The sequence below is a fragment of the Melospiza melodia genome, chromosome 25 (assembly GCF_035770615.1).
Source record: "Melospiza melodia melodia isolate bMelMel2 chromosome 25, bMelMel2.pri, whole genome shotgun sequence".
Lineage (NCBI taxonomy): Eukaryota > Metazoa > Chordata > Aves > Passeriformes > Passerellidae > Melospiza > Melospiza melodia.
In genome coordinates, this window is record NC_086218.1 from 8,878,101 (window position 1) to 9,018,570 (window position 140,470).

Below are 140,470 nucleotides of genomic sequence, written 5' to 3' on the forward strand. Positions count from 1 at the left end.
TGGCATTTCTTTTCTCTCTATTTTTCTCTCTTTATTTTATTTTTTTTTTAGATTTATTTCCCACGGAGGAGCCTCCCCGCACCGTCCCGGGTGGGATTGGCTCCCTCCGGCTCTGGGAAGGATTGGGGAGAATTGGGGGGTTTTGAGAACTTTCCCACGCCCTCACCCTTCCCATCCTAACTTCAGCTTCGTTTTCTGCCTTTTCTCCTCTCAATTTTCCATCCCGTCAAATAGACCAAAAAAAAAAAAAAAAACCTCTTTAAATTGATCTAACCCGCGTTTTAATTTTTGGGGTTTTTTTTCCTCTAAAAATCGTTGAAGTGGAATTATGTCCCCTAAAAGGCAAGAGGGGAAATTTAGGGGAATTTCGGGGGTTTTGGGTCTGCTCCCAGCTCTGCACCGGAGGAAGTGTAAAATCTCTCCTGCCACACGTTCAGACAAAGCCGTCTTGTTACCCGGGATTTGTCGGGTCAAGCAGGATCCCGTTTTAAGCCAGTTACTAAATGTAATTCTCCCACTTTGCCTCTTAATTTAGCAAACGAAAAAACCCCAATTTTTCGCTGGGGGCATAAATGGCAGTGATCGTTTTCCCCCAGAAGTTTGAAAAAAAAAAAGGATTTTAGCCACTTGATTATTACTGCCACTAATGTTTGTTCATTTATAGAATGAACAGTATTTAAGAAATGTTTGAGTGCACTAAAATTTCGGTATTTAATTAGAAATTATTTTGACAAAATACCGTATTTTGAAATTACAATTTTAAATATCCACATTAAAAAAAAATTTTAACAAGGCTTTTACAGGGTCCTGAGCTGGTGGGAACCAATTTAGCTCCTTTGTGTAGCATCATCCCAGGGTATTTCCTATTATTCTTAGGAATTTGGATTGATTCTTTATTGTGAACTAAACATTTTCTTAGTGTTCACATTTTTTCTCTTGGAAAAAAAAAAAGTTAAAAAAAAAAAAAGAAAAAAAAATTACTCAAAAATTGAATTTGTGTTTTGGAACTTATTCCATGCATACACAGAAACAGGAGATCTCAGGTGTGTAGTTGAATAAAAGTTTTTAAACGTGTGTCAGCCCTGCTCAGAAACATTAATCCATTGTGAAGCTGGTTGAAATTTTCATTAAAAATTAAAGCAAAAGGATAAAAGTGTGGAAAGTTTTTATTTTTTAAAGATATATAGTGTGTTTCACTGTCCCTGCTCAGCAGCTCATGCAGCAAATCCATTCCAGCAATGGAAAGTTAAATCTCAAATATTTTGTGCTCATTAAGAAAAGGGGGAAAATTTAAAAAAAAAAAAAAAAAACAAACTTTAAAAAGTTTTGAGAAATTTTCTTAGAAAAATACAAGTATTCCCAGGGATTCAGCTGGGTGCAAAAGGACAAAAGAAAAAAGAAGAAGAAAAAAAAATCAATGTTTTTTATCATGCAGCCAGTGCACTGGAAGGGATGGATGAGTTTGGAGGGGACGGGTGGCCACGGCAGGGCATGGTATTGGTCTGGGGGCTGCAGCCCCTCTGCAGAGGAGTTTGGCTGCTTTGGATCCAAAATCATTTTAACCACATTCATGGTGCTTCACAGTTTGCTGCATTTCACCCTGTGGAAGAGGTGGAAAACGGATGGCAAAGCCTGGCGCCCTGCAGCTGTCTCTGGGTGTGAGTTTCACCTGGCACAGCGTGAAACTCACAGCTCTGTGTCCCTGGCATTGCTGGGGATGGTCTTACAAACCTCCCGCTCTGCACTGAAAAATTCTTAAAATATTTATCGCATTTTTTGACCGTGGAAGGCGGAGGTGTCCTCAAAATCCACCCCGTGCCCACCCTTGCGCGTGGTACCGGCGCCCAGCATTGTGCAGGGCTCTGCAGCCCCGCTCGGCCTTTTGTCAGCCCCCTTTTTGTGTCAATCAGATGCCTTTTGTCAGGTCCCAGACATGTTGTGTCCACAGGCGCACAAATCTCCCTGCGCAGAGCAGGGCAGGGCAGGGCAGGGCAGGGCGTGGGGAACGTGGGGCGCGCTCAGCTGCCACGCGCGGGGGGCATTGCCACCACAAACCCCCCCGAGGGGCTGGCACGGAGATGTGGGGTGGCAAAAGGGCAGGGCCCACTCCCCAGCATGTCCGTGTGTCCGTGGGTGCTGTCTGTCCTGCAGAACGGAGCCAGGAGCTTCCCTCTGCTGTTGATTTTGCCCATCCTTTGAGCTGGTTTTTGAGTTTTCCACCCATGTTTCTCAGGGATGGGTGAGGTGTGACTGGCTCCTCAAACCACCCCTGGGAAATGTTTATTTTGCTGCTTTATTTTTAAAAATGTTTATTTTACTGTTTGATCTGCTCACAAACCACACAGCCACAACTCGGCTTTAGGATGGGCACACTCTGAGCACCAATGTCTCCTCCTCTCTTTCCCCCAGCTCCTGCTCATCCTCAGCTGAGCCCCGAGCCCAGGGGATCTTTGCTGCAGCTCAGAGGGCAACTCTGCATGAAGCTGCAGGGTGGTTGGGCTGGCAAAGGTGCAGGGGCCATTCCCCAGCATGTCCGTGTGTCCTTGGATGCTGTCTGTCCTGCAGGATGGAGCCAGGAGCTTCCCTCTGCTGTTGCTTTTGCCCGTCGTTTGAGCTTGTGTTTTTTTCAGTTTTCCACCCATGTTTCTCAGGGATGGGTGAGGTTTGATTGGCTCCTCAAGCCACCCCTGAGAAATGTTTATTTTACTGCTTGATCAGCTCACAAACCACACAACCACAGGTCGGGTTTGGGCTGGGGACACCCTGACCACCAATGTCTTTTCCCCCCAACTCCTGCCTATCGTCAGCTGAGCCCCGAGCCCGGGGGATGTTTGCTGCATCTCAGAGGGCAACTTTGAGCTAAACCCTTCTGATCTGGGCAGGAATGGGGTGGCTGTACCCACCTGTCCCTGGTGGCAAGAGCTCTGCCTGTCCCCACAGCACTGTCATAACCCCAGGCCCGACCAGGCCCAGCCGGGTCCCTCTATATCCTCAACCACCATGCCCTCAATGGTGCCTGCAGCTACATGGGCCTGGCAGGGGCAGAGAGGGATGGAGGGAGGCAGGAGCACCTCCAGGGAGGGATGGAGGGAGGCAGGAGCACCTCCAGTGAGGGATGGAGGGAGGCAGTGGCCTTCAAGTGTGGAAAATCCACCTCAGCAGCCACTCTCCCCCGGCATCAACAAAATGGCGTCAGGGCTCCCCAATGGTGGTTGGGCACCCACAGAGTGGTGGCTGTGCCAGAAGGAGGCAGGAGCACCCCCAGTGAGAGATGGAGGGAGGCAGGAGCACCCCCAGTGAGGGATGGAGGGAGGTAGCGGCCTTCAAGTGTGGAAAATCCACCTCAGCAGCCACCCTCCCCCGGCATCGACAAAATGGCGTCAGGGCTCCCAAATGGAGCCAGGGCACCCTCACAGAGGGGTGCCTGTGCCAGAGGGAGGCAGGAGCACCTCCAGTGAAAGATGGAGGGAGGCAGGAGCACCCTCAGTGAGGGATGGAGGGAGGCAGTGGCCCCCAAGTGTGGAAAATCCACAGCAGCAGCTGCTCTACCTGGGCATTGACAAAATGGCGTTAGGGCTCCCTCACGGCGGGATGGCCGTCCCAGAGGGAGGCAGGAGCACCCCCAGTGAGGGATGGAGGGAGGCATGAGCATCCCCAGTGATGGCAGTGGCCCCCAAGTGTGGAAAATCCACCGCAGCAACCGCTCTCCCCTGGCATCAACAAAATGGCGTCACGGCTCCCAAATGGCGGCTGGGGCTGGCGGGGAAGGGCCCGGCGCGGTGCCAGGGCCGCTGCGAGGGCACAATGAGTGGCACATAACGGCCCTGGCCACGGCCGCCCCTCGCCATGGCCGTGCCAGCTGTGCCCCCCTCCCTCCGCCTTGGCACAGGCAGGCAGCCCCGCCATGGCCGCCTCTGAGGAGGATTAAGGCCGCAGTTGTGTCTCCCTCTTTCTTTCCCCCTCAGTGGCTGAGAACAGGAAACGTGAACCTATCTGAGACTAATTGACTTGCAAATTAATCGTTTGTCCCTGTGCCTGATAATTAGTGCTAACGATTTTTACACTCCCCCCCCCCTCCTTTGCTCTCTCCTCCTCCTCTTTATTTTAAAGGGGGCTGTTTTCCCTTTCTTTTGCTCCTCTTTTTATCCACCCTTGCTCCAGTTCTTCCCTGAGGATCCCCAGCTGCCCCTGGGGTGGGGATGGCACCGGGTTCGGGGTGCAGGGGCCTGGCAGGGCACACAGCTGCTGCTCTGCTTCCCACGCCTCGGTGCCAACCTCCATGCCAAGGACAATGAGTGGGGCTGGGAGAAGGGCTCGGGATTTGGGGGGCTGCAGAGGGGCTGGGAAAAGGGGGAACGGTGCTCAGGGACGTGGCATCGCTGCTGCTGAACCCACAGCTCCAAATTTCCCAAATTGGGTGTTAAAAAAAATAAAAAAATTAAAAATCGCTTCAAAAAGAAGCAAATTGGATTGTTTTCTCCAGCCTTCCTTCTTCCTTTGTTTTTCTTTCATGGATATATCTTGTTGTCACGAGTCAAAAAAGGCATTTGTCCTGGAAAAAGGCAGCTCAAAGGGAATATTTGAGGCTGGGGATTGGAATCACTGGTGGCGTGGCTTTGTTCAAAACTGTCACCTGAAGAAAGGGTGCTGCAGGGGATGGACAGAGCTGCAGCTGGAGCACGAATTTCATGTGAGAGAAGGGGGGAAAAGGGGATTTGTGGTCATTTTGGGGGTCTGAGGCCTCTGGGGGCAGCCCAGTGGAGCTCATTTGTGCCTGGGAGCAGCTCAGGGCTGACAGGAGAGGATGTGTTCATATTGTTGGTGATACATCAACAGGAAAGAGCGCTTTTGTTGAAATTGATGTGTTTTATGAGAATATTTCTCTGTCAGCAGCAGAATAACCCCATTAATATGATATTCCAATGTGTTTATTGAGGTCTGGTAACATAACATACCGTAAAGTACCTTAGTACTTCACTTTCAGTAAACTTCTGCTGTCTGTTACCTATCCAGTGACACTGCACTGCACAAATAATTGAAAATTCTGCATGTAATTGTCATGTTCCAGTTCAATTCAAACCCAAACACTTTGTTGCTCCTGCGTGGGAACTCTTGAGTAATTCCACTCAGCAATTTTAATTTTTTTTCTTCTCCGTTAGGAGGAACAGATGCTGTTTGAGGGAGATGTGTTGGGAAGGAAGGGGACCTTTTGTGATGTTGAGCTCCTCTTTTTTTCCCTGGCAGGGTGGGATTTGGAGAGAGGTAAAACAGCCCCTCTATGCCAAGCTCAGGACCCTGACCAGCCCCAGGTTGTGGCACAGCCAAGGGATTTCCCACCTTTCCCATTCCTGTGCCTGAGTCAGGCTGCAGGACAGACACCCGTGTCCAGCTGACCTCCAGTGGTGGCCCTCCAGGGTGGAGGAGAAGCTCCCACTGACCATCTCATCCCCTTCAGCCATGCAGTACTTCCTCCTCTGACACTCAAATAATTAAAGAGATCCTTTTCTCCCAGCTCTTCCCCCTCCTGCTCCTGGTGCCTGACACTATTTGTCAGCCCAGCCCTGCTGTAATCCTGGTTTTGCTCCCCTTCCTTTGTGTGCAGGGCTCTCTTCATCTCAGCTTGTGCAGCTCAGGGGCTGCTGCTCCCCCTTCCATGGGAGCTGCGAGTCCATACACCCCGAGCCTCTCCCGGCCTCTGTGCTCATCAACTCGCTCTGTTTGGTTTGTCCGGAGTTAATTACACACAAACTCTGGCCTGTTGGCACACAGGGGCTCTTTGTTCCTGCAAGAATCACTTTGCCCTCTGAGGTCACTGCGGCCAGGACCTGCTGTCCCCAAGGGTCATCCTGCACTTTCAGGCAGATCCCTGGTTCTGGCCAGGCTGGGATGGGGCAGGTGGAAAGCTGGAATGTCATGGTTAGGCTGGGATGGGGCAGGTGGAGCAAGGAAAAAGGTGGAATGTGCTGGGCAGGCTGGGACGGGGCAGGTGGGAAACTGGAATGTCCTGACCAGGGTGGGATGGGGCAGGTGGGAAGCTGGGATGTTGTGGTCAGGCTGAGATGGGGCAGGTGGAAAACTGGAATGTTGTGGTCAGGGTGGGATGGGGCAGGTGGAAAACTGGAATGTCGTGGTCAGGGTGGGATGGGGCAGGTGGAAAACTCGAATGTCGTGGTCAGGGTGAGATGAGGCAGGTGGGAAGTTGGAATGTCCTGGCCAGGCTGGGATGGGGCAGGTGGGAAGTTGGAATATCATGGTCAGGCTGAGATGGAGCAGGTGGGAAGCTGGAATGTCCTGACCAGGCTGGGATGGGGCAGGTGGGAAAGCTGGAATGTCCTAGGCAGGCTGGGATGGGGCAGGTGGGAAGCTGGAATGTCATGTCCAGGGTGGGATGGGGCAGTGGGAAGATAGAATGTCATGTCCAGGGTGAGATGAGGCAGGTGGGAAGTTGGAATGTCGTGATCAGGCTGAGATGTGGCAGGTGGGAAGCTGGAATGTCATGTTCAGGGTCAGATGAGGCAGGTGGGAAAGCTGGAATTTCCTGGCCTGGCTGAGATGGGGCAGGTGGGAAAGCTGGAATGGCATGGTCAGGCTGAGATGGGGCAGGTGGGAAGTTGGAATGTCGTGGTCAGGCTGAGATGGGGCAGGTGGGAAAGCTGGAATATCATGGTCAGGCTGAGATGGGGCAGGTGGAAAACTGGAATGTCATGTTCAGGCTGAGATGGGGCAGGTGGGAAAGCTGGAATTTCCTGGCCTGGCTGAGATGGGGCAGGTGGGAAGCTGGAATGGCATGGTCAGGCTGAGATGGGGCAGGTGGGAAGTTGGAATGTCATGTTCAGGGTGAGATGAGGCAGGTGGGAAAGTTGGAATTTCCTGGCCTGGCTGAGATGGGGCAGGTGGGAAAGCTGGAATATCATGGTCAGGCTGAGATGGGGCAGGTGGCAGCAGGGGGAAAGCTGGAACGGGAGCTGAGGCATTGCTGGTGCCTTTTGGGTCAAGCTCATTGAAGTAATGGGATGATTAGCAAGGATTGCTGAGCTTGATGGCTGGGGAGGAGGAGAGAGGGTGAAAGAGACGTTAGGGCTGGATTAACCCCTGTCAGACCTGTACAAGAGGTTTCCCAGATTAAACACAAGCTCAGTGGGCTGTAAACGCTCCCCGGAGCAGCTCTGGAATGAAAGCTCTGCACTTTGTGTAAGGGACCCAACTTCCAGAGCATCCCAGCTCCTCTTGGTGCTCCTTTAACTGCCCTGAACCAACACCCCTGTGTTTCAGAGCCCTGAGTGCCACATCAACGTGGACACTTGAATGCTTTTTGGCATTCCAGAGCAGCAGAGACCCTGAAATCCTGTGTGGGGGTGGGTGCTCAGAGCCTCTGGCCAGGGACAGGGGTTGCTTTGGTCTCCTGCTGGCTCAGCTTTGCAGGGGGACTGGAGTGGATCCCCTGAGGGGTGCAGGCAAGAGCACTGAGATGGCATGGATAATGTAAAATCAGGTGACCCCAGCTCTGGGAATGATTGGCATCTGACTCCAAGGCTTCAGAACGCTGAACACTCATTATATTAAAATTATATTACATGATATTCTACTATATCTATATTCCATTCTATATATTACATGACATTCTACTATATCTATATTCCATTATATTCTATATATTACATGATATTCTACTATATCTATATTCCATTCTATATATTACATGATATTCTACTATATCTATATTCCATGATATTCTATATATTACATTATATTCTGCTATATCTATATTCCATGATATTCTATATATTACATTATATTCTGCTATATCTATATTCCATTATATTCTATATATTATATTGTATTCTACTATATCTATATTGCATTATATTCTATATATTACATTATATTCTGCTATATCTATATTCCATTATATTGTATATATTACATTATATTCTGCTATATCTATATTACATTATATTCTATTTATTAAATGATATTCTACTATATCTATATTGCATTATATTCTATATATTACATTATATTCTACTATATCTATATTACATTATATTCTATATATTACATTATATTCTACTATATCTATATTACATCATATTCTGCTATATCTATATTCCATGATATTCTATATATTACATGATATTCTGCTATATCTATATTCCATGATATTCTATATATTACACTATATTCTACTATATCTATATTCCATGATATTCTATATATTACATTATATTCTGCTATATCTATATTCCATGATATTCTATATATTACATTATATTCTACTATATATATATTACATTATATTCTATATATTACATTATATTCTGCTATATCTATATTCCATGATATTCTATATATTACATTATATTCTGCTATATCTATATTACATTATATTCTATATATTACATTATATTCTACTATATCTATATTACATTATATTCTGCTATATCTATATTACATTATATTCTACTATATCTATATTACATTATATTCTGCTATATCTATATTACATTATATTCTATATATTACATTATATTCTACTATATTAGTATTGCATTATACTTCTAACTAAAAACTTGTGACTGTCTGCTTGAGAGTTTTGATTTATACTCCAATTGGTCACCTCAGTTAAACAATCTCTGGAACACATTCTCTATGGACACAAACACAGGAGCAGCAAATAAGATAATAATTGTTTTGATCTCTGTGCTTCCTTAGGAAAAAACCTGAGAGAGAGAATTATGTTTCTGTGTGTTCAGAGAATGTGAAGGCCACACATGGAGGGCTCAGTGCCCCTTGGCAGGACTGGCACCATCCTGAAAACCCTTTCTGACCTCCGCCTCCCCAACCTAGGCATGACCTCTGTGCTGCTGCTGGGGAAGTCAGTGCCTCCCCTCCTCAGCATCCTTCAGGATCCTGCTGGGTGAGAACAGGTTTGAGAGGGTGATGGGGCTGAGGGGGCAGCAGCAGTGGGAACCATGCCCTTCAATGCCCTCCAGAGTGGCAGAGGGCCCTGCGGCTCACCAGTTCTGCAGGGGATGTTCCCCCTTCTTGGGGTCTCTGCTGGTCAGAGTGACCCCAAGGTATGTTAGAAAGTCTCTTTTCCCAGCCCGACAGTCGAGTAAGGAGTCACAGCTCTTCAGTTCTCGGTCTCAAGGTTGTTTATTGTTTCTTATCTATAAATTTTTTTTCTCCTGTTCAGCCAAGGTCTGCTCAGCAAGACAGACAGAGGCACTCTGCCTGCCTGCAGGGTGGTGTTATCTTTTTATACTAAAAATTACATGTACAGTATTTACAATAACTTTCCAATACCTATCACCTGTGTTAGACAGTGAGCTTCTACTGTAACCCAGTCCAAAAGTGCCACCATCACAGCAGAAGATGGAGGCCAAGAAGAAGAAGGAGAAAGGCTGGACATGCCCAGTTCCCTCCATCTTGCCCCCTGAACCCACATTCTGAAAACCCTAAAATCTGCTTTTCACCCTGTGACAACTTCACTATTATTCTATTAAACTGTTGTGGCTTGCTGATCTTCATCTAAGGTTGGTAACTTGCTCCACGGGTCAAACCCACATAGGGGCATTTTGGGCTCTGTGCCAGGGTCTCTGAACCCCCTGGCAGGGGTTGGAGCTGGGACAATGTAGGACATCCCTCTGGAATCCACGGCAGCCAGAAGGATGTCCTAAATTCCAACACCTACTGCCCCTATCCTCGGGCAGGTGAGCACTGTCCCCAAGGTGGGCACTGTCCCAGAGGTGGGCACTGTCCCAGAGTGGGCACTGTCCCAGAGGTGGGCACTGTCCCAGAGTGGGCACTGCCCCATAGTGGGCACTGTCCCCAGAGTGGGCACTGTCCCAGAGGTGTGCGCTGTTCCATAGTGGGCACTGTCCCATAGTGGGCACTGTCCCAGAGTGGGCACTGCCCCAGAGTGGGCACTGTCCCCAAGGTGGGTGCTGCCCCAGAGTGGGCACTGTCCCCAAGGTGGGCACTGTCCCATAATGGGCACTGTCCCAGAGTGGGCACTGTCCCCAAGGTGAGCACTGTCCCAGAGGTGTGCGCTGTCCCATAGTGGGCACTGTCCCATAGTGGGCACCGCCCCAGTGGTGGGCACTGTCCCCAAGGTGTGCGCTGCCCCAGTGGTGGGCACTGTCCCCGAGGTGGGCACTGTCCCAGAGTGGGCACTGTCCCAGAGTGGGCACTGCCCCATAGTGGGCACTGCCCCAGTGGTGTGCACTGCCCCAGAGTGGGCACTGCCCCCAGAGTGGGCACTGTCCCCGAGGTGGGCACAGGCCCGTGCAGACCCTCGGGGCTGGGCTGCCCAGACGCCGCCTCTGCCTCGAGGCGCTTTCCCAACCCTGCGCACCTGGTACTCTGTCAATGCAGCCACTTGGCTAAATGTGGGTCATTGTAGGAGGATGCAGCCACTCGAGCAAACAAGCTTCAATTGCCCACTGATTGGGGTGGCTGAGAGCACCATCGCTGAAATTTCTGAGGGGGGAGGCATTAATAATCCCCATTCTGTCTCTGCAGCCCTTGCCCCCTTGTTATTTCCCTCTTTGTGTCTTAATTTGGCCCATTATTATTATTTTATAAAAGGGCCTTTTCTCCACCCCCTCCCTCTTGAAGACACTCCTTAGACCGATGGGAAAATGGCAAGGAATAATTATGAAAAACATCAGTGAAGAGAGGGCCATCTGAGAGGGATTAAAGGATTACAATTAAAACTCATTTTAGGGAGGTGATGTGACATTAGCGTTTTCATTCTTCCCCCCCCCCCACCCCCCTTCCCCAAACACCCTCCAGGATATCTGGGTCTAAGTTGATTAAATGACAAACTCCAGCTCAGAGGGAAACAACAACAAATTAAAAACTGAGTAAAATGAAAAACAACAACCCAAAAATGATTTACAAAATGAAGTGAAAACGAGGTCACTGAGAATTACTGCAAGTCTGGCGGCAGCTGAAAAGGGGTGGACGGAGCACCTGCCACTAATAGCAGGTTTCTGATGGTGGGAGCATCTCCCTGCTCCTGCTCCAGCGGCAGGTGAAGTTGTCTGAGGAGGACACAACAGGAGGGTTGGGCCGTGGCACGGTTGTTTTGGCAGGGCTGGTGCTGGGCACTGCTTTTGGCAGCTCTGTGTTCCATTGGAGCCATGCTGGGCTTTGCTTTGGGAGCTGGGTGTGGATGCAGTGCTGGCCCTGCTGTCCCTCCAGCAGGAAACCTGGGAGATGCCCTGTTGGAACTCAGTGCATCCCTCTGGGTGTCCAGACTTGCCCAGGACCCCATCAGGGGGCTCGGAGACCCTGGCACACAGCCCAGAGCACCTGGGGATTTGATTTTGACCCTTGGAGCAAGTTACCAGCTTTGTATAAGGATGTGAAAGTCACACAGGTTTGAATGGTGCAATAACAAAATGATCACAGGGTGAAAATGTAGATTTTAGGATTTTTGGTACAGGGGTTATGGGGACAAGATGGAGGAATCCGGGCATGTCCAGCCTTTCTTCTTCTTCTTCTTGTTCTCCATTTTCTGTAGTGATGTTGATACTTTGGGATTGGTTTAGAGTAGAAGCTCACTGTCTAACATAGGTGATAGGTATTGGAAAGTTAGTGTAAATATATTATATTTAGAATAGAATTCACTGTCTAACATAGGTGATAGGTATTGGAAAGTTAGTGTAAATATGTTATATTTAGAATACAAGCTCACTATCTAACATAGGTGATGGGTATTGGGAATTAAGTGTAAATATGTTATATTTAGAATATAAGTTTACTGTCTAACATACTAACATAGGTGATAGGTATTGGGAATTAAGTGTAAATATGTTATATTTGGAATAGAAGCTCACTGTCTAACATGGGTGATAGATATTGGGAGTTAAGTGTAAATATGTTATATTTAGAATATAAGTTCACTGTCTAACATGGGTGATGGGTATTGGGAATTAAGTGTAAATATGTTATATTTAGAATAGAAGTGCATTGTCTAACATAGGTGATGGGTATTGAAAAGTCATTGTAAATATGTCATATTTAGAATAGAAGTTTACTGCCTAACATACTAACATAGGTGATAGGTATTAGGAATTAAGTGTAAATATTTTATATTTGGAATAGAAGCTCACTGTCTGACACGGGTGATAGATATTGGGAGTTAAGTGTAAATATGTTATATTTAGAATAGAAGTTCACTCTCTAACATAGGTGATAGGTATTGGGAATTAAGTGTAAATATGTTATATTTGGAATAGAAGCTCACTGTCTAATATGGGTGATCGATATTGGAAGTTAAGTGTAAATATGTTATATTTAGAATATAAGTTCACTGTCTAACATAGGTGATGGGTATTGGAAAGTTATTGTAAATATGTTATATTTAGAATAGAAGTTCACTGTCTAACATACTAACATAGGTGATGGGTATTGGGAATGAAGTGTAAATATGTTATATTTAGAATATAAGTTCACTGTCTAACATAGGTGATGGGTATTGGAAAGTTGTTGTAAATATGTTATATTTAGTATATAAGTTCACTGTCTAACATAGGTGATAGGTATTGGGAATTAAGTGTAAATATGTTATATTTAGAATAGAAGTCCACTGTCTAACATACTAACATAGGTGATGGGTATTGAGAACTAAGTGTAAATATATTATACCTAGTTTGGAGTATAAAAGGACAACACAGAGAGTGCCTGTGGCTGCCTTGCTGAGCAGACCTCAGCTGGGCAGAAAGAAAATTTTATAGATAAGAATTAATAAACAACTTCAAGACTGAAAAGTGAAGAGTCCAGACTCATTCTTCAGGCCTCAGCAGAGACATCCTGCACATCTCAGGGCAGCAATTATCAACAGCAACCCGAGAGTGCCCCAGTGCCAGGGGCTCTCTGTGTGTCCTTTTCTGGCCCATTTTCTCATCTTTTTGCAGCCAAGCAGCCCCTGCCCCACAGAGTTTTGAGCAGCCCCAGCACCATTCCCAGCGCTGGGGCACTTTGCTCCCTGCAAAGCCTGACAGATCCCGTGCTGCAAACTCCTTCCCTCCTGTCCATGGGGATGCACAAAGGGTCCTGCCCATCCTGCCTCCCTTGTGGAGAATCCTGAGGGTGGGAATTGCTCCCAGTGCCATTGAAATTCAGCACTGTCAGAGATGAGGGGAGCTGGGAAAGGCAGCGTGCTCAGAGTGGGAGCTGGCACTGCCAAATGGGAGCACACGCGCTGAGCTGGGGTTTTATTTGTTGTGGAAAGCAAATCCTAGGATGATTGCTGGCCATTTCAGTGAGTGAACATGAAACCTAGGATGGGGGATTTCCCTTTATAAACCAAAAATATCTGTGAATCAAACTGTTCAGATGATGTGGACACCCAAACCATGCTGCCAGCCCTGTTGGAAGGGGAGGGTGACACGAAGATGTGGAGGCAGATGAGTGACTCAGGCTCTGCCGTTCACATTGCTTGGGAAGTTTTGACTGCCAGAATCGGAGCTGTAGGACCCCAATAACCACAGTGGGACTGAGCCAACATCCTGCCCTGAGAGCCCAGCTCTTATGTTCCAACTCAGGACTTCTGCTGGTCAGAGTAACCCCAAGATGTGTTAGAAAGTCTCTTTTCCAGCCTGGCTGTTGAAGAAGGAGTCAGGGCTCTTCAGTTCTTGTTCTCAAGGTTGTTTATTGTTTCTTATCTATAAAATTCTTTCTCTGGCCTGCTTAGGTCCATTCAGCAGGTCAGACAGAGGCACACTGGTGTTATCTTTTTATACTAAAATCTATGTGTACATTATTTACAATTACTTCCCAATACCTATCATCTGAGTTAGACAGTGAATTTCTACCTTAAACCAATCTAAAAGTGCCACCATCACAGCAGAAGATGGAGGCCATGAAGGAGAAGGAGAAAGGCTGGACACACCCAGATTCCTCCATCTTGCCTCCTGAACCCCCATTCTAAAAACCCCCCAAAAAATCTATTTTCCACCCCATGACAAACTATGATTCTACTTAGACTTTCGTGGCATGCAGATCGTCATATAAGGCTGGTAATTTTTTCCATGGGCCACAATCAAAACCACAGTGGCATTTTGGGCTCTGTGCCAGGGTCTCTGAGCCCCCTGGCAGGGGTTGGAGCCATCCAGGACAGACAGAGGGATGCCCTGAATTCTGACACAAAGCTGGAAGTGTGTGGCCTGGGGATGCTTTCCCTCCAGTCTACCTTCAGGGTGCAGAGTGAGAGCAGTGAGGATCTTCTCCTCCATCCTCCTGCTTCTCCTGCCAACGAAGCTGGGCTCAAACCCAGCCTCTCTGCCTTCCCCTTCATTCAGCAGCCTGGCACAAGCGGGCATCTCATCACGTGGGCACGCACGTGGGCGCCAGCGCTCGTCATGTGAGGTGCCATATAGTGCCTGAAATTGGGAGGCAGGGAGAGCTGGAAAAGCTGAACGGAAGGGAAACTCCCCCTCCTTCCCCCCCACCACCCTCCAGATCCAGCCTATTTTCTTTCCTCTCCTTTTGTTTCTGATTTCCGGAACTATGCGGCAAAGCAAAGCGTGGGGAGAAGAAAGAGGCTGAAGAGAGCTGGCATCTGGCAGGGAAAAGAACAAAATAGCAGAGCAGGGCTTTCCTAGGCAGGAGCAGTGGGAGATGGGCAAGGCCTGGGAAAATTCAGGGTCTAAGCACGGCCCGGAGCTTGTGGTGAAGGCAGCAGCTTGGACTGTGCCCTGCTCATGGGCATCGTCCTTGTTCCCCTCCTGCACAGAATCTCTTCTTGTCTCCTTGCTGCTCCATCCCCCCGAGCTGTGAATTCCCTCTGCACCTCCTGCCCAGTGTCAGGACTCTGGTGGGGTTTGGCCCCAAACAGAGGGGGAGGTGGAGGTGGAGGCCGTTCTCCTGCAGAGGTTTTCTCTGAGCATTGAATGATCACTGTGGCACAGTTCATCCTGTGATGCCCCTTTTACAGTCAGGGCTGAGAGTTGCCTGAATTTTTTTTTTTTTTTATTCCTGTTATTTCCTCTGTCCCGACCAGTACAGAAAGAGGTCTTTGCATACAGACCCAATGTTAATTAGGTAAATTAATTAGTACCAAGATGCAGTGTTTTCCCCCTAAGGAGGAAATACAGTAAACTCCATTTTTGTGCGTTTTTTATTCAGCCAGGGGGGTCGAAGGAGAATAGCCGTGTCAAAGAAGCTGCCATTTTCAAGGTCCTTGTGTCCCTTCTGCGCCGCCCTAGAAAGGGAACAAAACTCTGTTGACAGCAAAATCTCAGCAGGAGCCCCTGGGCTGAGGGGCACGGGGAAGCAAAGTGGAAAGGGTGCCAGGTTTCCGAGCGCCTGGAGGGAACAGCCTTTGGTCTCCGAGTTTCAATGGACCGGGGAAAGCAAATCAGCCCTTTCAAGGCCAATCACGCTGCTCTGCAAGGCACACACTGCACACAATGCCCTGCTGGCAGCAGCAAAGGGACTGGGTGGCCGTGGCAAGGCCCAGGGCAGGAGAGCCACCGAGGGCCAAGAGCTCCTTCTGCCTCCAGCTCAGTCCTCAGGGCCCTGGGAAAGGGGCTGGGATGGGCTGGAGCACCAGGAAATGCCCAAGGAGGTTCCTGCTCCATCCAGAGGCTTGGGAAAGGGGCTGGGATGTGCTGGAGCACCAGGAACTGCACAAGGAGGCTCCTGCTCCATCCAGAGGCTTGGGAAAGGGGCTGGGATGTGCTGGAGGACCAGGAACATCCCAAGGAGGCTCCTGATCCATCCAGCTCAGTCCTCAGAGCTCTGGGAAAGGGGCTGGGATGTGCTGGAGCACTAGGAACTGCCCAAGGAGGCTCCTGCTCCATCCAGAGGCTTGGGAAAGGGGCTGGGATGTGCTGGAGCACCAGGAACAGTCCAAAGAGGCTCCTGCTCCATCCAGCTCAGTCCTCAGAGCTCTGGGAAAGGGGCTGGGATGTGCTGGAGCACCAGGAACTGCCCAAGGAGGCTCCTGCTCCATCCAGCTCAGTCCTCAAAGCCTGGGAAAGGTGCTGGGATGTGCTGGAGGCTCTTAGGCTGGGGCTCCTGATCCATCCAGCTCATTCCTCAGAGCCCTGGGGAAGGTGCTGGGATGGGCTGGAGCATCAGGAGCCATCCAAGGAGGCTTCTGCTCCATCCAGAGCCCTGGGAAAGGTGCTGGGATGTGCTGGAGGCTCTTAGGATGGGGCTCCTGCTCCATCCAGCTCAGTCCTCAGAGCCCTGGGAAAGGGGCTGGGATGTGCTGGAGCATCAGGAGCCATCCAAGGAGGCTCCTGCTCCATCCAGAGCCCTGGGAAAGGTGCTGGGATGTGCTGGAGCACCAGGAACTGCCCAAGGAGGCTCCTGCTCCATCCAGAGGCTTGGGAAAGGGGCTGGGATGGGCTGGAGCACCAGGAACAGTCCAAAGAGGCTCCTGCTCCATCCAGCTCAGTCCTCAGAGCTCTGGGAAAGGGGCTGGGATGTGCTGGAGCACCAGGAACTGCCCAAGGAGGCTCCTGCTCCATCCAGAGGCTTGGGAAAGGGGCTGGGATGTGCTGGAGGACCAGGAACATCCCAAGGAGGCTCCTGATCCATCCAGTTCACCCCTCAGAGCTCTGGGAAAGGAGCTGGGATGGGCTGGAGCACCAGGAACTGCCCAAGGAGGCTCCTGCTCCATCCAGCTCAGTCCTCAAAGCCTGGGAAAGGTGCTGGGATGTGCTGGAGGCTCTTAGGCTGGGGCTCCTGATCCATCCAGCTCATTCCTCAGAGCCCTGGGGAAGGTGCTGGGATGGGCTGGAGCACCAGGAGCCATCCAAGGAGGCTCCTGCTCCATCCAGAGCCCTGGGAAAGGTGCTGGGATGTGCTAGAGCATCAGGAACAGCCCAAGGAGTCTGTTAGGATGGGGCTTCTGCTCCATCCAGCTCAGTCCTCAGAGCCCTGGGAAAGGAGCTGGGATGTGCTGGAGCACCAGGAACAACCCAAGGGAGCTGTGAGGATGGGGCAGGTGGGGCACCCCTGTGTGTTGCTATTCTGTGTTGTCCCTTCCCTCTCCTCCAGCAGAGTGCTGGTTGGTGTGGAAAAGGAGCGTGGAAACACTGAGCAGCTCCCTGACCTTCTCCCCACGCCAACCTTTTATTCAGTTTTTAATTCATTCCACCCTGATCCCAGCCCAGTGTCTCCCCTGGACATGGCACGAGTGGATGGATGGATGGATGGACAGACTCCCCGAGATGCGCCGTGGGATGGGCAGGTCTGTGGCTGCATCTGGGCTGTTTTAATGCCCCTGTGGGAGAGGATCAAAGCCGGCTTTGCCTTGGCAGCCGCTCGCAGCCCAGCGCTCTGCCCACAGCACCATCTCCTGTCGGCATCGCTGTGCCTCGCAGGGCAGTGCATCCTGGGAATTTCCTTCACCCCAGGTCCGACAGCGCAGCTGATCCTCCGTCATCACCACATTTACCGCCCCCTCCCCATCCCTGAGCAAAGGCAGGATGAAAGCGGCGGGGTTTTTTTTTTTTTTTTTTTCCTCTTTCTTTCTTTTTTTTTTTTTTTTTTTTTTTTTTTTTTTTTTAATGGCGTTTTATTAGCCTCCAAATCAGACAGGCGAAACAATGGAGTTCTGTCAGCGATGGGCTTTCGTGCTGATTTCATCTCCTCTCTCATCCGTATGCAAACCAGCTTCCAGCAGGCTTTGGCCATGCCATGGAAACCGAGGTGCAAGCCCGGAATTCTGGGGGTTCTCGGAGTGAGAAATCTCCCGGTCGCTTTTTCCCATTTGCATAATGCAACTTTTCTTTCCCCTCGCAGACACTGAGGCGCTTTGTTTATAGAGAGCCGAGAGAAAAGGGGGATGCTGGGGACAGAGGAGGGACCGCGGGGAGGAGGGAAGCGCCCGGTGGGAGTGGGGAAGAGGAGGGCAAAAAAAAAAGAAGAACACGCAGAGAGAACAGTGCGGGGCGACTGGAAGGGAATTTATATGAGGATGGGGCACTGGGAAATGGGGATGGGCCGGTTCCCCGCGATCCTGGGACCCGAGCGCTCCTTTGGCCTCTCTGAGGCGGCCGAAGGGTGTCGGGGGGACTTGGCGTGGCTGAGGATCCAGCTGGGAGCCGGCATCGGCGCTGAATTAAAGGCGGTTGTCATGATAATGCCCCCCAGAGGAAGCAGGAGCCTTTTCAAGCCTCGCCTGAAATACCTCAAAGGGTTTTGTGCGAGAAGCCTCTAAGATTCTTCGGCTGGTGGAAAGCGAAGTTTGTGTGGGGGAATGGTGACCCACGGGGCACGGGGGAAGGTGGCTCGGTGACAGCCAGCAGAGCGTGAGGGGGATAAAACCATCCTGGATTTATTCCCAGCGGTCTGGGAGAGAAGGAGGCGAACAAAACAAAATTTCAACTGGTTTGTCCCCCCTTGAAAAGTGGAAACTGGCACTGGAAGGTGGGAGAGTGAAGGGATGGAATTGTCCTGTCCCCACCAGTATCCCCAGTTTGTTAGAGGCATTGGGGTTGATTTACACCCCACCCCATCTTCTGCAAAGTGCTGATCTCCTGCTCTTTGCACAGCAGAGATCCAAGGGGCTGCTCTCATGGGTCCCATCACAGGGTAGGGTGGCTCGGTGACAGGGGGGATAAAACCATCCTGGATTTATTCCCAGCGGTGTGGGAGAGAAGGAGGTGAACAAAACAAAATTACAACTGGTTTGTCCCCTCTTGAAATGTGGCATTGGGCACTGGAAAGTGGGAGGGTGAATTGTCCAGTCCTCACCAGTATCCCCAGTTTGTTGGAGGTATTGGGGTGATTTACACCCCACCCCATCTTCTGCAAAGTGCTGATCTCCTGCTCTTTGCACAGCAGAGATCCAAGGGGCTGCTCTTATGGGTCGCATCACGGTGTGGGGATAAAATCACCCTGGATTTATTCCCTGTGTGTGTGAGGCTGGGAGAGAAGGAGGTGAACAAAACAAAATTACAACCGATTTGCTCCCCCTTGAAATGTGGCAAACTGCAAGGTGGCTTGGGGAGGTGGGAGAGTGAAGGGATGGAATTGTCCAGTCCCCACCAGTATCCCCAGTTTGTTTGTAGCATTGGGGTGATTTACACCCCACCCCATCTTCTGCAAAGTGCTGATCTCCTGCTCTTTGCACAGCAGAGATCCAAGGGGCTGCTCTCATGGGTCCCATCACAGGGTAGGGTGGCTCGGTGACAGGGGGGATAAAACCATCCTGGATTGATTCCCAGCGGTGTGGGAGAGAAGGAGGTGAACAAAACAAAATTACAACTGGTTTGTCCCCTCTTGAAAAGTGGAAACTGGCATTAGAAGGTGGGAGAGTGAAGGGACGGAATTGTTCAGTCCCACAGCAGAGATCCAAGGGGCTGCTCTTATGGGTCTCATCACGGTGTGGGAATAAAATCACCCTGGATTTATTCCCTGTGTGTGTGAAGGAGAGAAGGAGAGAAGGAGGTGAACAAAACAAAATTACAACTGATTTGTCCCCCCTTGAAACGTGGCAAACTGGCACTGGAAGGTGGGAGAGTGAAGGGACGGAATTGTTCAGTCCCACAGCAGAGATCCAAGGGGCTGCTCTTATGGGTCCCATCACAGGGTAGGGTGGCTCAGTGACAGGGGGGATAAAACCATCCTGGATTTATTCCCAGCGGTGTCTGAGGCTGGGAGAGAAGGAGGTGAACAAAACAAAATTACAACTGGTTTGTCCCCTCTTGAAATGTGGCAATGGGCACTGGAAAGTGGGAGGGTGAATTGTCCAGTCCTCACCAGTATCCCCAGTTTGTTGGAGGTATTGGGGTGATTTACACCCCACCCCATCTTCTGCAAAGTGCTGATCTCCTGCTCTTTGCACAGCAGAGATCCAAGGGGCTGCTCTTATGGGTCCCATCACGGTGTGGGGATGAAATCACCCTGGATTTATTCCCTGTGTGTGTGAGGCTGGGAGAGAAGGAGGTGAACAAAACAAAATTACAACTGATTTGTCCCCCCTTGAAACGTGGCAAACTGGCACTGGAAGGTGGGAGAGTGAAGGGACAGAATTGTCCAGTCCCCACCAGTATCCCCAGTTTGCTGGAGGAACTGAGGCTGATTTACACCCCACCTCATACATCTGCAAAGTGATGATCTCTGCTCTTTGCAAATGAATTTGAAATCCACAGGGCAAGGGGCTGCCCTTATGGGTCTCATCACCTCTGATGGCTGCACCTCCTAGAAACAAACCTGATCCTCGTGGCTCCATCCTGGGCAACAGACTCTGATTTGTGAATTGGATGGATGCACGGTTAATAGTAATAATAACAATAATAGCAACGAAATGTATTAATCAGTGACGGATGACAGACACCAAACCTGCAATTAGAAGTATTTTAGGATATGTAAAAATCCCTGTAAATGATTTGCAAATGAGGTGCAGACAGTAAAGCAGGCGGCAATGGAGATATTTTTGGGTTTTGCCTCAGTGTGGGGCTGCTCTGTTTTTAAGGTGCTTCAATGTGAGTTGGATGTACAGACACGCTCCTGAGGGAAAGTCTTGTGCTGCTGCTGCAAAATGTGTGAGTGCTGCTCCAAAGTGCGGGATATAAAATCCAGGATCAGTGGAATCCAGCAGAACCACAGGCAGGAACCTCAGTGATGCACAGGCCTCCAGCTGCACGTGGAAATTTGGAAATTGCAGGGATTTAGTGGGAATTGTTCAAGCCTCACTTGTGCCAGAGGTGTGGTTGCACATGATACCAGACATTATTGTTAAAAGGCAGCTGGGATTCATTCTGCATGCTCTACACAATGTGAAATATTCAATCTTTATACCTGTGGGCAGGAAAATTCTGCAGTCTAATCCCAGAATCTGGTGTTCTGGGACAGGGAGAAAAGTGGAGGGGAAATATTTGTGCTCCGGAGGGTTCTGCTGTAACTCTGTGCATCCCTTTAGCCAGCAGGAAAACCCACCTGGACATCCCTGTCAGGTGCACTGTAGCACAGCTCTGCATCACCCATGTGCTGCAAGGAGCAGCTGGGATGCTGAAAATCCTCTGCAAAAGGGATGGGGATTGAGAGGAGTCTGGCTTGGGGCTTTTCCTCTTTGTTTTCAGTCTGGTTTCTCCAGAAAAATGAGATTTGTGCCATCACAGGGAATTGTGTCATTTCTCACCTCTCTCCCAGGAACTTCTGAGATAGGATGGCTTTAGCTCCCTTTGGCTGCATGTCAGTTTTTGATCCCCAGTCAATGGGAACTGCTTTGGGGTTCAGTTACAGTTAAGTCATTTCTCCTTTTGGCTCTAAAAAAACCATTTTTACTTCAAGACAAGGCTGGAGAAGGGCTGTGACCTTTCCCTTTGGGCAGGGAGGGAGAGGGGTCTCTGGTGGGGCCTTGCCAGGGTGCCAACTGCAAATGCCTCATCCTAAGGAGCTCTCCATCAGAGATTCCAGTCCGATGAGGTTTCAGAACATTTCTGAAGTTTCTGAAGGAGCTCACACTCCTCAGACAGTGATTTTCTGCTCCTCCCAGTGTTGAGGCAGAGCTGGTGGTGAATTCCTGTCCCAAGCCCATTGTGGTGGCCTTTGGGCAGGGACATGGGGCCAGAGGAAGGAGCAGGGTGTGATTAAACCCCCCTTGGGCTTTGCAGGTGTGCCATGGCAGGACAGGAAGGGGCAGCAGGACGGGCAGTGCCAGAGCAGGAAAAGGAATTTCCAGCATCACTCCACGCTCACCCTCTCAGCCTCCAGCCCGCTGGTCGTGCCAATTTGTCACCGAGCTGGGATTTCAATTAAACCCCAAAAGAAGGGGTCAGAGGTTATGCAAACACGTTGGGAAAGGCCACTTTGCCTGGAGGGCTCTCCCGGGGCCACTGGAGCTTTACACAGCCCCGGTGACCCGGGCTGAGGCCAGCATTGTTCCCCCTGCTCCATTCAAGAGGCAGTTTGTCAATAAAATCGACCTCTTGGCTCCTGGGGGTGCTGCCACCTCATCTTTCCCCTTTTCCTGGCTTTGGCTGGAGCAGATCTGAGGTTTTTCTGTGGTCCCTGTGCCATGCCAGGGCTGGAGCAGGAGCAGCACCCTCAGCACCTTCTCCTCCCCTTGGGGGTTTTAATTCTGCTTTCTGCCTTTTGGGGTTTTTGTACCTGAGGGCAGTTTCCAGCTGGACCCCTGGGAAACACCATCACAAACATCAAGTGTCACAGACAACTTTTCTGAAAAATCCTTTTTTCAGGGTTTTTTCCTCCTGAGAAGCTGAAAGGCCTCAGGAACAAAATGTAAACAATGGTTATCTGCTGCTGTGGAATGCAACAGGTGCATCTGGGATTGGTCTCGTGTGGTTGTTTCTAATTAATGGCCAATCACAGTCAGCTGGCTCAGACTCTGTCTGAGACACAAACCTTTGTTGTCATTCTTTCTTTTTCTATTCTTAGCCAGTCTGCTGATGAAATCCTCTCTTCTATTCTTTTAGTATAGTTTTAATGTCATATATATCATAAAATAATAAATCAAGCCTTCTGAAACATGGAGTCAGATCCTCATCTCTTCCTTCATCCTCAGACCCATGTGAACACCGTCACAATCAGGTTCTGTTCATCCTCTCCAGACCTCGTTCTCCTTTCAGGGCCATCATTCTCCACAAGAATCCCACATTGATTTTCTGCCCCTCACCCTCCAGGCTGGGTTGGGATGAGCTCGATGTCCCTCCCTGTTACACAACTGGCACCAAAGTCCCCCCCAGGGCAGCAGCTCTCCCTGCCAAGCCCCGTGCCCACCAGCACACCCACCCACTGTGGGCACAATCCCATTTCTGGGGAGGTGTGAGGCTTCCTGGTGGGTTTGGGTGGTGGGACTGTGTTGGGATCTCTGCTGCTCAGAGTGACCCTGAGAAAACTTGGAAAGTCTCTTTTCCCAGCCTGGTGCTTGAAGAAGGAGTCAGGGCTCTTCATTTCTCGGTCTCAGGGTTGTTTATTGCGTCTTATCTATAAAAAATTTTCTCCTGCCCTGCCAAGGTCAGCTCAGCAAGACAGTCCAGGCACTCTGCCTGCCCCTGGGCAGTGTTATGTCTTTATACTAAAAACTACCTGTACAATATTTACAATTACTTCCCAATACCTATCAGCTGTGTTAGACAGTGAGCTTCTACTCTAAACCAATCTAAAAGTGCCACCATCACAGCAGAAGATGGAGGCCAAGAAAAAGAAGGAGAAAGGCTGGGCACACCCAGTTCCCTCCATCTTGCCCCCTGAACTCCCATTCTAAAAACCCCAAAAAATCTATTTTTCACCCTGTGATAAATTCACTATCATTCTACTTAAACTCTTGTGGGTTGTAACTCTTCACACAAAGCTGGTAATTGTTTCCAGCCCTTGGGGTGGTGTTATGTCTTTATACTAAAAACTACCTGTACAATGTTTACAATAACTTCCCAATACCTATCACCTGTGTTAGACAGTGAGCTTCTACTCTAAACCAATCTAAAAGTGCCACCATCACAGCAGAAGATGGAGGCCAGGAGGAAGAAGGAGAAAGGCTGGACACACCCAGTTCCCTCCATCCTGCCCCCTGAACCCACATTCTAAAAACCCAAAAAAAATCTATTTTTCACCCTGTGATAAATTCACTATCATTCTACTCAAACTCTTGTGGCTTGTAACTCCTCACACAAAGCTGGTAATTGTTTCCAGCCCTTGGGGTGGTGTTAGTTTTTAATACTAAAACCAATATGTACAATATTTACAATTACTTTCCAATACCTGTCACCTATGGTAGACAGTGAGCTTCTACTCTAAACCAATCTAAAAGTGCCACCATTAGAGCAGAAGATGGAGGCCAAGAAAAAGAAGGAGAAAGGCTGGGCACACCCAGTTCCCTCCATCTTGCCTCCTGAACCTCCATTTTGAAAACCCTAAAATCTATTTTATCACCTTGTGATAACTTCGCTATTATTCTACTTAAACTGTTGTGGCTTGGAACTCCTCACTCAAAGCTTGTAATTGTTTCCAGCCCTTGGGGTGGTGTTATGTCTTTATACTAAAAACTACCTGTACAATTTTTACAACAACTTCCCAATACTTATCACCTGTGTTATATACTGAGCTTCTACTCTAAACTAATTTAAAAGTTCCACAATCACAGCAGAAGATGGAGGCCAGGAGGAAGAAGGAGAAAGGCTGGACATGCCCAGATTCCTCCATCTTGCCTCCTGAACCTCCATTTTGAAAACCCTAAAATCTATTTTATCACCTTGTGATAACTTCGCTATTATTCTACTTAAACTGTTGTGGCTTGGAACTCCTCACTCAAAGCTTGTAATTGTTTCCAGCCCTTGGGGTGGTGTTATGTCTTTATACTAAAAACTACCTGTACAATTTTTACAACAACTTCCCAATACTTATCACCTGTGTTATATACTGAGCTTCTACTCTAAACTAATTTAAAAGTTCCACAATCACAGCAGAAGATGGAGGCCAGGAGGAAGAAGGAGAAAGGCTGGACATGCCCAGATTCCTCCATCTTGCCTCCTGAACCTCCATTTTGAAAACCCTAAAAATCTATTCTATCACCTTGTGATAACTTCACTATCATTCTACTTAAACTCTTGTGGCTTGTAACTCCTCACTCAAAGCTGGTAATTGTTTCCAGCCCTTGGGGTGGAGTTAGTTTTTTATACTAAAAACTACCTGTACAATGTTTACAATAACTTCCCAATACCTGTCACCTATGTTAGACAGTGAGCTTCTACTCTAAACCAATCTAAAAGTGTCACCATCACAGCAGAAGATAGAGGTCAATAAGAAGAAGGAGAAAGGCTGGGCACACTCAGATCTTTCCATCTTGCCCCCTGAACCTCCATTTTGAAAACCCTAAAATCTATTTTATCACCTTGTGATAACTTCACTATTATTCTATTAAACTGTTGTGGCTTGCAGATCTTCATACAAGGTTGGTAATTTGCTCCACGGGTCATAATCAAACCCACATTTTGGGCATTTTGGGCTCTGTGCCAGGGTCCCTGTGCCCCCTGGCAGGGTCTGGCCTGCTCAGGACAGACAGAGGGATGCGCTGGGTGCTGACAGGACTGTAGCAGCCCCTGTGCTGCTGCACTAATTGCACTGGGCAGTGCTGCAAACAACCCACAGGGCTGAGGAGGCCATTTCAGCTGTGAGATAAATGGATATCACGGAGCAAGTGGCAATTAGCGTGGGTAAAGAGCCCCTTAGTGACTGTCCCTTACATAACACCTTTGTTCCAGGCCCTTCACTTCATACTCCGTTTGTAAATAAACTTGACTCCCGCCTTTGCTGAGGCCTTTATTCCCTCTTTATTTTTATTTTATTATTCTTTGAACCCAGGGAAGAACGAGGCGATTGTTCACCCCCAGGGACACGCAGCAATCTGAGCCCTGCCCAGCCTGGCAGTGCCCACTCACCCCAAAAGGGGCACTGGCATCAACCCACACCAGAGCCACCCACGGAGCCACCAGGGCAGCAATTTTAATTGTTTTTCCCTCCCTGATGAGGCCTGGGGGCTCATTATGGCTCTGGCAATGAATGGGGGCCTGAGAAGGTGGCTCTGTAATTGCAGTGGGCACCGAGCTGTGCCCCCAGAGTTTGGGGTCAGGGAGGAACTGGGGGGCTCTGGGGCAGCACAGGGACCTGGCCCTAATTCCCATGGTGTCACCATCCAAACTGTGCCAGGGCTCCCTGCACCCACGGTGCCACTGTGAGACTGGCACTGAGCAGAGGTTCTGAGGTGTGCTGGGATGTGCTCTGGAGGGTTTGGGGTGCCAGGGTTCCTACACCCACAGTGCCAGGCTGGCATGAGCAGAGGTTCTGATGTGCTTTGGAGGGTTTGGGGTGCCAGCGTTCCTACACCCACAGTGTCACTGGCATGGGAAGAGGTTCTGATGTGCTTTGGAGGGTTTGAGGTGCCAGGGCTCCTACACCCACAGTGCCACTGCCTGACTGGCATGGGCAGAGGCTCCCAGGCATGGTGGGATGTGCTTTGGAGGGTTTGGGGTGCCAGGGCTCCCTATACCCACGGTGTCACTGCCAGGCTGGCATTGAGCAGAGGCTCTGAGGTGCTTTGGTAGGTTTGGGGTGCCAGGGCTCCCTACACCCACGGTGTCACTGCCAGGCTGGCATGAGCAGAGGCTCTGATGTGCTTTGAAGGGTTTGGGGTGCCAGCCTCCACATCTCGGCTGCCTTTACCCTCACTTGTCATTTTTCATGTCCTTTCCCAAGGGCAGAGCCATCTGGGGGGTTTTTGAGGTGTTCCCTGGTGCCTCTTCCTCCACTGCCACCTCTGCCTGGGCTCTCTCCTTGCTGCTGACCCTCCAAAGCAGCACTGGTGATACTGGTCCGTACTGGGAAGCTCCTGGCTCCGTACTGGGAAGCTCTTTGTTCAGAGTGGGGGCGGCCAGGCCCCTGTGGCCCCTCTCCCCAGCCCTGCCTCTCCCATCTGGTGCCCATTCTGGGACGTGTCTGACGAGGAGCTCTCCAGGTGTCGCCGGGATAACGATTCACACTCCCAGGAAGGTGGCAAAGATGATTAGCTGCCTTTCCATCAACCAGCACACGGCATCAGCTGCTCGGGGGTGGGGGCTGTGCATGTGGAAGGACACGCACACCACGAGCTCGGGCTTTGTCCTGCTCCTAATTCCAGTGGACTCCCGGGTGTTGTCCCGTTCTCGGCTGGTTTTCTGTCGGTTTCTTGGCTGTTTAGGTGGCCTGGAAAGGCCCAGGGTGGCCTTGGACAGCCCGGCGCTTCAAAGGACGAGGAGAGACTTCAGATCTTTTCTCGGTCTCGGTGTTTATTAATTGTTTATCTAAAAGATTTTCTTTCAGCCCAACAGAGGTCTGCTCAGCAAGCCAGCCATGAGCACACTGAGAGCCCCCGGGACGGTCACTCATCTTTATACCCGAAGTTGCGTATACAATATTTATAATTTTTCCCCAATACCTTCTACCCTTATTAACCGGTGCACTTCTAGTAATAACCAATCCCAAAGTGCCACCACCACCACAGAAGATGGAGGCCAAGAAGAAGAAGAAGGAGGACAGGACACGCCCCAATTCCTCCATCTTACTTCTCTAGACCCCCCTGTACAGAAATCCTAAACCCTGTGTTTCACACTCTAATTAACCTATCCCTTCACCATTCACCCCAGTGAAATCCTCCCATCCTCATATAGGGGTCGTCTCCCGTGCAGGATCAAAGTCCAGCCACCAGACACTGCTGGCAACATTCCAGGACTCCCGAGCCCCCCAAGGGTGGTCTCAGCCACTCTGCACCTCCATCCTGAGGTGCTGAGATCCCACACCGAGGAAGGTGGCAAAGATGATTAGCTGCCTTTCCATCAACCAACACACGGCATCAGCTGCTTGGGGGTGGGGGCTGTGCATGTGGAAGGACACGCACACCACGAGCTCGGGCTTTGTCCTGCTCCTAATTCCAATGGACTCCCGGGTGTTGTCCCGTTCTCGGCTGGTTTTCTGTCGGTTTCTTGGCTGTTTAGGTGGCCTGGAAAGGCCCAGGGTGGCCTTGGACAGCCCGGCGCTTCAAAGGACGAGGAGAGACTTCAGATCTTGTCTCGGTCTCGGTGTTTATTAATTGTTTATCTAAAAGATTTTCTTTCAGCCCAACAGAGGTCTGCTCAGCAAGCCAGCCATGAGCACACTGAGAGCCCCCGGGACGGTCACTCATCTTTATACCCGAAGTTACGTGTACAATATTTATAATTTTTCCCCAATACCTTCTACCCTTACTAACCGGTGCACTTTTAGTAATAACCAATCCCAAAGTGCCACCACCACCACAGAAGATGGAGGCCAAGAAGAAGAAGAAGGAGGACAGGACACGCCCCAATTCCTCCATCTTGTCTCTCTAGACCCCCCTGTACAGAAATCTTAAACCCTGTGTTTCACACTCTAATTAACCTATCCCTTCACCATTCACCCCAGTGAAATCCTCCCATCCTCATGCAGGTGTCGTCTCCCGTGCAGGATCAAAGTCCAGCCACCAGACACTGCTGGCAACATTCCAGGACCTCCGAGCCCTCCAAGGGTGGTCTCGGCCACTCTGCACATCAGTCCTGAGGTGCTGAGATCCCACAGTTTTTGATGGCCTGGAAAGGCTCGGGGTGGCCTTGGGCAGCCCGCGCTCCAAAGGACGAAAAGAGTCTTCAGGTTTTTTCTCGGTCTTCAGTATTTATTAGTTTTTATCTACAAGATTTTCTCTCGGCCCGACAGAGTCTGCACAGCAGCCAGCCATGAGCACAGTGAGAGCCCCCGGGGCGGTCACTTATCTTTATACCCAAAACTACGTATAAGATATTTACCTATTTTCCCCAATGCCCTCAATAAGGGTATATTGACAAGTGCACTTTTAGTAAGAACCAATCCCAAAGTGCCACCATCACCACAGAAGATGGAGGCCAAGAAGAAGAAGAAGAAGGACAGGACACGCCCCAATTCCTCCATCTTACTTCTCTAGACCCCCCTGTACAGAAATCCTAAACCCTGTGTTTCACACTCTAATTAACCCATCCCTTCACCATTTATCCCAGTGAAATCCTCCCATCCTCATACAGGTGTCGTCTCCCGTGCAGGATCAAAGTCCAGCCACCAGACACTTCTGGCAACATTCCAGGACTCCCGAGCCCCCCAAGGGTGGTCTCGGCCACTCTGCACATCAGGACTGCTGTGCTGAGATCTCACACCCGGGCACCTCTTTGTGTGCCTCAGTTTCCCCAGCTGTAGCACAGACATGCTGGTATTGCTGTGCCTTGTGAAACGCCCCCCGAGCGGCCGATGGAGCTCCTGCATTAGCGAGAGGTGAAATTGGGCAGCTCTGCTGGCAGCTGGGCTGGCACGGAGAGGGCACGGAGCTGTCAGAGCCGGGGCTCTCAGGGGATGGGAATAAACAAACCCTCCGGACACAGGCATGAGGTGCAGGGTGCCTGGGGTGTGTGCTGGGGGCTGGGAGAGCCCCGCGGTGTGGGGAAGGGTCTCTGGTGCCAGTTTGGCATGGGGAAGGGTCTCTGGTGCCAGCCTGGTGTGGGGAAGGGTCCCTGGTGCCAGCCTGGTGTGGGGAAGGGTCCCTGGTACCAGCCTGGTGTGGGGAAGGGTCTCTGGTGCCAGTTTGGCATGGGGAAGGGTCTGTGGTGCCAGCTTGGCGTGGGGAAGGGTCTGTGGTGCCAGCCTGGGGTGGGGAAGGGTCTGTGGTGCCAGTCTGGGGTAGGGAAGGGTCTGTGGTGCCAGCTTGGTGTGGGGAAGGGTCTGTGGTGCCAGCCTGGAGTGGGGAAGGGTCTGTGGTGCCAGCCTGGTGTGGGAAAGGGTCCCTGGTACCAGCCTGGTGTGGGGAAGGGTCCCTGGTACCAGCCTGGCATGGGGAAGGCTCTCTGGTGCCAGCCTGGCATGGGGAAGGGTCTCTGGTGCCAGCCTGGTGTGGGGAAGGGTCTGTGGTACCAGCCTGGTGTGGGGAAGGGTCTCTGGTACCAGCCTGGTGTGGGGAAGGGTCTGTGGTGCCAGTTTGGCATGGGGAAGAGTGTCTGGTGCCAGCCTGGCATCGGCAGGGCTTGCTCCATGGTGATGTGTCCGTGCCCTGTGGTGTGGGGAAGGGTCTGTGGTGCCAGTTTGGCATGGGGAAGGGTCTGTGGTGCCAGCCTGGCGTGGGGAAGGGTCTGTGGTGCCAGCCTGGTGTGGGGAAGGGTCTGTGGTGCCAGCCTGGGGTGGGGAAGGGTCTGTGGTGCCAGTCTGGGGTAGGGAAGGGTCTGTGGTGCCAGCTTGGTGTGGGGAAGGGTCTGTGGTGCCAGCCTGGTGTGGGGAAGGGTCTGTGGTACCAGCCTGGTGTGGGGAAGGGTCCCTGGTACCAGCCTGGCATGGGGAAGGGTCTCTGGTGCCAGCCTGGTGTGGGGAAGGGTCTGTGGTACCAGCCTGGTGTGGGAAAGGGTCCCTGGTGCCAGCCTGGTGTGGGGAAGGGTCTGTGGTACCAGCCTGGTGTGGGAAAGGGTCCCTGGTGCCAGCCTGGTGTGGGGAAGGCTCTCTGGTGCCAGCCTGGAGTGGGGAAGGGTCCCTGGTGCCAGCCTGGCATGGGCAGGGCTTGCCCCACACAGATGTGTCCGTGCCCCATGGCGTGGGGAAGGCTCTCTGGTGCCAGCCTGGCATGGGCAGGGCTTGCTCCATGGTGATGTGTCCATGCCCCATGATGTAGGGAAGGCTCTCTGGTGCCAGCCTGGCATGGGCAGGGTTTGCTCCTGGGTCCGTCCCTTGCCCTGCCTGCATCGTGTCTGTGGGGCCTCGGGCTCTTCCCGCTGATGTTTTTAATCAAGTTTTAATCAAGTTTTAAATAAAGACTCATTTAGTGAGCAGATCCCGGCATCCCTGAGCTTGACACGGGCACACTGCACACCCAACCCCTGGAATTTCTTCAGCTCTTTCCACATCTCCAGTACTGCTGGAGAGAGGGGTAAAAACAGGAAAAGGAGAGGGAAAGGAGCTGCTGGAATTTCTTCAGCTCTTTCCACATCTCCAGTACTGGGGAGATGAGGGTTTGAATCCTTTTTTTCCCGAGGCAGGGTGGTAAGGTAACTCTAAGAAGGGGTTTAGTCTTCAATCTCTGCCTTACAAGACTGAATGAGAGGGGCAAAATTGGAAAAGGAGAGGGAAAGGAGCTGCTGGAATTTCTTCAGCTCTTTCCACATCTCCAGTACTGTTGGAGAGAAGGGTAAAATAGGAAAAGGAGAGGGAAAGGAGCTGCTGGAATTTCTTCAGCTCTTTCCACATCTCCTGTACTGCTGGAGAGAGGGGTAAAATAGGAAAAGGAGAGGGAAAGGAGCTGCTGGAATTTCTTCAGTTCTTTCCACATCTCCAGTACTGGGGAGATGAGGGTTTGAATCCTTTTTTTCCCGAGGCAGGGTGGTAAGGTAACTCTAAGAAGGGGTTTAGTCTTCAATCTCTGCCTTACAAGACTGAATGAGAGGGGCAAAATTGGAAAAGGAGAGGGAAAGGAGCTGCTGGAATTTCTTCAGCTCTTTCCACATCTCCAATACTGCTGGGGAGAAGGGTAAAAACAGGAAAAGGAGAGGGAAAGGAGCTGCTGGAATTTCTTCAGCTCTTTCCACATCTCCAGTACTGTTGGAGAGAAGGGTAAAATAGGAAAAGGAGAGGGAAAGGAGCTGCTGGAATTTCTTCAGCTCTTTCCACATCTCCAGTACTGGGGAGATGAGGGTTTGAATCCTTTTTTTCCCGAGGCAGGGTGGTAAGGTAACTCTAAGAAGGGGTTTAGTCTTCAATCTCTGCCTTACAAGACTGAATGAGAGGGGCAAAATTGGAAAAGGAGAGGGAAAGGAGCTGCTGGAATTTCTTCAGCTCTTTCCACATCTCCAGTACTGCTGGGGAGAAGGGTAAAATAGGAAAAGGAGAGGGAAAGGAGCTGCTGGAATTTCTTCAGGTCTTTCCACATCTCCAATACTGCTGGAGAGAAGGGTGAAATAGGAAAAGGAGAGGGAAAGGAGCTGCTGGAATTTCTTCAGCTCTTTCCACATCTCCTGTACTGCTGGAGAAAAGGGTAAAATAGGAAAAGGAGAGGGAAAGGAGCTGTTCTCAGCTGCGGGAAGGCTGTTCTGTCTCACATTACATCTCCCCAGGTCCCTGCGATCCGGAGGTGAGCCCTGCCTTGCAGAGTGATGGAGCAGAGGCTCCCCACGGGGGAAACTGAGGCACGAGCGGAGTCTGGCACCCAAACGGGGGCAGCAGAGGTGTGAGGACGGGGTGAGCTCCCCGTGCTCGGTCGGGTGCGATCACCGGGGTCCCTCCGGTCCCGGGCCGGCCGCGGGCGCTGCGGGCAGAGCCGGCGCTGCTCTCGCCGAGCCCGCCGGGATTATCCGTGCTTAGCCGCACCATCTGTTCCTCAAACTGCCATCATTATGTTCAGCTCGGGAAGAAAACGGCCCCTACAGAGAAGCAATTTGTTCGCTGACTAAACCTTTCAGGCTCCCCGCGCACGGAGAGCTCCGCGCTCGCTTAAACAAGCGCGGGGAGAGCGGCCGGAGCGGCGTGGGGAGGGCGCGGGGCTGCCCTTAATCCGATTACAAAACATAACAGCCTTTGAGGAGGAGGAGGAGGAGGAGGAGGAGGAGGAGGAGGAGGAGGAGGAGGGTCCATTTCACACCCGACCCCGACGTCTGAGGGTCTCGCAATGATCTCACTGCAGCGGATTTGCTGGCCGGCGCAGTGGGGTTGCTTTTGAGATGCGCTGCGAGGAGATCAAAAAAAAGGAGAAGGGGGATGGCTGGGAAAGGGGAGGAGAGGGATGGGGAAAGGGTGAGGTGGGTCGGGGGTCTGCAGGGTGAAATAAACAGGGGATGTGGGGTTGGGGTTCTGCACTGGGATGTGGGGTCAGGGTCTGCAGGGGGATGTGGGGTCGGGGTCTGCAGGGGCATTTGGGGTCTGCAGGGGATGTGGGATCAAGGTTCTGCAGGGTCAGGGTTCTGCACTGGGATGTGGGCTGGGGTCTGCAGGGGATGTGGGGTGTGCAGGGGGCTCTGGGGTCAGGGTCTGCAGGGGGATGTGGGATTGGGTCAGGGGTCTGCAGGGGGACGTGGAGTCACAGTTCTGCAGGAGGATGTGGAGTCAGGGGTCTGCAGGGGAATGCGGGGTCAGGGTTCTGCCCTGGGATGTGGGGCTGGGGTCTGCAGGGGATGTGGGGTCTGCAGGGGGCTCTGGGGTCAGGGTCTGCAGGGGGATGTGGGTCAGGGTTCTGCCCTGGGATGTGGGATTGGGGTCTGCAGGGTCAGGGTTCTGCAGGGGGATGTGGGATCAGGGGTCTGCACTGGGATGTGGGGCTGGGGTTCTGCAGGGGATGTGGGTCAGGGTTCCATAGAGGGATGTGGGGTCAGGGTTCTGCAGGGGGATGCAGAGCTGGGGTTGTGCAGGGGGATGTGGGGCTGGGGTTCTGCACGGGATGTGGGGTCAGGGTTCTGCACTGGGATGTGGGGCCGGGGTTCTGCAGGGTCAGGGTTTTGCAGGGGGATGTGGGGCCGGGGTTCTGCCCTGGGATGTGGGATTGGGGTCTGCAGCGTCAGGGTTCTGCACTGGGATGTGGGGCCGGGGTTCTGCAGCTCATGCAAGGGGCAATGAGCACCAGCCCTGCTGCACCCCGCATCTCCCTCCTCGTGTCACACGGACATGGGGACAGGGACGTGTCCTCCCCTGCCCCCTGAGCCAGGAGTGGGGCTCTGGTCCCTGCACAGACCTTCCTCAGGGCCTGCAGCGGCAGCAGGAACGCCTGACCCACTTCCCTGTGTTTCGTCACGGAATTTCAGTGACACCGAGGCTTTATTGTGCTGATTTTACCATTTTCTGTAAGGGACAATGAAACTGGGGAAGGTTTAAAGTGATACTTTGACTTATATCAAAGCAAGACCTTTTGACTTCCTGCTGTGTTTTAAAGTGACGTTTTATGATCACCTGCAAACAAATGCTTTCCATTAATAATTTCATTAATGCATTGAATTAATGATTTTTTTTTCCTTCTTTTGAAATTTTGAAATTGAAATTTTGAAATGTTGTCCTCCTTTTTTGTCCATTCAGTTAAAGGAAACCCGTGTGCTTCAACAGCAGCAGACACCAGCACAAGAGAGTCCCACCTGTGGCAAAGCATTTCCCCCAAACTTTGCTGTGCTGTCCCTGCACCCCTGTGGGGCTGTGTCCCCTCCTCAGGGATGGTGACACTGGCAGCTGGGCACACCTGTGCCCGCAGGAATCCCACGTGGTGAGTGCCAGTCTGGCACAGGAGGTGTGAAAGCGTCTGGCAGCCACCCCAGGCTCGTGGGAGAAGGGACCCCAAGGTGTCCCCAACATTGGGGACCCCCAGCACATCCAGCTTGGCCCCTCTGGGAGCCCTCTGGGGCTGTGGCCCTGCTCCAGTCACTGCAGGGCTCTCTGTGGGTTCCAGGGCGTTCCAGAATGTTCCAATCTGCTCCCAGGGGAGAGGGAGCCCCTCTGTGGGGTGCAGGGCAAACTGGGGGTTTCCAGAGCAATGGAAATGGGCATCAGTGTTTGGGGTGCAGGGCAAACTGGGAGGGCTTTGCCTTCCTCACTGGATGACACCTGAAGGAAACAGCCAGCAGAGCTGGGCAGGTGCCATGAGAATTCAGGGGCAAATCCTGAAGTTACGAAAAATTCCATATATTTTAATTGCTATGTGCACACAAATATCTGTACAAAGTCTTTGCTGCTTTCTGTTCAGCCTGGGCCCGCTCCCCACCACAGCCATCCTTCCTCTCCCCATTGCCTCCATCCAGAGAGCAGCTGATGGGGAAACTGAGGCAAGGAGCAGGGAGGGGACGTGGCTGAGCCAAGCCTGGAGACACCCTGAGCAAACACAGGGATCCTGCAGCTCCTCTTCACCCTGCAGAGGCCTGTGGACACGCAGCTGCTCCCAAAATGTTTGGCTGGCTCCTGTTGGGAGGTTCAGGCTGCCAGAACCAGCTGGCACTGGCCATGGCACACCCCACAGAGGGGTTTTGGCGTTGTTACACCAAGGTGCTGATGCCCAGCTCCTCCTTTCCACTGGCACTGGGCTCAGATCCTTCCTCAGGCACCTGCATCAGAGACAAGAGAGGGACAGAAATGGACCCTGCACCAGAGAGGGACAGAAATGGGCCCTGCACCAAGGATAAGAGTGGGGCAGAAATGGGCCCTGCTCAGAAACAAGAGAGGGGCAGAAATGGGCCCTGCTCAGGGACAAGAGAGGGGCAGAAATGGGCCCTGCACCAGAGAGGGGCAGAAATGGGCCCTGCTCAGGGACAAGAGAGGGGCAGAAATGGGCCCTGCTCAGGGACAAGAGAGGGCAGAAATGGGCCCTGCTCAGGGACAAGAGAGGGCAGAAATGGGCCCTGCACCAGAGACAAGAGTGGGGCAGAAATGGGCCCTGCACCAGAGAGGGGCAGAAATGGGCCCTGCTCAGGGACAAGAGAGGGGCAGAAATGGGCCCTGCTCAGGGACAAGAGAGGGCAGAAATGGGCCCTGCTCGGGGACAAGAGAGGGGCAGAAATGGGCCCTGCACCAGAGACAAGAGAGGGGCAGAAATGGGCCCTGCACCAGAGAGGGGCAGAAATGGGCCCTGGTTGGGGATAAGAGAGGGGCAGAAATGGGCCCTGCTCAGGGACAAGAGAGGGGCAGAAATGGGCCCTGCACCAGAGAGGGGCAGAAATGGGCCCTGCAGCAAGGACAAGAGAGGGACAGAAATGGGCCCTGCTCAGAAACAAGAGAGGGACAGAAATGGGCCCTGCACCAGAGACAAGAGAGGGGCAGAAATGGGTCCTGCACCAGAGAGGGGCAGAAATGGGCCCTGCTCAGGGACAAGAAGGGGCAGAAATGGGCCCTGGTTGGGGATAAGAGAGGGGCAGAAATGGTCCCTGCACCAAGGACAAGAGAGGGACAGAAATGGGCCCTGCACCAGAGAGGGGCAGAAATGTGCCCTGCTCAGGGACAAGAGAGGGACAGAAATGGACCCTGCACCAAGGACAAGAGTGGGGCAGAAATGGGCCCTGCTCAGGGACAAGAGAGGGGCAGAAATGGGACCTGCACCAGAGAGGGACAGAAATGGGCCCTGCTCAGGGACAAGAGAGGGGCAGAAATGGGCCCTGCACCAGAGAGGGACAGAAATGGGCCCTGCTCAGGGCACACTGGGGCTGGGTGGGGGCTCAGCTTTCACCAGGAAGGTTTAGATGGAATACTGGGGGAAATTCCACCACAGAATTGTCCAGCACTGGCACAGGGTGCCCAGGGGAGAGATAAAGTCACCATCCCTGAAGGGATTTATCAGACTTTTGGGGACGTGGTTTAGTGGTGGCCTCGGCAGCAGTGGAATGGTTGGACCTGGTGGTTTTAGAGGGGAGCACCTAAAACACCTAAAGAGAGTCAGGGATTCTCTGGCCAGGGGCATTTAGTGCAGCTCACCTAAATGCTGCTGCAAGAGGAGGGAGCTGGAGGAAAATACCCAACCCCTGCCGCTGCCTGAGACCCAAAAATCCCTTTTTACCAACAGTTCCCAGCTTTACCTCCTGCAAGCCGGGGCTCTCCTTGTACTGGGTGTCGGCGCAGCACCTCGGCACGTTGATTTTCAGGATGGTTCCTGAGGACACCCAATGCCGGGCGAGGGCGGCTGAGAGCGGGGCGGCCGCTGCCCGGGCTTCCCCTGACATCTAGCGGCGGCGGCGGGGACCGAGACCGGGGGAGCGGGGGGAACCGGGAGGAGACGGGACCGGGACTGCGGGGAGCCGGGACCGGGAGGAGCAGGGGGAACCGGAAAGAACCGGGAGCCGGGACCGGGGAGCCGGGGGGAATAGGGAGGAGCCGGAGGGAGCCGGGACCGGGGAGCCGGAGGGAGCCGGGACCAGGGGGAACCGGGACAACCGGGACTAGGGGGGTGCTGGGACCGGGAGGAGCCGTGGGGAACCGGGTCCGAGGGGAACCGGGAGGAGTCGGGACGGGGGGAACCGGCACCGGGGGGAACCGGAGGGGAACTCCCCGTTCCCCCCGGTCCCGGGAGCCGGGGTGTGCTGGGACCGGGGGGAATGGGGACCGTGGAGGAGACGGGAGCTGGAACTGGGGGGAAACGGGATCGGGGGGTGCCGGGACCAGGGGGAGCGGGGGGATCGGGGGGGAAGCAGGACTGGGGGGAGCTGGAGGGAGCCGGGGGGAAGCCGGAGGGAGACGGGACCGGGGATGAACCGGGACCGGGGGGAACCGAGGGGAAACCGAGGGGAAACCGGGACTGGGGTGAGCCGGGGGGAACCGGGAGCCGGGACCGGGGGGAACCGGGACTGGGACCGGGGGGGTACCGGGGAAACAGGGGCCGGGAGGTGCTGGGACCGGGGGAAACTGGGACCTGGGGGAACCGGCACCCTGGCACAGGGGTGCCATGGGGAACCGCGATCCGGAACCGGGGGAAGCCCAGACCCCGGGAGAAGAGCGGACCTGGGGAAAGCCTCAGTCCCGAGGGGAGCACAGACTGGGGAAAGCACAGACTGGGGAGATCCCCGGCCAGAGGGGAGTAAAGCCCCATGGATGGCCCCGGCCCTGCATGAGAAACCCAGCCCCAAGGGGAGCCCTGGCCCCGATCTCGGCTGGGTTTGCCCAGTGCTGAGCACCCCTGGGCTCTTCCCGGCCTGCCTGAGGGGAGGCTTTGCTTTGGGGCTGCTCCTGCGCTTTCGCCCAAACCCATCCATTCCCTGCCCCTCCGTCCCTCTGTGCTGGAGGCAAAACTCACCCGTGATGCAGCCCCCGAGCGTGGCAAACAGCAGGGTGAGGAGCAGGGCACTGAGCTGGATCAACGCCTGGTCAGTGACTGTCCGGCTGCCCTGGGTCACCAGTGGGAACAGCAGCTCCAGCCTGCATGCCAGACAGGGCACAGGCTTTGGGGAGCTGCTTTTGCTTGTTTTGGGAGCTTTGTTTGGCTCATATCTCTGGGTTTTGCCTCCTAAAGGGCTGCTGTACCAGGGGAGTGGTGCAGCCCTGATCTCAGGGGTTGTGGTGACCCCAGCTTGGCAGCCCTGATTCTGGCTCCTCTCACCTGTAACCAAAAGTGTCAGCGGTGGCCAGCAGCGTCAGCAGCGTCCCCAGCAGGGCCCCCAGCACCCCGGGCAGCCCGTGGGTGTTGTGCACCCCACACGTGTCCTGGATTTTCAGCTTGGAGTGCAGAACAGGCTGGGGAGAGCACAGGGAAGAGCTGGTGGTGGGCTGGGATCAGCTGCCCAGGTGTTTGTGGGTTTGGGATCAGATCCCTGGGCTGGGATCAGCATCCCTGGGGACTCACCGTGAAGAATCTGAAGCCAAGGGGGGTGATGAGGCCAACCAGAAACCCTGCGATGAGGGCACCAAAGGGGGTGAGCAACATCTCTCCAGCCATGCCCATCACGGCCACGGCAGCCAGGGTGGCATCCTGGAGCTGAACCTGATGGAGGAGGACACGGTCAGGGGAATGGACTCCATGGAGAGCACCAGCATGGGGCTGGGAGAGGGGTTTGTCTTCCTCAAATTGCTGTGGCCATGATATTTTCTGAAAAATCCTTTCCTTAGGATTTTTTCCTCCTGAGAAGCTGAGAGGCTTCAGGAACAAAATGTAAACAATGATTATCTGCTGCTGTGGAATGCAACAGGTGCATCTGGGATTGGTCTCATGTGGTTGTTTCTAATTAATGGCCAACCACAGCTGGCTTGGACTCTGTCTGAGCCACAAGCTTTTGTTATCATTCCTTCTTTTTCTATTCTTAGCCAGCCTTCTGATGAAATCCTTTCTTCTATTCTTTTAGTATAGTTTTAATATAATATATATCATAAAATAATAAATTAAGCCTTCTGAAACATGGAGTCAGATCCTCATCTCTTCCCTCATCCTCGGACCCCTGTGAACACGGTCACAGGGGACAGCAGTGGCAGCAGCTCCAGGGATGTCCCCTGGGGCCTCCTGCTAGGGGACTGTAGCTATGATATTATAAATATAAAAGGATTTTCTGAAAAATCATTTTCTTAGGACTTTTTCTCCTGAGAGGCCTCAAGAACAAAATGTAAACAATGGTTATCTGCTGCTGTGGAATGCAACAGGTGCATCTGTGATTGGTCTCATGTGGTTGTTTCTAATTAATGGCCAATCACAGTCAGCTGGCTTGGACTCTCTGTCTGAGCCACAAGCCTTTGTTATCATTCCTTCTTTTTTTATTCTTAGCCAGCCTTCTGATGAAATCCCTTCTTCTATTCTTTTAGTATAGTTTTAATATATATAATACGTGACCGTGTTCACAGGGGTTTTTGGTTGAGGGAAGAGACGAGGATCTGACTCCATGTTTCAGAAGGCTTGATTTATTATTTTATGATATATATTACATTAAAACTATACTACAAGAACAGAAGAAAGGATTCCATCAGAAGGCTGGCTAAGAATAGAATAGCAAAGAATGATAACAAAGGCTTGTGGTTCGGGCTCTCTGTCCGAGCCAGCTGACTGTGTTTGGCCATTAATTAAAAACAACCACATGAGACCAATCACAGATGCACCTGTTGCATTTCACAGCAGCAGATAATCAGTGTTTATATTTTGTTCCTGAGGTCTCTCAGCTTCTCAGAAGGAAAAATCTTAAGGAAAGGATTTTCCATAAAAGATGTCTGTGACAATAATATATATCATAAAATAATAAATCAAGCCTTCTGAAACATGGAGTCAGATCCTCATCTCTTCCCTCTTCCTTGGACCCCTGTGAACACGGTCACGAATTTGTTCTTAATGAACCTTAATGAGCCTAACAGGCCTCCCCTTTTTCCCTGGGTGTGTTCAGGCCTGTTCCTACAGGGCAGGGTGTGGGTTTGTCCCAGGACAGGACTGACCTACCATCCTTGGGGTGCTCTCCTCATGGAGCACAGGAGAGAGGATGAAGGTGGACACGGTGCTTGCCACCAGTGAAAAGTAGGAGTTGAGCACTGCCCAGTTCTCTCCATCATGGTGGGCAGCGGTGGTGGAGGTGAAGCTGGGCCAGAAGATCCACAGGTAGATGGTTCCTGCAGGGAACAGAACAGGTCTTGGTGCTGGAGTTGATCCCTTGTGGGGACAGAAAGTTCCTGTGAGGGCCAAGAGATGCACGAGGCCACAAGGGAGGTTCAGATAGAACACAAGGAAATGGTTTTTCTAGAAGAGGGTGGTGCAGCCCAGACAAGTCCATAAGGAGGTGCAGGACATCTGTCCTTGATGTTTGCAGCAATCTCCTGCTCAAAGCCACGCCCTCAGATTGGTGACAACCCTTCCACCACCAGCTCTGGGTGCTGCAGATTTGAGCTCCATACCAACCACAGCAAAGACATCCTTGTGGTGCCCCTTATCCTGCTGCTCTTCCCTCTTCCTCTTGTCCTTGTGGGGCTGGTACAGGACCCGTGAAACCATCAGGCCAAAATAAGCACCAAAGGTGTGCACGGTCAAGGAGCCTCCACTGTCGCTCACCTGGGGAGTGTGGGAAACATGGAAAGTGCAGGAATTGGGGTGATATGGAAACCCAGGGGACCAGGAATGTTCCTCTGTCTGCTCTGACCCCCGGGGAGCTCTGACTTTGACTCTCATTCGTGGAGAAAGTTTCCCAGACTTCAAGATAGACTGGAACCCACAAAAGTGTGAAATAAATTATAGAGAGTAGTGTAAGTTTATCACTTGGTGAGAAATTGAGATTTTTGGGGTTTTTAGTATGCACAGGGTGTCATCCTGGGTTTCTTCTTCATGGGCTTGGGTGGCATTTTGTAATTGGGCAGAAAAGTCCCTGTTGCAGCTCTTTGGGATCAGTTATTGGGTTAAAAGGGAAATAATCTAGGTGTCAGTTCTCACTTGGATAGTTTAGTCTCAAAAGACCTTATAACAAAAGATTATTGGCCATTTTGTGCCTTCTAATGAAAAGCTGCTGAACTGACAGCAGTGAGGCTGTTTTACTGACAAGAAATAAGGAAATTAAGAAAAAATAAACATCTGAGTCTGAACGCTAACTGCTGTCTCAAGTGCCTTCAATCCAGACCCAGGAAACCAACAACAACTAGTGCAAATACTACAGCAGGGTGAGGGATTTGCCTCCCCAGATGAGGCAGAATTTGCCATGAGGAGCCCAAACCCTGTCGCAGTGGGTGACTCACCCCCATGAGCCTGAGCAGGATGAATTCATTGAGGGTGCACAGGGTGACTTCCAGCATTTTGCATTTGGGCAGAAAAGTCCTCATTGCGGGGTCTTTGGGATCAGTTATTGGGTTAAAAGGGGAAATAATCTAAGTGTTATTTCGTAATTGGATAGTTTAGTCTTAAAAGACCTTGTAACAAAAGATTATTGGCCATTTTGTGCCTTCTAATGAAAAGCTGCTGAACTCACAGCAGTGAGGCTGTTTTACTGATAAGAAATAATAAACACCTGAGTCCAAATATGAATTACTGTCTCAAGTGCCTTCAATCCAGACCCAGGAAACCAACAACAACTAGTGCAAATACTACAGCAGGGTGAGGGATTTACCTCCCCAGATGAGGTAGAACTTGCCATGAGGAGCCCAAACCCAGGCCAGTCCCTTTCTGGTGGCTCCCCAGTGGGTGACTCACCCCCAGGAGCCTGAGCAGGATGAATTCATGGAGGGTGCCCAGGGTCACTTCCAGCAGGGCCAGCAGCAGCATCTGCACAGGGCTTACCCTGCCCAGAACAGCTCCAGTGGAGATCAGAACAGCTGCAGTGCAGAAATCAGCACTGACCATGCTGGGAAGGAGAGGAAGAGTGTGAGACTGGAGCTGGCACTGCCAGGGGTGAGCACAGGGGCTGGGGAGAGCTGGCAGGGATCAGGAGCTGAGCAGGCACAGCCCTGTGGTGCTGGTGGCACAGGGATGGCTGGGCTTGAGGCAGGTGAGGGGCAGAGTGTGCCCCTAAATCCCTGGGCAGGGCTCACACAGCCCTTGCCAGGGTGGGATGTTGGGAAGGATGGAAGTTTGACAAGAAATCCTCAAGCATTTGGCAAGAAGAACTGAAGGAGTGCTGGATTTACCCTTGCTTTCTGGAGGTGATTTATTTACAGCTTTTACCTTCTCCATGCCCAGGTTTGGTTTGGGCTCTTTCAGAGGACACACCTCACCTCTGCTGGGGCAGAAAAGGAGCCTCCTCTGCACTCTCCAGGTGCCCAGACAGGCAAGAAATGGCCCCATCCCTTTCACCCCAAGCCCTGGAGCACTGCTGGGTTCTCAGGTCACAGTGGGGACACCAGGAGGTGGCTCTTTGGTCACCTGGGTAACTTCAGTTGCCCATTAGAGAATGAGAACAAACCCCTTCAGGAATCACCTTCCCCAAGCCTGGAGCTGCTCAGTTCTCCCCCAAACCCTGACAGAGGCAGGGGGGAACCTTCATCTCCTGCACCCTGGGCTGAGTTGGGTGTTCCAGGCTGCTCCAGTGGGGTGGGGAAGTGCTCAGGGGTGAAAATATCTGAGTTTGGACACAAACACCCCAAACCCAGCCAAGCCTCAGCAGCCAGAAATGGCCCGAGCACTATTTTGTGTTGGGAAGGATGAAAGTTTGACAAGAAAGTCTCACAGATATTTGTGCTTAGCTTTAAATGTAGAGTCTGATGAAGGAATAAAGATGGAAGCAAGTTTTGATACAGAAGAAAAGAATTGTTGAGCCAGTCTAACTGGCTAACCAAGGAGACAAAAGGTATTTCATGTTAGTTAGAAGGGGGTTTTATGGCTTAGAATAAAGGATAAACCCACCCCAAACAAGGAGATGTTTTTACCAAGCAGAAAGATGGCACAGGCAAACAATTCAGCAAAGTTGCAAGCAGAAAAAAAGGTCTCAGAATTTTTCACTGAAAGAAAACTGGAAAAAAACTTCCCACTTAAACTGTAATGTACTGACTTTAGTGATTGGAGAGCAGTAACATGAATATGGTAATTACAGTAGTTATGATAGGCTGTAGGTAAAATTTAAGGTATAGATTGGTTCTACTGTATGAAGATGCTCAGCAAAGTTTATAATGTAATGTAACCAAAATAAATGTACATAATGCATTGTAACCAAAAGGAAAGTTTATAATGCCTTGTAACCAAAAGAAAAGTATATAACGCATTTGTAACCAAATGTTTATAATGCAATGTAAGCAAAAGAAAAGTATGTCATGCATTGTAAGAAAAAGAAAATTTTATAATCTAATGTAAGCAAAAGAAAAGTTAATAATGCAATGTAACCAAAAGCAAAGGGTCTCCAGGCCTGCCTGCAGCTGGAGCTGACAGCTGTAGGCACAGCTCTGTCACCCACAATCCTGGACTGCTGTGACTCTTGGATGTCATAAACTGCATTTTGAAGAGCCACCTGGAGTCCCACACCTCTCATTTAGGCTCTTACAGTGCTACTCAAAGAACCCCGTCCCACTCGTGTGCAAAATCCTCCTCCAAAGCAGAGCCCCGAGTTTTACAGAGGAGGGAGCCCGTGCACCAGGGCTGGGCTGGGCTCAGCAGCTCCCTCCGGCCTTACCTCTGGGCTCCCACGGAAATCTTGCCGCTGAGGAAGAAGAAAAGCATGCCCTGCATGAGGACAGCCCACTGGATGGAGAAGACGGTGATGAGGATGATGATGGCAGCACTGCCCGGCCCATAGCGGCTGAGGAAGGCCACCAGCAGCCCAAAGCTGAGGAGCAGCTGGACGTGGACATCCTGAAACCCTGCGGGGGGAAGAGGCACAGGGATGGGTCTGGGGGCACTGAGGGAGGGCAAACACCCTCCTGATGGTCCCCAACAGCTGAGACACCCCCAGGTTTGGGAGATGAAGGCTCACTCCTCTTTATGTGAGTCTGGAGCCACGGTGGAAGATTGTCGGGATCTTTAGCTGGTCAGAGTGACCCCAAGAAAAGTTGGAAAATCTCTTTTCCCAGCCCAGCACTTGAAGAAGGAGTCAGGGCTCTTCATTTCTCGGTCTCAAGGTTGTTTATTGCGTCTTATCTATAAAAAATTTTCTCCTGCCCCGTCCAGCAGGACAGCTCCAGGCACTCTGCCTGCCCCTGGGGCAGTGTTGTCTTTTTATACTAAAAACTACCTGTGCAATATTTACAATTACTTCCCAATACCTGTCACCTGTGTTAGACAGTGAGCTTCTACCTTAAACCAATCTAAAAGTGCAGAAGATGGAGGCCAAGAAGAAGAAGAAGGAGAAAGGCTGGGCATGCCCAGATCCCTCCATCTTGCTCCCCGAACCCCCATATTAAAACCCCCAAAAACCCATTTTCCACCCCGTGATAACTTCACTATTATTCTACTTCAACTGTTGTGGCTTGCTGATCTTCATATCAGGCTGGTAATTTGCTCCATGGGTCATAATCAAAACCACACAGGTGTTTTGGGCCTCTGAGTCCCCTGGCAGGGGTATTGGTCAGCCAGAGGGATGTCCTGGGTTCCCACAGAAGATCTTCCTTGGAGATCTGCAGTGGGGAGTGCCAGGGCCAGCTCCAGCCACCCCTGACCCTCTGCAGCAGCTCCAGGCCACCCCATCCTCATCTGCCCTGTGCAGACATCTCAGCACGTTCTCCCCACAGCACAGAAACCTCAGAGCTGGCTGCACCCACCAGAGCAGCATCAAAGTGGCTCTGAGATGTCAGCACCCCTGAAGGCATCACGTCCCAGTTCACAGGATGAGCAGAGAACTGGGGTCAGTCTGGCACCATTTGGTGGCAAACCAGAGGATGGGGGGCCTGATTCTTGCTCGGGCTGGGTGCCCTTTGCACAGCTGACAGCTGTGGGGCGGGCTGTGAGTCACTGCAGGGTGGGGTTACGTGGGCAGGAGAAAGAAACCGGGAGAACCTGCTGGATGCCGGCTGCAAACCCCGGCTGGGAAGCTCTGCACACCCTGAAATGCCAGGAGCAGCTGCTGTGCTCCTTACCAGGATGATGATCCCCAGTTTTTCACTGCACTCAGTGATCCCTTTTGAGCTCAAATCCTCCGTGGAAGGCGGTCAGTGTGAATCCCCTGGCACTGCAAACCTGGCTGGGAAGCTCTGAAGTGCCAGGAGCAGCTGCTGTGCTCCATACCAGGCTTGGGATGATGATCCCTTGATTTTCACTGCACTCAGTATCTCTTTTGAGCTCAAATCCTCCGTGGAAGGGGCTCGGTGTGAATCCCCTGGCCCTGCAAAGCCAGGTGGGAAGCTCCGCACACCCTGAAGTCCCAGGAGCAGGTGAGGAGAACCTGGCAGCCGCCCTGGCTGTGCTCCCTGCCAGATATGGAATGATGATCCCTTGATTTTCACTGCACTCAGTGATCCCTTCTGAGCTCCAGTCCTCTGTGGAAGTGGCTTGGTGAGAACCCCTTGGCACTGCAAACCTGGCTGGGAAGCTCTGAAGTGCCAGGAGCAGCTGCTGTGCTCCATACCAGGCTTGGAATGATGATTCCCAGTTTTCCACTACACTCAGTGATCCCTTCTGAGCTCCAGTCCTCCATGGAAGGGGCTCGGTGTGAATCCCCTGGCACTGCAAAGCCAGGTGGGAAGCTCTGCACACCCTGAAGTGCTAGGAGCAGCTGCTGTGCTCCACACCAGGTATGGAATGATGATTCCCAGTTTTCCACTGAACTCAGTGATCCCTTCTGAGCTCCACTGCTCTAACACACACCCGAGCCCCACATTTCCCTCTTTTGCTGCAAGTATTTCAGAAATCCTTGCAGTGTGTCTGCTCTACCCCTCTGGGAATCACCAGCACCCCACACCTGCAGTCCTCTGTGCAAGGGGCTCAGTAAGAACCCAGCAAACCTGGCTGGGGAAGCTCTGAAGTGCCAGGAGCAGCTGCTGTGCTCCATACCAGGCTTGGAATGATGATTCCCAGTTTTCCACTGCACTCAGTGATCCCTTCTGAGCTCCAATCCTCCATGGAAGGGGCTCGGTGTGAATCCCCTGGCACTGCAAACCTGGCTGGGGAGCTCTGCACACCCTGAAGTGCCAGGAGCAGCTGCTGTGCACCCTTATCAGGCATGGAATGATGATCCCCAGTTTGTCTCTGCACTCAGTGATCCCTTGTGAGCTCCACTGCTCTAACACACAGCCCAGCCCCAAATTTCCCTCTTTTGCTGCAAGTATTTCAGAAATCCTTGCAGCGTGTCTGCTCTACCCCTCTGGGAATCACCAGCACCCCACACCTGCAGCTCGATGGTGCCTCTCTGGTATCTGTGGAGCCAGTGCCAGCCCTGCAGGTGACACCCAGTGCCATCCTACATCAGGAGGGTTCTACTCACGGGGCTGCAGGAAATTCGGGTCCTGGCTCCTGTGGCTGCAGTTCAGCTGAGGGGGGCACGGCTCGGGGCTGCCCTCGGGGCTGTAGCGCACCAACACCGCGAAGAGGAGGATGAGGAGGATCTGCAGGAGGAAGCACAGCCCCGAGAAGCACAGCCTGGAGGCGGCTGCGTGCTCAGGCATGTCGGGGGGCAGGCGAAACCCTGCGAAGAAGGGGGTGCATGGGGAGGGAGAGCCAGGTTAGGGCTGAAACTCCTCCTGTTGGGGTGGCTGCCAGCTGCTCCTCACCTCGAAGGGAGTGCCGGGAGCAGGGCAGCGCTGCCAACACGGAAATTCGGGCCGGGATGCCCTGGCACACCTGCACAGGTGGTGATGCCACACCAGGTGGCTGCAGGCACTGTGCTGGGAAGTGTGTGGGGTCGGTGTTCCTCTCTCTGGGCCATCTCGGGGTCTCTAGCTGGTCACTGTGACCCCCAAGAAATGTTAAAAAAATCTCTTTTCCCAGCCCGGTGCTCAAAGGAGTCAGGGCTCTTCATTTCTCAGTCTCAAGGTTATTTATTGTATCTTATCTATAATATTCTTTTTAAAAAAATTTACAATCACTTTCCAATACCTATCACCTATCTTAGAAAATATTTACAGTTACTTTACAATATTTACCAAAAAATATTTACAATTACTTTCCAATACCTATCACCTATGTTAGACAGTGAGCTTCTACTCTAAACCAATCTAAAAGTGCCACCATCACAGCAGAAGATGAAGAAGAAGGAGAAAGGCTGGGCACACCCAGATTCCTCCATCTTGTTCCCTGAACCCCCATTCTAAAAACCCCAAAAAATCTATTTTCCACTCTGTGATGAATTCACTGTCATTCTGCTTTAACTGTCGTGGCTTGTAATTCTTCATACAAGGTTGGTAATTGGTTTTTCCAAGGGCTAAATCAGAGGCACAGGGGTCTGGGGCTCTGTGCCAAGGGCTCTGAGCCCCCTGACAGGGGTTTGAGCCATCCAGGGCAGCCAGAAGAATTTCCTGGGTTCCCACAGGCGGGAGATATGGGGGGGGGGATGGATGAGATTTCTGCCTCTGCATTGCAGAAACACGGTGGGGTTGGGGCACTGGGTCAGGCAGTGGAGGTGGAGGGTGATGCACAAGGGGCTGACCTGCTGTGGAGGTGCTGTCAGCAAAGCTTGGCTCCAATTCCCTGGCCAGAAGGAAAAATGAGTGTTCAAGGGGCTTTGGGGGTGAGGTTTCCTGTGGGGTCGAGAGGAGAGAAGGAAAATCTGAGTTTTTAAGAACGAGGAGCAGAGTCAGAGGCTCGTGATGGAGCCCAGCCAGGAGCTGGTGGAGCTGAGCACCAGGGGCTCCTTGGCTTTTCTCTGGCTGCCTCTGCTGCTGCAGAGCTGTTTGTAGAGTGGGTGCAGATCCCAAAAAGGGAGAAAAAGATGCAAGGAGCAGAGAAATGACTCGGGAAGTCACTTGGGTGACTCCTTCCCACAGCGCTGGGCCAAACTCTGAACTCAGATAAGCAGTGGTGGGCTGGGGTCAAACCCTGATGCTAACGGGGTGGGAAAGGGGGATGAGTCACTCACGGGAGCCCCTGCAAGTGTTCTGCCTCGGGCTGAGGTTTGCTGAGGGCTGGGGGCTGTAACTGGTGCCTTCACTTGGGAAAAATGTGAGAAACAGCTCGTCTGTGATAGCACAGAGCTGGGAATCAGCATCCTGCAGCCAAGAAATCCAGAGCTGCTGCTGGGGGATGTGAAAAACACCAATCGCTTGTTTTTAAAATTGTAAAAGTTTAATAGTAATAAAATGGTTATGAAAATAGTAATGCAATTAGAGTAATAATAATTTGGACAAACTGAATTAGGACAATATGAGACAATAGAGACAAAGAGTTATGGACATCCGGGTACCTTTTTCTGGGCAGCACCTGCCCAAAAAAGGACCCACGTTAACAAAGGATTAACCCTTATAAACAACAGCCTGTTGCATATTCATACACTTCATACATGATGCATAAATTCCATTCAAACACAGGATTCTGTCTGGTCATCATCAACTTCTTCCTCTGAATCCTGACAGCGCCTTTGAGGCGGGAAGAAGTTAATTTCTTGTGATAAGAGGGCAATAAATTCTCTTTCTCTGAAAGATTGAGATGTCCTGTGGCTGCTATCTCACTGCAAGTCCTTTCTTTAAAAAAAAGTATCCTACATAGCATCGTTTCTATTTTAACATTTTGTTATAACCTAAAACTACTTAAGAGAATTAATACAGCATTACTTTCTAACACAACACATACCATATTCATTTGAATATTTGCGAAAAGCCAGTCATAAAATACATGCATTTTTCACAGGGGAGAACAGGATGTGCTTCTGCAGCCGTGGGCACAGGAAGGGTGAGGGAGGGAGATGACAGACTCCCTGAAGAGCCTCGGACCCAGCCCATATCCCTGGGGAGATGCAGGGAGGAGTTTGCAGTGCTGCTGCTCCAGTTTAGCCTCCCTCAGCCCGGCAGAGCAAAGCTACGGGCACCTTCTGCTCATCACAGCGATGATCACAAAGTTCTGAGCATTCTGAGCTGGAAGAAGCGTTGGGGAAGATGGAACAGGAAAGCCTCAAAAATGTGATTGTCTGGCAAAAGATTTTGAGAACATAGAAACTATAAGTGAGATTGAAATGAAAGGAAGCTTTGAGATCCCTCAGTTACTGAACAACTGGAAAACAATGGCATGGCCAGCTGAAGGTGATCCCCTTTTGATGGAACAACACCCTCTGCTTGCAGACAGCTCCAAGGCTCAGAGCAGACCCTGCCAGCTTGGCAGAAGGGGTCCAAAGAGGAGTTTTTAGGGTTTAAAATGTAACACAGTGTGGTAATGTAATGATTCTTATAGGCTGTATGGAAATGCTGTAGGATTTGTATATTGTACTAGATTGGTTAGTGACAATTACAATATTCAACACAGAAGAAGATTTATTGTGTTGTAACAGAAACCTCACCCTCTTAGGCTTTTAAGCTCTTACCCTTTTTACTCTCTTACCCATTTTACTCCTTTGCTCTCTCACCCTCTCAACCCTCTCTACCCCTCTCTTCTCTCAGGCCTGCTCCGAGCTGTGGTTGCAGCTCCCAGCAGGGCCCTGCACCCAGGCCCTGTGCAATAAACCCCAAATCCCAGCAGGGCCCTGCACCCAGGCCCTGTGCAATAAACCCCAAATCCCAGCAGGGCCCTGCACCCAGGCCCTTTGCAATAAACCCCAAATCCCAGCAGGGCCCTGCACCCAGGCCCTGTGCAATAAACCCCAAATTCCAGGACCTGGCTTCAGAGATCTCTCGTCTCCATCCATCCTGACCATCCCACCCCCTGACACTCCTACAAAGAAGCTTCCAGTTCAACCTGCTGCCACCAAAATTGATGCCCCTCCTTGAAAAGAGGCTGGGGGGACTGGGGAGGACGAGGGCACCCCGATGCCTTTCTTCCTTGTGGGGCTGTTTGCTGTGCTGTGTGTGCCATGGCCAGGCCAGGCTGTTGGGGACAGTCACTGCTTGTCCTGTGCCTCCTTTGAGAAAAGCTTCCTCCATCCTTGGAGATGGACCCTGGGGGAAGAAGGAGTTGTGGCAGCCCAGAACACAGCACCATTGTGTGCCTGTGCTCTGCTCCTGGCCAGAGGGGGTGATGGGGAAGCCTCTCTGATGCCTTTTTGGAGGGCAGGATAAATCCAGAGGGACTCGAGTGGTGGGGCAGCCCCCTTGCACAACCCTCCAGAGCCTCAAGGGGTGGGAACACCATCGCTCCATCAGGGATGGGGAGAGGGGAATTAAATTAAATTAATTAAATTAACCATTGCCCTGCTGTCTCTGGGCTCACAGAGCCCATCCCAGCACAAGGGGGGACTTTGCCAGCCCAAGAGGTTTTTCCTGAATTCCCAAAGGGAACATCATCCCTCCACCAGGGAGAGGGAGAGGGGAATTAAATTAACCCTTGCCCTGCTGACTGTGGGCTCAGAGAGCTCCATCCCAGCACAAGGTGGGGGTTTGCCAGCCCAAGAGGCTGCTGGAGGCCGATGCAGAACTGAAGTCGTTCACCCTGAATTCCGAGTCGTTTTCCCTGAATTCCCAAAGCTGTGCCCTGCAGATAAAGGGATGTTTGTTACCCGGGCACACTGTGTTTTGCCGAGCAGAACAATAAAGAGAAAGACACTCACAATGGGAAATTGTGCTTCCTCCTCCCCGTGCGCTCCTCGGGGAGGTGTTGGAGAGGGGACAAAATAAAAGAGAAGAAAGCAGGAAGAGACGGTGACAGGGCAGGGCACCATGGGAGCGGGCATCAAGGGCCAGGGGGGTGCCAGGGCACTGCCCGCCCCAGCACGGTGACAGGGGAGGGCTGGCTGGGAGCACCTGCTCGCCACCTCCCGTGTGTCCCCGTGTCACCTCTGTCTCCGTGGGACCCCCAGCCCCACCATGGGGTGTTGGTGACAGAGGAGGGCAGCAGCAGGAGCTGCTCGTGGGCACGGGGCATTGGATGGGCACAGCGGATCCCCCAAGGACCTGGCTGGGCACGGTAAGAGAGCGGGGCAGTGCCAGCAAGGAGGGTTGGCACGGGCTGTGGGGTCCTGCAATCCATGTCCTCTCTGCACAGCAAATGCCACAGAGACCCCCCCCCCAGAGCAGGGTGAGACCCTCCGGGCCCCCCCAAAGCTGGGATGTGTCCCTCTGCATGTCCCTGACCCCTGTGTTCCCCCCAGGCTCTGTCCTGCCCCCGGCTCTGAGGATGCACAGGCTGCTCCTGCTCGGCTGCCTCTGGCTCCTGGCAGCACCCCCAGGCTCCAGCATCTTCCAGAGGCCAACGGGGACCCCAGGTAGGGAGCGGGAACTGGGGGGCAGGATGGCGGGCCCTATAGGGTGCAGGGAGTGGGGGACAGGATGTGGGGCCCTATAGGGAGCAGGGACTGGGGGGCAGGATGTGGGACCCTATATATAAAAATATATATATACATTTATATATATACATATGGATGTGGAACCCTGTAGGGTGCAGGGCCTGGGGGGCAGGATCTGGGGCCCTATATATATATATATATGGATGTGAAGCTCTGTGAGGTGCAGGGCCTGGGGGGCAGGATGTAGAGCCCCTGTAGGGAGCAGGGTCTGGGGGGCAGGATCTGGAGCCCTGTGGAGTGCAGAGCCTAGGGGGCAGGATGTGGGGCCCTATATATATGTATATATATGGATATATATGTATATATAGGGATATATATGGATATATATGGATATGGAGCCCCTATAGGGTGCAGGCCCTGGGGGGCAGGATGTGGAGCCTTATAGGGTGGGTATCCTGGGGGGCAGGATGTGGAGCCCTATATATATGGATATATATGGATGTGGAACCCTATAGCGAGCAGGGAATGGGGGACAGGATGTGGGGCCCTATATATATATATATATATATATATATATATATATATATATATATATATATATATATATATATATATATATATATATATGGATGTGGAGTCCTGTACATGTGTATATATATATGGATGTGGAGCCCTGTAGGGTGCAGGGCCTGGGGGCCAGGATGTGGAGCCCTATATAAATGTATATATATATGTATATTTATTGATATATATATATATATATATATGGATGTGGAGCCCTTGTAGAGTGCAGGGCCTGCAGGGAGGACTGGGCACTGCTGTTTGGACTCAGTGCTGGAGAGGGGAGGTGATTTTGGATGAGTCCAGCCCGGGCAGGAGCTGAGCTGTGCCTCCTGAAGGTGCAGGAGAGGTGCAGAGGAGCCAGGATGGATGATAGAAACCATCAGATGCTGCTGAGAGTTGATGCAGAGGGGCCGGGATGGATGATAGAGACCATCAGACACTGCAGAGGGTTGATGCAGAGGGGCCAGGATGGGTGATAGAAACCATCAGACACTGCTGAGGGTTGATGCAGAGGAGCCAGGATGGGTGATAGAAACCATCAGACACTGCTGAGGGTTGATGCAGAGGGGCCAGGATGGATGATAGAAACCATCAGACACTGCTGAGGGTTGATGCAGAGGGGCCAGGATGGATGATAGAAACCACCAGATGTTGGTGAGGGCTGAGGCTGCTCAGGGGGTGTCAGAGGAGTGGTGCTGAGCCCGCCTGGGGGGCTGCAGCCCCCCTGCACCTGCAGTACCTGCTGGAGCCCCTGCACCCCACGGTGCACACGCAGCGCGGCGCCACGGCCACCCTGCCCTGCGTGCTGCGCGCCCTGCCTCGCAACTACCGCGTCAAGTGGAGCAAGGTGGAGCCGGCCAACTACGGGGAGAACATCATCATCATCACCAACGGGCTGTTCCACAAGAACTACGGGCCCCTGAGCCCGCGGGTGCGCCTGCGGCACAGCCACCGCTACGACGCCTCGCTCACCATCAGCGACGTGGCGCTGGAGGACGAGGGGCGCTACCGCTGCCAGCTGGTCAACGGGCTGGAGGATGAGAGCATCTCGCTCACGCTGCACCTCGAGGGTGAGATTGGAATCATCTCTGGGAGATGAGAGCTGCTAATGCTGCCAGCTCACCAATGGGCTGGAGGATGAGAGCATCTCGCTCACACTGCACCTCGAGGGTGAGATTGGGGTACAGCCCTGGGGGATGAGGGCGTCTCACTCACACTGCACCTTGAGGGTGAGCTTGGGGTGCATTATAACAGTCTGAGGTTTTGTGCTTCCATTGGTGTCTCTTGTAAACAAAGTCCCCCGACAAAGGCAGGAATGATGCGCCTGACTCGATCTTATCAGAAGGCTAATTGATTACTTTATTATACTATATTATATTAAAGAATACTATACTATACTAAAGAATACAGAAAAGATGCTACTGAATGCTAAAAAGATAATGAAAACTCATTACTCTTTCCAACAGAGTCCCAACACAGCTTGGCTGTAATTGGCCAATGAGTCAAAACAACTCACACTGGAGTCCAATAAAAAAATCACCTGTGGGTAAACAATCTCCTAACACATTCCAGACAAGCACAACACAGGAGAAGGAAATGAGATAAGAATTGTTTTCCTTTTCTCTGAGGCTTCTCTTGCTGCTTTTCAGCTTCCCAGGAGAAAAACCCTGGGCGAAGGAATTTTTTCAGAGAATGTGAATGTCACAGATGTCCCAGATAGAGGAGTACCACTCAGCACAACCTGCCCAGGTCCCTCAGGCAGGCTCCCAGCCGCAGGCAATCTTAGCAAGCGGCTCAGCTCTTAAGCGAGATCAGCTCTTTGGTGAATTCAGCTCTTTAGTGATTTCAGCTCTTTGCTTGCTAAGTGCCTCTGCAGATGCAGGGATGAGAGAGGAGAAGTGTTGTGTGAGGTTCCATAGTGTCTTAATTAGCAGCTTCTGTGAAGGGTGACAGTGACAGCTCTTGTCCTGAACCCACATACCCTATATAAAGCCCTAGTTCTGCCTGAACTGGGCAGAAATTGGGTTTTATATAGGGTATGTGGGTTTTGGGAAATAGTCCAAGAGTAAGGGTCGAGGTGAATGTCACCTGTGGTCTTAGAGAGAGATAATGAGGGTCTGAAGGCAGAAAAGAGGTCTCTTGGTCCAGTCATCATGACTAGGCATTTCTTATCTTCTTATCAATTGACATTGCAGGCCCTGTGGCTGCTACAGTCCATCCCTGGGGGATGTGGCAGGAAGGGGATGCTCAGCTGGAATGTGCCTGTGGCTCTGTGCCTCCACCCCCATTGCATCCCCATTCCCCAGCCTTAATTTCAGCACTGAATCCCCAGGGGTGTTGAGTCAAAGCCTCCTTGGGCAGAGCAATGCCCTCACCCCATCTCTGTCCCCCCAGGTGTTGTCTTCCCTTACCAGCCCAGCAACGGGCGCTACAAATTCAACTACCACGAAGCCAAGCGAGCCTGCGAGCAGCAGGACTCCCGCCTCGCCACCTACCAGCAGCTCTACAAAGGTGAAGCATCCAAAAAACCTCCTTTTCAGCCCAAACCCATGCCTGTCTGGGGATGGGGAGGGGGGAAACGCCAGTGTTATGGATATGAACGAGGTGAAACTTTCTCTGGAGAAAGAGGTTCTTGTTTATTAAAATGGCTGCAAGGAATGGAGTACCCAGGATAAGCCTGAGGGCCCAAACAGCCAAAAACAGAACAGTGCGCTACCCCCAAGTGCACTGGGTTGTCCCCACAAAACAAGTTTCCAAAAAGAACCTAGACCCAATTAACTCCCCCATTTATAGCCACCTTTGAGTCCAGGATTGGTCCATTTTGGATCTGCATGGTGATTGATCGATTTCCAGGCTTCTCATTGGTCTTTAACACCATTCATTCTGGACCAACTGTTTCTGCAGGGCTTCAAATGATTGCTCAGATCTTCCATCCAATCCCTCTTCAACCTTGCCTTGCTCTGCCAGACTGCCCTTCCACCAAACCCTGGACCCTTCTCCTAGAACATTCTAAAAACCTCCCCTCTTAACATAATACAATTAATATAACATAATTAATACAATATAATTGAACTATAATTTAACATAACTTTTACCTACAACACCATGACTGAGCTGCCTCTCTCCCCACAGCCTGGACAGAGGGGCTGGACTGGTGCAACGCTGGCTGGATCCTGGATGGGACCGTGCACTACCCCATCATCAACTCGCGGGAGCCGTGCGGCGGCCGCCTCCTCCTGCCCGGAGTGCGCTCCTACGGCGCCAGGGACAAGCAGAAGGACAGATTCGATGCTTTCTGCTTCACCTCTGCCCTTCAAGGTAGTGCTGCGTTCCCCTGTGCTGCTCACAACGCCCCCGAGACCTGCTGCCCACCCGGATCTGCAGCAGGTTGTTTCGTGTATTTGCGGGGTACGCAGATGTCTTGGTTTGGAAAGAGAGGAGTCCGCTAAGGAAGGCAGGAGGCTCCCATGAAATGGAGAATGTAAACACTCCCCACCCCTCCGAATTGCTATAAATTTTAAATTAAGGGGCTCTCGGGCAAAAATATGGGAGCAGGAAATAACAGTTCTTTAATAGGGAAGGGAAATATAAGAAGATAAAATAAACAATGCAGTTCACTAGAACAACACTGACAGAGTCAGAACCCAACCTGACACTCTGTGGGTCAGGGTGTTGGTGGCAGTCCCATTGGAATTGTGGCTGCAGCCCTCCTGAAGTGTCAGGTGTGGCTCTGTTGGAGCAAGGGGGATCTGTAGAGAAGGATGTATTCTTCCTCTGAAGATCCAGTGGAGGAAGAGGCAGCTGCTGTTCCTCTGGCGAATCCTGTGGAGAAAGCCGTGCTGGTGTCTCAAAACTCTGGATTATATCTGGGTAGCAATGCTTGGCTCCTCCCTCTGGATGGAGCATTTCCCAATGGGATGCTGTAGTTCTTATCAGCCATGCAGTGACATTCAACATGCTGTTATCAGCAATGTCCCCTCCCGAGGGAGGTGTGAATGTGGTCACACAAAGAGAGAGATAAAGCAAACTGCCCACTTGACAAAGATAATCTGCCATGCAGATGGTAATGGAAAACATCTTGCATTGCAATCTGGAACACCAGATGAAGGAAGGAGTGATGAATCTTACTCCATGTTCTTAGGAGGCTGATTTATTATTTTATGATGTATATTATATTAAACAACGCTATACTAAAACTATGTTAAAGAATACAGACAGAAGGCTAAAAGATACTAATGAAAAATTCGTGACTCTTTCCAGAGCCTTGACACAGCTTGGCTGTGATTGGTCATTGAGTCAAAAACAATTCACATGAAACCAATGAAACAACCGCCTGTTGGTAAACAATGTCCAAAGCAGCAAAACACAGGAGAAGCAAATCAGATTGTTTTCATTCCTCTTTGAGGCTTCTCAGCCTCCCAGGAGAAAAATCCTGGGCAAGGGGATTTTTCAGCAAATATGACAGTGACAGTTGTTTGCAGGAAGGTTGCTCACCTGCCGTGTCCCCTCTTATATTGGAATATTACCAATATAGCCAGATGGGACGTGCCTGAGCTTGTCTGGCCCTTGATGCTGAACAAAATAGTGGCAACTGTGGTGTTTCACCCCAGAGACACTTTTTGCTGGCTGGGTGTGTGGTGTTTCACCCCACATACACTTTTGGGTGGCTGGATGTTGCAGTTGGGTGCATGGAGACAAATCCAGGCCTGCAGGAGCTCTGGTGATGATGGGATGGATCTTCCCCCATAACAGGGTCTCTTCCTTGGGTTTATCTCTGCTGGACAAGCTTTAAGGTGATGGTGAAGGAAAGGAGTTGGTTCTGATGGAGGGTTTGGATCCAGAGCTTTATTCTGGCCCGCAGGCCTCTCAGTGCAGCACCAGCTCCAACAGAACTCCCTGAGCCCGTGGTTGCTGCTCCTTTGAACCCCGGGGAGAGGGGCAGGGAAGGGGTAGGGAGCCACCAACCAGGGACAGGAGGGGAGGGACAAAGGGACAAAGGACACCTGGATGGCCCAGTGCCCCCCCAGGGGTTTGAATGTGCCAATCACTCGATTCCTTCTGGAATTCCAGGACTGGCAGACAGTGCTGGGAGGGAAAAGGAGAGGTGACTGACACACCTGGGAGGGAATTATCAGGGGAGGGACCTGAATTTCTGAGCTAAACCCTGAAATCACAACAGCAACACCCTCTCCATCCCCCAGGCCAAGTCTACTTCATCCGGGGCCACCTGAACTTCAAGGAGGCGGCGCAGGCGTGCCGAAACCAGGGTGCCGCCCTGGCCAAGGTGGGCCAGCTCTACTCAGCCTGGAAGTTCTCCCAGCTGGATCGCTGTGACGGGGGCTGGCTGGCGGACGGCAGCGTGCGCTACCCCATCACCACGCCCCGGCAGCGCTGCGGAGGGCTGCCCGAGCCCGGCGTGCGCAGCTTCGGCTTCCCCAGCAAGGAGATGAGGACCTACGGCTCCTACTGCTTCGTGGGCAAGTGAGGACACGTGGCCGAGAAGATGGGACACCGCTGGTGTGTGGTGTTTGTTGGAGGACACACAGGACAGCGCTGGTGTGGCGGTGTTTGAGCATGGGACAGTGCTGGTGTGGTGGGGTTTGTCTGAGGACACAGGGGACAGCCCATGTGTGGTGGTGTTTGAGGGTCCCCAGGATAAGGGAAGACATGAGAACACCATGTTTGAGAAGGCTGATTTATTATTTTATTGTATGTATTATATTAAAGGAAAATTAAATACTAAAACTGTACTAAAAAGAAGAGAAAGGAGGACCTACGGCTTCTACTGCTTTGTGGGCAAGTGAAGACACGGGGCTGAGCACCTGGGACAGCGGTGGTGTGGTGGTGTTCATTTGGGGACACAGGGCACAGTGCTGGTGTGGTGGTGTTTGAGGGTCCCCAGAACAAGGGGGAAACATGAGAACACCATGTTTCACAAGGCTGATTTATTATTTTGTGATGTACATTATATTAAAATGATACACTAAAACTATACTAAAGAAAGAGAAAGGAGGATCTACATCTCCTACTGCTTCATGGGCAAGTGAGGACACAGGACTGGGCAGCTGGGGCACCAAACCAGGGGTGGTTTGGTGGCATTTGAGGACAAAGAGGACAGCGCTGGTGTGGTGGTGTTTGAGGGTCCCCAGGACGAGATAACAACATTGTGGCTTCATGTTTCAGAAGGCTGATGTATTATTTTATGATGTATATATTATATTAAAAGAAAATGATATACTAAAGAAAGAGAAAGGAGGACCTAGGGCTCCTGCTGCTTCGTGGGCAAGTGAGGGCACGGGGCTGAGCACAGGGGACAGCCCATGTGTGATGGTGTTTGAGGGTCCCCAGGACAAGGGAAGACATGAGAACACCTTGACTCCATGTTTCAGAAAGCTGATTTATTATTTTATTTTAAATATATTATATTAAAGGAAAATGCTATACTAAAACTATACTAAAGAAAGAGAAAGGAAATATCAGAAAGCTAGCAAGGAATGAATAATAAAATCTTGTGACTGACCAGAGAGTCCTTCCCCAGCAAGGAGATGAGGACCTACAGCTCCTACTGCTTCATGGGCAAGTGAAGACACGGGGCTGAGCAGCTGGGACAGCGGTGGTGTGATGGTGTTCATTTGGGGACACAGGGCACAGTGCTGGTGCGGTGGTGTTTGAGGGTCCCCAGAACAAGGGAAGACATGAGAACACCATGTTTCACAAGGCTGATTTATTATTTTGTGATGTATATTATATTAAAATGATACACTAAAACTATACTAAAGAAAGAGAAAGGAGGATCTACGTCTCCTTCTGCTTCATGGGCAAGTGAGGACACAGGACTGGGCAGCTGGGGCACCAAACCAGGGGTGGGCTGGGCACCAAACCAGGGGTGGTTTGGTGGCATTTGAGGACAAAGAGGACAGCGCTGGTGTGGTGGTGTTTGAGGGTCCCCAGGACGAGGGAAGAGATAACAACGTTGTGACTCCATGTTTCAGAAGGCTGATGTATTATTTTATGATGTATATATTATATTAAAAAAATTATATACTAAAGAAAGAGAAAGGAGGACTTATGGCTCCTGCTGCTTCGTGGGCAAGTGAGGGCACGGGGCTGAGCACAGGGGACAGCCCATGTGTGATGGTGTTTGAGGGTCCCCAGGACAAGGGAAGACATGAGAACACCTTGACTCCATGTTTCAGAAAGCTGATTTATTATTTTATTTTAAATATATTATATTAAAGGAAAATGCTATACTAAAACTATACTAAAGAAAGAGAAAGGAAATATCAGAAAGCTAGCAAGGAATGAATAATAAAATCTTGTGACTGACCAGAGAGTCCTTCCCCAGCAAGGAGATGAGGACCTACAGCTCCTACTGCTTCATGGGCAAGTGAAGACACGGGGCTGAGCAGCTGGGACAGCGGTGGTGTGGTGGTGTTCATTTGGGGACACAGGGCACAGTGCTGGTGTGGTGGTGTTTGAGGGTCCCCAGAACAAGGGAAGACATGAGAACACCATGTTTCACAAGGCTGATTTATTATTTTGTGATGTATATTATATTAAAATGATACACTAAAACTATACTAAAGAAAGAGAAAGGAGGATCTACGTCTCCTACTGCTTCATGGGCAAGTGAGGACACAGGACTGGGCAGCTGGGGCACCAAACCAGGGGTGGTTTGGTGGCATTTGAGGACAAAGAGGACAGCACTGGTGTGGTGGTGTTTGAGGGTCCCCAGGACGAGGGAAGAGATAACAACGTTGTGACTCCATGTTTCAGAAGGCTGATGTATTATTTTATGATGTATATATTATATTAAAAGAAAATGATATACTAAAGAAAGAGAAAGGAGGACTTACGGCTCCTGCTGCTTCGTGGGCAAGTGAGGGCACGGGGCTGAGCACAGGGGACAGCCCATGTGTGATGGTGTTTGAGGGTCCCCAGGATGAGGGGAGAGATGAGAACACCTTGACTCCATGTTTCAGAAAGCTGATTTATTATTTTATGATTTATATTATATTAAAGGAAAATTATGCACTAAAACTATGCTAAAGAAAGAGAAAGGAGGACCTATGGCTTCTACTGCTTTGTGGGCAAGTGAAGACACGGGGTTGAGCAACTGGGACAGTGCTGGTGTGGTGGGGTTTGAGGGTCTCCAAGATGAGGGAAGAGATGAGAACACCATGTTTCAGAAGGCTGATTTATTATTTTATGGTGTCTATTATATTAAAGGAAAATTATATGCTAAAGCTATACTAGAGAAAGAGAAAGGAGGACCTAGGGCTCCTACTGCTTCATGGGCAAGTGAGGACATGGGGCTGAGCACAGGGGACAGTGGTGGTGTGGTGGGGTTTGAGGGTCCCCAGGACAAGGGCAGAGATAAGAACACCTTGACTCCATGTTTCAGAAGGCTGATTTTTTATTTATGGCATATAAATTTTATATTAAAAGAAAATGCTATACTAAAACTATACTAAAGAAAGTGAAAGGAGATATCAGAAAGCTAGAAAGGAATAAATAAGAAAATCTTGTGACTGACCAGAGAGTCCAACACAGCTGGACCATGACTGGTCATCAAGTAAAAACAATCCACATGAGACCAAAGATGCACCTGTTGGTGAACCATCTCCAGACCACATTCCACAGCCATCAGTTATTGTTTGCCTTTCTTTTCTGAGGTTTCTCAGCTTCTCAGGAGAAAAATCCTACTGAAAGGATTTTCATAAAATATGTGAGTGACAGTGGTGGGTCACCAGAGCTCATCACCTGGGCAGAGAGCTGGAGGTGAGGAAGGAGGGGTGATCTTCTCCCAGAAGGTTTGGGTGGTTTGTGCATCCTCTGGTAGGGCTGAGTGTGGGTTCTTGGTGCATCCCCTGATGGAAAGGGTGCCCATGTCCCACCCCAGCAGGCTTGTGGGGTGTTTGGGACTCCCTGTGGGGTGTTTGGGACGTGTTATGTGTTTGGGATTCCCTGTGGAGTGTTTGAGACAACTTGTGGGGTGTTTAGGACAACTTGTGGGGTATTTGGGACACATTATGGGGTGTTCCGGACTCCCTGTGGGGTATTTGGGACTCTCTGTGGGGTGTTTGGGACATGTTGTGGGGTGTTTGGGACACATGGGGTGTTTGGGACACATGGGGTGTTTGGGACTCCTCATGGGATGTTTGGGACATGTTGTGGGGTGTTTGGGACACCTTGTAGAGTGTTTGGGGTGTTTGGGATTCCCTGTGGGATGTTTGGGACACATTTGTGGGGTATTTGGGACTCTCTGTGGGGTGTTTGGGACATGTTGTGGGGTGTTTGGGACTCCTCATGGGGTGTTTGGGACACATTATGGGGTGTTTGGGACGTGTTATTTGTTTGGGATTCCCTGTGGAGTGTTTGAGATGACTTGTGGGGTGTTTAGGACAACTTGTGGGGTGTTTGGGACACATTATGGGGTGTTTGGGACTCTTTGTGGGGTGCTTGGGACACGTTGGGTGTTTGGGACTCCCTGTGGGGTGTTTGGGACTCTTTGGAACACCTTGTGGGGTGTTTGGGGACTACTTGTGGGGTGCTTGGAACACATTGTGAGGTGTTTAGGACATGTTATGGAGTGTTTGGGACTCCCTGTGGGGCGTTTGGGACATGTTACGGGGTGTTTGGAACACCTTGTGAGGCTTTTGGGACACTTTATGGGGTGTTTAGAACACGTTGTGGGGTGTTTGCAACATCCTGTGGGGTGTTTGGGATGTTCGGGGCACCTTGTGGGTGTTTGGGGACTACTTGTGGGGTGTTTGGGACACCTTTTTTGGGGTGTTTTGGACTCCTTGTGGGGTGTTTGGGACTCCCCACAGGAGTGGTGGTGTCTCCATTTCTATGGCTCCTGAGGGTGTCTCTGTGCCCAGCTCTGCTGGGATGTGAGAGCACTTTGGGGTGGTTTCCCCCTGGTTTTGTGGCTCCCGGGGTGTCTCTGGGATTTGGGGTCACTTTGGGTAGTTTCTCCCTGTTTCTGTGACTCCTGGGGATGTCTCTGGGATTTGGGGAATTTTGGGGTGGTTTATCCCTGTTTCTGTGACTCCTGGGCGTGTCTCTGGGATGTGGAGGCATTTTGGGGTGGTTTCCCCCTGTTTCTGTGGCTCCTGGGGTGTCTCTGGGATTTGGGGGCATTTTGGGGTGGTTTGTCGCTGTTTTCGGTGGCTCCTCTGGTGTTTCTGTGCCCAACCGTGGCACTTTGTGTGGTGTCTGTGGCTCCTGGGGGTGTTTCTGGGATTTGGGGGCATTTTGGGGTGGTTTATCCCTGTTTTTGTGACTCCTGGGGGTGTCTCTGGGATTTGGAGGCATTTTGGGGTGGTTTCTCCCTGTTTTTGTGGCTCCTGGAGTGTCTCTGTGCCCAGGCTCTCCCCTGCTGCCACCCTCCTTGCTTTGGGGCTGTGCAGTGCCACCCACCACTGTGCCAGTCCCGCCCGCCCCCCCAAATAACCAGCTCACCACTCTGTGCCATCTGTTTACTGGTTTTAATGCCCACAGCAGCACAGGGAGGGGGTTTGGGCAGCAGGTCCCCGCTCCAAGCCTGCTGCAGCAGCTTCTGCCTCTCCAGGGAGGTGCAGGAGCCCCCCCAGACCCCTCTGGGTGGGTGCTGAGCTGCAGCAGAGCCCGGGTGTCCCCATGCCAACCCCCAGCTGCATGGGAGGGTGATGCTGGCGCGTTTCTGCCCGTGGTGTCTCCTCTGGATTTCAGCTCTGCTGTGACTTTGAGGACAAAATTCCTGTGCTGCATTTTGGGGCTCTGGGGGCTCCCTTCAATGGGCTCTTTTAATTTTTTTTTAGGATATTTTTGTACAGATATAAAACAAACAAAGGGGGCAGACACCCAACAGCGAGGTTTCACTCCATCGAGGTCTCCCAGTGCTGTCGCCATCCACACCAGTCCAGGCACTGGGGACCCCCTCACTTGTTGGGGGGCTCAGCCACACCTGGGGGGACACAGAAGTGCCAGATGAAGGGAAAGCACCACCAAAGGGGTGTCAGAACCCAGCACATCCCTCTGGGTGTCCAGAGTTGTCAAAGACCCCGTCAGGGGGCTCGGACACCCTGATGTAGTATATGATAGAGAAAATTCATGCTATTAATGTATAAAATATTGTAAGATCCAAACTATGTCTTTTGGCCACCCTGGTCAGGAGCAGTGTCTTATTCATATTCATCTAGTTCCAAGACTATGTTGAGATAACTTTGGGGTTTTTAACGTAACAATGGAAACTTCCAGGTGATAATCACCTGCTTCCCTGGGTGCCAGGACCACTCAAGAGTGATTTTCACCTCGAAGATTGCATCTCCCACGATGGTTGATGGACCACCCTGTTACATGTGAATACTGACTGCCCTTGGCTGTGGTGGTTTTTGACGATCAAAATTCAATCTCACTGACAAATTAATAAATCATTGCTAAATTTTCTTATAAGTTGGCTCTCGATTTGATCATTTATAACACTGGCATGCTGCCCAGAACGCCTGGGGATTTGATTTTGACCCTTGGAGCAAGTTACCAGCTATGTAGGAGGACCTGAGAGTCACACAGGTTTGAATGGAGTAATAACAAAATGATCACAGGGTGAAAAAGTAGATTTTAGGATTTTTGGTTATGGGGACAAGATGGAGGAATCTGGGCGTGTCTAGCCTTTCTTTCTTCTTCTTCTTGTTCTCCATTTTCTGCTGTGATGTTGACACTGAGGGATTGGTTTAGAGTAGAAGTGCACTGTCTAACAGAGGCAATGGGTATTGGGAAGTAATTATAAATATGTTATATTTAGAGTACAAGCTCACTGTCTAACACAGGTGATGGGTATTGGGAATTAAGTGTAAATATGTTATATTTGGAATAGAAGCTCACTGTCTAACACAGGTGATGGGTATTGGGAATTAAGTGTAAATATGTTATATTTAGAATAGAAGTTCACTGTCTAACATACTAACAAAGGTGATGGGTATTGGTAACTAAATGTAAATATATCATACGTAGTTTGCAGTATAAAAGGACAACACAGAGAGTGCCTGTGGCTGCCTTGCTGAGCAGACTGTGGGAATCCACAAAATCAGAGTGTTTTGGGAAAGCTGCAAAAGGCAGGCCTCAGATACAGCAGAACTGTGAGTAGAGCCAAGCAGCAGCCATGAGATAGGTCAGCAGAAAAATTGTTTAAACTGTAGAAAAAGCAAGAACAAATAGAACAATGGCCTGTGTATTAACGCTTGTCTGAATAGCTCTCTAAGCTGCAGAAAGTTTATCTAGCAAGATATTAGGAAGGTTAAAGGTTAATAATGGAGCTCTGTGCATTGTGTTTTAAAGCTCACAAGCAGGTATTGTATAGGAAATAAGTAAGCATTGTTTCAACCAAAGGTACCTGTGCTTATGGTAATTGGATAGAACTGCTGTCAATGTGCTTTTGCTTTGTGTGATTGGTCAAGAAGCTTATAAAGTAAGTTGTAACATTAAGATTTTGGCTTGCTGCCTGGAATGTGAGCTGCTGGCATCTTCCCATTGTCATAACCATGTAACGAGACTGATGCTGAAAAAAAAAAACAGCTCGAGGCACTTCCCAGAGCAGCCCCATCTCATTCGCATCTGTAAATAGCCCCCCTTGCTGGTGTCACAGACCTCAGCTGGGCAGAAAGAATATTTTATAGATAACAATCAATAAACAACCTCAAGACCAAAAAGTGAAAAGTCCAGATTAGTTCTTCAGCCACGTGGGCCGAAACAGAGACATCCTGCACATCTATTGAAGATTGCAATGCAAGATGTTTTCCATTACCATCTGTATGGCAGATTATCTTGGTCAAGTGGGCAGTTTGCCTTATCTCTCTCTTTGTGTGACCACATTCACACCTCCCTCAGGAGGGGACATTGCTGATAACAGACTATTGAATGTCCCTGCATGGCTGATAAGACTATAACTATAACATCCCATTGGGAAATGCTCCGCCCAGGGGGAGGAGCCAAGCATTGCTACCCAGATATAATCCAGAGGTTTTGAGATGCCAGCACGGCTTTCTCCACGGCATTCCCCAGAGGAACAGCAGCTGTCTCTTCCACTGGATCTTCAGAGGAAGAATACATCCTTCCCTACAGATCCCCCTTGCTCCAACGGAACCATATCTGATACTTCAGGAGGGCTGCAGCACAATTCCAATTGGACTGCTACCAACACCCCACAGGGTGTCAGGTTGGGTTCTGACTCTGGCAGTGTTGTTCTAGTGTACTGCATTGTTTTATTTTATCTTTATTTTCCCTTCCCTATTAAAGAACTGTTATTTCCTGCTCCCATATTTTTTCCTGAGAGCCTCTTAATTTAAAATTTATAGCAATTGGGAGGGTTGGGGCGGGTTTACATTCTCCATTTCATGGGAGCCTCCTGCCTTCCTTAGCGGACTCCTGTCCTTCCAAAACCGAGACAACATCTCGGGGCAGCAACTCTCAACACAACCCGAGATGGGGGGGGTTCAGTGGGGGGCTCAGCACTCACCAGGCCGGCAGGAAAGCTGGGGGGGCTCCCAGGTGCCATCCTCGCGGCAGCGGATGATGGGCGAGCGCCGCGGGGCGAGCCCGGGCCGGCAGCGGTAGCGGGCGGTGGAGCCGATCTCGTAGCGCTGCTTGGCTCTGCCGAAGGCTCGGGCGTTGATGAGGGCGGGGGGGGGCCCACACTGCACTGCAAGGATGGGGGGTCATTGTAGTAAAGCCCCCCCAGCCCGGAGCACAAACAGGAACATTGCATTTCCCAGCCCAGAAAGCCCAAAGGGGGATAAAGTCCCCCCTAGACCTGAGCCCCAACAGGGGCATTACAGTAAAGCCCCCCCAGCCCAAAAAGCACAAACGGGGGTAAAACCTCCCCAGCTTGGAGCCCAAATGGGGGTAAAGCCCCCCCTCCAGCTCAGAGCCCAAATGGGGGCATTGCAATAAAGCCCCCCCCAGCTCGGACAACCCATACAGGGCATTGCAGTAAAGCCCCCCCCAGCCCAGAGTTCAAAAAGGGGGAATTTCAATAAAGCCCCCCCAGCCCAGAAAGCCCAAACGGGGGTAAAGCCCCTCCAGCCTGGAGCTCTAACAGGGGTAAAGCCCCCCCAGCTTGGAGCCCCAACAAGGACATTGCAGTAAAGCCCCCCCCCCCAGCCCGGAGCACAAACAGGGGAATTGCAATAAAGCCCCCCCAGCTTGGAGCCCAAACAGGAACATTGCATTTCCCAGCCTAGAAAGCCTGAACAGTGGTAAAGCCCCCCCAGCCCAAACGGGGGTAAAGCCCCCCAATCCCAGAGCCCAAAAAGGAAGAATTGCAGTAAAGCCCCCCCAGCCCAGAGCCCAAAAAGGGGGAATTGCAGTAAAGCCCCCCCAGCCCAGAGCCCCACAAGGGCATTGCAGTAAAGCCCCCCGCCCTGAAAGCCTAAATGGGGGTAAAGCCCCCCCCACCCAGAAAGCCCACACAGGGTAAAGCCCCCCCCCCCCAGCCCGGAGCACAAACAGGGGAATTGCAATAAAGCCCCTCCAGCTTAGAGCCCAAACAGGAACATTGCATTTCCCAGCCCAGAAAGCCCAAACAGGGGCAAACCCCAACCCAGCCCAGAGCCCAAACAGGGGTAAAGCCCCCCCAGACTGGAGCACAAATGGAGGTAAAGCCCCCCCAGCCCAAACAGGGGCATTGCAGCAAAGCCCCCCGAGCCCTGAAAGCCCAAATGGGGGTAAAGCCCCCCCAGCCCTGAAAGCCCAAATGGGGGTAAAGCCCTCCCCCATCCCAGAGCCCAAAAAGGGGGAATTGCAGTAAAGCCCCCCCAGGTTGGAGCAAGCCCCAAAAAGCCCAAACAGGCTGAGGGCCCCATGCCCAGGACTCGTTTCCCCGCTGTGGAGGTAGTAGCAAAGCCCCTCCTTGGGGTGGGGGGGTGAGACAGAGTGGAAATTTTCCAGAAATCCATTTTGATTGAGGTGAAATGTACATCTTTGAGTTAGCTCTGTAGCTTGCAAACATTGCTGTTTAATCTGACTGCCTGTTCTCCTGAAAATCAATGCTCTAAGAAGCTGCTTCAGTGAAGGACAGAGATTAAAGGGGAGGGCAGACAGAGCAGGGCAACCTGACCCAGGAATTCTTGCTGATAAAGAAAAATTAGCGGCAAATGTCACGCAAAATTTGTAAAAATGAATATGTATGAACCTACTGTGAACTTGTGAAACAATGAAATTATGACCAATTGTGCAATGGCATGCGTATGGATTTGAGAGGGAGCTAAAAAAGGATCTGGAATTCCCAGAGGCACTCATGTCATTTTAAGGGGAACCATCCTAACAATCGCTGCAATAAACATGCAACTTTCACAAATTTACAAACGTCACAAATTTACAACTTTCCAATTTCACAAAAATCGTGCGGTTTGCTTGCTCCCACAAATCAGGGTCCAGCCCAGCTTACCCAGCCCCATCTTGCAGGTGTAGGACAGGTGGTAATTGCAGGGCACATCACTCCATTGCCCACCGTCGTGCCACACGATGACCACGCAGTTCTCCCCCGAGAGGAAATAGCTGTCAGGCTGCCCAGGGTGCCAGTTCTCGTAGAGCTGTGGGCACAGGGGGCACAGGGGGGTGCAGGGGGGCATCCAGCACACCCTGCAGGTGTGGGGGCAGCATCCTGGCAGTGCCACCCCCGTTGGGACAGAGGTGCCACCTCCATGGCAAAGCCCAGGTGTGGCTCCCTGGGGTTGTTCTTGGATAGAAGTGGAAATAGGATGGGGGGTGGAGAGGGTTAAGAGTATTGTGAAAAATGCATGTATTTTATGATTGGCTTTTTGCAAATATTGAAGTGAATATTATATGTGTTGTGTTAGGAAGTAATGCTGGATTAATTCTCTTAAGTAGTGTGCTTAATATAGTTTTAGGTTATAAAAATTGTTAAAATAGAAACGATGCTATGTGGGATCTTTTTTTTAAAGAAAGGACTTGCAGTGAGATAGCAGCCACAGGACGCCTGAATCTTTCAGAGAAAGAGAATTTATTGCTCATTATCAGAAGAAATGAACTTCTTCCCACTTCAAAGGTGCTGTTAGGATTCAGAGGAAGAAGTTGATGATGACCAGACAGAATTCTGTGTTTGAATGGAATTTATGCATCATGGATGAAGTGTATTAATATGCAATAGGCTCTTGTTTTTAAGAGTTAATCCTCTGTTAACGTGGGTCCTTTTTCGAGCTTGTGCTGCCCAGAAAAAGGCACCTGGACATCCACAACTCTTTGTCTCCATTGTCTCATATTGTCCTAATTCAGTTTGTCCAAATTATTATTACTCTAATTGTATTACTATTTTTATAACCATTGTACTACTATTAAACTTTTCCAATTTTAAAAACAAGTGATTGGCGTTTTTCACAGCATGAATATGTTTTGGACTAGTGAGAGGTCCATGACTTTCACTTGGACCTGCACCAAGATGAGTGGCTCCTAAAACCACTGTGTTACTATTATCCTTGGAAAGTAAGGAGACTGAGGTTTTATACTCAGATACAAGAGTTAGCAGTTCTCACTGGTTTTACGTCTCCTCAGCAGGTAAGAAGGGTTTAACTTCTATTTTTTAGAGTCTAATGTTCTGGTTGAAACTCTACTTGCAAATGGGGATACCAGAGATTAGTTCAGGTTTGAGGATTAGGAGCATTATGGCGATTTTATGTGGGGCTATGAGGAGATGTTCTGGTGTGGAGGAGTTTTGGACTGATGTGATGTGGGATGGGACAGGGCCTCGGTGTGACCATGTTCACAGGGGTTCTTGGATGAGGGAAGAGATGAGGATCTGACTCCATGTTTCAGAAGGCTTGATTTGTTATTTTATGATATATATTATATTAAAACTATACTAAAAGAATAGAAGAAAGGATTTCATCAGAAGGCTGGCTACGAATAGATTAGGAAGGAATGATAACAAAGGTTTGTGACTCGTGCTCTCTGTCTGAGCCAGCCAGGCTGTGATTGGCCATTAATTAGAAACAACCAACATGGACCAATCAAAAATCTACTTGTTGCATTCCACAGCAGCAGATAATAAATGTTTATACTCTGTTCCTGAGGCCTCCCAGCTTCTCAGGAGGAAAAACCCTAGGGAAAGGATTTTTCAGAAAAGATGTCTGGGACATGTCGTTGTGTCATTATGAGCATGCACAGGGTGTTTGAGGCAATAAGGTGGATTGCTTAGGGTGAAAGAGGCAATAAGTAGGATTGCAGCTCCTGTTAGGATAATTGTGAAGGCAGATCAGTTGTAAAGTGTGATTACGACTGTCAGTCGTGCTGTGAGCTTTGCTGTTTGTTAGCTTAGCTAGGAGTGGGGATGCTCAGCCAGGTGAGGCAGGCAGCTCCTGCTTGGGAGCCCCAAAACCCGAGTTGGGGGTGAGGATAAGGAGGTGCCAGGCTGGCGGTGCCCGCCCTGTGAGGGCACCCAGGGCTTGGCAGCCCCACTTACCAAGGGGCTCCCGTCAGACCACTGGAAATCGCCCTCGATGGTGCGGTCGTTGAGGCCGATCCACTGGTACTCCCTGTACTGGTCTGGGGGACACGGGGGGTGTTGGGGACAGGGACACAGCCAGGTGGCACCTGCCAGGAGAGGCTGAAGGGCTGCTAAGGGACACGGGGTGTGATGGGGACAGGGACACAGCCAGGTGTGGGACGCAAGGACACACACAAGGTGTGTCAGGAGGGGGCTGGAGGGCTCCTGGGGGACACGGGGCGTGGTGGGGACAGGGACACAGCCAGGTGCCACCTTCAGGAGGGGGCTGAAGGGATATTGGGGGACACAGGGGATGTTGGGGACAGGGACACAGCCAGGTGGCACCATCAGGAGGGGACTGAAGGGCTCCTGGGGGACACAGGGCGTGGTGGGGATAGGGACACAGCCAGGTGCCACCTGGGGGACACAGGGGATGTTGGGGACAGGGACACAGCCAGGTGCCACCATCAGGAGGGGCTGAAGGGCTGCTGGGGGACATTTGGTGTGTTGGGGACATGGACACAGCCAGGTGCCACCTGTCAGGAGGGGACTGAAGGGCTCCTGGGGGACACAGGGCGTGGTGGGGATAGGGACACAGCCAGGTGCCACCTGTGGGACACAGACGGTGTTGGGGACAGGGACACAGCCAGGTGTCAGGAGGGGGCTGAAGGGCCGCGCTCAGGGGGATTTGGGACCTGGGGGTGTCCCTCGTGCTGCAGCAGGAAGGTGCTGGGAGGTTTGGGGACACCCCAAAGGGACATCGGGGAACCCCTTTGCCCCTCAGCCCCGGGGAGGCGGGACAGGAGCGGCCGGGAGAGGGCGGCAGAGCCCGGGAGCCGCCCGTCCCCACCTGTCCCTGTGAGTCCCCACCTGTCCCCATCCGGTTCAGCTGGTCTCCACCTGTCCCTGCAGGTCCCCACCTGTCCCCGCCTGTCCCCGCCTGTCCCTGCAGGTCCCTACCTGTCCCTGTGAGTCCCCACCTCGCCCTGCCAGTCCCCACCTGTCCCTGCAGGTCCCTACCTGGCTATGCCAGTCCCACCTGTCCCTGCAGGTCCCCACCTTGCCCTCCTGGTCCCCACCTGGCTATGCCAGTCCCCACCTTGCCCTGCCAGTCACCACCTGTCCCTGCAGGTCCCCACCTGTCCCTGTGAGTCCCTACCTGTCCCCTCCTGTCCCCATCTGTCCCTGCCAGTCCCCACCTGTCCCTGCAGATCCCCACCTGTCCCCACCCGGTCCTGCTGGTCTCCACCTGTCCCTGCAGGTTTCCACTTGTCCCCGCCTGTCCCTGCCTGTCCCCACCTCTCCCTGCAGGTCCCTACCTGGCTGTGCCAGTCCCCACCTGTCCCTGCAGGTCCCCACCTTGCCCTCCTGGTCCCCACCTGGCTATGCCAGTCCCCACCTGGTTCAGCTGGTCCTCACCTTGCCCTGCCAGTCCCCACCTGTCCTTGCAGGTCCTCGCCTGTCCCTTCGGGTCCCCACCTGTCCCTGCAGGTCCCCATCTGTCCCTGTAGGTCCTCACTTTTGCCCTGCCGGTCCCCACCTGTCCCCACCTGGTTCTGCTGGTCTCCACCTGTCCCTGCAAGTTTCCACTTGTCCCCGCCAGTGCCCACCTCTCCCTGCAGGTTCCTGCCTGTCCCTGCTTGTCCCCACCTGTCCCTGCAGGTCCCCACCTGGTTCTGCTGGTCCCCACCTTGCCCTGCCAGTCCCCACCTGTCCCTGCAGGTCCCCACCTGTCTGCACCTGTCCCCACCTGGCTCTCCCAGTCCCCTTTCAGGTCCAGCCAGTCCCTGCCTGTCCCTTTGTGTCCCTTTGTGTCCCTTTGTGTCCCTGTGAGGTCTCTCCTGCCCCTTCCTCCCCCGCCGCCCTCAGTTCCTTCAGGTTCTTTGCTCCCTGTCCTGTTCCCACAGCACTTCTCCCCTGCTCTGCCTTCCCCCATCCCTCCAAGGCTGATTTCAGGCAGGTCCTGGCTTTGCCTTCACATTTACACCCCGTTTTCAAATTTACACACCCACCCCTCCGCTGCTCTGCCCACCCATCACCGGACTGTGGGGTTTTGTTGGAAAGGGGACGAGATCATGGAGCCCAGCCATCCCCCACAGCCAGGGGCACCTCTGTCCCCAAGTGCCACATCCACAGGTCTCCTAAACCCCTTCAGCCACCGGCAGCATCTCCATGGAGGAACGTTCTCAATATCCAACCTAACCCTGCCCTGGTGCTGCTTCTCCTGCTCCTGAGCCTTTTTCCCTGCGAGCAGAGCCGGACCCCCAAGTGATTCCACCTTGTAAAAAGGGAGAATGTCCCCCCTGAGCCTCATTTTCTCCAGGTTGAGCCCCCTCTGAGCTCCCTCAGGAGTTCCAGAGCCCCTTCCCCAGCTCTGGACACTCTCTGACCCCCAAGTGACTCCACCTTCCAGTCAGGGAACTATTGAAAGTGAAAAGGTCCCCCTTGAGTCCCACCTAAGCTCCCTCAGGTGCTCCTGAGCCCCTTCCCCAGCTCTGTTCCCATCCCTGGACACTCCAGAGCCCGACCCCCAAGTGACTCCATCATGTAAAAAGTGAGAAGGCGCCCCCTGATCCTCCTTTTCTCCAGGTTGAGCTCTCCCCACATCCCTCAGGAGTTCCAGAGCCCCTTCCCCAGCTCTGTTCCCTTCCCTGGACACTCCAAAACCCGACCCCCAAGTGACTCCATCGTGTAAAAAGTGAGAAGGCGCCCCCTGATCCTCCTTTTCTCCAGGTTGAGCTCTCCCCACATCCCTCGGGAGTTCCAGAGCCCCTTCCCCAGCTCTGTTCCCATCCCTGGACACTCTCTGACCCCCAAGTGACTCCACCTTTCTGTCAGGGAACTCTAGAAACTGAAAAGGTCCCCCCTGAGTCCCACCTAAGCTCCCTCAGGTGCTCCAGAACCCCTTCCCCAGCTCTGTTCCCTTCCCTGGACATTCTCCAGACCCCGACCCCCAAGCGACTCCACCCTGTAAAAAGTGAGAATGTCCCCCCTAAGCCCCACCCTGAGCCCCCTCAGGTGCTCCAGAGCCCTTTCCCCACTCTGTTCCCATCTCCGGACACATTTCAGGGGGCTGAACCCGTCTGCTCCCACGTCTCTGCGTGCACCATCCCCGTTCTGGCCTGTCTGTCTGTCTGTCTGTCTGTCTGTCTGTGTGTCCGTCCATCCCTGCAGGGCCGGGCTCCACCTCCTGTCAGCTCGCAGCCCTGCAGGGCTCGGCAGCAGGGAGGGGACAGCAGTGTCAGGGAGGGGACAGCAGTGTCAGGGAGGGGACAGCAGTGTCAGGGAGGGGACAGCAGTGTCACACACGGCAGGGAGGGGACAGCAGTGTCACACACCAGCAGGGAGGGGACAGCAGTGTCAGGGAGGGCACAGCAGTGTCACACAGCGGCAGGGAGGGGACAGCAGTGTCACACAGCAGTGTCAGGGAGGGGACAGCAGTGTCACACACCAGCAGGGAGGGGACAGCAGTGTCACACAGCAGTGTCAGGGAGGGGACAGCAGTGTCAGGGAGGGGACAGCAGTGTCACACAGCAGTGTCAGGGAGGGCACAGCAGTGTCACACACCAGCAGGGAGGGCACAGCAGTGTCACACAGCGGCAGTGTCAGTACCGTTGATGAAGTCCTGCTCCTCGGGGGTCAGGATGGTGGCCAGGTGCCCCCCGTGGTGCCGGCACTGGCTCTCGGCGTCCTCCCAGCTCCTCCGGGTGGGGAAGTGTCGGTAGCAGGAGCCCTGGAAGCTGTCCCAGCCCGGGCTGCAGCTCCTCAGGGCTGAGCCGTGCCAGGGCAGAGGGGACAGGGTGAGCACGGAGCCCAGCTCACCCCAAACTCCTCATCGCCCCTCCTGCGTGCCCGCCGGGCTGCTGGGAGCTGGGCAGCGTGGCCAGGGTGCCACCAGGGCACTCACATGGGCACCCAGGGCACTCACATGGCCAGGGTGGCACCAGGGCACTCACAGGCCAGGGTGGCACTCACATGGCCAGGATGGCACCAGGGCACTCACATGGGCACCCAGGGGACTCACATGGCCAGGGTGGCACCCATGGCAGTCACATAGCCAAGGTGGCACTCACATGGCCAAGGTGGCACCAGGACACTCCAGTGGCCAGGGTGGCACCCAGGGCACTCATATAGCCATGGTGGCACCAAGAGCACTCACATGGCCAGGGTGGCACTCACAGGCCAGGCTGGCACCCATGGCCAGGCTGGCACCAGGGCACTCACAGGCCAGGCTAGCACCCATGGCCAGGCTGGCACCGGGGCACACACATGGCCAGGCTGGCACCGGGGCACTCACAGGCCAGGCTGGCACCCATGGCCAGGCTGGCACCGGGGCACTCACAGGCCAGGGTGGCACTCACAGGCCAGGCTGGCACCGGGGCACTCACAGGCCAGGCTGGCACCCATGGCCAGGATGGCACCGGGGCACACACATGGCCAGGCTGGCACCGGGGCACTCACAGGCCAGGTTGGCACCCATGGCCAGGCTGGCACCCGGGCACTCACAGGCCAGGCTGGCACCCATGGCCAGGCTGGCACCCGGGCACTCACAGGCCAGGCTGGCACCCATGGCCAGGCTGGCACCCATGGCACTCACAGGCCAGGCTGGCACCGGGGCACTCACAGGCCAGGCTGGCACCCATGGCCAGGCTGGCACCGGGGCACTCACGTCTCTCACAGCTGCTGCCCCCGTAGCCGGGCAGGCACAGGCAGGTGAGCCGGGCGCCGTCCTCCACGCAGGTGCCTCCGTTCAGGCAGGGGTTGGGGACACAGCCACCTGCAAGGGACAGCAGCCGCGCTCACCACAGGGCTCAGCACCTCCCCGGTGCCCAGCGGTGCCACCTGGGCATCCTCAGCTCAGAGCATTTCTGCCAGCCTGAGCCTGGGAATTGTGGAGGAAAGAACTCGAACAATTATTATCTGTTTCTGTTGTGGTGTGCTGTAATGTCCCATTTTGGCCTTCCAGGTCACTTTCCCAGGTGTGCCTGTGCCTCTCTCCCTTTCCCCTTGCCCCCATGCTGAGTGAGTCCTGTCAATCAGGCTGAACATTCCAGCAAGGCGTCGTGTGCTTGGTCAAGTTCAAAGGATGCCCCTGTGCCCAGAGGTCATTGGCCTGACTGGGTGTCATCTTCCCCTGAGACCCTGCCCCTCTCACCTGGTTGGTGGCTCACCTGTACCTCCCCTCCCCCTGTCCCTGAGCTTTAAAAGGCAATCAGACCACGCGGCCAAATTCTGTTGGAGCAGTTGCTCGCGTTCAGACCTCTGTAACCATGGAATAAACCTCTGGACATTAAACCCTCCAGCAGAATCCTCTCCTTTTTCTCTTCACCATCGCCTGAAGCTATTCCTCCTGAGGTAAACGGGGTTCCTAACAAGCCTGGACTCGTTCAGTGCCCAGCTGCAACCACCAGCAAGCCAAGGTATCTCTGGGGTGATACACCGCAGTTGCTGCCTTTGGCCCAGCAGCGAGGGTCAGACTGGCCCAGGCACAATCTAACTGGGAATATTGGGAGCATTTTTCCAATATGTTTCTATCAGCATCGGTTGGAGTTGTGCTTCTCCACTCTGTGTTATTCGTGGGCACTGATAGTGTGGGATGTTTCTACTTTGAGGCCAATTAGATAATTCTAATTTGGAGTTCACCAATAGTGGGAGATGTTTGTAATTTGAGGCCAATTAGATATTTCCAATTTTGAGTTCACCAATAGTGCGGGATGTTTCTGCTCTCAGACCAATTAGACATTGCTCATTTTGAGCTCACCAATAAAGTGTGAGATGTTTCTACTTTGAAGCCAATCAGATGTTTCCCATTTTGAGTTCACCACTAGTGTGAGATGTTTCTACTTGCAGGCCAATTAGATATTTTGGATTTTGAGCTCACCAGTAGTGTGGGATGTTTCTGCTTTGAATGAAGCCAATTAGACATTCCTCGTTTTGAGCTCACCAATAAAGTGTGAGATATTTCTACTTTGAAGCCAATCAAACATTCCTCATGTTGAGCTCACCAATAAAGTGAGATGTTTCTACTTTGAAGCCAATCAGATATTTCTCATTTTGAGCTCACCAATAAAGTGTGAGATGTTTCTACTTTGAAGCCAATCAGATGTTTCTCATTTTGAGTTCACCAATAGTGTGAGATGTTTCTACTTTGAGGCCAATTAGATATTTCCAATTTTGAGCTCACCAATAGTGGGAGATGTTTGTAATTTGAGGCCAATTAGATATTTCCAATTTTGAGCTCACCAACAGTGTGGGATGTTTCTGCTCTCAGACCAATTAGATGTGTCTCGGTGCTTTGAAGCCAATTAGATTTTTCTGATATTTATTAGATATTAGATGTTTCTGATCTTTAGCTCACTAATAATGTGAGATGTTTCTGCCTTCAGACCAATTAGACATTGCTCATTTTGAGCTCACCAATAAAGTGTGAGATGTTTCTACTTTGAAGCCAATCAGATATTTCTAATTTTGAGCTCACCAATAGTGTGAGATGTTTCTACTTTGAAGCCAATCAGATGTTTGTCATTTTGAGCTCACCAATAGTGGGAGATGTTTGTAATTTGAGGCCAATTAGATAATTCTAATTTTGAGTTCACCAATAGTGGGAGATTTTTGTAATTTGAGGCAAATTAGATATTTCCAATTTTGAGCTCACCAATAGTGTGGGATGTTTCTGCTTTCAGACCAATTAGATTTTTCTGATTTTGAGCTCACCAATAAAGTGTGAGATGTTTCTACTTTGAAGCCAATCAGATATTTCTAATTTTGAGCTCACCAATAGTGTGAGATGTTTCTAATTTCAGGCCAATTAGATTTTTCTGATTTTGAGCTCACCAATAAAGTGTGAGATGTTTCTACTTTCAAGCCAATTAGATATTTCTGATTTTTAGCTCACCAATAAAGTGTGAGATGTTTCTGCTTTCAGACCAATTAGATGTTTCTGATTTTGAGCTCACCAATAGTGTGAGATGTTTCTACTTTGAAGCCAATCAGACATTTCTCATTTTGAGCTCACCAATAAAGTGAGATGTTTCTAATTTGAGACCAACCGCCTTAGAGAGTCCCATTATTAAAGACCCTCTACTCTCACTAAACAAAGCCTTCTGATCCACCTCAAGAGTGGAGTTCTCTTTCCATCCCTGACTCAACATCCTCACCCCTGCAGTGTCCCACAGCAAGCAGGGCTCTGAGCTGCCTCTGGGGCCACCAGCTCTGGGCCAGGTGAGGCTCTCAGGTGCACCAGGAGGTGCGTGGAGCAATCCCACACCTCCCGTCCACCTCTGGGTGTGCACAGCCCAGCATCCCTGGCCCAGAGCTGGCCACACCTGGGGTTTTGGCCTCCCCTGGAGCGCAGAGGTGAGAGATGGATGCTCTTATCTCCCTTTCCTTCAGAGATGGATGCTCTTATCTCCCCTGGGCTCATTGCCACACCAGCCCCTGCCCCACTCCCTCTGCCCGGCTTGGGGCAGACATCTTTTATGAAAAATCCTTTCCTTGGGATTTTTTCCTGCTGAGAAGCTGAGAGGCCTCATGAAAAAAAAATGTAAACAATGGTTATCTGCTGCTGTGGAATGCAACAGGTGCATCTGGGATTGGTCTCATGTGGTTGTTTCTAATTAATGGCCAACCACACAAGCCTTTGTCATCATTCTTTCTTTTTCTATTCTTAGCCAGCCTTCTGATGAAATCCTTTCTTCTATTCTTTTAGTATAGTTTTAATGTAATATATATTAATATATATTAATATATAATATAATAATATATAATATCAATATAATATATAATAATATATAATATCAATAATTATATTGATATTATATATATTCGTATAATATATATAATATCAATATAATTATTAATATAATGTATATGAATAGAATTTATTAAAATAATAAATTAAGCCTGCTGAAACGTGGAGTCAGATCCTCGTCTCTTCCCTCATCCCCAGACCACTGTGAATGCAACCACACCATTTCCTGCTTTTCCCTGGCTGATGCAGCGTTTTGGGAGGGAAGCACAGACCATAAAGCCTTCGGCACATCCCAGCCCCGTGTCCTTGTCCTGTCCTTCTGGTGTCACCTGCAGCCTGGCCAAGGCTGGTAACTCAGCCAGCACTGCCCCAGGAGCCCGTTGTGGTCATTAATGAACGCAGAGCACAGCGTGTGCTCCCAGCTCAGTGTGATGAACGGCTGCTGCTCAGAGTCCTTGACCCATTCCAGCCCAATCACGCTCTGTTTTATGCTCCTGGGTTTATGACAAGGACAATGCTGCCACCCTCACCCTCCCCATGAAGCGCTGGTGGCTCCCTGTGCAGCCCATCCATCCCCAGGCATGGCACAGGATGGGTGCCCCAAAATGTCCCACGGCTGGCTCCTCCTGGGCATCTCTCCTTGCCAAGGCAAGGGCAGCCATGCCACGGGGTCTGGGCACCCTGCACAGAGCCTCCCTGGTGCCCTGGGGCTGGGCTGGGCACTGCCCTCTCTGTCTGCCTCTCACAATGCAGGAGGAGAGTGGGAACTCGGAATTTCGGGAGGAAATCACAGAGCTGGAGGCTGCCAGGCTGTGGATGCAAATGGAATTCCTAATTCAGGGCATTTCTTAAGCCCTGTGTGTGTTCTCGTTATGCCCTGGGGAGGGAGGGCAGGGACCCCACACGGTGCCCTGTGCTGCAGGGAGCGGGATGGGGCAGGGGATTGGCACTGGGATGGGCATCAGAGCTGGCATCACCCCAGGGGTGACCACCCCCACCCACCCACAGCAGCTCGTGGTCCCTCTGCTCACCCATCTCAGCCCCTGGGGGATGTGGCCCGAAGGATCTGCAGTGATTTTAGGGAGAGCTGCACAAGGCCGGGTGGTCTTGGTGGGGCTCTGTGTCCCCCGTGTGCCCCCCTGCTCGTGCCAGGCAGCATCCAGCCCTCACCCCCCTCCCAGGGCAGGGCAGGGTCGGTCCTGGGGGGGACATGGAGGGGGAAAAGCAGCCCCTGGTCAGTCCTGGGGGCTCAAGGAGGGGGAAAAGCAGCCCCAACCCTCCCAGGGTCAGTCCTGGGGGCACATGGAGGGGGAAAAGCAGCCCCAGGGCAGTGTAGGGTCAGTCCTGGGGGGACAGGGAGGGGGAAAAGCAGCCCCTGGTCAGTCCTGGGGGGACAGGGAGGGGGAAAAGCAGCCCCTGGTCAGTCCTGGGGGGACAGGGAGGGGGAAAAGCAGCCCCTGGTCAGTCCTGGGGGGACATGAAGGGGGAAAAGCAGCCCCAACCCTCCCAGGGTCAGTCCTGGGGGGCACATGGATGGGGAAAAGCAGCCCAACCCTTGCCCCCCCTCCCAGGGCAGTGCAGGGTCAGTCCTGAAGGGACAGATGGAGGGGGAAAAGCAGCCCCAGCCCTCTCAGGGCAGTGCAGGGTCAGTCGTGGGCAGTGCAGGGTCAGTCGTGGGGGCACATGGAGGGGGAAAAGCAGCCCCAGGGCAGTGCAGGGTCAGTCCTGGGGGGACAGGGAGGGGGAAAAGCAGCCCCTGGTCAATCCTGGGGGGACAGGGAGGGGGAAAAGCAGCCCCTGGTCAGTCCTGGGGGGACAGGGAGGGGGAAAAGCAGCCCCTGGTCAGTCCTGGGGGGGATATGGAGGGGGAAAAGCAGCCCCAACCCTCACCCCCCCTCCCAGGGCAGTGCAGGGTCAGTCCTGAAGGGGCAGATGGAGGGGGAAAAGCAGCCCCTGGTCAGTCCTGGGGGGGATATGGAGGGGGAAAAGCAGCCCCAACTCTCCCAGGGCAGTGCAGGGTCGGTCCTGGGGGCACATGGAGGGTGCAAAGCAGCCCCAGCCCTCCCAAACCCGCCCACCAAGGGGTCCCTTCCACCCCATTCCCGGGCAGGGCAGGGCAGGGCCGGGGACAGGGATTAGTTCGTCAGTGGGAGAGGCGCAAGGACGAAGGGAAGAGCTCGCCGAGATGCTTGTTCTACAAAGCTTTTAATTAATTCCCTTTATTAGTACCACGGTTAGTCAGAGCAGGGGCTGGGGCCGCCTTTCCGCTTATCGGGGCTTTTTCATGGAAACAGTCATTAAAACACTTCACAGAAGTAGAAGAGATTTAAAGTGCATGCAGAGATCAGACCAATTTGTTTGACAAATATGTGCTTCTCCAGACCTGGAACCTTCCCTTACCCAGCTGAGAGAGAGAGAGAGAGAGGAGACACGGACGGACAGACAGACAGACAGACAGAGGGCAGCAGTGAAGGAAAGGTGTCGCCTATCTCTAGTGCCACAGAGCGGCCAGCACGGCTGCCCCGAGGGCAAGGCTGGCACGGCAGGGACGCCGGGCAGAGCAGGCGCCCGCCCCGACGCTGGCCCGCTCGGTGGGCACGGCGGGCAGGGGCACGGCCGAGCTGGGGGTCCCTGGCACCACCACCCCCGAGGTGCCAGGACGGGGAGAGCTGAGGCCATCCCTGCGGGTCCCACCTGCTTCTCCCGGAACGGCCGTAAGGAAACCCTCCACGGTGCCAACGGAGGGATGCTCTTCCTCCTCCTCCTCCTCATCCTCCTCATCCTCCTCCTCGGAAGGTGCAGCGGGCATCCCTCGCCGTGTGCCCGGGGCCGGTGCGGCGCTGCTGCGGGGCAGCCACGGGGTCGCTGCGGGCGAGGGGAACCACACGGCCCCCGAGTGCTCCTCTCCGTCCTCCTGCGGGGGCGCGGGGGGCAGCGGGGACACAGCGAGGGCATCTCCGACATCTCCGGAGAGCTCGGCGTCCTCAGCCCCGGAGAACGGGGTGCTGGCCCCGCCGGATTTGTGCCCGCGGCGGGGGCTCCCGGCGCCTTCTCGGCTCTCTGAGGTGGCAGAATTGGCACCGGTTGGCGATGGCGCTCGGTGCCCGGGTGGCCCGGGGGTGGCAGGGCCGCCCGGCCGCCCCAAGGCGTCCCGTGGAGGGTCCGGGCGCTGTGTGGGAGGGCGAGGGAAGCCCTCGGGAGGCTCCGTGTCACCTGCGGGGGCAGCCGTGGGTCCCTCCGGCTCCGTGGGGTGCCCGCGGTGCCGCCCTCCGGCCGGGCGCTCCGGGGATGCGCTGCCAGCTCTGCCCGGCGCTGCTCCCTGCGGCTCCTCTGCAAAGGGCAAGGCGGAAAGGCAGTGAGGGCCGGCAGCCAGCCAGGGCACAGGGCACTGCGGGCACTGCCAGCGGTGCCCACCCTGCGGGCGCTGCCCACCCTGCGGGCACTGCCAGCTCTGCCCATTCTGTGGGCACTGTCAGCGGTGCCCACCCTGCAGGCACCGCCAGCTCTGCCCACCCTAAGGGCACTGTCCACCCTGCGGGCACCGCCAGCTCTGCCCACCCTAAGGGCACTGCCAGCTCTGCCCACCCTAAGGGCACTGCCCACCCTGCGGGCACTGCCAGCTCTGCCCATCCTGCGGGCACTGCCAGCGGTGCCCACCCTGCGGGCACTGCCCATCCTGCGGGCATCCAGCCAGAGCCCAGGGCTGCGGGCACTGCCAGCTCTGCCCACCCTAAGGGCACTGCTGGCACTGCCCATCCTGCGGGCGCTGCCCACTCTACGGGCACTGCCCTCTCTGTGGGCACTGACAGCTCTGCCCATCCTGCGGGCACTTCCAGCCAGAGTTCAGGGCTGCGGGCACTGCCAACGGTGCCCACCCTGCGGGCACTGCCAGCTCTGCCCATCCCGCGGGCACAAAGCTGTGCGGGCAGATGGGAGTGGCCCCGAGCCCGTGTGCCGCTGTCCCCCGTCCCCTCCGCAGGGCGCGGCTGCCCGAGCTCTGCCCTCACCGCTGCCCGGTGCCCCTCCAGCTGCCAGCCCCCTCCTGCAGCTCCTGGTGCTGCCAATCCCCGCTCCAGCAGTGCCCTGCATGCTGGGACACGCAGATGTCCCTTTGTCCCTGCACTGCCCTACACCATCCATGGGGAAGGACGGGGGCACCTGGGGTGACCTGGGCACCATCTGTGCCTGCTCTGTGCCCAGCCCTGGCACCACCGTGACAGCCCCCGCTGTCCCCCGTGCTCCTGGGCAGGGATGAGCTCCCCAGCTGAAACAGGACCTGCCTGGGGGCTGGCCGGGGCTGTGGGGAAAGGGGAGGCGGGGATGGGGTGACCTGAGGACACAGAGGTAGCTAGTGGCCCCGGGGTGTCTCCAGGGCTCTGGCTTGGCTTGCCCAGGTCAGGGTCCTCAAAGAGGGGCACGGCGTAAATGGCCCCTCGCGACTCGAGCTCCACGGGCGCTCGGGGCAGCTGCAGCTCCTCCAGCTTTTCTGCCACTGTGACAATCTCCTGGAGGAGATTCTCCTCGGGCTCTTGGCCTTGGTATTTTCCTGCAGCCTCAGGGAAAGAGTTTGTCCCTTCTGTGGGCAGAAAGAAAGTGGGATATTACTGCCCTGTCGTGGCTCCGCAGCGCTCAGAGACGAGCGCACCCCACAGCAGGCCTGGAGCCTTGGCACCCCAGCTCTCCTCAGCCTCCCCTTCCCCTTCTACATGGGGTCAGCAGGGGGAGGATCAGGCCCTCCCAGGCAGTGCCACCAGAGCTGGCAGTGCCACCAGCCCCAGCAGGAGCTGGTAGTGCCACCAGAGCTGGCAGTGCCACCAGCCCCAGCAGGAGCTGGTAGTGCCACCAGAGCTGGCAGTGCCACCAGCCCCAGCAGGAGCTGGCAGTGCCACCAGAGCTGGCAGTGCCACCAGCCCCAGCAGGAGCAGTGGGGCTCAGCAGCACCTGGCGGGGCCAGATCCTAAAGCGTGCATTCCCCTCGCTCTGAGGATCCTCCTCTGCACCCCCATCCCCACCCCGGGGAGGGCAGACATGCAGGGGGGGTTAGTGGGTTACAGGGGTGGTGGAGTCACGGCACGGGTCCATCCTGCCTAAGCCAGAGAGATGGGGAAACTGAGGCGCAGAGATGCTCAGCATCCCCACACTGGGAGCCCCCGCGGCCCTGAGCAGACACGCAGAGATGTGGGGTCAGGCAGGAGGAGTGCGGGGACAGCTCTGATCCTTCTGTGCCCCTTATCCCTGCCAGCCTGCGTCCTGCCTCACTGCTCACCTTGCTGCTCCCCACAGGTCTCCTTGTGTTGTGGTGTGCTGTAATGTCCCATTTTGGCCTTCCAGGTCATCCCCCCAGGTGTGCCTGTACCTCTCTCCCTTCCCCCTTGCCCCCATGCTGAGTGAGTCCTGTCAATCAGGCTGAACATTCCAGCAAGGCCTCGTGTGGTTGGTCAAGTTCAAAGGATGTCCCTGTGCCCAGAGGTCATTGGCCTTTCTGGGTGTCATCTTCCCCTGAGACCCTGCCCCTCTCACCTGGTTGGTGGCTCACCTGTACCTCCCCTCCCCCTGTCCCTGAGCTTAAAAAGGTGATCAGACCATGCGGCCGGGATTCTGTTGGAGCAGCTGCTCACGTTCAGACCTCTGTAACCATGGAATAAACCTCTGGACATTAAACCCTCCAGCAGAATCCTCTCCTTTTTCTCTTCACCATCGCCTGAAGCCATTCCTCCTGAGGTAAACGGGGTTCCTTACAAGCCTGGACTTGTTCAGTGCCCAGCTGCAACCACCAGCAAGCCAAGGTATCTCTGGGGTGATACACCACAGTTGCTGCCTTTGGCCCAGCAGCGAGGGTCAGACTGGCCCAGGCACAATCTAACTGGGAATATTGGGAGCCTTTTTCCAATATGGCACTAAACTGGGAATATTGGGAGCCATATTCCAATACCCTCCCCCTGTCCCTGAGCTTAAAAAGGTGATCAGACCATGCGGCCGATTTTTCTGTTGAAGCAGTTGCTCACGTTCAGACCTCTGAAACCATGGAATAAACCTCTGGACATTAAACCCTCCAGCAGAATCCTCTCCTTTTTCTCTTCACCATCGCCTGAAGCCATTCCTCCTGAGGTAAACGGGGTTCCTAACAAGCCTGGACTTGTTCAGTGCCCAGCTGCAACCACCAGCAAGCCAAGGTATCTCTGGGGTGATACACCGCAGTTGCTGCCTTTGGCCCAGCAGCGAGGGTCAGACCGGCCCAGGCACAATCTAACTGGGAATATTGGGAGCCTTTTTCCAATATCCTTGCTGCCCAGCATCACCCCAAACCAGCCTGGCAGGCTGTGCCCCACAGCCCCAGGGCCCAGGAGTGCCCGCCAGGCCTGCAGCCCTGGGGGATGAACCCTCCTGGAGCTGTGCCCACAGAGCCCACGCACAGTGATGGTGCCGTGCAGGACACCCCTGGTCTGTCACAGTGAACTGGCACCAAGGGCATGCAGGGCCTCCCTCCTCTGCCACAGCGTGTCTGCATGCACTGCTGGGACCCTCAGAGCATCCCTGCTGCATTGAGAGCTGTCAGCATGCACTGCTGGGACCCTCAGAGCATCCCTGCCGCATTGAGAGCTGTCTGCATGCACTGCTGGAGCCATGCAGAGCATCCCTGCTGCATTGAGAGCTGTCAGCATGCACTGCTGGGACCCTCAGAGCATCCCTGCCGCATTGAGAGCTGTCTGCATGCACTGCTGGAGCCATGCAGAGCATCCCTGCTGCATTGAGAGCTGTCAGCATGCACTGCTGGGACCCTGCAGAGCATCCCTGCTGCATTGAGAGCTGTCAGCATGCACTGCTGGGACCCTGCAGAGCATCCCTGCTGCATTGAGAGCTGTCAGCATGCACTGCTGGGATATCAGAGCATCCCTGCTGCATTGAGAGCTGTCAGCATGCACTGCTGGGATATCAGAGCATCCCTGTTGCATTGAGAGCTGTCAGCATGCACTGCTGGGATATCAGAGCATCCCTGCTGCATTGAGAGCTGTCAGCATGCACTGCTGGGACCCTGCAGAGCATCCCTGCCCTATGGAGAGGGGTCAGCATGTAATTCTGGCACCCTCAGAGCATTCCTGCAGTACTGAGAGCTGTCACAACACAGTGTCAGGACCCTGCAGAGCATCCCTGCCCTACAAAGAGGGGCGAGCATGTAATTCTGGGACCCTCAGAGCATCCCTGACCTACTGAGAGCTGTCAGCATGCAGTGTCAGGACCCTGCAGAGCATCCCTGCCCTATGGAGAGGGGTCAGCATGCAATTCTGGGACCCTGCAGAGCATCCCTGACCTACTGAGAAGTGTCACCATGCAATTCTGGGACCCTGCAGAGCATCCCTGCTGCATTGAGAGCTGTCAGCATGCAATTCTCAGAACCTCAGAGCATCCCTGCCCTATGGAGAGGGGTCAGCATGCAATTCTGGGACCCTCAGAGCATCCCTGACCTACTGAGAAGTGTCACCATGCACTGCTGGGACCCTGCAGAGCATCCCTGCTGTACCAAGAGCTGTCAGCATGCAATTCTCAGAACCTCAGAGCATCCCTGCCCTATGGAGAGGGGTCAGCATGCAATTCTGGGACCCTCAGAGCATCCCTGACCTACTGAGAAGTGTCACCATGCAATTCTGGGACCCTGCAGAGCATCCCTGCTGCATTGAGAGCTGTCAGCATGCAATTCTCAGAACCTCAGAGCATCCCTGCCCTATGGAGAGGGGTCAGCATGCAATTCTGGGGCCCTGCAGAGCATCCCTGCCCTATGGAGAGGGGTCAGCATGCAATTCTGGGACCCTGCAGAGCATCCCTGCCCTATGGAGAGCTGTCACACGCAGTGTCAGGACCGTGCAGAGCATCGAGGTGTCAGCATGCAGTGTCAGGACATGCAGGTTACGCCTCCCCTCTCAGCTCTACCAGCATGCAGGGCACCCCTGTCCTAGCACCGCAGCTTCAGCCGCTGTCGAACACCCCTGCCCTGCCCCGACAGCGCAGCAGCAGCACCGAGAGCACCCAGGGACCCCGGCACGACCCCGGCACACGCACCCCAACCCGGGGCGACCCTCCCACCCATCCCCGTTTACCTCGGAAGCAGTACGCATCGTATCTGCTCTGGGCATCGGGGAATCCCGTCTGGTTGCGGAACACGAAGATGGTTTTGACGCCGGGCAGGGCCCCTCCGCAGCGCTCCCGGGGGGTGACGATGGGGTAGCGGACGCTGCCGTCGGCCAGCCAGCCGGGGCTGCAGGCGTCCAGCCCCGCGTTCCAGGCGGCGTACAGCTGGCCAGGGCTCGCCAGCTCGGCGCCCAGAGCCCGGCAGCGCTGCGCAGCCTCCTCCAGGGTGAACCTGGCCGGGGATGTCTCCAGAAAGATCTCACCTGGGCAGAGAGGAGGGAGAGGGGGGTTAGAGATGGGGCTGGGAAGGGCGGGGGAGCCCCCTCGGAGGGTCCGCTCTGGGCGTGAGCCCAGGAGAGGGTGTGGAGATGGAGAATGCGGCGTGTGGAGGAAGAACGGGGGCTGGAGGAGGGCTGCGTCCCTGCCTGCATCCCTGCCTGCATCCCTGCCTTCCTGAGTGCTTCCCTGCCTGATTCCCTACCTGCATCCCTGCCTGTTTCCCTGCTTCCCTGCATCCATGCCTGCTTCCCTGCCTGCATCCCTGCCTGCATCCCTGCCTGCATCCTTGCCTTCCTGAGTGCTTCCCTGCATCCCTGCCTGCATCCCTGCCATCCTGAGTGGTTCTCTGCCTGCACGCCTGCATCCCTGTATCGCTGCCTGCTCTCCTGCATCCCTGCCTGCTTTTCTGATTCCCTGCTTGCATCCCTGCCTGCATCCCTGCCTTCCTGAGTGCTTCCCTGCCTGATTCCCTGCCTGCATCCCTGCCTGTTTCCCTGCTTCCCTGCATCCCTGCCTGCTTTCCTGCCTTCCTGAGTGCTTCCCTGCCTGCATCCCTGTCTTCCTGCCTGCATCCCTGCCTGCATCACTGCATCCCTGCCTTCCTGAGTGATTCCCTACCTGCATCCCTGCCTGCATCCCTGCCTGCATCCCTGCCCTCCTGAGTGCTTCCCTGCCTGCATCCCTGCATCCATCTCTGCATCCATGACTGCTTCCCTGCATCCCTGCCTGCATCCTCGCATCCCTGCCTGCTTACCTGATTCCCTGCCCTGCATCCCTTCCTGCCTTCTTGCTTGCCTCCCTGCCTGCATCCCTGCATCCCTGCCTGCATCCCTGCCCCTCCTGAGTGCTTCCCTGCTTGCATCCCTGCATCCCTGCCTGCGTCCCAGCCTGCATTCCTACCTGCTTCCCTTCATCCCTGCCTGTATCCCTGCCCTCCTGCCTGCTTCCCTGCCTGAGTGATTCCCTGCCTGCATCCCTGCATCCATCTCTGCATCCCTGCCTGCCTTCCTGCTTCCTCGCCTGCTTTCCTGCTTCCCTCTCTGCCTCCCTGCCTGCTTCCCCACCTTCCTGAGTGCTTCCCTGCCTGCTTCCCTTCATCCCTGCATGCATCCCTGCCTGCCTCCCTGCCCATGCACAGAAAGCCAGAGTGCAGGCACATCTGGAGCTCTCACGCCACGTGGGATTGATCCCTGCCCTTGCAAACAGAGCTGAGACTTTGAAGCGGCCCTGAACGGGATTGCAGAGGAGCGGGTGCATGCCCTGCACTGAGCAATCCGCGTGTGGGACCTTTCTGAGGACACCTGCAAGCCCAGCGAGCACCTGGGTGAGGCTCCATGCTCAGGAGGGCTGGGGACCACTGCCCCAAAGCACAGCATGAACCAACCCCACAGCTGCCCCTGCCTCCCTGTCCCTCACCCCCGGCACCAACCAACCCCAGAGCAGCTGCCACCACCATTGGGGACCCCAAAAGAAGGGACCAGACACCCCCAGGCACACAGAGCCAGGCAGGATCTGCAGCCCTGCTCCTCATGCAAAGCACAGCACACACACAACCAAACCCAAACCACCCAACCCAGCGTGCTGCTGGTCTGGGGCACATCACTGCGGGCACAGCCCAGCCTGGGCACTGCCTGCTGCCAGGGACAGAACCCCACACCAGCCCAAAATGAACCAGGAATGCTTTAGGAAACACACAGCAGGTTCCCACACCCAAAGACAGCACCTGCAGCTTTTCACTTGGGTTCACAACGGGTTACAGGGGCAAGTTAGTGTGGGAGCAAAAGCAGAGGAGGGCAAGAGGTGGCACCACGGGCACCTGGCAGGTCCTCAGCGTAGCAGTACACGTCATACATGTCCTCAGGGTCCACCACGCCGTAGTTCCTCACCCCTGGGAAGCCGTTCATGTCTCCATAACAGGCCTCACGGGGGGTCTGGATGGGGTACCTGGGGCAGAGAGCACAGGGGAGCTGCTGACTCCCTGGGGAACGGCTGGGAGCAGTGCCAAGGTGTTACAACCAAACAAACTCGGAGAGAGCACACACAGATGTGTTACAACCAAACAAACTCCAAGGGAGCCCACACAGAGGTGTTACAACAAAACAAACTCCAAGGGAGCAGTGTCAAGGTGCTACAACCAAACAAACTCCAAGGGAGCAGTGTCAAGGTGCTACAACCAAACAAACTCCAGGGGAGCACACACAGAGGTGTTACAACCAAACAAACTCCAGGGGAGCACACACAGAGGTGTTACAACCAAACAAACCCAAAGGGAGCACACACAGAGGTGTTACAACCAAACAAACCCAAAGGGAGCACACACGGAGGTGTTGCAACCAAACAAACCCAAAGGGAGCATACACAGATGTGTTACAACCAAACAAACTTCGAGGGAGCACAGACAGATGTGTTACAACCAAACAAACCCAAAGGGAGCACACACAGAGGTGTTACAACCAAACAAACACTGAGGGGGCACACACAGAGGTGTTACAGCCAAACAAACTCCAGGGGAGCACACACAGAGGTGTTACAGCCAAACAAACTCCAGGGGAGCACACACAGAGGTGTTACAACCAAACAAACTCTGAGGGAGCACACACAGAGGTGTTACAACCAAACAAACCCAAAGGGAGCACACACAGAGGTGTTACAACCAAACAAACCCAAAGGGAGCACACACAGATGTGTTACAACCAAACAAACCCAAAGGGAGCACACACAGATGTGTTACAACCAAACAAACCCAAAGGGAGCACACACGGAGGTGTTGCAACCAAACAAACCCAAAGGGAGCACACACAGATGTGTTACAACCAAACAAACTTCGAGGGAGCACAGACAGATGTGTTACAACCAAACAAACCCAAAGGGAGCACACACAGAGGTGTTACAACCAAACAAACACTGAGGGGGCACACACAGAGGTGTTACAGCCAAACAAACTCCAGGGGAGCACACACAGATGTGTTACAACCAAACAAACTCTGAGGGAGCACACACAGAAGAGCACTGACAACAGGATTACAACAGTTTATAAAGGGGGGCAGTCCAGGGGAGGAGACTGCCTACAAACCAATCAGGAGACAGCAAGGAGGAGCATGGGTGTTGCAGACATATTTTATGAAAAATCCTTTTGCCAGGATTTTTTCTCCTGAGAAGCCTCAGAGGAAAATAAAAACAATGATTATCTGCTGCTGTGGAATGCAACAGGTGCAGCTGTGATTGGTCTCATGTGGTTGTTTTTAATTAATGGCCAATCACAGTCCAGCTGTCTCAGACTCGCTGGTCAGTCACAAGATTTTATTATCATTCCTTTCTATTCCTTGCTAGCCTTCTGATAAAATCCTTTCTTCTCTTCTTTTAGCATAATTTTAATATATCCTTTTAATGTGATATGATATGATTGATATAACGTAACGTAACATAACATAACATAATATATATAATGAAATGATAAATCAGCCTTCTGAAACATGGAGTCAAGATTTTAATCTCTTCCCTCATCCTGGGACTCCTGTGAACACCACCACACATGGGGTGGGCTCACATCAACCTAACACCAATGAGGAAGAAGGAGGGAGGAGTGAATAGATAATTAGCAAATGGGTGAAGGGAAACAGCATCACTGATGCAGAACTTTCTGGCTAAAGGGGTGTAAAAAAACCATCACTGACAAGCTGTAGGGGATGGGTTTAGAGGATTGACAGGGTAGAGTTTGGGAACATGCGAGGGGCGGAGGAGATTGACATGGGGATTGATATGAGGGAAAAATATGGGGTAAACAACTCAGGGAAGAACCCTTTGGGAGACTGAACAGGGGGGTACGGAACGAACCGTTTTTCTAACATAGAACAATCTAACATATTACGAATTAAACAATTAAGACCCAAAAGCAAACCACAACAGGGCGAGGCACAGGGGTGCCCACCTGACGGTCTGGTCGGCGATCCAGCCGGCGTCACACTGCTCGTAACCCCCCAGGTAGGCGGCGTAGAGCTGCTCGGGGGTGGCGATGCTGGCACCGATCCTGGCACAAGCCTCCTGTGCCTCGGAGAAGGTGTAGGCATAGCGCATGGAGCCCTCCCGGTAGTGGAACACCACCCCTGCGGGCACACACACGGATGTGGGCAAGGGGCTTCATGGCAGCCCCCCACAAATGCACCTAGGGTTTGCTGCAGCTCCCTTCACAGAGAAATCCGTCCCAGGATTTCTCCTGGGGAAGGCAGTGAGAGAGCTCAGGGAAGGGAATGAAAACAATTCTTATCTCTACGTGCTGCTCCTGTTGTTTATCACACGCGGAATATGTTATGGGGATTGTGTACAGGAAGGGGTTTGTTGATTAGACACTGGTGATGGTTGTTTGGATTGATTGACCAATTAGGTCAAAGCTGTGTTGTGATTGTTGAAAAAGCGCCACGGGGATTTTTTTAGTATTAGTATAGTATATATAGTATAGTATATATAGTATAGTATATATAGTATAGTATAGTATAGTATAGTATAGTATAGTATAGTATAGTATAGTATAGTATAGTATAGTATAGTATAGTATAGTATAGTATAGTATAGTAGTAATAGTAATATTATAGTATAGTGTAGGATAGTATAGTAATAGTAATAGTAATAGTAATAGTAATAGTAATAGTAATAGTAATAGCAATAGCAATAGCAATAGTAATAGTAATAGTAATAGTAATAGTAATAGTATAGTACAGTTTCAGTATAGTATAATACAGTTATAATAGCTTATAAAGCAATTAGTTAATAAACTAATTGCGTAATAAACTAATATAAAGCAATTTGTTAATAAACTAATTGCTTAATAAACTAATATAAAGCATTTAGTTAATAAGCTAATTGCTTAAAAAACAATTGTTTAATAAACTAACAAACTAATTGCTTATAAAGCGATTGGTCCATAAACAATTGCTTAATAAAGCAATTATTTAATAAACTAATAAAGTTTATTATAAAGCTTATAATTTACTATAGCATAGTATAGCATAGTATAGTTTGTGTAGTAGAATATAGTTATAATAGTTTATAAAGCAATTGGTTAATAAACTAATATAAAGCATTTAGTTAATCAACTAATTGCTTAATAAAGCAATTACTTAATAAGCCAATAAACTAATTGCTTATAAGGCAGTTGTTTAATAAACTAATAAAGTTTATTATAAAGCTTATAGTACAGTATAGCAAAGTATAGTATAGTTTGAGTGTAGTATAATGCAGTTATAATAGCTTATACAGCAATTATTTAATAAACTAATTGCTTAATAAACTAATATAAAGCATTTAGTTAATAAACTAGTTGCTTAATAAAGCAATTGTTTCATAAACTAATAAAGTTTATTATAAAGCTTATAGTATAGTATAGGAAAGTATAATACAGTTTGAGTGTAGTATAATAAAATATCTTATAAAGCAATTGGTTAATAAACTAATATAAAGCAATTAGTTAATAAACAATTGCCTAATAAAGCAGTTATTTAATCAACTAAGAAACGAATTGCTTATAAAGCAATTATTTAATAAACATATGCTTATAAAGCAATTTAATAAACTAATAAACTAATTGCTTATAAAGTAATTATTTAATGAACAATTGTATAATAAAGCAATTCTTTAATAAACTAATAAACAATTGCTTAATAAAGCAATTGTTCAGCCTTCTGAAATCACTAGTCATTGCATGTTATTCCCATGCTGGGGGTCATCCTGCTACAACACCCAGGGCAGCATTTGCCGAGCCAGGAGAGGGCTTCTGGCTGCCTCCAGTGCCACCTGTGCCCACCCTGAGGTACCTTTGACTTTGACGTGGAGGATGTCATGGCCGTCCTCATTTAAGCAATTGTTTAATAAACTAATAAACAATTGCTTAATAAAGCAATTGTTCAGCCTTCTGAAATCACTAGAGTCATTGCACATTATTCCCCTGCTGGAGATCGTCCTGCTACACTACCCAGGGCAGCGTTTGCTGAGCCAAGCTGCCCCGAATGCCACCTGTGCGCACCCTGAGGTACCTTTGACTTTGACGTGGAGGATGTCGTGGCGGTCCTCATTAAACAATTGTTTATTAACTAATTGCTTAATAAAACAATTAGTTAATAAACTAATAAACAATTGCTTAATAAAGCAATTCTCCAGCCTTCTGAAATCGCTAGAGTCGTTGCACATTATTCCCCTGCTGGAGATCGTCCTGCTGCACTACCCAGGGCAGCATTTGCCAAGCCAAGCTGCCCCGAATGCCACCTGTGCCCACCCTGAGGTACCTTTGACTTTGACATGGAGGATGTCGTGGCCGTCCTCATTAAACAATTGTTTAATAAACGAATAAACAATTGCTTAATAAAGCAATTGTTCAGCCTTCTGAAATCGCTACAGTCATTGCACATTACTCCCCTGCTGGAGATCGTCCTGCTACACTACCCGGGGCAGCATTTGCCAAGCCAGGAGAGGGCCCCAAGCTGCCCCGAATGCCACCTGTGCCCACCCTGAGGTACCTTTGACTTTGACGTGGAGGATGTCGTGGCCGTTCTCATTAAACAATTGTTTATTAACTAATTGCTTAATAAAACAATTAGTTAATAAACTAATAAACAATTGCTTAATAAAGCAATTCTCCAGCCTTCTGAAATCGCTAGAGTCGTTGCACATTATTCCCCTGCTGGAGATCGTCCTGCTGCACTACCCAGGGCAGCATTTGCCAAGCCAAGCTGCCCCGAATGCCACCTGTGCCCACCCTGAGGTACCTTTGACTTTGACATGGAGGATGTCGTGGCCGTCCTCATTAAACAATTGTTTAATAAACGAATAAACAATTGCTTAATAAAGCAATTGTTCAGCCTTCTGAAATCGCTACAGTCATTGCACATTACTCCCCTGCTGGAGATCGTCCTGCTACACTACCCGGGGCAGCATTTGCCAAGCCAGGAGAGGGCCCCAAGCTGCCCCGAATGCCACCTGTGCCCACCCTGAGGTACCTTTGACTTTGACGTGGAGGATGTCGTGGCCGTTCTCATTAAACAATTGTTTATTAACTAATTGCTTAATAAAACAATTAGTTAATAAACTAATAAACAATTGCTTAATAAAGCAATTCTCCAGCCTTCTGAAATCGCTAGAGTCGTTGCACATTATTCCCCTGCTGGAGATCGTCCTGCTGCACTACCCAGGGCAGCGTTTGCCGAGCCAGGAGAGGGCCCCAAGCTGCCCCGAATGCCACCTGTGCCCACCCTGAGGTACCTTTGACTTTGACGTGGAGGATGTCGTGGCCGTCCTCATTAAACAATTGTTTAATAAACTAATAAACAACTGCTTAATAAAGCAATTGTTCAGCCTTCTGAAATCGCTACAGTCATTGCACATTACTCCCCTGCTGGAGATCGTCCTGCTGCACTACCCAGGGCAGCGTTTGCCAAGCCAAGCTGCCCCGAATGCCACCTGTGCCCACCCTGAGGTACCTTTGACTTTGACGTGGAGGATGTCGTGGCCGTCCTCGATGCCGTGCTGCACGTCGCAGCGGTAGATGCCCGAGTCGTTGGGGCGCAGCTCGGTGAGCAGCAGCGAGGCGTTGGTGTAGCGCTGGTGGAAGATGGGCAGGGAGGCGCGCAGCCGATAGTCCTCGCTCACCTTCACCCTGTCCCCGCGAGCTACCAGGATCTCCACCTCCCTGCCCTCAGAGATGAAGGTCCACTTCACCCGGGGTGTGCCCAGGACGGCGCGGCGGCCGCCGGTGCTGGCGGTGGTGGGCTGGGGGCCAAGGTAGGTGATGAGGCAGGGGATGGTGACATCTCCTGCCAGCACGGCCTCCAGGGCTGGGTGCCGTGGCATGGACACCTGCAGAGCCTTGGGGTCCTCTGGGTGGGAGAAGAGAGGAGATGTGAGCAGGATTGGTGTGAGGAGCCCCCCCGAGATCCTCGCTAGGGCACCAATGGGGCGCTGAGTTACCTGTGCCATCTCCAGGGCCAAACACCTCCGGGAGCGCCGTGGGGACAAACAGCCAGAGCAGCAGCAGGGGGAGGGCTGGGGCCATGCTCTGCCCTGCAAAGGGGGGAGAAAAAACCACCCAGATGTGCTCAGAATCCATAAAAGCACCAAAAATCTCCCATCCCTGCAGGAGGGGAAGTGGCTTGGAAGAATCTGGGGGGCGTGGGGTGACGGATGTGGAATTGGGGCACAGAGGGAAGGGAAGTTTTGGGAAGGGAAGGGAAGTTTTGGGAAGGGAAGGGAAGTTTTGGGAAGGGAAGTTTTGGGAAGTTTTGGGAAGGGAAGGGAAGTTTTGGGAAGGGAAGTTTTGGGAAGTTTTGGGAAGGGAAGGGAAGTTTTGGGAAGGGAAGGGAAGGGAAGTTTTGGGAAGGGAAGGGAAGGGAAGTTTTGGGAAGGGAAGGGAAGGGAAGTTTTGGGAAGGGAAGGGAAGGGAAGGGAAGTTTTGGGAAGGGAAGGGAAGTTTTGGGAAGGGAAGTTTTGGGAAGGGAAGGGAAGTTTTGGGAAGGGAAGGGAAGTTTTGGGAAGGGAAGGGAAGGGAAGGGAAGGGAAGGGAAGGGAAGGGAAGGGAAGGGAAGGGAAGGGAAGGGAAGGGAAGGGAAGGGAAGGGAAGGGAAGGGAAGGGAAGGGAAGGGAAGGGAAGGGAAGGGAAGGGAAGGGAAGGGAAGGGAAGGGAAGGGAAGGGAAGGGAAGGGAAGGGAAGGGAAGAGAAGGGAAGGTGCCCTGGCTTACAAGAGGATGAAGACAGCATGAGCAACCAGGAGCATTGGCTGGGAGCCACTGGGTGCCATCCAGCCCCTCTGACCTCCCCTGGGGACAGCAGAGCCCAGCCTGGCCTGCCCAGCACAGATGGTGCCAGCCCAAGCCCTGGCTGCAGCGGGCAGGGAGGCGATGCCAGCGCCAGGGCCGCGTGCCCGTGGTGCCACCGTGAGAAAGCTCGGGGAGGGCTTGGTGAGGAAGGAGGTGCTGAGGGAGCTCAGGGAGCGGGCAGGGCACACTGCGGGTGTGCACACGCGTGTGCATGCCCTCATACACGCCTGCCCTGCCGGGGGGGCTGGAGGAGGGAGCTGAGCTCGGCGAGCAGGGGGGCACAGCCCAGAGCACACCCAGAGCCCGGGGCAGGGGGGAGGGAAGGAGCAGGACGGCTCCTTTGCCATTCAGCTCACGCCCGTGCGCGGGCTGGGAAAAGCGAGGCTGCCCAAAGCAGCCTTTATGTCCCGTGCCTCCCTCAGGCTGCCTGGCACAAAGGGCTGCCACCGGTGGCCAGCACTGGCATCACCCAGCCCTCTCTGGGGAGCAGCACAGGGGGTGATAAGAACATCATGGGGGGCTCTCGGTGTCCTTGCTGAAGTGAGAGCCCTGAGGGCAGCACAGGGGGTGATAAGAACATCGTGATAAGCACATCATGGGGGGCTCTGGGTGTCCTTGATGAAAGGAGAGCCCAGTGGCCAGCCCTGCCATCACCTAACCCTCTCCAGGAAGCAGCACAGGGGGTGGTAAGAACATCATGATAAGAACATCATGGGGGGCTCTGGGTGTCCTTGATGAGAGGAGAACCCAGCCCTGCCATCACCCAGCCCTCTCTGGGGAATAGCCCAGGGGGTGATAAGGACATTATGGGGGGCTCTCGGTGTCCTTGCTGAGAGGAGAGCCCTGTGGGCAGCGCAGGGGGTGATAAGAACATCATGATAAGCATATTATGGGGGGCTCTGGGTGTCCTTGATGAGAGGAGAGCCCTGTGGGCAGCGCAGGGGGTGATAAGAACACCGTGATAAGAACATCATGGGGGGCTCTGGGTGTCCTTGATGAAAGGAGAGCCCAGTGGCCAGCCCTGCCATCACCTAACCCTCTCCAGGAAGCAGCACAGGGGGTGCTAAGAACATCATGGGGGACTCTGGGTGTCCTTGATGAGAGGAGAACCCAGCCCTGCCATCACCCAGCCCTCTCTGGGGAATAGCCCAGGGGGTGATAAGGACATTATGGGGGGCTCTGGGTGTCCTTGCTGAGAGGAGAGCCCTGTGGGCAGCACAGGGGGTGATAAGAACATCGTGATAAGAACATCATGGGGGGCTCTGGGTGTCCTTGCAGTCTCGCTGCTCTTGCAGCCATCCAGAGAGGAGGCTGATGCTGGCAATGTGGGGAAATGTCCCTGCCTGGTGCACTGCTCCGTACCCCTGACCCCTCTGCAGAGGCTCCTCGTGGCTCCTCAGCCTCCCGTGCCAGGGCTGCATCGTGCCCTTGCCAGGGAAGCGAGCAGCCTGAGGCTCTGAGCTGATTTGTAATTTACGAGCTCTTTGCGCTGTGTTGATTTCGGCAGCCACAGGAGCAGCTCAGGCCGTGCCCAGGCTCTGGCTGCGGGGACAGACTGACAGCGTGCTGCCCTGTCACCTGTGTCCCTCCTCCAGCCGTGTTCCCAGAGTGTGCCCAGGGCACCACTGCTCCGGGAGAGGCTGTGAATCCAGCCCTGGCACCGCACAGCGTGGGCACACATCCCCTAGAACCCTGGCACCACACACCATGGGTATACAGCCCTGGCACCACACACCATGGATGTACAGCCCTGGCACCACACACCATGGATGTACATCCCTGGCACCACACACCATGGATGTACAGCCCTGGCACCACACACCATGGGTACACAGCCCCTGGCACCACACACCATGGATGTACATCCCTGGCACCACACACCATGGACACACAGCCCCTGGCACCATGGATATACAACCTTGGCACCACACACCGTGGGCACACAGCCCCTGGAGCCATGACTGTACATCCCTGGCACCACATGCCATGGGTACACAGCCCCTGGCACCACACCCCATGGATGTATAATCCCTGGAACCACAGATATACATCCCTGGCACCACACACCATGGATCCACAGCCCCTGGAACCCTGGCACCACACACCATGGATGGGCAGCCCCTGGAACCACGGTCATACAGCCCTGGCATTTCACACCACGGATATATAACCCTGGCAGTGCACACCGTGGGCACACAGCCCCTGGAACCACAAATATACATCCCCTGGCACCACACACCATGGATATACAGCCCTGGCACCACACACCATAGCTGTACATCCCTGGCACCACACACCATGGACACGCAGCCCCTGGCACCATGGATATACGACCTTGGCACCACACACCATGGGTACACAGCCCCTGGAGCCATGGCTGTACATCCCTGGCACCACATGCCATGGGTACACAGCCCCTGGCACCACACCCCATGGATATACAATCCCTGGAACCACAGATATACATCCCTGGCACCACACACCATGGATCCACAGCCCCTGGAACCCTGGCACCACACACCATGGATGGGCAGCCCCTGGAACCACGGTCATACAGCCCTGGCATTTCACACCACGGATATATAACCCTGGCAGTGTACACCATGGGCACACAGCCCCTGGAACCACAAATATACATCCCCTGGCACCACACACCATGGATATACAGCCCTGGCACCACACACCATAGCTGTACATCCCTGGCACCACACACCATGGACACGCAGCCCCTGGCACCATGGATATACGACCTTGGCACCACACACCATGGGTACACAGCCCCTGGAGCCATGGCTGTACATCCCTGGCACCACACGCCATGGGTACACAGCCCCTGGCACCACACCCCATGGATATACAATCCCTGGAACCACAGATATACATCCCTGGCACCACACACCATGGGTACACAGCCCCTGGAACCCTGGCACCACACACCATGGATGGGCAGCCCCTGGAACCACGGTCATACAGCCCTGGCATTTCACACCACGGATATATAACCCTGGCAGTGCACACCGTGGGCACACAGCCCCTGGAACCACAAATATACATCCCCTGGCACCACACACCATGGATATACAGCCCTGGCACCACACACCATAGCTGTACATCCCTGGCACCACACACCATGGACACGCAGCCCCTGGCACCATGGATATACAACCTTGGCACCACACACCATGGGTACACAGCCCCTGGCACCACACACCATGGGTACACAGCCCCTGGAGCCACGGCTGTACATCCCTGGCACCACATGCCATGGGTACACAGCCCCTGGCACCACACCCCATGGATATACAATCCCTGGAACCACAGATATACATCCCTGGCACCACACACCATGGATCCACAGCCCCTGGAACCCTGGCACCACACACCATGGATGGGCAGCCCCTGGAACCATGGTCATACAGCCCTGGCATTTCACACCACGGATATATAACCCTGGCAGTGCACACCGTGGGCACACAGCCCCTGGAACCACAAATATACATCCCCTGGCACCACACACCATGGATATACAGCCCTGGCACCACACACCATAGCTGTACATCCCTGGCACCACACACCATGGACACGCAGCCCCTGGCACCATGGATATACGACCTTGGCACCACACACCGTGGGCACACAGCCCCTGGAGCCATGGCTGTACATCCCTGGCACCACACACCGTGGGTACACAGCCCCTGGCACCACACCCCATGGATGTATAATCCCTGGAACCACAGATATACATCCCTGGCACCACACACCATGGATCCACAGCCCCTGGAACCCTGGCACCACACACCACGGATGGACAGCCCCTGGAGCCATGGTGATACAGTCCTGGCACCACACACTGTGGGTGCAGAGCCCCTGGCAGCACACACCATGGATGTAGAGCCCTGGCACCATGGATGTACAGCCCTGGCACCACACACCATGGACACACAACACCCAGAGCCACAAATATCCATTCCCTGGCACTGCACACTGTGAGTACACAGCCCCTGGCACCAAACACCATGGATGTATAATCCCTGGCACCACAGATATACATCCCTGGCACCACAGATACACACCATGGGTACACAGCCCCTGGCACCACACACCATGGATGTACAGCCCTGGCACCACAGATATACATCCCTGGCACCACACACCATGGATGTACATCCCTGGCACCACAGACATACATCCCTGGCACCACACACCATGGATGTACATCCCTGGCACCACACACCATGGGTACACAGCCCCTGGCACTATGGATGTACAGCCCTGGCACCACACCGTGGGTACACAGCCCTGGCACCACACACCATGGGTACACGGCCACTGGCACTATGGATGTACAGCCCTGGCACCACACACCATGGGTATACAGTCCTGGCACTAAACACCATGGATGTACAGCCCTGGCACCACACACCATGGGTACACAGCCCCTGGCACCACACACCATGACTGTACATCCCTGGCACCACACACCATGGACACACAGACCCTGGCACCACACACCGTGGGCACACAGCCCCTGGAGCCATGGCTGTACATCCCTGGCACCACACCCCACGGGTACACAGCCCCTGGCACCACACCCCATGGATGTACATCCCTGGCACCACAGATATACATCCCTGGCACCACAGATACACACCATAGTACACAGCCCCTGGCACCACACACCATGGATGTACAGCCCTGGCACCACAGATATACATCCCTGGCACCACAGATACACACCATAGTACACAGCCCCTGGCACCACACACCATGGATGTACAGCCCTGGCACCACAGATATACACCATGGGTACACAGCCCCTGGCACCACACACCATGGATGTACATCCCTGGCACCACACACCATGGGTACACAGCCCCTGGCACTATGGATGTACATCCCTGGCACCACACCGTGGGTACACAGCCCTGGCACCACACACCACGGATGTACATCCCTGGCACCACAGATATACATCCCTGGCACCACAGATATACATCCCTGGCACCACAGATACACACCATGGGTACACAGCCCCTGGCACCAAACACCATGGATGTCCATCCCTGGCACCACACACCATGGGTACACAGCCCCTGGCACCACACACCATGGATGTCCATCCCTGTGGCACCACACCGTGGGTACACAGCCCTGGCACCACACCCCACGGGTACACAGCACCAGGCGCTGTGCATGCACAGCTCCCAACGCCAACAAAAATCCCCTGGCACCACATCCCGTGGGCACCAACCATCCAGTGCAGACCACAGACATCCCCTTCCCAGCAGGGGCAGCCAAAGCTGGGCTGCCCAGCGGTGCCAGGGCCAAGGCCGGGGCTGTCTGTGCTCCAGACAGATATTTTGAATGCAGCCCCATGGCTCTGTGTGAGGGACAAAACCCTCCTGCGTGGCAGCCGTGGCCAGGCTCCAGCCCAGGGGCTGGTGCCACCCCCTGGGCAGCCTGGCAAGGCAGGCTTTTGTCACTGGCACCTTTTCTTCCCGTCCCCAAGGCGCCGGGGTGGCGCGGACAGCGGCCCTGAAATCCCGGGGAGGAAATCCAAGAGATAAAATTCCACAGGAATTGGGTAAGCTGGAGTGGCTGCCCTCCTCCTGTGCCCATCCCCGAGTGTGCGCTGGCACCGGGAATGGGGTGTGGAAAGGGTTAAAGCAAATTTCACCCTGCCCCATGAGCAGAGACTCTCAGACTTTGGGGTTCGGGGTTGGATTTTTTGCGCTGGGTATCTTTGCTGTTTGCCACAAATGGAAAATCCTTCAACCCACAAATTCTGAGGGAAAAGCTGAGAGCAGGACTAGGGAAGAGCAGCCAAAAAACGTTGAATAATCATAATGTCAGCAAATCGTGAGGCTCAGAGTTGTCCCAGAGACCTCAGAGCTCAGGAGCTGCCGGGCTCAGACAGACACACGGGCAGGCACGTGGCAGGGCCGGCTAACCTCCATTTCTGTGGGAAACCAGGTGGAAAATGGAGCTGGGATCTATTTCGGGACAGAGCTGCTCCTCCTTTCTGCCCTGAGCTCGGCCCTGCTTTCAGAGCTGGCTCCTTGAACGTGGCACCTGCAGCCCCTGGGGCTGTGCCTGTGGGTGTCCCTGAGAGGGGTTTGTGGTGTCCCTTAAAGGGGTTTGTGATGTCCCTGAGAGGGGTTTGTGATGTCCCTTAAAGGGGTTTGTGGATGTCCCTTAGAGGGGTTTGTGATGTCCCTTAAAGGGGTTTGTGATGTCCCTGAGAGGGGTTTGTGATGTCCCTTAGAGGGGTTTGTGATGTCCCTTAGAGGGGTTTGTGGATGTCCCTTTTCATCTCCAGAGAGGAGTTTGAGGATGTCCTTTAGAGGAGTTTGTAGATGTCCCTTTTTATCTCTGGAGAGGGGTTTGAGGATGTCCCTTAGAAGAGTTTGTGGATGTCTCCTTTTTTCTCCAGGGGTGGGTTTATGATGTCCCTCAGAGGGGTTTGTGGATGTCCCTTAGAGGGGTTTGTGAATGGTTTGTGATGTCCCTTAAAGGGGTTTGTGGCTGTCCCTTAGAGGGGTTTGTGATGTCCCTTAGAGGGGTTTGTGGATGTTCCTTTTCATCTCCAGAGAGGAGTTTGAGGATGTCCTTTAGAAGAGTTTGTGGATGTCTCCTTTTATCTCCAGGGGCGGGTTTATGATGTCCTTTAGAGGGGTTTGTGGATGTCCCTTAAAGGGGTTTGTGGATGTCCCTTAGAGGGGTTTGTGATGTCCCTTAGAGGGGTTTGTGGATGTCCCTTAAAGGGGTTTGTGATGTCCCTTAGAAGAGTTTGTGGATGTCCCCTTTTATCTCCAGAGGGGGGGGGGTTATCATGTCCCTTAGAAGGGTTTGTGGTGTCCCTTTTCATCTCCGGAGGGGTTTTTCTCCTCTCCCTTTTCATCTCCAGAGGAGTTTTCTCCTGTCCCTCCACGTGATGCTGCTCACGCCGCTCCCAAGGTGCCCTGCCAGCCCGCAGCGATCCGGAGCAGCAGGAGGACGAGGAGGAGGGAGCAGAGCGGTGCCTTTCCAGGGATGCTCAGCTGCAGAATGAGTCAGCAGCCTCCGGCACAGCCTGGCCCTGCTCCAGCCCCGTCCCCACCGGCAAAGGGCTCCGGACACGCCGCTGCCGCACGGGCACGGGCACGGACCCGCTGTCCCGGCTGCCGTTCTCTCCTGTCCCCTCCGTGTCCGTCCCCCGGCAGCTGCAAACCCCCAGGATCCGTGCCCACCCCTGCCCCAAACCCCCAGGATCCGTGCCCACCCCCAGAGGGGTCCCCGGGGGGGAGCGGGGCCGTGCCAGGCGGTGCCAACCCCGGGAGCGCCCGGAGGGCTCCTGGCAGCGGAGCTGGCAGAGCTGAAAGGCCGGAAGGAGGTGGGGAAGGGGGGGGGAAGGTCCCTGCAGCTGCCAGGAGCCCGAGCCCCCCGAAGAAAGGGGCTCCTTGTGCGGGGGAGAGCGCGGGGAGGGTCCCCGGGGGAGGTTCGGAGGGGCGGGGGGCGAGCAGAGCCCGCAGGAGCCGCCAGGGACACCCCGGCACGTGCAGCCCTGGCTAAGTGTGTCACACGCGCACGTGGAAGGTTTGCACACCCACCCCCGCCTTCCCGGGGCTCTGCTGGGGAAACTGAGGCACGGGGTGGGGCAGTAGCGCGCGGGTCCCTGATTTCAGCACCTCCCAAACTCGCATGTCCCCCACCCCTCCCAGCACAACCTCACCCCAGCTCCCAGTTTAAACCATTCCCTGAAAAACAGCTCTAAAATATCCAGTTCAGCCTCTAAAATATCCAGCTCAGCCTCTAAAATATCCAGCTCAGCCTCTCCCTGAAGAAGAGCAACAGGTTCTGGGGTGGGCTGAGCCCGGAGAAGTGACAGGGGCAGAGGTCCCTGGCAGGGATGCTCAAGGGCAGCCCCTTCACCCCGGGGGTGAAATGTTCCGGCTGCGGGAGGGGAAAAGGGCAGCGGGGAAAATTCCCCCCCTCCCCGAGACACCCCCGGCGGGTCTGGGGTTCACAGCGGGGCTGGTGGGTTGGAAAAAAGCCGTGAAAATCCCGAAATATTTCACCTCTTGCCCCCCTCCTGCCTCCCAGCAGAGAGAGCTGGGGGAGGACGGGGAAAACCATCCCAAAATCCCAAACTTTGGGATTTTCCAGACCGGACAGCTTTGCCCCTAGCTCAGCCCGGCGACACGAACGGGAAGGAGCTGGGGAGAGCCTGATCCCTGCCCGGCTCCGTGCCTCAGTTTCCCTCTGCGCTGCTGCAGCCTCCTTGGGACACGGAGCAGGGACTCTGCAGGACAAACGGAACACACCAACCCCATCCTGGACTCTCCCAAAACGGGGTTCCTGAGGAAACAGCCCCGAAAATGCCCTTTGTGCCCAACACCTCGGAGCCCTGCTGCTGCGCTGGGCTGGGCTCTAGGCTGGGCTCCAGGCTGGGCTCTAAGCTGGGCTCCAGGCTGCAGCAGCCGGGCAGCACCAAACTCCTTTCTCCTCCCAAGTTGGCAGAACCCCCCCAGCCCCCGCTGTGCCCCCGGCGCTGCGGAGCCGCCCCCTCCAGAGACCTCGGGGACAAGGACAAAGCCACCCGAGCACCCCCCGCTGCAGGGCAGGACGGTGCGAGGGGAAAAACCCCGGGGAAACCTCGGAGCTGAGCCAGCCCGGCTCTCGTTTCGCTTTCTGTGCGGGGCTGAATGAAAGGCGAGACCGGGATGGAAAGCGCAGATCTCGGGGGGCACCGCAGATCCTGCGGGCACCAAGCCCGGGGCAGCAATCCCGGGGGCACCGCAGATCCTGTGGGCACCAATCCCGGGGCAGCAATCCCGGGGGCACCGCAGATCCCGGGGCACCGCAGATCCTGTGGGCACCAATCCCGGGGGCACCGCAGATCCTGTGGGCATCAATCCCGGGGGCACCGCAGATCCCGGGGCACCGCAGATCCTGTGGGCACCAATCCCGGGGCACCAATCTCGGGGCACCGCGGATCCCGGCGGCACCGCAGACCCTGTGGGCATCAATCCCGGGGGCACCAATCCCAGGGGCACCGCAGATCTCGCAGATCCCGGGGTTCCCCGGTACCTCCAGCTCACCTGGCTCGGTGCGGGCCCGCAGCCCCGGTACCCCCGGTACCCCCAGCTCACCTGGCTCGGTGCGGGCCCGCAGCCCCTGCCCCGGGGCCCGGCGTGCGGCTGAGCTGCGGCTCCTCCGGGGCAGCGCGGGCAGTTCGGCAGCAGGGCTGGCACGGAGCTGCACCAGGCATAAGTGCAGGCACCGAGAAAAGAGCCTTCTCTGTGTGTGTGTGTGTGTGTCCGTGTCCTCCACTCCGCTTTTTTTTTTTTTTTTTTTTTTTTGCTTTTTTTTCCCTTCCCCTTTCCCTCCTCCTTTTATATTTATTCCTTCCCCTAATTAAGAAGGAGAAGAAAGAAAAAAAAAAAAAAAAAAAAAAAAAGATACTACCGTGTTGGCAGGCTGCTCGTCCCTCCCCGTCCCTCCCTCCTGGCAGCTGGCAAAGCCCGCACGAGAGGAGAATGAGGAGGATGAGGAGGATGAGGAGGATGAGGAGGATGCTCAGCCCGATGCAGCAGAATTGGGGAGCAGAGAATGGGGGTGTCCTCCCCACAGACCCCTCCGTGGCTCGGGAATGCCTTGGGGTGGCGATTCCTGGGATTTGGCAGCTTCGGCTGGATGGGGAGGGGGCGGCGGGCGGGGGTCCCGGTAGCCAGCAGAGGCTTTGTCATGTAAAACCCCTTTTGCTGCGGGGCCGAGGTGGGTGGAGGAGTCCGAGGGCTTTGCCAGCCCCCACAAACCCCTCTGAGGGACATCACAAACCCCTCTAAAGGACATCACAAACCCCTCTGAGGGACATCCACAAACCCCTCTGAGGGACATCACAAACCCCTTTAAGGGACATCACAAACCCCTCTAAAGGACATCACAAACCCCTCTAAGGGACATCGCAAACCCCTCTAAGGGACATCACAAACTCCTTTAAGGGACATCCACAAACCCTCTAAGGGACATCACAAACTCCTTTAAGGGACATCCACAAACCCCTCTAAGGGACATCCACAAACCCCTTTAAGGGACATCACAAACCCCTCTAAGGGACATCACAAACCCCTCTAAGGGACATCCACAAACCCCTCTGAGGGACATCACAAACCCCTCTAAAGGACATCACAAACCCCTTTAAGGGACATCACAAACCCCTCTAAGGGACATCACAAACCCCTCTAAGGGACATCACAAACCCCTTTAAGGGACATCCACAAACCCCTTTAAGGGACATCACAAACCCCTCTGAGGGACATCACAAACCCCTTTAAGGGACATCCACAAACCCCTTTAAGGGACATCACAAACCCCTCTGAGGGACATCACAAACCCCTTTAAGGGACATCCACAAACCCCTTTAAGGGACATCACAAACCCCTCTGAGGGACATCACAAACCCTTCTAATAGACATCCACAAACCTCTTTAAGGGACATCACAAACCCCTTTAAGGTACATCACAAACCCCTCTGAGGGACATCACAAACCCCTCTAAGGGACATCCACGAACCCCTCTGAGGGACATCACAAACTCCTCTAAGGGACACCACAAACCCCTCTGAGGGACATCACAAACCCCTTTAAGGGACATCACAAACCCCTCTGAGGGACATCACAAACCCCTTTAAGGGACATCACAAACCCCTCTAAGGGACATCCAGGAACCCCTTTGGTTGTGGGAGCAGCCAGAGCCGAGCTGGCACAGCACAGCACTCGCAGTGCCTCAGTTTACCCGCATCTGCGGCAGGGCCAGGATCATTGATGCATCTTTAGGCTGCAATGCCTCAAATCCTCAATCCTGCAGGAATTTTGGGGACCTGGGCACCCCTGGGTGGGGTCTGGTGGGCAGCTAGCACAGCCCGCTGGCAAAGGGGCAGCACCCAGCTGGCACCGAGGGTTTTTTAAAGCAGATCTCACCAAAAGTTTGCCTGGCACGGAGCCTTCCCCAGCCGGGGGGGCGGCGCGGAGCTGCCAGGGAATTGCTCGGGTGAGTTTGCAGAAAGCCTCGGCTCCGTTCCTGAGCTGAATTAATCATTTGGCACCCTGGGAAATAATTGCGGGCGGCAGAGGCGGCACCGGCAGCGCTGCAGCTCCGGGGAGGGGGGAATGGCCAGGGGGGTGATGGGACACAGCGCGGGGTGGGAATTGCACTCACACTTACACTCACACTCACACTCACAGCACGGGGTGGGAATTGCACTCACACTCACACTCACACTCACACTCACAGCATGGGGTGGGAATTGCACTCACACTCACACTCACACTCACACTCACACTCACACACTCACACTCACAGCACAGGATGGGAATTGCACTCACACTCACACTCACACACTCACACTCACACACTCACACTCACAGCACAGGATGGGAATTGCACTCACACTCACACTCACACTCACACACTCACACTCACAGCGCAGGATGGGAATTGCACTCACACTCACATTCATACACTCACACTCACACACTCATACAGCACAGGATGGGAATTGCACTCACACTCACACTCACACACTTCACACTCACAGCACGGGATGGGAATCACAGTCACACACACTCACAGCGCGGGATGGGAATTGCACTCACACTCACACTCACAGCACAGAGATAGGAATCACACTCACACTCACAGCACGGGGATGGCAATCACACTCACACTCACAGCATGGGATGGGAATCACATTCACTCACACTCACAGTCACATTCACAGCACGGGATGGGACTCACAATCACACTCAGACTCACACTCACAGCACGGGGATGGGAATCACACTCACTCACAGTCACACTCACACTGATTGCACGGGGAAGAGAATCACACACACTCACGCTCACACTCACACTCACAGCAGGAGTGGGAATCACACACTCACACTCACACTCACAGCACGGGATGGCAATCACACTGACTCACACAGCACTGGGATGGGAATCACTCACACTCACACACACTCACACTCAGCACAGGGATGGGAATCACACTCTGACTCACACAGCACTGGGATGGGAATCACTCACACTCACACTCATACACTCACACTCACACACACTCACAGCGCAGGATGGGAATTGCACTCACACTCACACTCACACACTCACACTCACAGCGCGAGATGGGAATTGCACTCACACTCACATTCATACACTCACACTCACACACTCATACAGCACAGGATGGGAATTGCACTCACACTCACACTCACACACTTCACACTCACAGCACGGGATGGGAATCACAGTCACACACACTCACAGCGCGGGATGGGAATTGCACTCACACTCACACTCACAGCACAGAGATAGGAATCACACTCACACTCACAGCACGGGGATGGCAATCACACTCACACTCACAGCATGGGATGGGAATCACATTCACTCACACTCACAGTCACATTCACAGCACGGGATGGGACTCACAATCACACTCAGACTCACACTCACAGCACGGGGATGGGAATCACACTCACTCACAGTCACACTCACACTGATTGCACGGGGAAGAGAATCACACACACTCACGCTCACACTCACACTCACAGCAGGAGTGGGAATCACACACTCACACTCACACTCACAGCACGGGATGGCAATCACACTGACTCACACAGCACTGGGATGGGAATCACTCACACTCACACACACTCACACTCAGCACAGGGATGGGAATCACACTCTGACTCACACAGCACTGGGATGGGAATCACTCACACTCACACACACTCACACTCACAGCACAGGGATGGGAATCACACTCACAGCACAGGGGATGGGAATCACACTCACACTCACGCTGACAGCATGGGATGGGAATCACACTCACACTCACAGCATAGGGATGGGAATCACTCACACACACTCACACTCACTCTCACAGCATGGGGTGGGAATCACACTCACATTCACACTCACAGCATGGGGATGGGAATCACACTCACACTCATATTCACACACTCACAGCATGGGGCTAGGCACTCACACTCACACTCAGCATGGGGCTAGACATTGACACACTCACACTCACACTCACAACACGGGGCTGAGAACTCACACTCACATTCACACTCACAGCACAGGGCTGGACACTCAAACTCACACACTCGCACACACACACTCACACTCGCAGCATGGGTCTGGACATTGACACACTCACACTCACAGCACGGGGGTGGGCATTCACACTCACACCATGGGGTTGGACACTCACACTCACAGGGCTGGACACTCACACTCACTCTCACTCTCACACCGCACTGCTTGGACACTCACAGTGCTGGACACACTCACTCACTCACACTCACTCTCACACCACAGGGCTGGACACTCACTCTCACTCTCACACTCACACACGGTGCCCACAGCCGTGCCAGGACGGGCACTGGGACATTCAGGGCTGAACCCCCAGGGCTGCCCCAGCTCCATCTCCCCAATCCCAGCCCATGAGGTGTCATCCCGCTCCAGATGGGCACCACCCACAGAACTGTGTGGCACAGGGCTGTGGCACAGGGCTCTCCAGTCCCAGCCCATGGGGTGCCATCATGCCCCAATGGGCACCACCCACAGAACTGCACTTTGTGAGGCAGAACTCCCCAGTCCCAGCCCAGGAGGTGCCCAACGTGGGGCACCATCAGTAAGAGCCTGAATGAGGGACACGGGTCTTCTGCAGCTGACAGCTGTAGGCACAGCTCTGTCACCCACGACCCTGGACTGCTGTAACATCTTTGATGGAATAAACTGCATTTTGAAGAGCCCCTGGAGTCCCGCATCTCTCATTTTGGCTCAAACAGTGGCGCCCAACGTGGGGCACCATCAGCAAGAGCCTGAATGAGGGACACGGGTCTTCTGGAGCTGACAGCTGTAGGCACATCTCTGTCACCCATGACCTGACTGCTGTGATTCTTGGATACAATAAACTGCATTTTGTGTACAATAAACTGCATTTTGAAGAGCCCCTGGAGTCCCACATCTCTCATTTCAGCTCTTACAGTGGCGCCCAACGTGGGGCATCATCAGCAAGAGCCTGAATGAGGGACACGGGTCTTCTGGATCTGACAGTTGTAGGCACAGCTCTGTCACCCACGACCCTGGACTGCTGTGATTCTTGGATACAATAAACTGCATTTTGAAGAGCCCCTGGAGTCCCACATCTCTCATTTTGGCTCAAACAGTGGCGCTCAACGTGGGGCACCATCAGTAAGAGCCTGAATGAGGGACACGGGTCTTTTGGAGCTGACAGCTGTAGGCACAGCTCTGTCACCCACGACCCTGGACTGCTGTGACACCTTGAATACAATAAACTGCATTTTGGAGAGCTGCCTGGAGTCCTGCATCTCTCATTTTGGCTCTTACAGGAGAGGAGCAGGCAGGAGCAGGGCACAGCCCCTGTTAGACCCCCCAGAGGATCCCCATCCATTCCTGCAGCTCTGCAGATGCTGGGGCTCAGCCCCCCCAGCCAAGCAGCCCAATCCCAGCAGCCAGGGCATGGAAAGGCACAGGAGACCCCCCACAGGACACCCAGCTGCTGGAAGGGGCAGGAAAGAAGGGAGAGAAGAGGGCAGGAGAGAAGGAAGAGGAGCAGGGGACACCCCAGAGGATCCCCATCCCTTCCTGCAGCTCTGGAAGTGCTCTGGCTCAGCCCTCTCCATCAGCCAGGGCATGGAAAGGCACGGGGGACCCCCCCAGGCACCCCCAGCGCCCCCAGCCCCAGCTGTGTTCAGGCTGGAAGGACCTCAGTGCCCAGCTGTGCTTCCTCCTCCTCCCCCTGCTCCTCCAGCCCTGCTCGGAGTCACGTCCCAGCCCGTGCCATGCACCCTGTGCCATGCGCCCCGTGCCAGGCACGTGCCATCTTCCACCCTGGGACTGCAGGGCACCCTCAGACTGCCACCCCCACAAAGTTCAGGAACAGGAGTCTCATAATCTCTTGGAGATCTATTTCACGCGCAAGACAGCTCAGCTACCTTAGGAGGCATCAAATCAGCAAAATGGCTTCTGTGGCAGTGCTGGAAACAAAAAGGTTTTATTGAAAAGGCAAAATAACAAACTCTTTACAGAGAAAAACCAATCCAAGTACAAGAAGCCGTCCTGCCCCTAGTAAAACACCTCACAAAGGCAATTAGTTTCTTTGTTCTCTTCTTTTTCTAATAACTTGCCCAAACAAAACTTTTTAGCTCCTGTCCAATTATATCCTGAAGGTTGAAATCCCCCAGTCCTATGAGATGCCTTTTTCACCTAATCAAAAATAGAAACGTCTGGGCTTCTTTCCTTTTTAAAGGAACAAAAGGAACGAAAACAAGGAACAAAAAGGAACAAAAGTTAATTTTGTCACTCTGTCAACAAAGAGCACATTCCTACAAAGCTGTACCACTGCTGAACGGCCACCTGAGCACCCCACAGGGACAAACATCCTGTTCCCAGGGGGTTCTGATGCCAAGAACCCCCCAGTGGTGCCATCCCAGGGGGTTCTGACCCCAAGAACCTCTCAGGGGAACAGACATCCCATTCCCCAGGGACAACCAACATCCTCATCCTGGGGTATCCTGAGCTCAAATATTCCCCAGGGACAGGGACATTCCCATCCTGGGGCATCCTGATCCCCAGCATCCCCCAGGGACACCAACATCCCCATCTTGGGGCATCCTGAACTCAAACATCCCCCAGAGGTCCAGACATCCCCATCCTGGGGCATCCTGAGCTCAAACATCCCCCAGTAACACCAAAATCCCCACCCTGGGGTATCCTGAATTCAAACATCCCCCAGGGACACAAACATCCCCATCCTGGGGCATCCTGAATTCAGACATCCCCCAATAACACCAAAATCCCCATCCAGGGGCATCCTGAGCTCAGACATCCCCCAGGGACACCAACATGTCCATCCTGGGGCATCCTGAGCTCAGACATCCCCCAGGGACACCAAAATCCCCATCCTGGGGCATCCTGAGCTCAAACATCCCCCAGTGACCCAAAAAAAAACCCCATCCTGGGGCATCCTGAGCTCAAACATCCTTCAGTGACCCAAAAAAACTCATCCTGGGTCATCCTGATCCCCAGCATCCCCCAGGGACACCAACATCTCCATCCTGGGGCATCCTGAGCTCAGATATCCCCCAGGGATCCAGTCATCCCCATCCTGGGGCATCCTGAGCTCAGACATCCCCCAGTAACACCAAAATCCTCATTCTGGGGCATCCTGAGCTCAGACATCCCCCAGTGACACAAAAAACCCCATGCTGAGGCATCCTGAGCTCAAACATCCTTCAGTGACCCAAAAAAACTCATCCTGGGTCATCCTGATCCCCAGCATCCCCCAGTAACACCAACATCTCCATCCTGGGGCATCCTGAGCTCAGACATCCCCCAGGGACACCAAAATCCCCGTCCTGGGGTATCCTGAGCTCAGACATCCCTCAGTAACACCAACATCCCCATCCAGGAGCATCCTGAGCTCAAACACCCCCCAGTAACACCAAAATCCTCATTCTGGGGCATCCTGAGCTCAGACATCCCCCAGTGACACAAAAAACCCCATGCTGAGACATCCTGAGCTCAAACATCCTCAGGGGCACCAACATCTGCACCCTGGGGCATCCTGAGCTCAAACATCCCCCAGGGACACCAAAATCCCCATCCTGGGGCATCCTGAGCCCTCCCTGGGCTGCAGGGTTTGGCCCGCTGATCCCTGCTGCTGGCTCAGACAGAGGGGCCAGGCACCCCAAAAGGCAGGAGGAGGAGGAAGAGGGTGACAAGGCCAGGGAGGAAGGAATTTCTCACTCCTTCCCCGCCATGAGCACTGGGGGCCTTTTTGCAGCAGTTTTGGGGGCTCCTGGACATCCCAGGTGGGAAGAGGAGGAAAGTGGGAGCAGGCAGGCAGTGAGGAAGGGCAGCCCTGCAGCAGATGTGCTATGGAAATGAGGAGGAGGAAGATAAAAACACATGTGACAGTGTTCACTGGGGTTTTCAGATTGGGGAAGAGACGAGGATCTGACTCCATGTTTCAGAAGGCTTGATTTATGAATTTATTATATATATTATCTTAAAACTATACTACAAGAATAGAAGAAAGGATTTCATCAGAAGGCTGGCTACGAATAGAAAAAGAAAGAATGATAACAAAGGTTTGTGTGTCGGGCTCTCTGTCCAAGCCAGCTGACTGTGATTGGCCATTAATTAGAAACAACCACATGAGACCAATCCCAGATGCCCCTGTTGCATTCCACAGCAGCAGACAATAATTATTTACATTTTGTTCCTGAGGCCTTTCAGCTTCTCAGGAGGAAAAATCCCGAAGAATGGATTTTCCATAAAAGACATCTGCGACAAGCACACGGCATCACCTCAGCGAGACCCCAGATCGATCCTCCAACCTCAGCCCTCCCTGGGCTCCTTAACAGCGTTCCAATCTTGGCTGTGAGAGGCAAACCAGAGCCGGGCCGAGGAGCCAGACAGGATGTCTGGCCGGAGATGAGCCGGAAAGATGATGATGATGATGCCCTTGGGGACCCCCGAGCCGGTTCATCCCCTTTCCATCCCCGCTCCAGGCACCAGGGATAACCCCGACCCTCCCAGGGGACAACCATGACCCTCCTGGGGCTGCTGCTGCTGCTCTCCTGTCCCCAGCAGCCCCTGGATGATGCTGGAGATGCTTTGCCAGCAGAGGGGACTGTTGCTTGTCTTGTTGCTTGTTTTTCCAGAAGCCTGTCCCTGTAGGGAAGAGACATTCCTGTCCTCCTTGCCCTGCTGAGGATCCTCCCGGTGGGAAAAATCACCGTCTCCAGGGAGAAAATCCTGGCAAGTCTCTCCCCCCAGCGATATTCTCCTCGTTTTCCTACTCCTTTTGTTCGCCGAAAACCTCCGAGTTTGAAATTGTGAATCTCCGCCCCTCGCCAGCGCGCTGCCCTTCCCCCAGAGAAGTCATCTGGGGTAAATAAAGAGAGAAAAACAAAACAAAAAAAAATATAAATATTAAAAATATCCAACCGGGACTGCTGGACCCCGTCAGTGGAAGCTCTGACGGAAACCAAGTTTCGGAGAAGCTGCTCCCGTTGGGCTCTTGCACATCTGGAGAAGAGGGAAGATCACAGCTGGGCACAGCTGGGCACAGCTGGATGCTCTGCAGAGGGATTTCCATAGGATGGATGCAGGGACCTGCCCAGAGATGTCCTCAGTGCAGCCATCACCTCGCCAGGACTGTGAGAGAAATGTGCCAATGGATCAAAGAAATAAATGTTCTCTGTTTCATGAAGCTTCAGAGACTTTAAAGGAATCTGGTCTTTTAACTTGTCATAGAATCAAAAATGCAAATCCTAACAAAAATTACCAGGTTCTCTGAAGTTAGGACAGGGAACCAATATTTTTGATTATTGATTTGAACAGGAACTCAAAAGGGGTGGTTTTTAATGATTTCTTTTTACGTTATTTATATTGTTATTGTCTCGTTGTCTCTTTATTTTGTTTCTTACTTGAAGACGATGGTGGAACCACCTGATTTATCTGTAAATCCAAAGCGTCTGAATTAATACAGACGTTTGGAATTAGAACTCAACTTTATCCTTTCTACATTTTTTTTTCTCTCATTTTCCATAAAAACAAAAAGTAGTTTATTTATTGAAAGACAAAGTTCCAATGGAACATTTCTCAGGCAAAGATTTATCAGACCCAACACGAACTTTGATATATATCTATATCAAGGGGCTGTGAGACCCTCGGGGGGCTCCTCTGGGGCTCCGAGCCCCCTGAGTTTTGGGGGAGCACGGGGCTCACAAGCCTGTAGGATGGACAAAGACGAGAGATCTCTGAAGCCAGGGCCTTTTGGAATTTGGGGTTTATTGCAAAGGGCCTGGGTGCAGGGCCCTGCTGGGATTTGGGGTTTATTGCAAAGGGCCTGGGTGCAGGGCCCTGCTGGGATTTGGGGTTTATTGCACAGGGCCAAGTGCAGGGCCCTGCTGGGATTTGGGGTTTATTGCAAAGGGCCTGGGTGCAGGGCCCTGCTGGGATTTGGGGTTTATTGCAAAGGGCCAAGTGCAGGGCCCTGCTGGGATTTGGGGTTTATTGAACAAGGCCTGGGTGCAGGGCCCTGCTGGGATTTGGGGTTTATTGCACAGGGCCTGGGTGCAGGGCCCTGCTGGGATTTGGGGTTTATTGCACAGGGCCTGGGTGCAGGGCCCTGCTGGGATTTGGGGTTTATTGCAAAGGGCCTGGGTGCAGGGCCCTGCTGGGATTTGGGGTTTATTGCACAGGGCCTGGGTGCAGGGGCCTTTTGGGATTTGGGGTTCATTGCAAAGAGCCAAATGCAGGGCCCAGCCACAGCTCAGAGCAGGCCTGAGAGAAGAGAGGGGTAGAGAGGGTGAGAGGATAAGAGGGTAAGAGTGTAAAAGCACACAAGAGTAAAAGGGTAAGAGAGTAAAAAGGATAAGAGAGTGAAGTTCCCGTTACAATACCATAAATCTTCCGTGCTGAATATTCTAATTCTCACTAACCAATCCAGTACAAGATACAAATCCTATAGCATTCACATACAGCCTGTAAGAATCATTACATCACCATACTGTGTTGCATTTAAAACCCTAAAAACTCCTCTTTGCGCCTCTTCTGCCAAGCCTAAAAACTGCTCTGTGGAAACCCCAAAAACTCCTATTTGGAGTGGTTTTAAACCCTAAAAACTCCTCTTTGGACCCCTTCTGCCAAGCTGGCAGGGTCTGCTCTGAGCCTTGGAGCTGTCTGCAAGCAGAGGGTGTTGTTCCATCAAAAGGGGATCACCTTCAGTCCAGCCACGCCTTTGTTTTCCAGGTGTTCAGTAACTAAAGGATCTCAAAGCTTGCTTTAATTTCAATCTCACAGTTTCTATATTCTCAAAAAAAAATTTTTTTTTTTTTTTTTTTTTTGCTAGACAATCATATTTATAAGGCTTTCCTGTTCCATCTTCCCCAACACAGGGATGATGCAGCCGGGCTGGGCATCTGCCAAGTGCCCTTGGACACCTCCCAAACTCCTCGCCGAGCCCCAGGGCAGCCCTCCAGCTCCCTGGCACGGCCCTCGGGCTTTAGGGAGAGGATCCAAGCCCTCAAATCACCCTCCTGATTGAGGGCTTGGAAGTGGGAAGCGGCACCATGCTCTTCCTCACGGCCGGGAAATCCGAGCCCGGCGCGGAGCCCACGTGGGCTCGGCTGTGCAAGGGTTAAACGCAGCTGCTCGTCCGGGTCTCGGGGGCCTCCCACTCGGCAGGCAGGGTATGAATAGCTGCTCTCCCCTCTGCTCGCCGGCACTCTCTGCTTCCCTCCCCGCCTTCCCCTCCTCATCCTCCCACGATGGCCATGCTGAGCGCGGAGAGTTTGGCGGCGCCCAGAGCCCTGGGAGAGGAATCGCTGCAGATGTGGGACCTCAACAAGCGCCTGGAGGCCTACCTGGCCCGCGTGAAGTTCCTGGAGGAGGAGAACGAGCTGCTGCGAGCCGAAATCCAGAGCAGCAAGAGCGGCCGGGCGGGGGAATCGTGGAGGGCCAAGTACGAGGAGGAGCTGCGAGCGCTGCGGGATGCGCTGGATGTCGCCTTCAGGGACAAATGCACGGCCGAGCTGGCCAGGGACAACCTCTACGAGGAGGTGCAGCAGGTGAGGAGCAGGTGCCAGAAGGAGCAGGCAGCCCGAGAAGCAGCCAAGAAGGAGCTGTCCTTGAGCAGGAAGGAGCTGGAGGAGGAGAGGAGAGCGCAGATCTGGCTCAAGGAGAGAGCGGCGCAGCTGGAGAAGGAGGTGCAAGCCCTGCTGGAGGTGCACGAGGAGGAGAAAGCGGGGCTGGACCAGGAGATCGCCACCTTCTCGCACAGCCTGGAGAGTTTCCGCTGTGCCCCCGTGGCCCTGCAGCCCGTGGAGGTGGAGGATTACTCCAAGAGGCTCTCGGAGATCTGGAAAGGGGCGGTGGAGACCTACAAGGCAGAAGTGGCTCAGCTGGAAGGTTCCCTGTGCCAGGCCAAGGAGAACCTGTGGAAGGCGGTGGAGGACAACCAGCAGAGCCAGCTGCAGCTGCAGCACCTGGAGAAGGACCTGGCGGGGCTCAAAGCTCGCAAGGAGATGCTGGAGGAGAGCCTGGCCCGGCAGTGGCAGGAGCAGCGCGGGGAGGCGGAAAAGTTCCAGGCGAGTGAAAAATCCCCAGGGGAGGGGACAGCAGAGGGGCTGGGGGTGCTGGGTGGGCACGCAGGGCACGACCCTGAGCAAAGAGATGCGAGAGATGGATGGGGGGAGGCGAACAGAGCGAGCAAAGCCCAGGGAAGGGAGGGAGGATGAGCTCAGAGGAAGAGCAAAGCGGCTTGGGGACATCTCAAAGCGCCTTGGGGACATCTCTGTCCCTGGGGACAACAGACACCCGGGGTCACCAAACTGCAGCGGAGCAGCAGCAGCCACCGGGGGCTCCCCCAGAACCCCTGCCCGCGTTCGGGGCGCGGATCCCGGGGCAGCCGCAGCCCCCGGTGTGCGGGAAGGACAAACTCCCAAAAACTCCCTCCGAGTTCGCCGCAGCTGCGACCCGACAGCTGCAAAAGCCATTCAGCGCAGGGAGGAGGAGGCGGAACGGGCTGGAAATACCGGGAGCGGCGTCAGCACCGCCCGGGGAAGGGTCTCCCTTTGTTCCAGCTGCTGAGAGCAGCCCTGGGTGTCCCGGGGCAGAGGATGCCGCCGCCTCCGCTGCTCTAATGAAAGTTATTTCTTTTCTTTCCCACGCCGGCTGTGAATCAGCCCGGCCTTTCCTCCCTCTTCCCGTCCCCTTTCAGCCCTGCTCATTTCCCTCACTCTCAGCCCCCGGGGCTAAAATGAGCTCCGGGGCTCATCCCTGAGCATCCTGCGGGGATCAGCGGAGCCACCGAGCCCTGCCCAGGTCCGCGGGGTTCGGGCAGGGCTGGGGGTGACCGTGCCCATGGAGTTGGTTCTTTCCCTCGCTGTGAATCAATCAGCCCGGCCTTTCCTCCCTCTTCCAGTCCCCTTTCAGCCCTGCTCATTTCCCCCATCCTCAGCCCCCGGTGCTAAAATGAGCTCCGGGGCTCATCCCTGCGGGGATCCTGAACCCCGCGGGGACCGGTGGAGGTCAGGAAGGGCTGGGGGTGACCCTGACCCCCCTGTGGTGCCTGCAGCTGCCCATGAAGTTGTCTCTTTTCCACCTGGCCATGAATCAGCCCGGCCTTTCCTCCCTTTTCTCCCCCACCCTCAGCCCCCGGTGCTAAATTGAGCTCCGGGCTCCTCATCCCTGAGCATCCTGCGGGGATCCCGAATCCCGCAGGGGTCGGGGGGACTCAGGCAGGGCTGGGGGTGACCCAGCTGGCCACGGAGGCCCTGAAGCAGGAGCAGCAGAGCCATGGAGTTGTTTCTTTCCTAATCAGCCCGGCCTTTCCTCCCTCATCCCATCCCCTGCTCTTCTCCCCCACCCTCAGCCCCCGGTGCTAAATTGAGCTCCGGGCTCCTCATCCCTGAGCATCCTCCGGGGATCCCGAACCCCGCGGGGACCAGGGGGGCTCCGCCAGGGCTGGGGGTGACCCTGACCCCCCTGTGGTGCCTGCAGCTGCCCATGAAGTTGTTTCTTTTCCACCTAGCCATGAATCAGCCCGGCCTTTCCTCCCTTTTCTCCCCCATCCGCAGCCCCCGGTGCTAAAATGAACTCCGGGCTCATCCTTGAGCATCCTGCGGGGATCCCGAACCCCGCGGGGACCAGGGGGGCTCTGCCAGGGCTGGGGGTGACCCTGGCCGCCCTCTGACCCCCCTGTGGTGCCCACAGCTGGCCATGGAGGCCCTGGAGCAGGAGCAGCAGAGCCTGCGGGCGCAGATCGCGCGGGTGCTGGAGGACAGGCAGCAGCTGATGCACCTCAAGATGTCCCTGAGCCTGGAAGTGGCGACCTACAGGTGAGCCCCGGCTGGGCACAGGTGGGCACAGGTGGGCACCGCAGGGACGGCCCCGTGCCCCCCGAGCGGGCCCTTCCTTCCAGATGGCCCCGCACGGAGGGGCCGTGGGCACGATTAGCATGAGAATGGGGCTGGCCCTGCGCGGCCGAGCGTGATGTCACCGTGCGGGGACACTGATCCGGGCCGCGGGGGGAGGGGAGGGCAGGGGGCACGGCAGCCAGGGGGGCTCCTTCGGGCTCCGCAGCGAGCCGTGCCAGGGCGGCGGGACCGGCCGTGCCTCAGTTTACCCGCCCTGTGTCCAGCAGAACCAGCCGTGCCTCAGTTTACCTGCCCTGTGTCCAGAGCAGCACATCCAGCCGTGCCTCAGTTTCCCCACCCTGTGTCCAGCAGAAGCAGCCGTGCCTCAGTTTACCCTCCCTGTGTCCAGAGCAGCACATGCAGCCGTGCCTCAGTTTACCTGTCCTGATAACCTGGGTCATAGCAGCGGAACCGGCCGTGCCTCAGTTTTACCTGCCCTGTGTCCAGCAGAAGCAGCCGTGCCTCAGTTTCCCCGCCCTGTGTCCAGCAGAAGCAGCCGTGCCTCAGTTTACCCGCCCTGTGTCCAGAGCAGCACAACTCCCGTGCCTCAGTTTACCTACCCTGATGCCCTGTGTCCATAGAAGCACATCCAGCCGTGCCTCAGTTTACCCACCCTCACACCCTGTGTTCGGAGCACCAGAGCAGCACATCCAGCCGTGCCTCAGTTTACCCACCCCGATGCCCCCTGTGTCCATAGCAGCAGAAGCAGCTGTGCCTCAGTTTACCCACCCTGACACTGTGTCCAGAGCACCCCAAGCTCCCGTGCCTCAGTTTACCTGCCCTGACCCCCTGTGTTTAGCGCACCAGAGCAGCACATCCAGCCGTGCCTCAGTTTACCCACTCTGACACTGTCCAGAACAGCACAGGCAGCCGTGCCTCAGTTTACCCACCCTGTGTCCATAGAAACCCATCCAGCTGTGCCTCAGTTTGCCCACCCTGTGTCCATAGAAACACATCCAGCTGTGCCTCAGTTTACCTGCCCTGATGCCACAAGCACCTGTGCCTCAGTTTACCCACCCTGATGCCCCCTGTGCCCATAGCAGCGGAACCAGCCGTGCCTCAGTTTACCCGCCCTGTGTCCATAGCATCGTGGGGGCAGCCGTGCCTCAGTTTCCCCACGCCGGGGTGCCCGGGGAGCCCCCTGCAGCACCCCCAGCCCCTCTGCTCTCCCCCAGGACCCTGCTGGAAGCCGAGAGCAGCCGCCTGCAGGTGCCCGCCGGGGAATTCAGGGTGACAAACGGGCTGAGAGGTAAGGGACCCCCGGTGCCACCCCCGGGGGGGTTAAATGGGTTAAAATGTGGATTTAGACACCTTTTCCTGAAGGGTTAAATGGGTTTAAATGTGGATTTAGGCACCTTTTTCTGGGGAGTTAAATGGGTTTAAATGTGGATTTATGCACCTTTTCCTAAAGGGTTAAATGGGTTAAAATGTGGATTTAGGCACCTTTTCCTGAAGGGTTAAATGGGTTTAAATGTGGATTTAGGCACCTTTTCCTGGGGAGTGAAATGGGTTTAAATGTTGGTTTAGGCACCTTTTCCTGAAGGGTTAAATGGGTTTAAATGTGGATTTAGGCACCTTTTCCTGGGGAGTTAAATGGGTTTAAATGTGGATTTAGGCACCTTTTCCTGGGGGGGGTTAAATGGGTTTAAATGTGGATTTAGGCACCTTTTCCTGAAGGGTTAAATGGGTTTAAATGTGGGTTTAGGCACCTTTTCCTTGGGGGGTTAAATGGCTTAAAATGTGGATTTAGGCACCTTTTCCTTGGGGGGTTAAATGGGTTTAAATGTGGATTCAGACAAATTTTCCTGGTGGGGGTCAGATGTGTTTAAATGTGGATTTAGGCACCTTTTCCTGAAGAGTTAAATGGATTTAAATGTGGATTTAGACACCTTTTCCTGGGGAGTTAAATGTGTTTAAATGTGGATTTAGGCACCTTTTCCTGAAGGGTTAAATGGGTTTAAATGTGGATTTAGGCACCTTTTCCTGGGGAGTGAAATGGGTTTAAATGTGGGTTTAGGCACCTTTTCCTGAAGGGTTAAATGGGTTTAAATGTGGATTTAGGCACCTTTTCCTGAAGGGTTAAATGGGTTTAAATGTGGATTTAGACACATTTTCCTGGGGAGGTTAGATGTGTTTAAATGTGGATTCAGACACATTTTCCTGGAGAGTTTAGATATTTTTAAATGTGGATTCGGACACATTTCCCTGCATTTTCCTGGGGGGAGTTTAAATGTGTTTAAATGTGGATTCAGACACATTTTCCTGCATTTTCTTGGGGAAGTTTGCATGTGTTTAAATGTGGATTTAGACACATTTTCCTGGGGAGGTTACATGTGTTTAAATGTGGATTCAGACACATTTTCCATGGGGAGGTTAGATATTTTTAAATGTGGATTCGGACACATTTCCCTGCATTTTCCTGGGGGGAGTTTAAATGTGTTTAAATGTGGATTCAGACACATTTCCCTGCATTTTCCTGGGGAAGTTTGCATGTGTTTAAATGTGGATTTAGACACATTTTCCTGGGGAGGTTAGATGTGTTTAAATGTGGATTCAGACACATTTCCCTGCATTTTCCTGGCAGCGATAGGAAGGTGTGAACAGCGTCCAGGGGGCTCTTGGCACGGGGCTCACAGCCCAGATAAGCCTTATCTGCTCCTTCACCAGCCTTATCTGCTCCTTTGCCTCGTTTTTAATTCCCTTCCTTTCATGGGAAGGGCAGCACAGGACGGGAGGGCTGTGCTAACAAGCTGAGCATTTCCTTTTTCCTCACAACAAACCAAACAAAAAAAAAAAATGAAAATCCCAAGGAAAGCTTTGTCACCTGCACGCTTGTGGCTGCAGCTGGGTGTGATGGAGTTCACAGAGGATGAGGGAAGAGATGAGGATCTGACTCCATGTTTCAGAAGGCTTGATTTATTATTTTATTATATATTTTATATTAAAACTGTACTAAAAGAATAGGAGAAAGGATTTCATCAGCAGGCTGGCTAAGAATAGAAAAAGAAAGAATGGATAACAAAGGTTTGTGGCTGGGACAGAGTCCGAGCCAGCTGACTGTGATTGGCCATTAATTAGAAACAATCAACGTGGGCTAATCAGAGATGCACCTGTTGCATTCCACAGCAGCAGATAACCATTGTTCACATTTTGTTCCTGAGGCCTCTCAGCTTCTCAGGAGAAAAAATCCTAAGGAAAGGATTTTCCATAAAAGATGTCTGCGACAGCTGGGCACGAATCCCCCGGGAGCAGCAGCATCAGGAGGGAGGAATTTCCCACTTTCCAAGAAGGAGCTGGTTAAAAATAAAAATAAAAATAAAAATAAAAATAGGAGAGGGGGCATTGAGAGGGAGCCAGGGCAGGGCTGGGAGAGGCTCACGGTTCCCTCCTTGCTCTTTTCAGATCTCAAACTGGAGCTGAGCAGCAGCAAAGCATCGCCAGCGAGCCCCGAGGCCAGGCGGGTGCTGCCCTGCACCCCCTTGCCCAGGGTGACCAAACACCCCCAAAGTGCCACCCTGACACCCCAAAGCACCAGGGAGCTCCAGAAAATCACCCCAGCCCTCCGTGGCAGTGCCGCCAGCAGGGTTAGGGGGCTGGGGGCTCTCCCACCCAGCCCGCCCCAGGCAGGCAGAGCCTCCCTCGCCCTCTCCCCCGAGCAGGAGAGCTGTGGGGTGGAAGGCCCAGCCTGGCCAGGAGGAGATGAGGCAGCAATGAGCCCAGGGATGGAGTGTGCCCTGCCCAGAGCCTCTGGGGACAGTGGCAGTGCCAGCCTGCAGCCCCTGGGAGATGCCCACAGGCTGCAGTACCCGGCCCAGCTGGTCAGCGAGGCGCTGGAGGACGCCCTCAAGGAGATGGGAGATGATGCTCAGCCCCAAGAGGAGCCCACGCCCAGCTCCACGTGGGATGTCTGTGCTCCCAGCCCCGTTTTCCCCACCAAGGCTGTGCCAGAGGGGCCTGGGGAAGGGCAGGAGGGATGTGAGGATGAGGAGAAGGTTGGGGAGGTGATGCTCCAGGGGCTGGCGAAGGAGAGCAGCACCCTGCAGGACACAGCTCCATCCCCACCAAGCGTGGACCCTCCCTTGGGGAGCCAGGAAGATCTGGGAGCATGGGAGGAAGAGGAAGAGGAGGAAGAGGAGGAAGAGGTCCCTGCTGTGCTGAGCCCAAGGGATGCAGAAATGGAGGCCCAGGAAGGGGATGAGGATCTGCCTGGGCAGCCAGAGAGCAGCTGGGAAAAGCCAGAGGAGCAAAGGACACAAACCCCCAGCACGGAGCCTTCACACCCCTCCGAGGATGAGGAGGAGGAGCAGGGAGATGTCCAGCAGGAAGGAACAGATGGGCAAGAGGAGAAATGTCCCCACAGAGAAGTGGAGAAATGTCCCCACAGAGAAGTGGAGAAATGTCCCCACAGAGAAGTGGAAGCTGCTGGTGCTGTCCTCGTGCAAAGCCACCAGGCTCTGCCCACAGAAGGTCACCTGGAGCAGGACTTTGCTGATGCGGGGCAGGAAAGGGCTGAGCAGCACAAAATGCCCAGGTGTGAGGTGGACCTGGCTGCAGAGCAGGGAAGGGAGCAGGAGCTGTGCCCAGAGCAGGAGCCCTCAGGTGCCCCTGAGGCCATCCCAGCAGAGGAACCTCCCACGGGAGCTGGAGGAGATGCTGGGGCAGGGGAGGGGGAGAAGGGAGAGGCCAGCAGGGAGGTGCTGGGAGAGGAGGATCACGGGGTGGGACAGGACCCCATGGCAGGAGAAGACCTTGGGGCAGGAGAAGGCTCTGAGGCAGGAGAAGATCTTGGGGCAGGAGACCATGAGGCAGGAGAAGATCTTGGGGCAGAATATCTTGGGGCAGGAGAAGACTCTGGGGCAGGAGAAGTTATTGGGGCAGAAGATCTTGGGGCAGGAGAAGGCTCCAAGATAGGAGAAGATCTTGGGGCAGGAGACCATGAGGCAGCAGAAGATCTTGGGGCAGAATTTCTTGGGGCAGGAGAAGATCTTGGGGAAGGAGAAGGTTCCAAGTTAGGAGAAGACCATGGGGCAGGAGACCATGAGGCAGGAGAAGATCTTGAGGCAGAATATCTTGGGGCAGGAGAAGACTCTGGGACAGGAGAAGATTTTGGGGCAGGAGAAGTTCTTGGGGCAGAAGATCTTGGGGCAGGAGAAGGCTCCAGGTTAGGAGAATGCTCTGAGGCAGGAGAAGATCTTGGGGCAGAATTTCTTGGGGCAGGAGAAGATCTTGGGGCAGGAGAAGGCTCCAAGATAGGAGAAGACCATGGGGCAGGAGAAGACCATGGGGCAGGAGACCATGAGGCAGGAGAAGATCTTGGGGCAGAATTTCTTGGGGCAGGAGAAGATCTTGGGGCAGAATTTCTTGGGGCAGGAGAAGATCTTGGGGAAGGAGAAGGTTCCAAGTTAGGAGAAGACCGTGGGGCAGGAGAAGACCATGGGGCAGGAGAAGACCATGGGGCAGGAGAGGCAGGTGAGACCCTGGAGGGGGACAGCAGAGCCCCTGAGGAGCTGCAGGAAGGAGAGGAGGAGGAACAGGAGGGGCTGGAGCCAGCAGAGGAGCCCTGGGCACAGGAGGGTGACCATGGCAGTGCCCAAGAGCCCTGGGAGGTGACAGCAGGGGACACGGAGGGACCAGGACAGCCAGCCTGGGCGGGTGCCACGCTGGAAAGGGAGCAGAGAGGTGGCACAGGGCCAGCAGAGCTGGAGGAGGCCCAGGAGGATGACGAAGGAGATGCCAGGAGGCAGGAGATGAGGCAGCAGCAGGCGCTGGCACAGGCTGAGCTGGCACAGCTGGGCAGCGTGGCACAGCCTGTGCCAACCTCTCCTGGTGCCCCTGGGCACAGCCAGGAGCTGGCAGAGGCTCCAGGGGAGCTGGGGCAGGTGCCAGGTGCCAGCACTGAGTGGGCATTAGAGGAGACCCCCGGAGACACGGAGCTGGCAGAGCTGGAGAGCTCAGAGCTGGTGGCACCTGGGCAGGTGCCAGGTGAGAACAGCGAGTGGGCATTGGAGGAAGCCACCAGAGATCCAGAGCTGGTGGCACTGGGGCAAGTGCCAGGTGCCAGTGCTGAGTGGGCACTGGAGGAGACCCCCAGAGACACAGAACCCACACAACTGGAGAGCTCAGAGCTGGTGGCACCTGGGCAGGTGCCAGGTGAGTGGGCATTGGAGGAAACCCCCAGAGACACAGAACCCACTGAGCTGGGGGAACTGGAGAGCTCAGAGCTGGTGGCACGGGGGCAGGTGCCAGGTGAGAACAATGAGTGGGCACTGGAGGAGACCCCCAGAGACACAGAACCCCCAGAATTGGAGAGCTCAGGGCTGGTGGCACCGGGGCAGGTGCCAGGTGAGTGGGCACTGGAGGAGACCCCAAGGAGCCCAGAGCTGGCAGTGGGCACGGGCAGGAGGGTGGAGCTGGAGGACACCCTGCCCGACAGCACCCCCCTGCACCTCTACCAGCAGGAGATGCCGATGGGCACACCCAGCCCGGACCCTCCAGAGGGCAAGGACACCACGGGCACAGCTCCTGTGTGTGCCACAGCCCAGCAGGGCCAAGGGAGGCACCGGCCACCAGCTGCCAGCGCGCCAGAGGAGGAGGAAGAGGAGGGTGATGAAGAGGAAGGCTATTTCATGGTCTCTGCTCCCGGCCAAGAGGTGTCCAGCTCAGAGGAAGCCGAGATCCCGGAGGACTTTGAAGAAATTCAAGTGGACGCAGCTGAAGGCGGCCAAGATGCTCTGGAGCACCTGGAGGTGCTGGCTGCAGGGGCAGATGAGGGTATGGAGGTGCCCACTGAGGAACCTGAGGTGCCCGAGGATGAGGAGGGCACTGCTGAGCTGGAGGAAGGCCCAGAAGAAGATCCAAACTGCCTTGGGGTGGTGGGACCATCATCAGGAGGTTCTGGTGAGCCAGCCCAGGGTGCCACAGCGTGGCAGGGACCAGAGCACCCAGAAGATCCAGATGAGGAGCTCCACAGCACAGCTGAGCTGGAGGAAGGCCCAGAAGAAGACCCCAGTTCTGTGGGGGTGGTGGGACCATCATCAGAAGGTTCTGATGAGCCAGCCCAGGGTGCCACAGCATGGCAAGGACCAGAGAACCCAGAAGATCCACATGAGGAGCTCCACAGCACAGCTGAGCTAGAGGAAGGCCCAGAAGAAGATCCAAACTGCCTTGGGGTGGTGAGACCATCATCAGGAAGTTCTGGTGAGCCAACCCAGGGTGCCACAGGCTCTGCAGAAGAGCACCCAGAAGATCCACATGAGGAGCTCCACAGCACAGCTGAGCTGGAGGAAGGCCCAGAAGAAGACCCCAGCTCTGTGGGGATGGTGGAACCATCATCAGGAGGTTCTGGTGAGCCAACCCAGGGTGCCACAGGCTCTGCAGAAGGGCACCCAGAAGATCTGGCTGCTGATCTAGATGATGGTATGGAGGTGCCCACTGAGGAACCTGAGGTGCCCGAGGATGAGGAGGGCACTGCTGAGCTGGAGGAAGGCCCAGAAGAAGACCCCAGCTGCTTTGGGGTGGTGGGACCATCATCAGGAGGTTCTGGTGAGCCAACAGCGTGGCAGGCACCAGAGCACCCAGAAGATCCACATGAGGAGCTCCACAGCGCAGCTGAGCTGGAAGGGGATGCCAGGACCCCGGGGCTGGCAGGGCAGGAGCAGGAGGAAGATGAGGATGAGGATGAGCCCAGCACGGCTCCCCACGACCCGAGCAAGGCCAGAGCAGAGCTCCAGGCCCAGGCAGGGCCTGGTGGAGCAGAGCAGCCCCTGGAGGAGCAGCCGGGCACGGAGGAGGAGGGAGCCCTGGGCAGCAGCGGGAGCCTGGGGCAGGGAGGTTCTCCAGAGGTGACCCCAGACATCCCTGACACAGCCCAGCTGCCCGTGGACATCGTGGAAGCCTCGGGGATTCTGGAGATCGTTGAGCAGGCGCTGGAGTTCAACCAGGAGCTGATGGGGGAGAGGGTGGCAGAGGCTGGGCAGGGTCCTGGCACGAGAGAGCTGTCCTGGGATGGAGGAGAACGCCCTGAACCCTCCTGGGATGGAGGAGAACGCCCTGAACCCTCCTGGGATGGAGGAGAACGCCCTGAGCCCTCCTGGGATGGAGGAGAACGCTCTGAACCCTCCTGGGATGGAGGAGAACGCCCTGAACCCTCCTGGGATGGAGGAGAACTCTCCCGGGATGAAGAGGAAGACCCTGAGGTGTCCCGGGATGCAGAGGAAGGCTCTGATCTGTCCCGGGATGCAGAGGAACACCCCAAACTCTCCCGGGATGCAGAAGAAGACTCCAAACTCTCCCGGGATGCAGAAGAAGGCTCTCAGCTCTCCCGGGATGCAGAGGAAGACTCCAAACTCTCCCGGGATGCTCGGGAAGGTTCTCAGCTCTCCAAGGATGCAGAGGAAGGCTCTGATCTGTCCCGGGATGCAGAGGAAGGCTCCAAACTCTCCCGGGATGCAGAGGAAGACTCTGAGCTCTACCAGGGTGAAGGAGAACACCCCAAGCTCTCCCAGGATGCAGAAGAAGACTCTCAGCTCTCCCAGGATGCAGAAGAAGACTCTCAGCTCTCCCAGGATGCAGAGGAACACCCCGAGTTCTCCCAGGATGCAGAGGAACACCCCAAGTTCTCACAGGATGCAGAAGAAGACTCCAAACTCTCTCAAGATGCAGAGGAAGACCCCGAGCTGTCCCGAGATGAGGAGGAAGGCTCAGAGCTGTCCCGGGATGCAGGAAAACACCCCGAGCTGTCCCGGGATGCAGAAGAAGGCTCCAAACTCTCCCGGCATGCAGAGGAACACCCCAAACTCCCCAGGGATGCAGAGGAAGACCCCGAGTTCTCCCAGGATGCAGAGGAACACCCCAAACTGCCCCGGGATGCAGAAGAAGGCTCCAAACTCTCCCGAGATGCAGAGGAACACCCCGAGCTCCCCCAGGATGCAGAGGAACACCCCAAACTCCCCCGGGATGCAGAGGAAGACCCCGAGCTGTCCCGGCATGAGGAGGAAGGCTCCTCCTTGTCCTCCTCCAGCGAGGAGGAGCCCACGGTGCAGGAGGCCCCGGAGGGCGAGCCCCGGGCTCACAACGGGCTGCCCAGCCCGGAGGAGCTGCCCGAGTTCACCGAGGAGCTGCTGAACGGCACCTCCAGCACGGCCCCGGCGCAGGAAACACCCTGGGAGCCCTCGGGGGTGGTGCCAGCGCAGATAGCCAGCCCTGGGGATGGCAGTGCCACCAAGCCTCAGGGGGATGGCAGTGCCACCAAGCCTCAGGGGGATGGCAGCCTCAGGGGGAAGCAGCTGAGCCCCGTGTCCCCTGTTCTGGGTGAGGGTGTCCTGAGCCTCGCAGCCCAGCAGCAGCCCTGCTCCTCAGGGGACGAGTGACAGAACCTTCTGGTGGCCCCTTCCTGCCAGGACCCCGTTGTTCCCCCTCATCCCACCCCTTATCCCCGTCTCCCCGTGGGTTTTTCACGTGTTTGTGTGGAATTTTTGCGCCCCTTTTTCAGAGTGAAGAACCGCCAAGTTTCGTTGTCTCACAGCCCACCCAAATTCTCACGTTTGCTCTGGGATCCTTGCTCCGTTTTGAGTTTCCTCCTGGATGGGTTGCCTGCAGGAACCCACCTGCTATTTAATTTAAACTCAGTGTTTCCCCATTCCCTGCAGGATTCCCTCTCCAATTCCTCCAGGACGTCCAGCTGGAGCTTAGGGACTCCCCCAAACTGCACCCTGGCGCTCAGCATTTTGGGCTACATCACCCCAGGCTCACCCTGGGTTTTTCACGTGTTTGTGTGGAATTTTTGCGCCCCTTTTTCAGAGTGAAGAACCACCGAGTTTCGTTGTCTCACAGCCCACCCAAATTCTCACGTTTGCTCTGGGATCCTTGCTTCGTTTTGAGTTTCCTCCTGGATGGGTTGCCTGCAGGAACCCACCTGCTATTTAATTTAAACTCAGTGTTTCCCCATTCCCTGCAGGATTCCCTCTCCAATTCCTCCAGGATGTCCAGCTGGACCTTAGGGATACCCCTAAACTGCACCCTGGCGCTCTCAGCATTTTGGGCTACATCACCCCAGGCTGACCCTGGGTTTTTAACATGTTTGTGTGGATTTTTTGCACCCTTTTTCAGAGTGAAGAGCCACCAAGTTCTGTTGCACCCTCACGGCCCACCCAAATTCTCACGTTTGCTCTGGGATCCTTGCTTCGTTTTGAGTTTCCTTCTGGGTGGGTTGCTCTGCTGTATTTAATTTAAACTCGGTGTTTCCCCATTCCCTGCAACTTTCCCTCTCCAATTCCTCCAGGATGTCCAGCTGGACCTTAGGGTCCCCCCCAAACTGCACCCTGGCACTCAGCATTTTGGGCTACATCACCCCAGGCTCACCCTGGGTTTTTTACATGTTTGTGTGGAATTTTTGCCTTTTCACCCTTTTTCAGAGTGAAGAACCACCAAGTTCTGTTGCACCCTCACGGCCCACCCAAATTCTCACGTTTGCTCTGGGATCCTTGCTTCATTTTGAGTTTCCTCCTGGATGGGCTGCTGTGCTGTATTTAATTTAAACTCTGTGTTTCCTCATTCCCTGCAAGATTCCCTCTCCAAATCCTCCAGGACGTCCAGCTGGACCTTAGGGTCCCCCCCAAACTCCCAAACTGCACCCTGGGACTCGGCATTTTGGGGTACATCACCCCAGGCTCCCCAGCCCGACCCTGGGGGCTGAGCCACGCTGGATGTACCCAAAATTAATTTAATAAAGCCTCATGCTCCCCTCAGGGCTGGCTCTCCTCACTCTGGGCCAGGGCAGGGCACTGATGGGGGCTGGTTGGGGCTGGGATGGTGCCCTGGTGGGGATCCTGGGGGCAGGGTGTGGGTGCAGGGTGGGTGGGACGGTGCTGCCCCATCTCTGGGACAATGCACAGCCCTGGAGCTTCGTGGCCACCATCCCTGGGGTGGTGCAGCCCCCCAGGGCTATGGAAATGCTTGAGCAGGCGCTGGAGCTCAACCAGGAGCTGATGGAGGGAGGGTGGGCAGGGTTTGTAACCAGTTTGCCACCCCAGTGCCAGGATGGTGCAGCCCCCCAGGACAATGCCCCCGGGAGGATGCTCCTCCATTCCCAGGGTGATGCCCCCACGAGGATTTTCCCCCATTCCCAAGGTGATACCCCAAGGGGGATGCTCCCCCATTCCCAGAGTGCTGCAGCCCCCAGGGCAATGCCCCAGGAGGGTTTTCCTCCATTCCCAGGCTGATGCAATCCCCAGGGGGATGTTCCCCCATTCCCAGGGTGGTGATGGAGCCTCCAGGAAGATGCAGCCCCCCAGGGCAATGGCCCCAGGAGGGTCTTCCCCCATTCCCAGAGTGCTGCAGCCCCCAGGACGATGCCCTCAGTGGGGTGTTCCTCCATTCCCAGGGTGATGGAGCCCCCAGGATGATGCAGCCCCCCAGGGCAATGCCCTCAGGAGGGTTTTCCCCCATTCCCAGGGTGATGCAGCCCCCAGGGGATGCTCTCCCATTCCCAGGGCAATGCAGCCCCCCTGGGCAATGCCCCCAGGGTGGTGTTCCCCCTTTCTCAGGGCGATGCTCCCAGATGGATGTTCACCCATTCCCAGAGTGCTGCAGCCCCCAGGACGATGCCCTCAGTGGGGTGTTCCTCCATTCCCAGGGTGATGCAGCCCCCAGGGACAATTCAGCCCTCAAGGCAATGCCCCCAGGAGAAGGTTCCCCCATTCCCAGGGCGATGGAGCCCCCAGGATGATGCAGCCCCCAAGGCAATGCCTGCAGGAGGAGATTCCCCCATTCCCAGGGTGACACCCCAGGAGGATTCTCCCCCATTCCCAGGAGGATTCTCCCCCATTCCCGGGGTGATTCTCCCCCATTCCCAGGAGGATTCTCCCCCATTCCCAGGGTGACACCTCAGGAGGATTCTCACCCACTCCCAGGGTGATTCTCCCCCATTCCCAGGAGGATTCTCCCCCACTCCCAGGGTGATTCTCCCCCATTCCCAGGCTGATGCAGCCCCCAGAAGGATTCTCCCCCATTCTCATGGTGATGCAGCCCCCTGGGCTCACAGACCCCATCCCCCTGCGATGCTCCCCGACCCCCAGACCCCCGTCACCCCTCGAGGGGCTGCTCCCCCACCCCGGAGCTCCTCAGTCACCCCTCAAGTCTCGCTGCTGCCCATGAATTCCCCCAGTTTCCTCCTGGCCTGCCAACAGCAGCGGCCGGGATGCCAACCCAGCCCAGCCTGGCAGCGCCCCGAGCTCGATGTGGGCACCGTGCCCACTGAACCACCAGCACATCCCGGCCCTGGGAGCCACCAGAACCCCGTGGGCACCCCCCGAACCGGAGGGCGGTGGGCACAGGGGGGCTGCGAGGGGCTCAATCGCCCCGTTGTGCGGCCGGGCGTGGGGAGAGGCGCATAAATCAGCGCTGGGCTGGAAGAACGAGCTCCTTTGTGCCTGGCAAAGGGCTGAGTCACAGCCGGACAGGGCACACGGTGACTCGTTGGCACCCACGGGGGTGCTCGGCATCGCCCTGTGCCCGATTTAGCTCGGGGCTTCCCAGGGATGCTCAGAGGCAGGAGCGATAAGAAGCCGACATCGAGCTGCCTTCCTCCGAGAAACCCCCGAAAAAAACCCCCGGCCCCCTCCTCTGCTGAAGGCGACGGATTCCTTTTAAGGTGAAACTCCAACGGATCCAAACACCCCAAGATAAAAAAAAAAAATAAATAAAATCCCCTTCTGATGAGTTTAATCAGGCGCCGAGCCTGCGTTCCCTCACACGGCCCGAGCGCCCCCCGAGGGGTCCCCAAAGCTGGGGGGGTCCCGGGGAGGGGGCGGAGGATGAGGAGGAGGAGGAGACGGAGGCGGCTCGGGCCGTGCGGGGGGTGACATTCCTGGCGAAATGAATCCGCATTCCTGCGGCGCTGACAGCGACCGGGGGGCGCGGATGGCGGGGGAGGGGAGAGCCTTCCTCCCACGGCGGGAGGAGGAGGAGGAGGAGGAGGAGGAGGAGGGGAGGAAGCGCTGAAAGCTCGGAGGCGGCCGGGGGGATGGGGGACATTGCCCGGGTCTTTGAGGGAACGGCCCCGAGAATGTCCCCAACGGCATCGAGAGTGTCCCCAACAGCACCGAGAATGTCCCCAGCAGGACTGAGAGTGTCCCTAACAGGACAGAGGTGTCCCCAACAGGACCAAGAGTGTCCCCAACAGGACAGAGTGTGTCCACAACAGGACCGAGAATGTCCCCAACAGGACTGAGTGTCCCCAACAAGACAGAGAGTGTCCCCAACAGGAGCGAAAATGTCCCCAACAGGACCAAGAGTGTCCCCAACAGGACTGAGAGTGTCCCCAACAGGAGTGAAAGTGTCCCCAACAGGACCGAGAATGTCCCCAAAAGGGCCAAGAGTCTCCACAACAGGACAGAGAGTGCCCCCAAAGGGATTGAGAGTGGCCCCAACAGGACAGAGATGTCCCCAAAGGGACCAAAAGTGTCCCCAACAGGACAGAGGTGTCCCCAAAGGGATTGAGAGTGTCCCCAACGAGACTGAGAGTGTTCCCAACAGCACCGAGAATGTCCCCAGCAGGACTGAGAGTGTCCCTAACAGGACAGAGGTGTCCCCAACAGGACAGAGGTATCCCCAACAGGACCAAGAGTGTCCCCAACAGGACAGAGAGTGTCCACAACAGGACCGAGAATGTCCCCAACAGGACTGAGTGTCCCCAACAAGACAGAGAGTGTCCCCAACAGGAGCGAAAATGTCCCCAACAGGACCAAGAGTGTCCCCAACAGGACTGAGAGTGTCCCCAACAGGAGTGAAAGTGTCCCCAACAGGACCAAGAATGTCCCCAAAAGGGCCAAGAGTCTCCACAACAGGACAGAGAGTGTCCCCAAAGGGATTGAGAGTGGCCCCAGCAGAACAGAGGTGTCCCCAAAAGCACCAAGAGTGTCCCCAACAGGAGCAAAAATGTCCCCAACAGGAGTGAAAGTGTCCCCAACAAGACCAAGAATGTCCCCAAAGGGGTCGAGAATGTCCCCAACAGGACAGAGGTGTCCCCAACGAGACTGAGAGTGTCCCCAAAGCGATTGAGAGTGGCCCCAACAGGACAGAGGTGTCCCCAACGGGACCAAGAATGTCCCCAAAGGGATTGAGAGTGGCCCCAACGAGACTGAGAGTGTCCCCAAAGGGATTGAGAGTGTCCCCAACAGGACAGAGGTGTCCCCAACAGGAGTAAAAATGTCCCCAACAGGACAGAGAGTGTCCCCAATAGGAGTGAGAGTGTCCCCAACAGGACCAAAAATATCCCCAATAAGAGACAAAGTGTCCCCAAAGGACCAAGAATGTCCCCAAAGGGGCTGAGAGTGTCCCCAACAGGACAGAGGTGTCCCCAACAGGAGCAAAAATGTCCCCAACAGGACAGAGGTGTCCCCAAAAGCACCAAGAGTGTCCCCAACAGGAGCAAAAATGTCCCAAACAGGACAGAGGGTGTCCCCAACAGAACTGAGAATGTCCCCAAAGGGATTGAAAATGTCCCCACCAGCACTGAGAGTGTCCCCAAAGGGATTGAGCATGTCCCAGCAGGAGAAGGATGTCATGGTGGGACTGAATGTGTCCCCAACACCACCGAGAGTGTCCCCAACAGGACTGAGAATGTCCCCAAAGGGATTGAAAATGTCCCCAACAGGACTGAGGGTGACCCCAACAGGACTGAGAATGTCCCCACAGGGACTTAGAATGTCCCCAGCAGGACAGAGGTGTCCCCAACAAGACCAAGAATGTCCCCAAAGGGATTGAGAGTGTCCCCAGCAGGACAGAGGGTGTCCCCAAAGGGACTGAAGGTGTCCCAGCAGAAGCAAGGTGTCACTGGTGGGACCAAATGTGTCCCCAACAGCACAGAGGGTGTCCCTGATGTGACCCAAGCCGTTCCCTGGGAGGTGAAGGATGTCCCTCATGGGTTCAAGCGTGTCCTCGGTGGGATCAGGAGTGTCCCCAGTGGGACCTGGGCTGTCCCCCAGCACTGTGTGACCACAACAGGACCAAAGGTGACCCTGGGGGGACCAAATACCTGTGGGCACCAAATACCACCCCGGGGGACCAAACAAAACCCTGGGGGGACCAAACGTGACCTTGGGGGGACAAAACACGACCCTGGGGGGACCAAACACGACCCTGGGGGGACCAAAATGACCCTGGGGGGACCAAACTCAACCCTGGGGGGACAAAATGTGACCCTGGGGGTGCCAAACACAACCCTGGGAGACCAAGCATGATCCAAGGGGTACCAAATACAACCCTGGGGGGACCAAACATGACCCTTGGGGGACAAAACACAACCCTGGGAGACCAAACACAACCCTGGGGAGACCAAATACAACCCTGGGAGACCAAGCATGATCCAAGGGGTACCAAATACAACTCTGGGGGGACCAAATGTGACCCTGGGGGGACCAAACACAATCCTGGGGGACGAAACTCAACCCTGGGGGGACCAAACTCAACCCTGGGGGGATCAAACATGATCCAAGGGGTACCAAACACGACCCTGGAGGGACCAAACACAACCCTGGAGGGACCAAACACAATCCTGGGGGCACCAAACACGACCCTGAGGGGACCAAAATGACGCTGGGGGGACCAAACGTGACCCTGGGGATACCAAACATGACCCTTGGGGGACAAAACACAAGTCTGGGGGACCAAACACAACCCTGTGGGGACAAAACACAACCCTGGGGGGACAAAACACAACCCTGTGGGGACAAAACACAACCCTGTGGGGACAAAACTTGACCCTGGGGGGACCAAACTCAACCCTGAGGGTACCAAACATGACTCTGGGGGGGACACGGTTGCCTGGGTCACCCCATGACTCAATCCCCTGTCCCCAAATCCCATCAGACCCCATCAGGGCAGCACCCACTGGGTGCACACAGGCAGATTTTGGGGACCACGCTGATTTCGGGGGGTTGGGGGCTGAAAAGCGCAATACAATCGCCCTGAGCTCAAACCCCGCTCACAGCCAGCGAACAGCAGCGTGCAAAGGGGGGGTCCTGAGGGGGCCGAGCCGCCAATTGCTGCTGTGAGAGCCCCTGGAGCCCCCCCGGCAGCCAGGGCTGGGCTTTGTTCCCTGCGCGATTTCAATGGAGCCCGCACAAAAAGCTCCCTGTGGGGTGAGCGAGAGGGATGACCTCAGCCATGACTTCATCCCTCTCCCAGCTCCCAAAATTCGTGGGAACCTTATAAGGGAAGGGCTAAAAATACAGCGGGAGGGGGCTCGGGCTGCCCCCTCCCCGAAAATTGGGGCTGCCAGAGCCCAGGGGGATGCGCGGTGGGAGTGAGCTCCTGGTGGATGGAGGGATGAAATTATCCTTTGTTCCTTCAAAAATAAAAAAAAAATGTCCTGGTTTGAAAAGGAAGTGAGGTTTTTTTTTGCGGTCGAACCAATCAGGGCTGAGATTTGAGCGTTTGAAAGAAGCTCAGAAGTTTCTCTCTTCCGTTCGAGTGAAAAGACACCTCGTAGGACTTAGGGGACTTCAAATTTTTCTTCAAATTTATAAATTTTTTTTAATAAATTAAAACTTACATAAATTTTTGTTCACATTTAAAGACAGCTAATTAAACAGAAGCCAAATACTCTCGCCTGGATGAAATAAATCTCAATTAACTAGAAAAGGATGTGAACAAAGAAATTAATGACTTTTGTAAGGTGTTTCACTGAGAGCAAGAACCTCTGGCGCTTAGCTTGATTTTTCTGTTTGTTACTTTGCTTTTTATTAAACATTTTTGTTTCCAGCACTGCAGCTGAAGCCATCCTGCTGATTTTTATGCCTCCAAGGGTAGCTGAGCTATCTTGGGTGTGTTATAAACCTCCAAGAGCTCATTGGACCTGGCTTGAAGAAGCTGCTGTAACAGGGACAATCCTGTTAATAGGGACAATGTTAATAAACACAATCCTTATAACAGGGACCCTGTTGCTCTGATTTTTTTTAAGATTTTCTGAGCTTTTGGACGTTTACATTCTTCTAATGAACTCTCTCACACACTTTCTGTAAATAAATTATTGTTTTGCATTCTTTTATAGAAGGAGAGGAACTTGATGGACTGTCGGATTTTGTGGTACTGTCACCCTCCAATCCACTGTCACTTTCAGAATTCTATAAATGCTGGAGTTAGCATTAAATTTCTCTCTTTTTTTACCTTTAAAACATCAATGTGTGTGCTCGTGTTTTGACAGCACCCCAAAATCCCAATTGGAGAGCAGAGCAGGGCTCTGTGTGTGACCCCAGGGTGACATCCCCACTCCCCACAGCACTGTCACCTCCCTTGGCACCTCCTGTCTGAGTTTTTAACATTTTCTAAGCTTTTTGATGTTTACATTCTTGTAATGAACTCTCTCACACACTTTCTGTAAATAACTCATTGTTTTGTATTCTTTTATAGAAGAGAAATTTATTGAACTGGATTGTCCAGTGTCATTGGAGAGGTGGCACTGTCACCCTCCAATCCACTGTCACTTTTGGAAATCTATAAATGCTGGAGTTAGCATTAAATTTCTCTTTTTTTTGCCTTGAAAACAGCAATGTGTGTGCTCGTGTTAGTGACAGCACCCCAAAATCCCAATTGAAGAGCAGAGCAGGGCTCTGTGTGTGACCCCAGGGTGACATCCCCACTCCCACAGCACTGTCCCCTCCCGTGCCACCTCCTGTTGCTCTGATTTTTTAAGATTTTCTGAGCTTTCTGATGTTTACTTCTTGTAATGAACCCTCTCACACACTTTCTGTAAATAACTCCTTGTTTTGTATTCTTTTATAGAAGAGAAATTTATTGAACTGGATTGTCCAGTGTCATTGGAGAGGTGGCACTGTCACCCTCCAGTCCACTGTCACTTTCAGAAATCTATAAATGCTGGACTTAGCATTAAATTTCTCTCTTTTTTTGCCTTGAAAAGGGCAATGTGTGCGCTCGTTTCACATCCTATAGTGACAGCACCCCAAAATCCCAACTGGAGAGCAGAGCAGGGCTCTGTGCGTGACCCCAGGGTGACATCCCCACTCCCACAGCACTGTCCCCTCCCGTGCCACACCGAGAGCCGGCTGGGTCCCCTCCCTGCCCGCCCTTCACCGGCTCAGAGCCGGGAATAGCTCCGGGCGGCTGCCATCGCCTCGGGGGGCTCGGGGGGCTCGGGGGGCCGGCCCAGCTGCCGGGCCGTGACCCCGCAGCCTCGGCCGTGGCCCCGATCGGCGGCAGCTGCTGCCAGCCCCGGGTGGGGCCGGTGCTGCCCGGGGCCGAGCCCGGGGCAACCGCGCCGGGAATGCGCGTTTGGAGCCGTCCGTCAGCGGCGGGAGGGGGATGGAGACGGGACGGGGCACCGGGGTGGATGGGGGATGCACCCCGATTGATGGGGATGCACCCCGATGGATGGGGATGGACCCCGATGGGTGGGGATGCACCCCGATTGATGGGACAGTGCACCCCGATTGATGGGGATGGACCCCGATTGATGGGGGATGGACCAGGATTGATGGGGATGCACCCCGATTGATGGGGAGGCACCCCGATTGATGGGGATGGACCCCGATGGATGGGGATGCACCCCGATTGATGGGGATGCACCCCGATTGATGGGGGATGGACCAGGATTGATGGGGATGGACCCCGATTGATGGGGATGCACCCCGATTGATGGGGGATGGACCAGGATTGATGGGGATGCACCCCGATTGATGGGGATGCACCCCGATTGATGGGGGATGGATCCCGATTGATGGGGGATGGACCAGGATTGATGGGGATGCACCCCGATTGATGGGGGACGGATCCCGATTGATGGGGATGCACCCCGATGGATGGGGGACGGATCCCGATTGATGGGGATGCACCCCGACTGATGGGGATGCACCCCGATTGATGGGGAGGCACCCCGATTGATGGGGATGGACCCCGATTGATGGGGATGCACCCCGATTGATGGGGGATGGACCAGGATTGATGGGGATGCACCCCGATTGATGGGGATGGACCCCGATTGATGGGGATGGACCCCGATTGATGGGGATGCACCCCGATTGATGGGGATGGACCCCGACTGATGGGGATGCACCCCGATTGATGGGGATGGACCCCGATGGGTGGGGATGCACCCCGATTGATGGGGGATGCACCCCGATTGATGGGACAGGGCACCCCGATTGATGGGGGATGTACCCCGATTGATGGGGGTGGACCCTGACTGATGGGGGATGGACCCCGATTGATGGGGGATGCACCCCGATTGATGGGGATGCACCCCGATTGATGGGACAGGGCATCCCTCGGACAGGGCACCCCGATTGATGGGACAGGGCACCCCGATTGATGGGGATGGACCCTGACTGATGGGGATGCACCCCGATTGATGGGGATGCACCCCGATAAATGGGGGATGGACCCCGATTGATGGGGATGGACCCCGATTGATGGGGATGCACCCCGATTGATGGGGATGGACCCCGATTGATAGGGGATGTACCCCAATTGTTGGGGGATGGACCCCGATTGGTGGGGGATGCACCCCGATTGATGGGACAGGGCATCCCTCGGACAGGGCACCCCGATTGATGGGGATGGACCCCGATCAATGGGGATGCACCCCGATTGGTGAAGGATGCACCCCGATTGATGGTGGATGCACCCCGATTGATAGGACAGGGCATCCCTCGGACAGGGCACCCCGATTGATGGGGGATGCACCCCGATTCCTGGAATGATGCACCCCCGGAGTGATGCACCCCGATCCCCGGGGCACTGCACCCCGATTTCTGGGTGATGCACCCCCGGAGTGATGCACCCCGATTTCTGGGACAATGCACCCCAATGCCTTGGGGTAATGTACCCAAATTCCTGGGGTGATGCACCCCGATCCCTGGGGACAATGCACCTCGATTTCTGGGACAGGGCACCCCGATTGATGGGTGATGCACCCCGATTGATGGGACAGGGCACCCCGATCCCTGGGACAGGGCACCCCGATTGATGGGTGATGCACCCCGATTGATGGGTGATGCACCCTGATTGATGGGGGATGCACCCCGATTAATGGGACAGTGCACCCCGATCCCTGGGACAGGGCACCCCGATTGATGGGACAGGGCACATGGGGTGTGGCACATGGGTGTGGCACATGGGTGTGGCACAGGAGCATATGGGGTGTGGCACATGGGGTGTGGCACATGGGGTGTGGCACATGGGTGTGGTACAGGATCACATGGGGTGTGGCACATGGGTGTGGCACAGGAGCATATGGGGTGTGGCACATGGGGTGTGGCACATGGGTGTGGCACAGGAGAGCACAGGGTGTGGCACATGGTGTGGCACAGGATCACATGGGGTGTGGCACATGGGGTGTGGCACATGGGGTGTGGCACATGGTGTGGCACAGGATCACATGGGGTGTGGCACATGGGGTGTGGCACAGGATCATATGGGGTGTGGCACATGGGGTGTGGCACATGGTGTGGCACAGGATCACATGGGGTGTGGCACATGGGTGTGGCACAGGATCATATGGGGTGTGGCATATGGGTGTGGCACATGGGTGTGGCACAGGATCATTTGGGGTGTGGCATATGGGATGTGGCACATGGGTGTGGCATATGGGTGTGGCACAGGATCATATGGGGTGTGGCATATCGGGTGTGGCACATGGTGTGGCACAGGATCACATGGGGTGTGGCACACGGGTGTGGTACATGGGGTGTGGCACATGGGGTGTGGCACATGGTGTGGCACAGGAGCATATGGGGCGTGGTACATGGGGTGTGGCATATGGGTGTGGCACATGGGTGTGGCACATGGGGTGTGGCACACGGGTGTGGCACACGGGCTAGGGAGAAGCCCCATCCAGCTCCCACACACCAGCACCGTGCCTCAGTTTCCCTTCTTACCCAGCCTGCCAAGGCCCAGCCACAGCCGAGGGTGGGCAGAGGAGCCCCCCCAGAGCCCCCCCTGATTTTGGGGCACATCAGGGGTGGGCACAGCGAGCGTGGGGGTGACTCGGCACAGCTGGACAAGCACAGGTGGCACGGGGACAGTGGGGCTGTGTCCCCCCCACCCAGGGCTGGCCTGAGCCCTGTGCCAAACCCGCTGCCGGTGCCCAGGGGAGGTTTGGGGGGCACGGTGCCAGGCAGGGGCACGTGCTGGGGACAGGATGTGACAGCAGCCAGCCCTGAGTCACCGCTGGCCACCGGATCCAGCTGGGAGGGACAGGAGGGGACAGGAAGGGACAGGAAGGGACAGGAGGGGACAGGAAGGGACAAGAGGGGACAGGAAGGGACAAGAGGGGACAGGAAGGGCCCTTGGCTCCAGCCCCTCATGCCCAGCAGCAGGGCTGGGGGCTCATTCCCACTTTGGGGACTCCATTCCCACTTCGGGGGCTCCATTCCCAGTTTGGGGCTCATTCCCAGTTTGGGGCTCATTTCCAGTTTGGGGCTCCATTCCCAGTTTGGGGCTCATTCCCACTTTGGGGCTCCATTCCCACTTCGGGGGCTCCATTCCCAGTTTGGGGCTCATTCCCAGTTTGGGGCTCATTTCCAGTTTGGGGCTCCATTCCCAGTTTGGGGCTCATTCCCACTTTGGGGCTCATTTCCAGTTTGGGGGCTCCATTCCCAGTTTGGGGCTCATTCCCAGTTTGGGGGCTCCATTCCCACTTTGGGGCTCATTCCCAGTTTGGGGGCTCCATTCCCAGTTTGGGGGCTCCATTCCCACTTTGGGGGCTCCATTCCCACTTTGGGGCTCATTCCCAGTTTGGGGGCTCCATTCCCAGTTTGGGGGCTCCATTCCCAGTTTGGGGCTCATTTCCAGTTTGGGGCTCCATTCCCAGTTTGGGGACTCCATTCCCAGTTTGGGGGCTCCATTCCCAGTTTGGGGCTCATTCCCAGTTTGGGGCTCATTTCCAGTTTGGGGGCTCCATTCCCAGTTTGGGGCTCATTCCCAGTTTGGGGGCTCCATTCCCACTTTGGGGCTCATTCCCAGTTTGGGGCTCCATTCCCACTTTGGGGCTCATTCCCACTTTGGGGGCTCCATTCCCACTTTGGGGCTCATTCCCACTTTGGGGGCTCCATTCCCACTTTGGGGGCTCCATTCCCACTTTGGGGCTCATTCCCAGTTTGGGGCTCGTTCCCAGTTTGGGGCTCATTCCCACTTTGGGGCTCATTCCCACTTTGGGGCTCATTCCCAGTTTGGGGCTCATTCCCAGTTTGGGGGCTCCATTCCCACTTTGGGGACTCCATTCCCAGTTTGGGGCTCATTCCCAGTTTGGGGGCTCCATTCCCAGTTTGGGGGCTCCATTCCCAGTTTGGGGCTCATTCCCAGTTTGGGGTCTCATTCCCACTTCGGGGGCTCCATTCCCAGTTTGGGGCTCATTCCCAGTTTGGGGGCTCCATTCCCAGTTTGGGGCTCATTCCCAGTTTGGGGACCCCATTCCCAGTTTAAGGACCCCACTCCCAATTTAGAAACCCCATTCTCAGTTTAGAATCCCCATTCCCAGTTCAGAGACCCCACTCCCAGTTTAGAATCCCCATTCCCAGTTCAGAGACCCCACTCCCAGTTTAGAATCCCCATTCCCAGTTCAGAGACCCCACTCCCAGTTTACAAACCCCATTCCCAGTTTAGAATCCCCATTCCCAGTTCAGAGAGCCCACTTCCCATTTGGGAACCATGTGCCCAGTTTAGGAACTCCATTCCCACTTTAAGGACCCCATTCCCAGTTTAGAAATTCCATTCCCAGTTTAGAAACCCCATTCTCAGTTCAGAGCCCCCATTCCCAGTTTAGAAACCCCATTCCCAATTTAGAATTTCCATTCCCAGTTTAGAAATTCCATTCCCTGTTCAGAGACCCCATTCCCAGTTCAGAAACCCCACTCCCAGTTTGGGGAGCCCATTCCCAGTTCAGAGACCCCACTCCCCATTTGGGAACCATGTGCCCAGTTTAGGAGCCCCATTCCCACTTTCAAAACCCCATTTCCAGTTTAGAAACTCCATTCCCAGTTCAGGGCCCCATTCCCAGTTTAGAGACCCCATTCCCAGTTTAGAAATTCCATTCCCAATTAAGAAATCCCATTCCCAGTTCAGAGCCCCCATTCCCAGTTTAGAAACTCCATTCCCAGTTCACAGCCCCCATTCCCAGTTCAGAGCCCCCATTCCCAGTTTAGAAACTCCATTCCCAGTTCACAGCCCCCATTCCCAGTTCAGAGCCCCCATTCCCAGTTCAGAGCCCCCATTCCCAGTTTAGAAACTCCATTCCCAGTTCACAGCCCCCATTCCCAGTTCACAGCCCCCATTCCCAGTTTAGAAACTCCATTCCCAGTTCACAGCCCCCATTCCCAGTTCACAGCCCCCATTCCCAGTTCAGGGCCCCATTCCCAGTTCAGAGCCTCCATTCCCAATCCAGAGCCCCATTCCCAGTTCAGGGCCCCATTCCCAGTCCAGATCCCCATTCCCAGTCCAGATCCCCATTCCCAGTCCAGATCCCCATTCCCAGTTCACAGCCCCCATTCCCAGTTCAGGGCCCCATTCCCAGTCCAGAGCCCCCATTCCCAGTTCACAGCCCCCATTCCCAGTTCAGGGCCCCATTCCCAGTCCAGAGCCCCATTCCCAGTTCAGAACCCCCATTCCCAGTTCAAACCCCCCATTCCCAGTCCAGATCCCCATTCCCAGTTCAAACCCCCCATTCCCAGTCCAGAGCCCCCATTCCCAGTTCAAACCCCCCATTCCCAGTCCAGATCCCCATTCCCAGTTCAGAGCCCCCATTCCCAGTTCAAACCCCCCATTCCCAGTTCAGAACCCCCGTTCCCAGTTCAGGGCCCCATTCCCAGTCCAGAGCCCCCATTCCCAGTTCACAGCCCCCATTCCCAGTCCAGAGCCCCCATTCCCA

General features: G+C 54.1%; 4 protein-coding genes across 10 annotated transcripts; 2 read left to right on the plus strand and 2 right to left on the minus strand.

Annotated features, from left to right (window-relative positions):
* Positions 1 to 34,139: 34,139 nt before the first annotated feature.
* RHBG (Rh family B glycoprotein) lies at positions 34,140 to 45,977 on the minus strand. 3 transcript variants are annotated; one of them, XM_063176344.1, is made up of 10 exons: positions 45,714 to 45,977; positions 42,972 to 43,158; positions 41,063 to 41,213; positions 39,784 to 39,937; positions 39,335 to 39,501; positions 37,766 to 37,903; positions 37,523 to 37,656; positions 37,220 to 37,341; positions 36,009 to 36,082; positions 34,140 to 34,547 (listed from the first exon to the last, which is right to left on the minus strand). In XM_063176344.1, the coding sequence occupies exons 1-10, from the start codon at positions 45,892 to 45,894 to the stop codon at positions 34,479 to 34,481; spliced, it is 1,377 nt and encodes a 458-aa protein (XP_063032414.1). In that variant the 5' UTR covers positions 45,895 to 45,977; the 3' UTR covers positions 34,140 to 34,478. The 3 variants fall into 3 exon arrangements, with proteins under 3 accessions (XP_063032414.1, XP_063032415.1, XP_063032413.1); XM_063176345.1 differs by lacking the exon at positions 36,009 to 36,082 and having other exon boundaries at positions 34,460 to 34,547; XM_063176343.1 differs by lacking the exon at positions 34,140 to 34,547 and having other exon boundaries at positions 35,637 to 36,082.
* A 3,947-nt stretch (positions 45,978 to 49,924) lies between these two features.
* On the plus strand, positions 49,925 to 56,921 carry HAPLN2 (hyaluronan and proteoglycan link protein 2). Its single transcript, XM_063176346.1, has 6 exons — positions 49,925 to 50,272; positions 50,457 to 50,570; positions 51,875 to 52,225; positions 53,550 to 53,666; positions 54,288 to 54,473; positions 56,357 to 56,921. The coding sequence occupies exons 2-6, from the start codon at positions 50,483 to 50,485 to the stop codon at positions 56,638 to 56,640; spliced, it is 1,026 nt and encodes a 341-aa protein (XP_063032416.1). The 5' UTR covers positions 49,925 to 50,272; positions 50,457 to 50,482; the 3' UTR covers positions 56,641 to 56,921.
* Positions 56,922 to 61,634: 4,713 nt separating this feature from the next.
* BCAN (brevican) lies at positions 61,635 to 102,883 on the minus strand. 5 transcript variants are annotated; one of them, XM_063176615.1, is made up of 15 exons: positions 102,670 to 102,882; positions 92,744 to 92,836; positions 92,257 to 92,652; positions 88,719 to 88,893; positions 86,607 to 86,734; positions 84,481 to 84,774; positions 80,718 to 80,963; positions 79,601 to 79,717; positions 79,082 to 79,447; positions 73,307 to 73,414; positions 72,250 to 72,408; positions 68,614 to 68,696; positions 66,583 to 66,727; positions 64,654 to 64,831; positions 61,635 to 62,106 (listed from the first exon to the last, which is right to left on the minus strand). In XM_063176615.1, exons 2-15 carry the CDS (start codon positions 92,826 to 92,828, stop codon positions 62,097 to 62,099), a joined length of 2,490 nt encoding a protein of 829 aa, XP_063032685.1. In that variant the 5' UTR covers positions 92,829 to 92,836; positions 102,670 to 102,882; the 3' UTR covers positions 61,635 to 62,096. The 5 variants fall into 5 exon arrangements, with proteins under 5 accessions (XP_063032685.1, XP_063032684.1, XP_063032683.1 ...); XM_063176614.1 differs by having other exon boundaries at positions 64,654 to 64,836; positions 102,670 to 102,881; XM_063176613.1 differs by having other exon boundaries at positions 64,654 to 64,836; positions 79,082 to 79,717; positions 102,721 to 102,883.
* A 10,856-nt stretch (positions 102,884 to 113,739) lies between these two features.
* On the plus strand, positions 113,740 to 127,337 carry LOC134429080 (nestin-like). Its single transcript, XM_063176169.1, has 5 exons — positions 113,740 to 114,762; positions 116,390 to 116,514; positions 117,768 to 117,841; positions 119,995 to 124,569; positions 125,554 to 127,337. Exons 1-5 carry the CDS (start codon positions 113,944 to 113,946, stop codon positions 125,958 to 125,960), a joined length of 6,000 nt encoding a protein of 1,999 aa, XP_063032239.1. The 5' UTR covers positions 113,740 to 113,943; the 3' UTR covers positions 125,961 to 127,337.
* Positions 127,338 to 140,470: the final 13,133 nt, after the last annotated feature.

Excerpts from the sequence above, each read along its gene's own strand:
- BCAN (XM_063176613.1), bottom strand. The coding sequence starts at position 92,828 with ATGGCCCCAGCCCTCCCCCTGCTGCTGCTCTGGCTGTTTGTCCCCACG. Across the intron at positions 84,775-86,606 it reads CTACGCTGAGGACCTGCCAG|GTGAGATCTTTCTGGAGACA; the intron begins GTGCCCGTGGTG and ends CTCTCTGCCCAG. Across the intron at positions 68,697-72,249 it reads GGAGCAGGACTTCATCAACG|ACCAGTACAGGGAGTACCAG; the intron begins GTACTGACACTG and ends CGTGTCCCCCAG.
- HAPLN2 (XM_063176346.1), top strand. The coding sequence starts at position 50,483 with ATGCACAGGCTGCTCCTGCTCGGCTGCCTCTGGCTCCTGGCAGCACCC. Across the intron at positions 50,571-51,874 it reads GAGGCCAACGGGGACCCCAG|CCCCCCTGCACCTGCAGTAC; the intron begins GTAGGGAGCGGG and ends GGGGGGCTGCAG. Across the intron at positions 52,226-53,549 it reads GCTCACGCTGCACCTCGAGG|GTGTTGTCTTCCCTTACCAG; the intron begins GTGAGATTGGAA and ends CTGTCCCCCCAG.
- LOC134429080 (XM_063176169.1), top strand. The coding sequence starts at position 113,944 with ATGGCCATGCTGAGCGCGGAGAGTTTGGCGGCGCCCAGAGCCCTGGGA. Across the intron at positions 114,763-116,389 it reads GGGAGGCGGAAAAGTTCCAG|CTGGCCATGGAGGCCCTGGA; the intron begins GCGAGTGAAAAA and ends TGGTGCCCACAG. Across the intron at positions 117,842-119,994 it reads GGTGACAAACGGGCTGAGAG|ATCTCAAACTGGAGCTGAGC; the intron begins GTAAGGGACCCC and ends TGCTCTTTTCAG.
- RHBG (XM_063176343.1), bottom strand. The coding sequence starts at position 45,894 with ATGCCTGAGCACGCAGCCGCCTCCAGGCTGTGCTTCTCGGGGCTGTGC. Across the intron at positions 37,904-39,334 it reads AGGAGAGCACCCCAAGGATG|GTTCAGCTCCAGGATGCCAC; the intron begins GTAGGTCAGTCC and ends CTCCTCCATCAG. Across the intron at positions 37,657-37,765 it reads TTGGCTTCAGATTCTTCACG|CCTGTTCTGCACTCCAAGCT; the intron begins GTGAGTCCCCAG and ends TGCTCTCCCCAG.